Source organism: Mya arenaria, chromosome 10 (assembly GCF_026914265.1).
Source record: "Mya arenaria isolate MELC-2E11 chromosome 10, ASM2691426v1".
Classification (NCBI taxonomy): domain Eukaryota; kingdom Metazoa; phylum Mollusca; class Bivalvia; order Myida; family Myidae; genus Mya; species Mya arenaria.
Genome location: NC_069131.1, coordinates 50,052,006 through 50,189,792, shown reverse-complemented (window position 1 = coordinate 50,189,792; position 137,787 = coordinate 50,052,006). Strand labels below are relative to the sequence as shown.

The window sequence follows — 137,787 nt, the reverse complement described above, 5'->3', positions numbered from 1 at the left end:
AGCACACTGCCGTAGAAGAAAAACTGGCTTTTTAGAAGCTCTTTTGAGGGTTCTTCTGACTTCAAATTTGCAGCAAACTGGAACATCAACACTAACAACCAAAAGCACTCTATAAACTTTTTAAATCAGCTAAAAAATATTTTTTATTTCATTTTTTTTTTTTTTTTTTTTTTGGGGGGGGGGCCCTGGGGCCATTAGATCCATTAGTTACCCATTAGATTAAAAGGCAATTTCAAACTAGCTCCTCACAAAAGCTACCTATATACCAACTTTCATGACTATCCATCCATTCTTGCAAAAAATGGTGAAAATCATTTTTCTATTTTAAGAAACAGTGACCCTGACCTTGACCCCTTATCACCTTAAAAGCAAGCCCAAACTAGCTCTTTACACAAGCTACCAACACACCAACTTTCAACCAATTCTAACCTAAGTTAATGGGCAGAAACTGTTTTTCTAACTTGAGCAACAGTGACCTTGGCCATGCCACCCCTAAATGCAATCCCAAACTAGCTCTTAATATAAGATTCCTTCAGACCAACTTTCATCACAATTCATCAATTTTAACTAAAGTTAATGGGGGGTATTATTTTTTAATTTGTAGTAACAGTGACCTTGACCCAAACGCCCTCAAAAGCAATTCCTAAGCTAGCTCTGGACATAAGCTACCTACGCACCAAGTTATATAACTATCCATCAGCTCTTAACAATGTTGTTGGGTGGAAACCTTTCTTCTAGTTTTAGTAACAGTTACCTTGACCATGACCCCAACTCCTTCAAAAGCAATCGCAAGCTAGCTTTTCACATAAGCACCAAATTTCATTTCTATCCATCAAAGCTAGCTTAAGTTATTGGGCGGAAACCAATCTTTGATGGCTGCCCACCTTCCCACCAAACAACATCCCCATCGTAATAACCTGGTTTTCGTTGAAAATCAGGTAAAAAAAGCGTGTGATTTTGGTACAAAAAATTAAGCTATATTGGTTGTTATAAGTGCATTTTTGACTATGTTACTATTAAATAAAAAACATTTTTTTTTATAAAGGTTAATATTTTTTAAATCTGTACCTAAATCATATGCTAATTTTCTTTACCTGGTTTTAATCATTAAGCATTAAAATGCATAAAAGCTGCATTTTCACAGATTGATAGTTTTGACATTTAATAAAAAAAGTCTCAGAATCAGCTTATTTTGGCATCAATGTCTTCAATTCAGTCATATGAGATTAACTCAAAATAGAACAGATCTCAATTGTCATGAAAACTGCCTAAAAATTCATTTCTCTACAAGCGTTTAAGTAACGCTTTAAGCCATAAAACATCAATTTTTAAATTAATATTAAAGTCTGCAATCTGATCTTTTGTCAGCAGTCTTAAATCACAAGTTTCCAGACATTTACACAAAATCTGGCTCATTCTAAGATGAAAAAATAAAAAGTTATCAAACTAGACAATCTTGTGAGGGTCGCAGCTGCTTTAAAACAAACAAGAGCTGTCACAGAGACAGCGCGCTCGACTATTGCGCCCCTTTTCAGTATAAGGATTGAAAAGTTTTGGTGAAAAAAGGATCACTGTAAATTAAGATTAGATTTCAATGCAATACATAATGTTTTTGCTGAGATATAAACATGAATGCATTTACATGCAAAATTTTAACCAGAATTTCTAAGTCCAATAATATAGGACCATTATTTGCAAAATACAGTTAATTAACTTGGTTATTCAAGTAGGTTGGGTGGTTGAGTAACATTGTATAAAGTCTCAATGCAATACATGAAGTAGTTGCTGAGATATTAACCTATGTGTGCTTACATGCAAAGCCATAACCAGATTTTCTAAGTCGAATAATAAAGGGTCATTATTTGCATTAAATGCAAACAAGAGTTATCTTACTTGGTTAATTAGGAAGGTTGGATGGTTGAGTACCATTGTATAAAATCTTAATGCAATACATCAAGTAGTTGCTGAGATATTAACCTATGTGTGCTTACAGGCAAAGCCATAACCAGATTTTCTAAGTCGAATAATAAAGGGTCATTATTTGCATTAAATGCAAACAAGAGTTATCTAACTTGGTTAATTAGGAAGGTTGGATGGTTGAGTACCATTGTATAAAATCTTAGTGCAATACATCAAGTAGTTGCTGAGATATTAACCTATGTGTGCTAACATGCAAAACTTTAACCAGAATTTCTAAGTCAAATAATAAAGGCCCATTATTTGCATTAAATTCAAATAAGTGTTATCTAACTTCATTAATTTAGTAGGTTAGATAGTTGGGAATACATATCTTAAGTTTCAATGCAATACATGATGTATTTACTGAGATAATGACTTAAAGGTGCTTACATGCAAAACCTTAACCAAGGTGTGACACCGACGCTTGGGTGAGTAGTATAGCTCTCCTTATTCTTCAAATAGTCGTGGTAAAAAAATGCATCTACAGTAAAACTTTGGTCGTTCAAACAGACGGTCATTCAAGAACCGGAGGTCCTTCAACGTCAGAGCTTGGTTCCGAACATTTTTCCTTGTATTTTTATATAAAATATACTGATGCTGCATCGAAACCTAAATGAGTCGAGCACTATAGTCGGTTCCAAGTACACAAATCATAAACAAAACAATATGGCTCCCTCGAGGTCATAATTTCACATTTTATCCCTAACATGTGTTCAAAAATAAACAAACAATCGTTAGGGGTTTTTGCAAATTGTAAAAATTGCAATGACAGTTAAAAGAAATTTGAAAAGGCGTGAAAAACGTTAAACACTGTTAACGCATGACCGATGATAGTTGATAAAGGCATTTGAGAAGATAATTATGAGTTTGAACAGCTTCGCAAGACAGACAAGATGTGCCAATCATCAATCCTTGATTTTGCGAAAACTTAAATCTGACTAATGCCAAAATATGTACTGTCATATTTAAATGTTGCTTGTTTCGGAAATGTGCTTTTTGTAAAAATAAACATAACTGTTTATTCATTTATAATTGTATTTTCTTTTACATTTCAAATATGACAGCATATGAGCATATGAGTGATTTCCACAACGCAACACATAATAAACAGTCGGTTTGATATCTTCAAACATAAAATACACTGAAAGATATTTTATAACGGACTGGAAAATTGAAACTCTGGTGGTGCGAAACATTGGTTCCCTCAAGGTTTCAGCTTGGACTCGGCGTCTTCGAGCGATCGCAGTTTTACTGTACCAATATTGTGTAAATTCAACTTTAACTCTCACATAATACTCGGGTAGCTACCAGTTCAAGGTCATATACATGTACACATGTTTCGCAACCACTCCAATTTTGTAAAAAATATTTATTTTTAAAACAGTGCATACCGTGTCACACATATAATCAAGTTGATAAAATTTTAACACATTTGTTATACCAGTCAGAACTGAAAAAAATCAACTCGGTTATAAGCACCATCGATAATTCTTAAACCTCTGTCAACAGTGTTGTTTTGGGTTGTCAATATAAAGGGCTCAATATCATTGTACATGTTTTTCATACGTGAATTTACTAATATGCTTAAACTAAGGGCGGCAATATTTATATAAGTATATACAAAGCAATGTACAGAACTTACCTGCACTACATTCACTGTCATCCATGACCAGGTCTACATGCAACAAAACAAAGAGAAGAAGAAAAGAACCAAACAGCTCGGGTAAACTAGGAGCTGTACTGTGTCTCCGTGTTGATAGACCTACAAGGTAAAAAGTGTGTGTTGGTTGATATCAAAAATATAAGATGTCAGCTTTTGGTGATCATTTTCCTTGACTATTACACTGATTTGTAAATAATTTTGAATTTAAGTGAGCTTTGGACCAAATATATAAGTTTTCCCAAATTGCATCTGAAAACCCTAAGGCTTCTTTTATCCTTTTTTGTTGCTCTATGATAACACAAATACAGAAAATTATACAATTCAAGAATAAAGAAGTATTTTGGTGGGGGTGAGAACATATGTGAAAATAACGATTATTTCACTGCATACTAAGAAGTGAAAACATCAACTCTAAGAATTCCATCAAAAAAACGAGAGGTGTCATCCGACAGTGAGTTAACTATACACTTACGCCGCATTGTCTTAGAAATGAATGCATTTATGATAATATTATGTATCTGTCAAACACATTTATTGGTGTATTGGTGTCACAAATGAAAATGTTATTTTTCCCTAAAACTTTAACTGGACGCCGACATTGAAGCCAATATGTTAAAACAAAGAGCAATTTACAGAAAAGCCCTCCTTATTTTTCGAATAGGCAAGATAAATTGCAGTTACTTCCCTTTGATCAGAAATGTGAACCTCTTTTTTCATACAAAATCTTTAAAAATGAAAACAAATGCTTAAACATAAATGTGATAATATCATCTATCTTTTATCATTTTAAACTGTTTAAAGATAGATAAACTTAAATACACAAGGATAATTAGTCTGAAATATATAATCTGAAACATTTAAATGTCAAAAAAACTGAGAACGACCATGCCAACAAGCCAATCAGACTGATCTCTGACAGTAAGTCTGATTTTATACCATTAAACAAACACTTGGAAAAATGACAATCCAAATTTGTTTTGTTTACACATTAAACCTTTCCTAATATTTCAATCAGTAAATGGCAATTAGTTTAATTTGGACACAGTTATTATTGGTAATGTGCTGTTAAAATCTATTTATTTTGTACATCAACTTTTATTATTCAGGGCTTCCGTTAAAGGAAGTTTGGAAGTATATTACTTCCTAGAAATGGGTTAAAACTTCCAAAATTGATTGCTTAGAAGTACAAAAACTTCCATAATTTTGAGAAAAACTTCCAATTTAATGTAAGTTTGGAAGTTTTAAATATCAAGAAATGAATTATTATAATATAAGTAGCGAATTTGGTAAGTTTAATTTGCAAATAATTTGATTTTTAATACATACTAGTTGCAAAAAAGTGGAAAAATATATTTTGTTCGGGAGGCTTAAACTTCGACATTTCAGTGAAAAACTTCCAAATTTGATGGACAGGAAGTTTATACTTGCAGTTTCAAATTCTTAATGGAAGCCCTGATTATTTGGAACATACATTTGCATTTATCAATAAATTAATGCATGAATTGATAAATGTTTAAAAAAAGTTTAAAATGAAGCATGAGTAAATAACACACGCCATCGTTATTAAAATTGTGCATGAGGGGCATGTTCCAGGTACCCGTCAGGGCTCATCCTAGACATAAATTTTAGGGAGAAGTGAGAACGGGGGAGGGTGCGGGAGGGGGTTTCCTCCTCTTGCAGTTCGGAAAATTTTGAGATTTTAAATGTCAAATGGTGGGTTCTGGTGTGCCCTGGACAACTTTTCTATGCAATTAAATAGGTGTTTAAATTGTTTTAAAATAGTCATACTGGTTTTTAGTTGGAATTAATTTGTTGTATATATCTTTAAAAAAAAAAAGTCAAGTTTCAAACATTTTATTACATGCAAACCTATCATGCACACATAAATATATATCTGAATTTAAATACATGATAAATAAATAAAATAAGCTAATAAATACAAACAAAACTAGCTGAAATCAAACAACATGACAATTGTAAAAAACAAAAAAGTAGTCAATATATCATCACATCCTAGTTCTCAAAACAAGAAGCACTATACACTTGATCAGTCTACACAATGTAGGTCTCAAGGTCAGCCGAGATCAGCACAGGAGCTATGGCCCCGGCAAGCTGGAGATGGTACTGAAATTCCACCTTGGGGAGCTCCGGCTTGGCCAGGTGGTAGGCAGTCTTAAGGAGCTTGACCCCAAGCTTGTCATCCTTGGACAGTTTGGCCAGTACAATTTTCTTCATGGGTTCCTGGGAACTCAGAACTGTCTTTTCCAAGGCGGCCTTGTGCTGATTTGCTGAAAATACACAAAATATTTCACAGTATCTCATCATTTTCAGCTGTCATTTAAAATAATTTGGGCATATATTACAACATGTTTTAAAATATATTAAGCCAGACACCTTAAAATTAATACCACTTTGAATTGATTTATCTGCGGACTAAGCAATGCTTCTATTGTTTTAATAAATACTTACACAAGCCATGTCTCTGATGATTGGTTGTTTTTGCTGGTTGGTCATGTCCACGGGCGTAGGCGTTGTCCAACTTAGCACCTCTACAAACTTCGCAGTGCCAATTTTTATCTGCATCTTCGTTGTACCAACTGAAATTATTTTGATAATTTGACTTTTTGAATGATTTCTTATTTGAACTGTCGATCATGCCATCACTTTCAACACCGTCAGCTTTACGTTTCAGGCCTGGGGAATCCCGCAGAAGCCACGTAGAAAGCATGATTACTATTCAACAGAATCCAAAATATCTCGTATATAGAATATTGATGTGAACCGTTCGAAGAAAAAATAATAATGGAAGCATTTCTGAAATAAAAAAACCAACAAACCTGGAACTGTGATTCGCACTTGCCCTTCTCGCTAACTTCGCGATAATCACACCCAATTAAGTTCATTTGTCATCAGTGCACATCATTTAAACCGCTATTGTCATAAAGTATAAATCCTAATTGGCACAAATTGACATTTACAAACATCGGCAAGTGTAAATATTAATCCCTTACAATTTTATTACATCGATGACGTAGCACATGTACACAAAGTCAATGGTGCAAACACGTGCCTCGATTGAATAAAACAAGCGTTCTCATTGGCTGAAGTCAATGGAGCATATTTACTAGGTTTAACACGATTGGCTGTTTGTCAATCGAGCTGACAGGCGGGAGGCGGAGTCGCTCTGTTTTGACAAGCGTTAGTTCTTAGCGATATCGACTTTTTGATCTTTGAAAAAGTCGGCGAAGTTGACTTCGCTTTGATCTTAGAAAATAGCGAAGTTGCCGCGGGCAGGGCGACTTAATCGCCTATGTCGCCTGGTAGGATGAGCCCTGCCCGTTTAACATAGAGGATGCCCAAAAAGGGGAAATAAGAAAAATGAAATTATACCAATAAATCTCAAAAAGTAATCATAAAAGAAACAGAATATATGTTGCGTCACCACTGATGAAAAGATGTTTTCAGAAAATAAAATATCATCATTCACTGAAATCAACATTTATCCTATATATAACTAAGTTAATTTTTAAGGTGGCGTTTTTGAGAAAAAGACTAGAGTAACGCAAATGAAGATGAAACTCAGCAGAATTCATGATGTGTAATAAGGTTCTGCAGAAGCACCTATCACAGTTCATTTTATTGTTTTCATTGACTTCTGTTATTCAATTGGTCATACTTTTTTAAAACTATTTTGTTCAATGCTATAATAGTACTACTGGTTGATGGTACATTTCCAAACAGGGCACAAATCCCGAACACCAGCTAAAACACACGTTTGTTTACAGTGATCGATTATTCAATGATCTAGATCAATACAGAGGCTTGCCTTGGTCACACTTGCAAAGTTTTATCTTGTTTTGTTAAGTATTTTTCTAAAAAAATGCCATTCAATGTTTATACCTTAAAGATCAAAATGTAGCACATGGGGGAATGACGTCAGAGGGCGCACGCGCATCTTTAAGTTTTGCAGTGATGTTGACCTACAGTCAAGGTAATTTATAAATTTACAACTTATATAATATTATAAATTTACATTTGAATTGCATGTTTTGAAAAGCATTGGAAACAATAAATAACTTTGCAGCTAAGTGTTAATTTAAAATAGCATACTTATTAATTATAATTGTATGACCATGTATTTTCGCTTTGCAAGTGTTCGGTATTTGTGCCCTCAATTAGCTTGTACGAATTGACTAGCGTAAGCAATTGCTATTACTAGTATATAAATTACCTCGAAAATGTATGACAAATCGTATTAAAATAATAATAACAATAACATCAACATTTATCAGTTAGAGTGCCGAAGTTTTAAGGTAACAATCACAACAAATGTGATGATAGGAACATGTTTACCTATTGTTTTCCAATAGTTTGGGTGGAAATCAGCAAAAAGACAAAAGTAGCAGACAAAATAATGCTCTTTTCCCTCAGCGTAGCAGACAACAGTTGAAAAGAACACTTGCAGAAAATGATACGCAGTAACTTCCCCTGATAAGTTAGCAAACGATTTCGTCATTTTTTGCGTCTATGCTCTTTAGATCTGTGCTATAACTTATAACAATTAATATTAAAACATTGCGCATGTGAATGTAAAGTAACAATTCATTGGTTAATATTTCAACATACATGGGGCAGGTATCCATGTGTACGCTGTCCACTTCATTCGCCCACAATCGTCGTCCTCATAATTGACCTATATGAGAGCTGCTCTATGTTAAAGCGACCGAGGGCAGATGCATTAACTGGGGCTTACCGAGGCAGTGTCGGCAACCTTGGAGTAGGATTCAATTTGTTATTGGTCCCAGCGGCCCATACAGCGTGCGTGTCCGAGGGTACACTAATTATTTCGAGCTGGACCAAAAACACAAGTTTTTTTCTGTTTTCTTGCTGAGCTTAAAATCCAAACACTAAGTTTATATTCTATAATTAGAAAAAATAAGATAAAATTAAGTCTTAAATTAAATCTTGATCAATCTAAGCTGCCTATTGAATACAACACCAGTTGTGCAAAAACACCATCTCGACTATTTTCACACTCTGCCAAAAAGCCTGTGCGACGCTGTATATTGATGTTATGGCGCGCATCAATTTAATATTTCATATAGGAACTCTGAAACAACACTTTTTAAGATGATTAATTGCGTTTTGTCATTATAATTTTCGAAAAAAAATGTGTATTCAGATGCGCTCTATTCAAAACCGTCATTTAACATGTAAAGCAGTTGTGCGCGACTCTTTGAGCATTGGGTGTGCAACACAACAATTTTCAGCACGATCATATTTACAGAAAATGCCTATCCGGTGTGCAAAATAACATATTCTATGCTCACCAAAATAACAGAATATCGTAGTTTTATGTAAATTTAAAAACTGTCATTTTTATTCAATAGTCGCAAATGTTTTGTTGTGTTTTCTTTTTGCATTTACATAAACAAATGATTGACACATATTTGTTCAGTCCAAACAATTTTCGTTATCGGCCACCTTTTCCGTAAAATTGTACGCTTTACAAAATCGCTGACTGCGATTAAAGCGGAAACGGATCTGCAACTTATATGGAATAGACCCAACAATTATATGGTATTCAAATGCCGCCAGATTATTACCGATCATCCAAACAGTTTACGTTTCCTAATCAGTGCAGCGCAATTTAGGGTTAACACAACGGCTATCATTCACCGGATAGATACGATGCTTGTAGGCTGCATAAATTGATCTCTTATATTTGAACGGGTATGGTTGGGCGGAGTAATTCAAAATAGTAAAATCAGATATCTTTATAAGAGCCTTATCAATAGAATTGCATGGGTTTATCTCTTAAAAACGGGACATGGTGGAGCAAATTTATTCGCAAAAGCAAAGTAAGAGAGTTGATATCTGTTTAAAGTCATATCACTATTTTTGAATCATAAATTGTATGCATTTCATTGAAAGTAAACTACTCTTTGTAAGTCGTCGTTTTTATTTCACGCTCAAACTAGGCAAGATTCTTATATCAAGAAATCATATTCAAGGCACGACGGACAGCTCTCATTTTCAAAATAAAACGCTGCATCGATCAAATAAGCGATGGACATCGGAAATGTTCAGAACTTAGATGTACCCTCGAAATTTTGGAACATTTTTGTGATTAGCTTTTATGCCAACACTTAACGTTATGTGACGACTGATACTTGTTGAACGGACTCATAGTTTCCCCGAAAAGGGTTTCTGTATACAAATTTGATTTTGATAAAGCGATGTTATTACATGTTTCACAAATCCTTGTTTCAATAAAGGATTTTTGTCATCATTTTAAATCTGTAGAAAATTCGCAGATAACAATAAGTTAGTTAAATTATTTCATTCCCTCAACGATGGTTTAAACTTCAATACTAGCTAATGTTCAGTTTTTACAAATAAACATCGAAATGATGAATATATGACCAAAGATTATTTCATTCTGCGTTTTGGATCTTTATTGAATCAGTACCTTGATCTAAACCCAAAGTAAACGAAAACCTCAAAATATCCGATGTACAGATAAGCTAGTCATTTATTACAAGATACAAGTTTCAAGAATCTTTATTTAACGTCGGATATGTGTTAACAAGAAACATTAGGTCAATGAGCTATTTTCCGACATGAATAACAGACATACATAGCATATAAAAATAACAATGAGTTTGCGACCTGGAAATAAAAGCACATACGTTAAAATGAACACATATTGGAGCAAGTATTTGCAAAAGCCGTTCGTTATCATATTCATGCATACAAATACAAATAGTAGATTAGATTAGAGCATCAGTGTTAACATCAACAAATTTTCCCGGCTGTACGGCCAGTCCACACGCACACGGTTCCACTAGTTGATCTGCCACTGTAAAATGGTTAATTGTTTCAAAAGTATAATTTAAAGGGTAATCATATACATTGAAATAGCAGAATTAGCAAAATATACAAAGGGAATAACAACTTTGTACATCGATGTGTAATTCATAAAAAAACTTATAATTAATCTAGCTTGATACGAAAAATCTTTGAAAAGTATTGCTTAGAGGAGATGTGATATTTATCATGTAATTTTGATATAACACCTATCACTGAAAAAGAATGTTAATTGAAAAAGTAAAATCGTAACACCTAAACAAAATTTCCTTCCGAAAGAAAAACACAAGTAATTGTATGTGTTCGACAGATGTTGTATAAATTTGAAACAATCATAAATAGATATTAGCCCATGTTATTTAATTTAATAAGTTGTTATTCATTCAAAAAAGTCCGCTGAAATCTTTTCTGGTATTTGATTGCCATATCTTGTCCAATGAGTGTAAGCCATCCCACTGAAAACAAAACTCCTTTTCCGTTAAGATAAAGGATAAAAGATATTCAGTGAAACATCTTATAATTCTCAATTTATTTTATTTTTAAAATAATAAAGGTATTATTTGCACATTGAACATTTACAATAGGGACCTGTCCAGGTGCGGATCAGCCTTCTAAATTCCATGTAGTTTTGGGAGCACATAATTTCCTTTGGGTGGCTGTTCCATACCTGACTGGCCTCAAAACGGAAAGAGTTTTTCCCATATTTAGATGTTATAACTGATGGAACATCTACACAGTTTTTGTACCTCAGACTGAAATTACATGTCTTAAAAGTTACAAGGTACTGATGGAACATCTACACAGTTTTTGTACCTCAGACTTAAATTACATGTTTTAAAAGTTACAAGGTTTTGAACATATTCTTATTCATTTTTTGAGCCATTTGATATTTATGTTGATGTCTGATTAAACTTTAGTATCATAAAAAAATAAATACTGTTTACTAATAATTATGTGAATTAATTGATCAAACTAACTTAATTAATTAAGTTATTTCAGTTTGTATTTTCTTCCTTCATTTCAACTGAAATCGAACGTAGAATGAACTATTTTCCAATCTCTCAAGGTAAAAAAAAATCATGAATCATATGTCGATCCAGTCTTCCTTTGCAAATAAAATCCTATCAAATATTACCTTAAATAAATGGGGTCACCTGGCATCCAAACTTCATATAATTGTACAAAGGGTGCTTCGAAGCTATGTTTACGTTTTTCCTAAACCTTGATACACATGTTTTTCACTAAATTATACATAATTGCTCAGGGAGAGCTCAGAGAGAAAAAACATATATATTTTTTAAACGCCACTTGTTAAACAAAGACAAATGTTATCTCTTATCAATTGTTTCTGTAATTGTCTTTCATGACATTTACTCGACGGTAGTTGGTTCGGCAATTCGATATCCATATTGCCTCAATGTATTCAGGGGGCAGTGAGTGGGCGGTATAAACATAGTCATGTTTAATGCTACAAACGTGACGTACACGTCCGCTTACGTAAGAGTAGAATCCACGTGTTGGTATCGATTTATATCCCAGGGCATCCATACATAATCCGATAAAAACATCTTCTAGATGAAAGAATGGTATATTTGGAGATATTTCAAACAAGTGGCTGGCAACCTTTGAACTCATAATATACCCTGTACCGGAACAAAACCTGGGATATAGTTCGCCTGGGTATGCATTTTCTGATGCGTACCACTTTGATTGCTTGTCACGAATTGGACTAACGTTTACAAAACACGACCCAATGATGGAGTTGTTCTTTTTGAGATTATTGTTTTTTTTCAACATGCGCATAATAGCTGGTATATTCACATACACATCGTCGTCAGTTTTCATCACATATTGCACATTTGGACAATTGTGCGTCACCCATTTTAACCCCATTATTGTTTTCAAAGTTAGGTTTCTGTAACTGTCTGTAAAGTCTTCTTTTATTATGTCTCGATAAAGTTCATTTTCTTTTAAAACGGCATCTGCTAGATGTGTATCTGAAGTTAGTCCGAGTAAAAAAACGTATCTTACATTTGATGTGTTATCTTCTGAAAACGTTAGCCATGTTTTTCTGATCGCTTTCCTTTTAAAATAGTTTTCATGCTCTGTAAATATGAGAATAAGCATCTTCGGGATGTTTTTATTCACTTCCTGGCATATATCCGCATTATTTATTATATAATTGAAGTTATGTGGGAAACAGTTTTCACAAGAGCTTTTCCTTTTATTTCCGTGTGAATATTTTATATTTCCAAAGTCATCTGCATCCGCAAGTTTTGATAAAGCTTCAACTTGATATACAGTTTTGAAACCGTTTGTTAGGATTGAATTCACTTTAGTCTTACCAATAGCTTCTTGAAATATACTGTTTATATACTGAACTCGTGCATCAGGCGTGTACCAAGAAAGATTTACATACCCTGGTTTGTCTGTGGGATAACCAGCACGAGCGAGTACTTTGATTTTTGCTTGATTTAGAGTATTGTTATAGAACAGCGTTAAGGATAATCCACAAATACTTAGAACAACGATGGCTCGTCGAGCGAAGACGACGGTTGCGTTGGAGTGCATCTTTTTTAATCTGAAATGATGAAAAATATATTTTATGCTCAAATGTAAAATTACAGGACGTGGTGACCTGATTAAACGGTTTTCGATCATTTATTATAATAATGATTCAGTCCTCAAACTTTGCATACACACACGGCAATTCCCCTGCATATTTTTGGTCATTTAAGCAAAGGGCGTAGTCGTGGTGACCTTTAACAGATAAAGGGTCGCTTATCAAAAAGCATCTAACGACTTTATCAGTTGGTGTTTTGTAACTGTCTTTTAAGCCTGTTTTTATTACATCGTGTTATAGTTATTTTGTTTTAAAACGGCATCTGCTAGATAATTGTGTTTCTGAAGTTGGTCTGAGTACGCATCTTATAATTGAATTATTATCTTTACAGAACCTTAACCATGTTCTTTTTTTGCGTTTCATGAAATATAGTTTTCAATTTGTTTAAGGTAACAACGTGATCGATATCGTTGTTAGCTTTTAAAGTTGATCGTGAAATATTCGATGATATTCAAATAAAACAAGAAGAGCTTAAACAGTTGTCTCAAATCTCGTTATACATATTGCAGATTACAACGTATATACTTTCATAACAATAAAGAGTTGAACGTAAACAATAATGACGTTAAGAACGTTTTTCACTTTATCAAAACTTTATCTGAACAAGCGTTACTATGTATATTTCTCATGGTTGATGAATGCTGCATATTAATATTAGGGCGAGTAAGTCAAAGGTCAAGGTCGTTATAACATTTTCTAGAAGAACGTCATCCACTAAATATAGCTTATAACAATAGCATTCACAATAACAATTTTGCTTAATATATTCAAGACACTTGGTCCTACAGATTCCAAACTTAGTAGTACCTTTGTTCATGAATAGTTTTACAACAGGTCAGAAGGTGACAAGTCAAAGTAGAAGTAATCATGAATCAAATAAAACAATTTTCGCACAATCTAACAAGCACTCTTGGTCATTATACTCAGTAGGAGTATTTATTACAGTTAGTTGGTCAAAGGTAAATGTCCGTGTGACTTATTTTATAACAAATTGGTATTAATTAGAGTTGACTGTGATGGGTGCTACATATAGGTGACAAATACAATTCGCGTAATTCTTGTTTTAACTTTAATAGTCCAAACATACCAGGACACATTTAAAGAAGAAAACTCATTTTCAGTAATTTCCATTCCAAAAAAAACACGTTTGAATAACAATACCAGGTATCCATATTTCTCACGTTTGAGTCAAATTCATTAAATCCGCCTATCAATCTGTCTTGACTATAAGCACACTGTTTTAAACATTAAGGAAGTTTAGGTTTGAAGGACCAAAGCACGTATAATATCAAATATCAAGATTTCTTAAGTAAACATGCGACACGCATTTTTTCAAACCTTCAGTCAAATTCGTGCGAAGCAAATTTCACAAAGTTATTTATTACAATAATAAAGCGTTTGCCTTCAAAGGGATAGTGCTACAACAATAATAATTACTTGCAGGTGCCAAACTCATCACCGAAATGACAATGCAGAGTGGCTTTGTCGTGCTTGCATCTATTTAAAAAGATACTTTAATTTTGTTACCTGACAGTAAATTTCAGTCGCTGTTTTCTTTAACATTTTTAATGTCATCACGAAGAAGCCAAACAGTTTACTACTTTTGCAATTAAAACTATATGTGTACCATTTTGGAACAAACACATATTCAATTTCAACTATATTCCTCTCTAAATATATGCTAAAATTTAATACACATGAAACAAATGGTTTATTGTTCACCTTTGCAAAAGATGAAACCCCAAACATAAATGAAAATGCATTTTATTACTTCTAACATTAACCCGAATCCTGTGTTGGTTGATTTTGAGAGTCTGCGTACTGAGTAATTTTGAGCACGTCAATCCCGAAAACTCCATAGAAAGTTCAAGTAATCCAAAACGTTGATTACATATTCTTAACTGGTACAATACCAACCACGAGTTTTTTTTATTTTTCAAAACAAAACCGCGTTGCCACCGCAGGCGAAATTGCGTCATAGCGGGAAATCACGGCGATTTATTCCGCGGTAGCCAACGCGGTGGTGCGCGTTATCACCGCGTTCATCTGCTTAGTTTAAACATATTTATTTTACAACGATTGTGAAACAAGTTATTACAACATTATATTAATCACTCTCGTTGGCACGATTTTACGCGAGAGTGTGGTCTTGTGTTGTGGGGGAAACCGGAGAACCTGGAGAAAACCCACTTGTCCGGCTTGGTGACCACAAACCAAACTCACACTCGTTCATCTGCTGCTACTGCGAACGACTTCCGAAAACATACACGCGGCATATCGTCTCGGTGCGGCTTACCGCGATATGCAGCAATTTTAACAGGTTCTGTTGGTTGTACAGGTAAATTGAACCGTGCTCGCAGAATGGATTTCACTCAATTGTGAGGGTAAACATTCTCATCCCCCAAACTTGATATCATTGTCGTTGGAATATTGAGTGTATGTTCAAGTATTCTTTTAAAAGTTAATTGATACCGAAATATACCCGCGAAGGGCTTTCAAGCCCATAGGAAGAGTTTGTACCAGTAACTCCGTTGATTTTTCACGGGTCTTTGTTGGAAGAATAGAGATTATTGTACGTTTTTGTAAGAATCAAAATTACTAAAACAAAATTGAATTTATTTTTCATTGCGCAAAGTTATCATTGCGCAAAGTGTTTGTTTAATTGTAATTTGTTACTTGGTAAATAATTTTACTTCTTTACGAATACGATGTATTACATTTATGGTGAAGTGTCACATAAAGACAAACTAAACATAATTAGACTACGAAACGAAGGATTAAGTGCTTAGGTATTTTTCAAATAAAAGGGTCTTATGGTAAGTAGGCAGTTTGTCGAATACTACTGGAAACAGCATCTCACTGCTGTTTTGTATGAAGACCTGCAAGAGTGTAACTCAACGGGACACTGATATCGTGGCAAAGGCATGTATGGGTTTAATAAATTATATTTATTAGACGGGGCCAATGAAAAAGCCTTAAAAAATCGACATCTATATTAATTACCGTTAATTAACACTTCGTAACGCCGCGTATCGCGTTGACTCGACGCGGTGGAACACGGAGGAAGTATAGAAATGAACACAGTTGGTATTATGCTTATATTGCGCCGTAAAGGAAAAATTAGATTAAAAGATAACGTCTGCGGTAAGGAAAAATCGCAGTGATGTGCGGAAAATACAAAAAATGCATGGTTGGTCTAGACTATCTAGTATATGTCATAACTATTGTCAAACACAAAAACTTCCTGTAAGCATGTATTTCAAAGCCATTCAAATTTGATAAAGGCTACATTATTTCCTGTTAAAATGTTATCAGCCGGGTAAGTGTTTTATCTTTCTGCTTTCACCGCTAAAGAAATCTCTCTCTGTCAAGTGCATTCCGATGAGTTGATTGTTTGCTTATAATAAATGCAATTAAAGTTTAATGTCGGTATTATTAAACAAATGACCTAACTTGTAGTGATCTCATTGCAGTATTTAAACTTCAAAGTCTCCATATCTTCAACTTTGCACATGCGCAATACCAATTATATTTCTTTATCACCTTCAGTTTACTTGCACTGCAAAAATCACGCTATCGTTCATCAGAGTGATAATGCCATGCGTTAGATTTATCATTATCAAACCTCTGATGAATTCGAATGAAACATAAAGGCAGAGTGACATATTGATCATTGCCTCACAGACCAAATCATGTTGATATATCTAAACGGCATATAGATTTTACTATATACATATGATATAGTTATTTTAATACATTTAAACTGACTTAAAACATTACGTGATTTAAATAAGCGGAGAACTCACGTGGATCTCACATTTATAATTACTTACAATGTCACTGCTGTTCAGCTGGTAAACTACAATTCTTTAGAGTTAGCATTATTCCTATGCAAATCCAAAATGCGATTCCAATGAACTTTGTATAGTGTCCTCGTATTTTTGTTTGTTTGTTGATATTAAAGTAAGCGATGTAAACATAATGATGGTCAGTCAAAAACTATTTTAACTTATTTTTTTTCTAACAGTTTTATCACAGTTCTTGTCCTGCACTTTCTATTTTCAGTTATGTCTCTATTCTCTGTTATCTTTGTAAGGAAACCTAAATTTAATAATTACGTCAGTGCTTTAAACATGCACTCTTACTCCCAAAAAAGATTTACCAAATTTAATACAACTGTTTTAATATATCGAAAATGATGAATAAATATTCGAAAACAATGGTTCTTATGAAGGATAACGAGTTGAATTTGAAAGAAAGGTTAAAAAAGTATTTCTACCTTTTGAAACGATAGTAGATCACAGTAGATCTTTTAGCACTCACCAATCATTCAATATGTTTGCGCTTTCAGCTATTTGATACACGGTTACAATCTTGTTATCAGTAAATTATATTTTCCATAAAAGTATCATTAGTAAGAAGTTAAAGGTGTATCATTGAACATTTATGTTTGTTATGCATGTGTATGTATTGATATGGAATAAGAGTGTCATCTTTATCAAAATAACCTGAAAAAAATCTGTAGTCCTGTTAAGATCCTGTTCATTGAACTTTAAGTGAATTAAATTTGATATGTGCAAACATTGAAATTGTTTCCCCTTTGTAATAGTGAAATGCATAGAAAAAGATGTTATCGCATTTACGAAACTTTCAAGCTTAGATTTTATAGCTGCATGCATGTATTAGTTGCATATTTCCTTACATAAAAAGTATGGGCTCGTTTGATTTGCCAAAATTCTCAAGGTGAAGAGGTCGTATGTAATATTGCGTTTGATGAAAAATGGAAGTATAATTGAATAGCTTATCGAATGATCAAACACTTGTCATTTATCATCGGTTTCCTCTATAATTAAGTGTTTACCAATTGATCCGTCTACATGATAAATTATAACAAATATATATGTGGCGCCAAGAACAATGACTTTGGAGTATTTTTCTGCTAAAACGCCGAGCGTGATTACCTCACATTGGAATTATTTGCTTTCAAATTTGAATAGGTGAAACATGCCTGGCCTCGGACATAAATGACTGACATAACTACTCCTGTATGTGATGACAGTAAATAAAAACGCTTTCTTTTGAAGGTATTTCGTGAGTTACTTTCTGAGGAGTCTAGACAACAGATGTCTGAAATACAATAGAGCAAGCATTTTTTTTAAATCAAAACAAAACTAAGCAACCTAATAAATTCTTAAATGAAGATGATGTAACTGTCCCAAACAGCGATAAAGTATCGAAATGTTCAAAAGTTTATTCTAGTGTAAAAAGATTAAAACAAAACATGAAGACGTACATGTAAACAAAGCTCTGCTTTTTCAACTTTCATTACAAGATAATATGGCAAGATTTACTATCAGCTACATAAAAGCTACTAGAATTGACACAATTTCAGCAAAAAAACTATCTTGAAACTTAGTCAACCTGCTCTCTTTCAGCCGATCTCAAACTTCGCTAACCATTATACATCGACAAGTGCCTTTTCCGATAAATTGAAATGGCACAAACAACGCCCCTGTTAAAATTGAAAGATGCTTTAATTAAGTGAAATCATAGACCGGTCAGTAACATCCCGATGCCATCGAAAATGTAATCACTGAAAAACTACCACGCTATTTTGAGTTTCTTCGAAGCTTCATCGGCACCAAACAACGTTATCAAAACTTCAAGAGAACTAGAAACAGGCACTCGATAAAAATCATTTTGTTGCAGCTGTGCAGATGGTTTTGTCATTGAAATAGAAGATAAACCCCGATAATGGGCAAGCTGTTGCAGTAGTCAAAATGCCAAAACAGGTAACTATAAAAGTTCGAAACAACAATGGCACATATCATCAAAATATTTTATTTATACACTCATATACTGAACCTATTCAGACCTACAAATTCATTGTACTGTCTAAAGACGTTGTATTTTTGTTCTGAACACAGTGTAAAATCAGGGAATATTCTTAAGATGAGTATATATATATATATGCAGAACTCTTGATCCTGCAGTCCTAAAAATAGGTAAAAGTTTTCATCATCATTAACGTGAAATGACCGCCAATTGATTTCGCGGACATAAAGTCCAAAGTCAAGGTCGTCGCGACCCATTTACATTTGAATTGGCTTTTAAATTATGTTAGACGATGATGGGTGCTCCCGATAGGTGACAAATGCAATTCGCGGAGTTCAAGTTACAAATTTAAATAGCTAAAATAATAACCACATCATTTAAAACTGTTAATACAAGAAAAATGCCTACCTTCATGTATCTTATTTTCAGATAACATTATTTGCTGAAACATTATTATGCGTTTTTAAATCGAGCGTCCGACAGAACTGACGAGTTTTATCAGCAATGCGTGTTGAAGTCAATAAACAGTTTTCAAGCAACCCAACTATTTCATGACCAGGTAATCAATTCGAAGATACAATTTATTTCAGATCGTACCTTGAAATTTGTATGAGACAAAGGAAATAATTATCACTGTTTTTAACTAACTTAGAATGACAAGGATTTGAAAAACATGTAATATATAAATACCTTCATTAGGACTAACACCATTTGAAATGTTTGACATCCCTTTCATAAATTATAAAATGTGAGTACACACACACTCTTGAAGGGGGTTTAGGACGAATGCCTGTGCATTTGCCTTACTGACTGTATTGGTAGGAGATAACTATTCTTCAAAATGAGTTTGTATATATATTATAGTTTATAGATAAGAAAGAACCTGGGTCGCTATTTATATGGATCTGCCTATTATTAAAGATGCACTCTCACTCCAAAATAAGATTCATAAATCATTTAATAGTTTTGCGCTAAATTACACCGCCATGCACCAACAAATTATTTTTGCAAATTTTGTGTTTTGATGTTACACACTTTACTGTAAAATATTTTCTTGGCGCAAAGCGGGGAACAAGTTTAATGTTCATGAAAACCAATTCATACATTTATAAATAAGGGTGAAACAAATATTTATGTTTTTATTTTAAAATAATCCATTAGTTTAAAATTTAAGGTTTAAAATGAAGTGAATACTACTTATTTTATTGAGAATATGTAATTAAAGCTTTAAATAGTACACTATCGTTTGTTCACATTATTAGCAAGTTTATTACAGATAACGACAGAGGTATTTAAACGGGAGTAGTCCAAAAGATCGTTTTTTTTATTTTATGAACAAGATATAATCGACTTAAATTTCGCTTCCCTTCTCTTTGACGTTCTCTTTCATCTTAAAGCTATGACATTTTAAATTACCTTTATCGATTGGCCCCTGCATTACAGGGTTAAACAGGGTGGATGTTGTCATTTGAGTACATACTGTACATTAGTAAATTATGTATTCTGCATTGCATTTTGATAATTTCCTTTTAAAATTTTGGATGAGTTTATAAACGCACCAGATTTTCTTTTATCACGAATAATACGTCCAGTACATTTTAATGAAAGTAAATAATATTTATTGTTTTGAATATTTTAGCTTATAAATTAAGAAATATTACGCTTTGTGTATGAGTATTTTCCATTTGTAAGCAATAATAGAAATGTACGTCACACGTTCCTGTTGAAACGATTCCACATGGTGGAGAAAAAACGTCAACAAACCATATATTTCTCATTATGTTCAACCAAACTTCAATGAAAAGCAAAAGTATAACGAGCAACTCTATATTAACTGTATGCTCGCTAATGGTTCATTTCTTAATGAATATAGAGTTGTTCGTTGCGCTATTGCTTTTTATAGGATTATGTCGGGAAATAATGTTTAAAATGAACAATACCTGGTTTGTTGACGTTTTCCTAGTGCAAAGCGTTTCAGCAGGTGCGCGTGACGTATGTTCCTACAATTGATAAAGAGTATGCAACGTGTTTCATCATATTGATTGCATCTTATTTACTGTATGTATACATGCAATTAACGATAGTGGGAACACTGTTTACAATTATGTATGAGTCTGCCACCCACACGCATCCAACGATCGAGAGGCACAGGACAAGGTGGAGCCTACTTCAAGAGGTGTATTTAGTGACGGTGGGAGTTTCGATTGTGAATGTCCCTGTAATAGTCTTGGATGTGAGATTCTAGTCATTTTTTAATGCAATCAATATCTTAAACGTAAAAGGCGCAAACGAATTCTTAACTTGAACAATAGTCTAACCAAGTCATATGTACACTTTTTACGGATATACTTGAATGTTTTGGGGTCTTGAAATTTAGCAATGATTTTGTTTTTGCTTAAAACGCAGATATACCAGCATCCAAATGTTTTAGCAAAACCTTGGCTCGCGGTACATAGAAAATGTTTTCATAGTTTGGTAGCTAAGTAGCTCATAAAATTGAATTAGATCAATGGCCTCGCAGCACTTTTGGTGACATTTTTAATCAGATTTTCACAATGCGAAGCCTTGTTATTAGAATGACTGACGTTGCTGTTATAATGGGTGGGCTAGGTCAAAGTTAATTATGGTAATAACTATCTTTAATTAGGGTTGACATATTATGATCAAACGTCGTATGTAAGTAGGATTTATGGAGACCTGACATGTCTGTTGCGACAAGTACGGACACATATAACATGGAAACAGATTTTATACAATACACGATGAATGCAATAGATTTAGATATGCTTTTTTTGGTAGTAACGAAATATCCTAAAATTTATTATAAACATTTAATTTATTAAATACGGATTGTTTTGCAAATCTCGAAAACCATATTTGAAAAACGACTTATTCTTACGAGTAGCTGAAATTAAATCTTGAAGAGATGGCAACTGAATAAATGGAGCTCTATGTTTACATCCATTTTAAAGATTAAATAAAATTGAACCTTCGTTAGAGGATGCAATTTCTAGAAAGCAGGAATGTTTATAGGCAGATTTCGTTTGAAGCCAACAAATGTGCATAAAATATATCCATAGCGATGCAGTTCTTCTGAACATAAATGCAGAAAACGTTTTACCAAGAAATTAATATAATCTTCAAATGAAGTCACATACTTATAGGCCAAATATTTAAACGTTTTAACAGTATTTATATTTGTATTTAATTCTTAAGCAGAACTCTTTGAACAATTTTGAAACGTGTTTTGGCGTGACGGGGAGTTGAGCAACTAATCAACTACGGAGTACCAGTGTTCATGTTTTGTTCATTTCTTTCAAATTCTCCGGAGTCTCGATAATATGAAAATTGATCTATGACGTTCCCGACTATCAAATCTACAATATATTGTTGCTTGTTTATATTTATTTAGATAAGAAAAGAATGCATGATTTTTCAAATCAAATTGATTATTAAGTTGTCGCCCTTTCTTTGTAAACCATTGTTTTTCCCCCACTGATAAAACGTGAAATGGAATAAAAGGATTTAAATACTATTGTGAAGCTGAGTAAGTAAAATGAATTTTTTCGTCATGACTCTCTTAAGCAATATCTAGCAATTATACAGAAAAATGAGTTGTTACGCAAGATATATAATTACATAGTAAACATATAGTGTCATATATACAAGTGTTTATTGTCATGTCACAACATTTTGTGCGTGAACCCATTTCACTCTACCAAGAGAGGATAACCGCTGCCCAAGTTATCTAAGTATACTTCCCAAAGAATTCATCGACCTCAACATAAATTATTATGTGGTAAGGCCTAGCAAATAAGGGCAGGAATACTAACCAGTTAAATACAGCAACTCGTAATGAACAAAGAAAAATAGATCGCGATAAGTTAAGCGTTAGAGAGCATAAGTTGAATTTATGAAACTAGATCGAAACAAACCGAACAAATACACAAAATGAACCTAAAACAGTAAGACAAACAGGAACAATCATATATTTCTGATTAGAAAACCGCAAGAACAAACTGAACATAGAAATCCTTTTTAAACAATTATGAAACAATTTAAGGCAATGAACAAGAATTTATCGTACTAAAAATATAACAAATACATTCAGGATGCCGTTAAGAAAACTGTGCGAAAAGACTGTGGACGCTGAAAAGAACTCCAATAGACCAGAAAAATATTCCAGAAATTCTGGAAAAATTTATGAGAATAAATATAACGCTTAGAATATTAAGAAGAACACTTATTTAAAAAAAGCAGAAGAAAACGAGAAGCTAGAAAAAGAAATCAATGCCTTAACTAAAGAGGTAGAAAAATAGTAAACATGAATAACATAAACTATAAGTCCAACTATGACATATCAAATATAAGAAACGCCAAAATGATCTTAAGGAATGACAAGGCGACACTGCATCATATAAATTATAATAATTATGGTCTTCCGAATCATGATGAACGAACACAAAACGGAATCGAAGTCATTTTCTTGAAGATAATGCAGAACCTACCTGTTGATAATGAAAAAAACAGAAATATACACGGGGCCTCGCCTTGGTCGATTTCAAAAAACAAACTTAAAGCCTATGATTATTAATTTTCACGATTGACTTAGGATAGTGTAATGAAAAGCTAGAAATCACCTGACTTGGTCAACTGAAAGTCTTTGTTAACACATCTTAATCAGTATATTTTCACAGTGTTTAGACTGAAACGACAGATATGATCCAGTCTGGGCCAGAAATCGTACTATTTTTGACGCTGCGACGACAGTAGAGCTTACGCTGGCTTGAAGGACGAAAACCCATGCATCGAGCTACAAAGGCCTGAAAGATGAGACAGCGTCAGCAGCATACTACAAACTTGATGTATGACCTTTTTTTAAATGTTAAACGCGGAGGCACTTCCTCTTTGACAAGTAGTGTCTCAGTCACATTACGCAGCTTAAATTTTATACTGGTATAGTTGCATAAATTGTATTTACTGATTAACTTAACTTTAATTATTGTATACCATCTAAATATCAATTAATACTCAATGGAGGCCTAATGGATATACGTTTGGTATCAGTAAGATACAGAAAATTCCGGAAACGAATATAATTTGATGTTTTTTTATTGAAATACTACATTGTTGCTAACTTTCCGGAGTGTTTTTGAACTAATACTCGGCACCCACTATAAGGGAACATAAAAGATCAATTATAGGGAATATCTAACAAAACTCATTTTGCTAAAAACAAATTCACAAGCTTTTTGACAATTTTATAAGTAGTGTGCACTATCATGCAGAGTTATACACTACTGTTCGGTGTTAAATGCCATCTATATGTTGCAGCCTTACCTCCATAATGTTTAATGACCGTGGCTTAATTGTGCTCGAGTTTGTAAATGATTGTAGTAGCAAATGACTGTTGGTTCCAGTGTCCCTTCACTAGAGGTCAATCTACGTCACAAGGTCAGACATATCGGGACATGGATTTCATCATGTTTATAAACCCTAAGCTTCAGCATCATTTCTACAGTATGACATACGCTTAAAAGAAGAAACCATACAATATTATCAACACAACGGAACAAGCCTTTACTCGCAATATGACATATCTGGCTGACATAACCATGAATGCAAGAGTAGTCGCTTCATCAGCTTTTACTCGCAATATGACATATCTGGCTGACATAACCATGAATGGTAGAGTAGTCGCTTCATCAGCTTTTACTCGCAATATGACATATCTGGCTGACATTACCAGGATTGCAGGTAACAGCCTGTATTAGCTGATAATTGCACAAGGCGAAATACAATCTCCGTAAAAGTCATAGCATTCATCTTTTCAAAAATTAGCCGTATATGGCATACTTTTAGCTGCAGTTATAAATTTGGATAATAACGATTTTAAGAATTTGATTTCTTAAGTAGTTGCATTGGCTTTGTATTGTCTTACATTGAAATAAAAACACCATAAATATTCATATGATAAAGATGAAGAGTGATTTTAACACTATTTATGAACTATTGTACACTGTTAAAGAGAGAATACCTATGTATTTTACCTAAAACAAGACAAGTGTTTTGAGCTACTGGGAACACAGTTTTTAGTATAGTGCTCTGTCAGTAACACATAGAAAAAGCATAATACAGAATTGTTGCTCAACATTTAATGTCTGAGTTTCCAATGTTTGATATTCTCCTTGTGAATGCAGTAAAAACATGTTATCTTAAAGGCGAAATTACCCTACCACACTAGATTTGCACTGAATAAAAAAGTTAAAATGACATCTGCCTGTTCATTTCTTTTGATAAAGGCGGAAAAAGCAATACTTAAAACGCGATATATATGCTTATCGCTGAGATTGTTCCTGACCTAACCAAGTTGTTGAAGGGTGATCACTTACATATTGAACCAGCTTATCTAGAAACTGGTTTAACTCATATCTCATTTGCCGATCAACCAAAGTTTAAGTAGGACAGTTTTATCATTTTTGTGTGGATTGATGTTTTATGTTAGGTCATTTACCAATGCGTCATTTTAAAATTTACGTATAAATTCTTCACGTTAGTAGGTTAATCGCCCTGATATGTGTTTATCGTACATTCTTCTTTAGGTGAAAATGGTGACTGAACCAGTAGTTTGCTAAATGTACGAAAATGAACACAGATAATGATCATAACGATGCAGCGCTTAAGCATTTAGATGCAATAATTTTGACCAAGACGTTTTTATTATCATAATATAAATTTACTTTATATATACAATTTCTTAAAGAGCTAAATTGAAACATTGAAACAATTTTATTTTTTTTTAAATTTATTTTGAAGTCAACTTGATCAGAAAAAAACCTAAATCCTTTGCAAATTGCAAAATACTTTGGAGAAATGGGGAGTTACAATATACAAGTTATTTTCAGAAGAAATGTTAAAATTTCGTTTGTATCGTTTTGTGAATGTCTTTTGACAATAGTTAGCTATCTGTCGATATTCATCTTGATTCATCTCACCCGTCGATGTATAAAAAACAAATGTATTATGTTTGCTATAAATCAAACCTTAAAATGAACTAAAATGTGCGGTCTTGGTGATTCTTCTGTTTTGATCCTTAAGTTTTAAAACAATATCATGTTTTATGTGTTACCAAATTTGCCTCATGCCTTTCAGTCGTTAATTACATATCTTGCCACTTAACATCACATTTAGAACGTGCATTCTACAATAAAAGCGATCCATCCATGCACTACACGTATTTATAATAGATACTGTTTACACTTTGCAATACATTTAGCACTGTGAATTCCATATTTCCTCCATATTATATGGGGGTATACCATGTACAGTCACAACATCCATGTATTTATATTCACACAAATTAGACTTATATGCCATAAAGCCAGTCGTTGGAATAAGCCTATACCCAAGGGATTTCATACACAGTGCTATGTAGACATCTTCAAGGTGAAAGAATGGAATATTTGGCGATATTTTATACAAAGCCGTTGCAACGCTGGAGCTCATTAAATATCCTGTTCCTGAGCAAAAACCTGGATATAAACTCTCTGGATAAGAAAAAACGGAAGCATACCACTTTGAATGACTGTCTCGATTTGGTCCAGCAATTAATTGGCAGGCCCCAAAAATTGCATGCATTTGATTTAATATTTTGCTACTATTCAGCATCAGCATCAACGACTGTATATTCACAAATACATCATCGTCCGTTTTCATTACGAATTTCACACTTGCGCATTTTTCGGTTACCCACTTCAACCCCAATATTGTTTTATATGTTAAATTTCTATAGCTATCCTTAAAGTTTTCCTTGATGATGTCATGGTAGATTTCATTTTCCTTCAATACGGCATCCCGTAGATGTGTTTCTTCAGTTTCTCCAAGTAAAAATGCGTAACGAACTTCCGATGTATTATTATTCGACAATGACAACCATGTCTTTCTAATAGCATTTCTTTTATCAGTGTTTGAGTGCTCTGTAAATACAAATATAAATAGTTTTGCTGCCTCTTGTCCATTTCCATTGCATATGTTGGGATTATCAATTATATATTTGAAATCGTGAAGAAAACAATTATGGCAGTCCATTTTCCTTTTATTTTTACTTGAATATTTGATGTTCCCAAAATCATCTACTTCCGAACTTTCAGTTACTGTAACCAAATTCGCAAGTGTCATGTGTTCGGTACTTTGCCTTTGAAAGTCTGAATTGTTATGCAACAGTGTACGACTTTCAGTCAAGTATAAATCAATGTCGACGTCCTGATATACCATGTCCATAACATTTGTGCCATTCGCTAGGAATTTAGGATTTTTACTCAAATGGTCCAAAATTGAGTTGTTGCAAAAGGAAACAATTATAAAAACTCCAACAATTAAAATAACAACGATTAAACCTTTGTTGGTTTTTAGGTCTGTGTATCCAGGCATTGTCAAGCAATCTGAAACAATAAGGAAGACTTAAACAATATCGAGGTTATCAACCTAGCTATTTAGGAATATTTTAAGTAGAGCTTTCAGTAAAACATGATGTATTTCGCGAACCAAAACGATAAACACTTTGGACTCGTCGTCTTATCATGTGCACAAGGATACATTTACCACAATATATTTTGAAATTGCTGTATTTTGGCCATGTGATTTTAATTTATCATCATCATCATCATCATCATCATCATCATCATCATCATCACAAATTACAAATTATGAATTAGAGTTTTCTTACCTTTTATATCAGGTTAATGATCCAGTACATGCATTTGTTGTCAGGAGTCTCTTATCAAGCCTCCGACGCGCATAATTATCAACCTCATTTGAAGTTCTACTGATAGCAAACTGTATGACAACTTGCTATTAAGTATCTGTTATCAAAATCAAATACTGTGAAATCATTAATGTTCGTGGGGCATTAATGTTCGTGGTTTTCGTGGGTTGGGTGGTCCACGAATTCAAGATCCCACGAAATATAGTCCCTTTATTCACTTTTTCAATTGCCTTGTTATGTTCATACTCTAGTATATTCTTTACAAAGGTCGCAGTATACAGCGTTAATACGGAACTCACTGTATATCTTACTATTATTGTTTTGGTAATATATTATATCTGCCTTTTACAAATAATCATTTCATTGTTTTATATTTACCAAATGACGAACACATGCTGTAGCGTGTGCTGTTCATGAAAATCTCCAGGTTTACAAGATGTGCGTGTTGAGTGTCGGTACTCGAATTTATTTCTTTAATGGAATATTAATCGATTACATTGATTGTTTGTTTTCAAATAAACGCACCTTCTAGATTTTTCACAGTTTGTAACGTTCTTAATTGATATTCAATGGCTTCGCCTGCCTTTATATTTGATCAGCGTCCATCTCCTTTTATGACTGTAATTTCCAATTAAATCGATAATTGACATGGGTATATGCTCTAATTGACAAGTTGTAACACTAAAGCGAGTGTCATAAACCGTGTTACGTAGAAGACGGAAATTACGTGCCCAGCGCGTGGAGATTATGCAGACCATTTAGGACGATCGTTGTTTCGGATTTTTTTTTCAAAAATGAAAAACCACGAATTCAAGTACCCACGAAAAAGTAAATTTTCAGAAAACCACGAAATTTTATGCCAACGAATATAAATGATTTCACCCACTAGTTATGACCCACTTAGTTGCTAGATTGGGAAACAGAGCCTATAATAGTTTATCGTTCCAGATTTTATCTGGATGTGATATTGGCATGACCTACATTTAACAGTAAATGTACTTATATTACTAAGTTGAACATATGTTTTCCCAATTTGTCTGTCAATTATTTAACGCTTATAAATGGATAACTGATTTTCATTATTTACTAATTATTGTTAAAACATTTTTGAAGCTTTTATCTATATTAATGATATCGCGTTTATTAGGTTCAAAATAGTTAAATGCTTCTATGAGTCAACCTTATCAAAGTTGTAATTTAACGTAACTCGTATGTCTTGATATGATCAAAATATTGATATTGATATAATATCTGCTGATTGGTGCAATATTTCTGCTGGAATATTTCTTTGTAAAACTAATGACTCACTTTTATTCTAGGATATATCTGCCAACATTAATCTTAGTTGTGAGTCATATCAATGTAACGACTTATAATCTAATTGATATAATATTATGTGATAAGAGTGAACTTGAACGAATGTTTCTTTCTCTGATAGATGACAATAATTGCGTGTTTTCTTCCATATATACTTGGTATATGGATCTTCTATATGTTAAACTTATCATAATAATAGAAACTTATCATAACAATATTTTGATAAACATATCATCAAGTCAGATCATTTTATCGCTTAATACGTTCAGTTATTACCTAGAAACAAATATTTAATTATCCCAAACATCTTTACTATATTAGCGAGAGTTTCTACGTTTTCTTTCTTGACATAAGTTCTTCTTTAGGAGAGTAGACGGATAATGTAAACCGAAATGGCAATTTTACCCTCATTCGTACTGCGCTGTCACCTTGTTATAACCTAGATAGAAATAATGTTGAGAAAGGCACGTATCAAATAGTGAATGGTCGGTACGGTCATTACCCTACACGTAACGAGGGAACACTTCCACTAAGAAGTTGTAGGGACAAATTCTGTTGTTAAAAAGTAACCCCTTTAAGGAGGCACACGGTCGAAGACATTGTTTCCTCATTTCGTGTCAATTTGTTGGTTGTTGATAGTATAAGTCTTTTCAGGCGATATTCATGAGAACCCTGTTCTACCATCTTTCCTTCATTACACCCGTCTGCTCCTTTCCCATATCGCCTGATGTACAGGATGCTTACTTGAAAATCGCGGGAAAATACATTTTAAATGCACATCCTCATAAGTTAGATATTTGTTTCTTTTATCGAAACCTTGGTTATATACAATTGCGTACACAAGGACTTGATATTCTGCTCCGTCCATACGCCATATAGAAGAATACGCGTTACTGACCCGAATTGTGGCATTGTAGCGTAAGTGAAATTAGAAGTCTTTGATTCAAAATTCATGACCTCAAACTTATCGATACATTGTATATTATGGAACGAACTCCTGTTTAGAGGCAGATGTCTCTTGTTTGTTGTCTTGATAGTGTGGAGCATTTATTTTGAACACATGGAGCTATTAATATTTTCAAAATACTTTAAGGTTTATCTACATATGCGAGTTGAATTCATTTTTATAATAAATTCCTTCGTTTTTTTCATTATCTCGAAAACAAACACCTTTACATGTACGAAATGATACATCTAGGTACGCTTGCGAGCTATTGGATGCAAAAATTATCCAACGATCCCGATGAAGCCGTCCACTATTAGATCAAAATGTTGGTGTTAAAACCAATAGGGTTTGAATGACGAACAACACAATCCGTTAGGTTGTTTTATACAATAACTTTCTCACGTTTACACAAATAAACAAAATCAAAAAATAAAAGCTATACGTATAACATCGAAACAGATCGAATGCATTCATACGATAGATTCTTGTTCAGTGAAATACGGAAGTATCAATTTGACTTTGAGTGTACATGCATTGAATTCAATGAAATACGGAAGTATCATCTTGACTTTGAGTGTACATGCATTGGATTCAATGAAATACGGAAGTATCATCTTAACTTTGAGTGTATATGCATTGAATTCAATGAAATACGGAAGTATCATCTTTAATTTGAGTTTGCATTATGTTATCAGTTATATAAGGTTGTCGGGAGGAACGTTTAATAAATTGCTTGTGATATCCTTTCTATTCCCTTGTACATTCGGCGTCTGTTGCTATTTGTCACTCATTTTTTATCCCTTGTAACAATTCATAACACCCTTGGGTATTCATTAATAAGGATTCTGCATATTCAGTTTTCAAACGCGACAAGCATATTCTTTAGGCGTCAACGAATATGTTTGTTCCATGTCGTTGACCTACTCTTAAATGTAGCCCCGACCCTAGACTTACTTCGTTTGTAACAGATGTTTTTCATTCCTTTTCTGTGTTCTTTGTGTGATGTTTTGTTTAGTCAATTTCCCTTCAACTTGTTTTTAAGTTTACCCTGATTTTATTTAAATATCTTTTTTTAAATAAACATAACACTTCTTCAAGAAGTGATAGAAAGTGCACTCGTCGTATAAATGCACTCTATCAATTGTAAAGTTTAAAGCGCAAATACTAAACTCAAAATGGTTTCGTGTTATAGGAATAAACGTAATTTATACGGAAGAATATCTTTTCATTGACCAGTTTAAATTTGGTATTTTTCCGGAAAAGTATTTCGACATTATGGATATTTATGTTTGTGTCAACTTGTTCTAGACTATCCAACCAACAATGTATATTCTTGTTGATATTTATTCAGATATTCAATAAAATAGTTAAATATCAAATCAGAGGAATACGTGACTTAACTTCACTTCCTGGTAACAAAAATAAAAATTGAGACAATCGCAACAAAGCAATAAGATAGTGTTAGATCGATAATGTCAGACATTTTGGCATCTGAAACCAATCCTAATTTTGTAGGACTCTTAGGTAAAAATGCAAATGTTTTTAACCGAAATTTGTTAAACACGTTCTTTTCGTAAAATTTACTAACATTTTAAAACACTTGTGCGTAAAAGGACTCTTGCTTGCCTCTTTTGATTTTTTTGTATTTTGGGTCTTAAGAAACATATATTTTTTAATGAGTTCCCTTATTCATAACATTAGCCTAATGCCTTTCAAACTTCTGCACTTTTGCTAACATTTCAAGTTTATCTTATTCAATATTCTATGATTTGGACGTGCGTTTTTAAATTGATGAGGCATTCATAATTATCCAGATGAAGAAGGAGCACTGCGCAATAGAAGCGATCGATATGTGAACTACATGCGCGCCTTATTGCTACTTGCTTTATATATAAATACATATTTAGCTGTGTGAATTCCATATTTCTTCCATATTATATGGCGATATACCTTGAACAGTCACAACATCCATGTATTTATATGCACACAAATTAGCCTTATGATATGCCATAAGGCCATTTGTTGGAATAAGCCTATACCCGAGGAAATTCATACAAAGTGCTATGTATACATCTTAAAGGTGAAAGAATTTATACAACGCCGCTGCAACGTTAGAACTCATGACATATCCAGTGCCTGAACAATAACCTGGATATAAATTATCTGGATATGAATAAACAGATGCATACCATTTTGAATTACTATCACGAATTGGTTGAGCCATTAATTGGCATGCCCCAATTATTGCGTTATTTTGTCGTAATTCGTTGCTGCTATTCAGAAGCAACATCAAGGACCGTATATTCACAATCACATCATCGTCCGTTTTCATTACGAACTGCACCGTCGAACATTTTTCGGTCACCCACTTCAAACCAAATATTGTTCCTAACTTTTTCTTGATGATGTCATGGTAGATTTCATTTTCATTACGGCATCTCGTAGATGTTTGTCTTCAGTTTCTCCAAGTACAAATGCATAACGTACTTCCGATGTGTTATTTTTCGACACTGATAGCCATGTCCTTCTTACAGCAGTTCTTTTGTCAATATTTGAGTGCTCTGTAAAAACAAATATAAATAATTTTGCTGTGTGCCGTCCATTTCCATTGCAAAGGTTTGGATTATCAATTATATATTTAAACTCGTGGATAAAACAATCATAACAGCTGTCTTTCCTTTTGTTTTTACTGGAATATTTGATGTTCCCAAAATCATCTGCCTCTACCCCCGAACTGTCGGCTACGATTTCCCCAGATGTTTTGTATTCGATACTAAGCCTTTGAATTTCTGAATTGTTACAGAACGGTTTACGACATCCAATCATGTATAAATCAGCATCGCCTTCCCGAACAATTTTATCCACAAAATTTATGTTATTCACTATTAATTCTAGCTTCATACCCTTGTCCAAAATTGAGTTGCCAAACAAAATAATGAAGACTCCACAAATGGCAATGGCAATGATAGCAGCTCGGTTGTTTTTCAAGTGTGTGTATCCAGCCATTGTCAAGCAATCTTAAAGAAGCAGAAAAACTTTAACCTAATATCAAAACATAACAATCATACCAAGTTGATTCACGTTTACTTTGTTCTCCCTAGAAAAGAACTAAGAGCGGTTTGAAATGTTATGTTTGATAACAAATAGTCAGAAGCGTTTCCTTACCTGTTTACCTCAGGTAGAGTATCCCAAACATTCACTTAGCTGCTTTTCGCTAAGTACCGATTATTGAAAAACATAAAATATTTCCCAAATTGCAGAGCTAAACTGTTTTTATACGATATACACTCATGCGTATTTCCTGTGATCTTGCCAGGAGTTGCATTATATAAAAATATATTAAAAGTTTAAGCGAGTATTTCCAATGCAACTATTTGTATTATAATTTATGTACTATAACGATCGTTTCCAACTACGATATTTGATGATAATTGTTTTTTTTACAAAACACGACAGTTATGTTAAAATATGATACTATATAGCTATCAAATGCAGGGTTACAATCTTGTTATCAGTAATTTATATTTTCCATAAATTCATTATTTAGTAAGTAGTTAAAGGTTCATCATTTAAAAATTTATTACATATGAGTATACATTGATTTAAGATAAGATTGCCATTTTAAAAATAAGCCCTGCTTAGATGCACAGGCAAGAAATCGAAGTGACATTTTTCTCAATTCGAGTTTATATGTTTGCTGCCGGTGCTTATAGTTCTTTAAGGCAATATTCACGAGAACCCTGGTCCAGCATATTTCTCCTACCATCTGTCACCTCTTTCCGTAGCGGCTGGTGTCATCGGTTTTCACTTAAAAATCCTCTGGTACAATGTTCATAGCTTCTCGAGAAAAGCATACATTTTGCATGCAGATCGTTGATGTCCTTTCTTTTACTGAATGATGGGTCATACTCATTCTTGATAGCAAAATTCCAATCATTTTATACTCAATACATAAGAGACAGGCCTAATGACCGGCATCATAGTATACGTTAACTCAGACATGGATTTTCTTTACGTTTAGTCATGACTTCGATCTTTACGATATAGATTGATTTGGGCATATAATTTATTGTGTTCATCTGGATTTCAACCGCGCCATGAACAAATCTGAAATCTTTACCTCAACAGTTTAGTATGTCTCGCGTGATGAATGAGTTTACTCATTTCAACGAATCTTTGGAGTCATCCAACGATTCATCGATTCATATGTGACCCCCGATGTTGTCTAAGAAAGTTTTCCAACTAAACATATTGCATGTTTCTACCTTTAGACCTTGTCCTGTCACACTTCTCTCCTTTCGACTCTACCTTTATGCAACCAAGTTTTATTTCGTCCACTTACATCAAGTTATAGATATTAAGTTGATAATGCATTATTCCAGCAGTGTATTTTGCATTATATTGTTACTTAACACAAACAACAAAATATCAAAAGCAGCTTTAATGAATGACAAAAGCGAAACTTTACAAAATCTTAATGCTTTCTTTACAAATATGTTTGATATTCATATGAATGTATGTGCATTTTTTGTATGTTAAATTTGTTAAAAAAATATTAATTGCGTTTGCTTCCAAATGCATAATGTGTATACATCACACCATTTAACTTAACTTTGTCAATTTCAGTCTTTTTTGGGTACAATGGCGGTAATAGAGCTTAGTCAGCTAGTTTCCAGTTACACCATGCTGCAAAAGTAACAATGCAATAAACATTTTGGTGTTAAAACTACAAGCATTAATTGAAAAAAAAAATCAGTTAGTTTGATTTTAAGAACGCAGCTAAAAACATACTAGTAATCTCCCTTTTCAAACTCCCTAACATCGCTTCATATGGTGAGTTCGTCAACGCTCCTTTCAAATGGCGGCTTTTCACGCCACACTTCATGAGTATTTATGATCCAAGTTCAAATGTGTATGTTTGTATGTTGGGTATGTAGTTCCTTACGTAGTATTGATGTCGCTCGTGAAATATATCACGAAATATAACCAGAAAACTAGGTGGAGTCGGTGGAATACCGACAATAACATGCCCGTCCGTGGTCCGGAGTTATTTTACTTTTATGCGTGAATGTGATACAGTTTTGAGGAATTAAATATGATTTGAGTAGTTTTGCTTATGACCCATTGAAATTATTCTGACCTATGACCAACAGACATGAACGTGTATTGTTCGTAACACGCAGTTTTAGCATGGTGGACATTATTGGGATCGGCTTATATTTGACAAATACAATAACAGCACTTCAAACCATGGTTTGACTGACCACATGACATAACTATACCCCTTAACCCCAAAACACGAGTTTTGCGTGTGACTCACCTTCTCAGCTATGTACGGACGGACTCATTTGTGGGCCCAACAAAAGTTCATTCCACAAGCGATATCGAAATAAATGTAAAATGAAAAGATGATATGGTTATTGTGGTCCAATTCTGACCATAAATACTAAAGGGTAAGAATTAAATCTTTGCACCGAAGTGATTCGTCCAGTTGTCAAACCATGTTGATGTGTTGAAACAGTCCATCTGCTAATTAGCAGAACAAAAGCAATTGCTGACACCTCCCAACTAACTTATCAGAATGTCAAGAAAATGCCTATATGTATACTAATCGATTACTCCGCATTTCCCACATCGTTAATCACAGGTAATAAAGATGTAAACAAAACGTTTGTTGAAGTTTTATGTAGTTTTTATACTAAAAACGCTGGAATCCTAACCTATAGAAGAATGCGTTCTAAATGTATGACTAGTATAACAGAATGAAATATGTGCGGTGTGAACATGCCTTTTCGCAACATAATGGTAATCTTGGCACGATTTATATGCGTCACACATATAGTTTTTGGCGAACTCTATTATACGTGAATACATATATTAATATTTTAAATGTTTTTTTGCTAGACTTAAATAGATTATTGTTGATTTAGTACTGTGTTTTCAAGTTTTGCAGATTTTGAAACACATTTTTGAAATACGATTAATTCTTAACAAGTCACTGACGTAATTTTGAATAGATGGCGAATTAATTAATAAACTATGTTCATTTATGTGAATGCATCTGAAAATACCTAATTTATCATTATTTTACTCAATAATATCGTAATTACAGAATGAAATACAAATAAAGTTAAACAAAAAATTGGTTTTATAATGATGCGAACCTTCGCTGGTAAAATCAAGAAAAAAAAAAAAAACACAACTAAACGACTTGACCACAATAAATATATATCACTTATTGAGTTTAAGACATTTTATCAATACATTGATAAAATCGCCTGGCAATATAAATCAACCAATCATGTAACAACGAGTCGCTCAAAGCTGATATTAACGATATTAATAATATTGCAAGTTTATCATATTCACAACATACTGAAGAAGCTCCATGCGATAACTGAGAGATACCCAAAAGCTACATGCACATATAGGGGATACGCCCTTTATACACCTTTCAAAAATATTCAGCAATGTGAATTCCATATTCTTTCGATATGATATGGAGATTTACCATGTACAGTCACAACACTCATATGTTTATATTCGCACAAATTAGCCTTATGAGATGCCATAAATCCTTTTGTTGAAATAAGCCTAAACCCAAGATGCTTCATACACAGTGCTATGTATATATCTTCCAGGTAAAAGAATGGGACATTTGATGATATTTTATACAAAGCTTTTGCAACGTTTGAACTCATTACATATCCAGTGCCTGAACAATAACCTGGATATAAATTATCTGAAAAGGAATGAACAGACGCATACCATTTTGAGTGACTATCACGAATTGGTTCAGCTATTAACTTGCATGCCCCAATTATTGCGTTATTTTTTCCTAATTTGTTGCTACTATTGAGCATCAACATCAAGGACCGTACGTTCAGAAACACATCATCGTCCGTTTTCATTACGAATTGCACCGTCGAACATTTTCGGTTACCCACTTCAATCTCAATATTGTTTTGTATGTTAAATTTGATAAAGGAAGTTTTTCTATTGCATTCTTATCTTTAGCGCAAGTGAAAAAATGACATTTATAATCTTTCAGAAACATTCGGTTTAATATCCATTATACATAAGTCATCAGACATACAAAACTGGATTATAGATGGAATCCCTAAAATCGTTACTAAATCCTTCACTACGCGGGTATATCAAACAATAATGATTTTCTTGGCAAAACCAAGCTCGTCTGACTTAACAACATGATCAAAATATATGTGTTTATCCACGTTATTTTACTATAACGGTGCTAGGAACCAAATCATTAAGGCAATATTCAGCGTATGAATTGTAGCATTTGTTTTATTTTTGTTGCTAAAATTTAAGGGTGATCCAAAAATCCGTTGAAATTATTTCAATCGACAAGAGTGTCATAATATATAACGTCAATTTTACCTTATGATTCAGAAACGAATTTTAAACATTCCGACGTGTAAGTTCAAGGTGTTCTCTTTTTCTAACCCTTTCTCACTCATTCTCACTCATTCTCACTCTCACTATCGCTTTCACCCTCACCCCTCTCTTGACGAGTATGTACAGCAACGCACTTCAATATCAATATCAATATCAATATTAAGCTTCATCGTAGCCCAACTATTATTGACCAGTTAATCTAAAACACTTTTTATTTGACAGCTTTCTTTAAGACTTAAATATAAACATAATGCTAGCTTTTTGTGATTGTTGACATACAAAATACGTACGTAAATATTGAAATAAGAGTACATACACTTCCAGCAAGCGGTTGCCTAATGCGCGTGCCATAAGTGTTTGTTTTATATTTAAACTGTTTGAATATTATTTCCGTATCAACTATTCAAGAGCTAAATAAATGTACCTTTCAGATATAATTGTGATAGATATCAAACATTTTAAATTCGTAATCTTTTAAACAACTTTCTGCATATATGTTTCATATGAACCTGTTCAAAATAATTTTGAGGATTTTATTTCCCCGCATTGTGTATTTCCCTTTACTTATAGTCAAACGTAAGGGTGGTAAATTAATCTCAATGTAAAATTATCTATTTTTCATCTTCACATAGTGCATGTTTAGAGTTCTTGATGTTTCTGAACAAGGTTATGTTTAATTATCATCTAACTGTTTCCCATGGCATGATTCTTGAAAAAGACGGATTGAAATGAAACAACCTTATGATTTATTAAACCTTTCTTAGCCATACTAAATTTTATGAAATATACCACAATTCTGCATAAAATATAAACCGTCTGTCTTTAAATGGCATCAATACAACTCACTTGCCTAAAACTAACCATTCTACATGTATAAGAGTTGTATACAACTTATAACTCATGTATTGATTTTAATTGTTTTGATAAATTAAATCTGGTTTATCTGTTATGTAAATGACTAGAACAGTTCGTGACAATGGAAGGTTGTATGAGGTTATCCCATCACTTTCTATTAACTAAATATGTTCAAAAATGTTGTGATTTAATATAATAAATCTTTATGTAAAAGCCTTTCATGATGTACTTGTATGGAGAGACAGTGTTAATTCTAATAAACGCTATTTTATTTATTTAATGTACTGAAACGCATATTTAAGATTGGTTTGTTTAAATGTTTACTCTGTTTTTGAATCTTAAGTTTTAATTCATGTGAAGAGTACTTGGTCTATTCATCATATGTTATTGAAGCACATGATTGTTAAAAATCATTTGTCCATATTTATGATAGGCAATTTCAAGGTCGTGATCGATGTCCATAAGCATGGATAATGTGAACTACAATGGAAGCTGAAATAGGCTTCGTTTAATTTTTAATAAATCGTAATCCATCTTTTATCTTGAAGTACATGATTCTTTACCTTCAATGAATATGAACTGTCTCTTTTTCATAAGACGTGTTTCACCATATTTATTGCTTCCCAAATTAACTTTTTTAAGTCACTCTTAACATGTAGTGAGTACAACGTTAAAGTTTTTGTATAAGTCTGCAAGCCACTTATATGATCATTAGACGAGAGGCATAAGAAAAGACGGAGGAAAATAGGTTTATCAAGTGACAGAGTGGCATTTGATTGTGAGTATCCGTGACAAAAGCTTGGATGTGAGCGCTTATTCAAGTTTTAAATGCGATCACTTTCCAAATGTAAAAATATTATCTCCAAAACGCGTCAACTCAATAAATGCATTTTCAAAAATAGATAAATCGGAAAACTTTGAAGTTTAGGTTTGATGTGAGGTTATCTTTAAACCTGTTTAAATATGGACACTGCCTTGCGAAAAAAGAAAACACTCAAACACTTGTCTTAGCAAGTCATATTCACATCTGATGCGGTTCGGACGACTCCCATTCCTACCTGAGTTAAATTATCAATCATAAGGAGTAGGGACTTCTAGAGACTGTATTTTATATTCATTTCTGCAAGGGGAGCATAACATGAACAATTAAAGCATTTACACTATCTGATAAAAGCATATAACCATGACATACACAACAAGGATAACTCAACACTGTCTCCTGGATAACGCTTACATTGTGGTCTTTACTGTTGGTGGTAAGACCATGACAGCCAGGCTTGTATTTGGTATCAGAGTAAATAATTTAAGAGCACTGTACTTTTATCAAGCATATTACTTTCGAAGCAAGTCATAGAGTTAAAAATAAAAATATATTCTAAAATTCTGGTGGAAATCTTAAGAACAATTATAAATGCTATATTGAGTAATTTATTTAATAGTATTGATATTGTTTAAATAAAATTTCACATAATCACGCTATTTAGAAATTAACATTTTTCATATGACTAAATAATGAAGCATGTGACTCTTTGCAACCGTTACATTTAAACTAAATTAACTATTTGACTGATACTTACATGCATTTAGTTCAAAAGACTGCAACCTTATCAACAGAATTACTTAAGTCTAAAACAATTAACTTTGTGAGCAGTCCCTTTTTCTCTTAAGCATGTGCAAACAAATGATTTTTGTCCTGGGAAATGAAATAATTCAATTTGGAATTATTTCCAACCGAAAGTCAATGTTCATTTTAATATATGTACGAATACTGTACAATTGATCATTTTGGTGGACACTTTATTCACCATCATGAATATCTCGTTTCCATCAAAGGTAGTGCAAGGCCATCAATTTAACTGTTATAAATGATGGTCTATCCTTCCAACATATGAAAACATATATTCCATACACAACCGTACTTTATTCTCGACCCCCGATACCGGAATGATGATGTTGCAACATGGAATCTTACGTTTTTGAAGTAGTTTTAAGTAGAGTGAAGTTCCTGCTAATCGAGTTTATATATGTATTTTTTTTTAAATATCAAAACAATGTTTTGTATTTGGGTTCCACTTGCAATTGATCATATTCCAATAAAAGGAAACGTTTTAATCTGTTCGTTATTTACGTCCCATTTGGTATTCAGGCAATCATAGTCATAGGCCTGTTAAAAAAATGTCAATAGTGAAGCACCTATCTTAAGAATTACAAGCCGTGAGTAGCAAACTTTGCAACCAGAGTGTTATAGAAACAGACCATATACACTAAATGAAATACGGAAGTACGATCTTGAATTTGAATAAATAAACATCTTGAAAATTCCCCGGGGTTATCAGTAAGATTAGGTAGACTATCAGAATTATATTATAAATAGTTTGAGGTTATCGTTTGGTTAAGTTTACATTATAATTTCGCTATTATGTTTCCTCTGATTTGTCGATGATAAAAAAATATAACTCATTTTGAAGTAGTTTTTAATTTAGCTTTGCTTTCGCATCGAATTGCGTCCCGTTTCTGATTTCTTATTAATGCGTTTCTTAACAAGGCGTTATGGAATAATGTTAAAATGGGTACATATTACACATTTGACATACATTCGTATTCGACCTAATATCATTGTTAAGTTAATTAAGTAAGGTAATTGAAAATGTAATTCATAAGCATAAGTTCAACAGCCTCGTTGCCAACAATGGAATAACTTTCTTGCAATCTGGTTTTGTCCCTAACGATTCAACTGTAAATCAGCTTTCGTACATTATACATTCTATCAATGTATGGATGGAGGAAAAGAAATTCGAGCTGTGGTTTTTCGATATCTCAATTGCAGTGTATCAATCGTCAGTGTGCACACCATGATATGATCAAAGAAAATGCATGGATACGTGTTAGAGTACTTCGTTTATATTTTACTCTTGACAGACGTTCTCGTAATATTTTGTACACTGCGTTTATTTGCCCAATACGCGACTATTCTGATGTCGTTCGGGATAATCTTACATAGGCTGAAGAACACTATCTAGAACAGATCAAGCTTAAAGCTCTAGAAGCTATTCGTATTATCTTCGCCATTAAAAAGGACTGTTTTTTTCTGACAAAACTCTATGCTGAAACCGGCTTCCAGACGCTTAGTTCGAGAATATCAATGCATAGATTCATACTTTTCTACGAAATAAAAACAACCTAGAACCTGCATACATAATACCAGATGCACCGGCGGCAAGATATTGCTCTAAAAATCCGTTAGATGTTAGAGTTCCATGATGCCGTACACAGTTTTATTCAAACTCTATTCTTCCGTCAACTAATCAATCGTGGAACAACCTCCCACTAAAGATCCATAACCCAAAAAGTCTTCCAATATTTAAATAACAAATCAACAGCCATTTCGGAATAGCTTCGATTCTATCACAGTTTAACTATCAACGCTTCTAGAATATTCTGCATGCTAGACTCAGGACTCATTGTATTAATTTGAAAGAACAATCTTTATTTCAAAAACATTATGAAAGATCCATTTTGTACATGTGGTGAAGTTGAGACAGCCGCAAACTATCTTCTAGAATGCCTTCTATACGAAGAATTAAGATCAAAATTGATTGAAAAATACAAGCGTTTGTTCCTTGACAAGGACTCAACATTGTAAACTGAAAAGGAGATCATCGTTTCTTCAAAACATCTTATTGTTTCTGCTCGAATATTATCTAATTAGCATTGTGTTTGATTTCCGGAAAGGCTAATGCTGTCCATTGGGCAGATATTCCAAATTCCTTTGACTCAGAGCTCCCTATGAATCACAGCTCTTCCAAGAGTAATCATACTTCCTTTGCAGGATGTTGTGGTGTATTATTCAACTAAGCAACTTCACAGAGGGATATGTTTTCTGAGTGTTTAAATTTCATTTTGACATTCCAAAAAAGTTTCAAAATCATTAATGTATTTGTAGTTGTAGTTCCTCTAGGCTATCCATCAACATTTATAGGCCATATCGGATTAGAATGTATTCGTAACAAATCTAAAAACACCTTATTATCTTATACAACTTTAATGCATTTTGACACTTATGACGCATTCATTCAATCCGATAACAGCAATCAATTTGTAAAACAAACATACCCACATAAAGACAAGTGCCTTTTTTGTTTTGTTTTTTTGTTTCTATATAGAACTTTTTAGCAGTGTGAATTCCATATTTCTTCCATATGATATGAAGATATACCATGTACAGTCACAACATCCATGTGTTTATATTCACACAAATTAGCCTTATAATATGCTAAAAAGCCATTCGTTGGAGTAAGCTTATACCCAAGAAATTTCATACACAGTGCTATGTAAACATCTTCTAGGTGAAAAAATGGGACATTTGATGATATTTTATACAAAGCTTTTGCAACGTTTGAACTCATTACATATCCAGTGCCTGAACAATAACCTGGATATAAATTATCTGAAAAGGAATGAACAGACGCATACCATTTTGAGTGACTATCACGAATTGGTTCAGCTATTAACTTGCATGCCCCAATGATGGCGTCATTTTTTCTTAAATCGTTGCTACTATTCAGCAACAACATCAAAGACTTTATATTCACAAATACATCATCGTCCGTTTTCATTACGAATTGCACAGTTGGACATTTTTCGGTCACCCACTTCAAACCCAATATTGTTTTGTATGTTAAATTTCTATAGCTATCCTTAAAGTTTTCCTTGATGATGTCATGGTAAATTTCGTTTTCTTTTAAAATGACATCCCGAAGATGTGTATCTTCAGTTTCTCCAAGTACAAACGCATAACGTACTTCCGATGTGTTATTTTTCGACACTGATAGCCATGTCCTTCTTACAGCAGTTCTTTTGTCAATATTTGAGTGCTCTGTAAAAACAAATATAAATAATTTTGCTGTTTCCCGTCGAATGTTACTACATATACTTGGATTATCAATTATATATTCAAACTCGTGAAGAAAACAGTCATGACAGCACGCTTTCCTTTTATTTTTGCTGGAGTACTTGATGTTCCCAAAATCATCTGTTTCAGAACTTTCGGTTACGATTTCCTCAGATGTTTTGTTTCCAGTAGTTGACCTTTGATTGTCTGCTTTGTTATTCAAAGGCATACGACTTTCATTCATGTATAAATCAACGTTTACGTCCCGAACAACCATGTCCATAATACTAATGTTTTTAGCTATGAATTCAAAATTCCTATTTCTGTAAAAACTTGATTTGTCAAAGTAGACAATTATGAAAAATGCAACAATGACCATAGCAACGATAAAAGTTCGGTTTGTTGTCAGATGTTTGTGCCCAGGCATTGTCGCGCAATCTGAAACAAGAAATGGAGAGCATAAATAATCATACCATGTTCAAAAGTGTAGTATGTGTATATTTATTCACACAGGGGCTTTACCCTGCAAAAATAAGTTATAGCGAGTTTTCTTGTACACCATGGTACGAAATATTGCACTCAAACACTACTTTCCTGATTTCCTAAACACACGCTCTGAAGTCCTAGTGTATATTTTCTAGCTTGGCAAAAATAAGAACTTATACACAAATTTAAACCTAATGAAGTCAATGAGGCAAATGAATACATAATATATTAATTGAGAAACAATTTCTATTTTGATTTAAAATAAATTTCGCTAATTGAATGGATGGTAAACGTTACGAGTATATGAATCTCTCCGTCCACTTGTACCGTAAGCGCTATTTTGTTTCATCTGATTTTTTTTGGAATTAATCTGTGTTTGTCTCCCACTCATTCTTTAGATTTAGTTAACGATAAAAGGTCTCAGTGCTTAACACTAATGACTTTTCTACACTTTATACATCTATTCCACTATATTTAGTGTCAAACAAAGTGACTACTTTTATAAAAAAAAAATACTTCTATGGCGGTAAATACTAAAAAAAGCTATTTTTTCCAATGATCGCTCACATAAATGTATTTGTTTTCTCAAGTTATCGCATACTTTGATAAGATATACCTTTTTACGTTTTTTCTTTATTCAGGATTGTTGGGATAAAAGTGAGGACTGTGCATGTAAACTGGCTTAGCCCCCCCAGAACATTTACATTTTACAGACCTTTCCAATGCAGTACCTAACAATGCTTGACAGACATACCTAGACTGTTATATAGTATATATTAACAGTGTTGTTTGTGGAGATTTTGCACTGCTGTTCAGTGTTTCTTGTTTGTATTTTTTTAGTTCTATGTCTTTGGTGTTCACCGTTTGCCATTAATCGGGGTTATGTTTAAGCTTGTTTCTGTAGTTTTTCATATATATATTCAACTTCTCTTTCATAAAGCCTTTCCTCTTGATTTTGTATATTTCTTTATCACATTTTAACCTTGTTTCCGGTTAAATGTAACTATCACGTAGTTTCTTAAAATGCATATGTGTAATATTAGTGGGATATTACCTCACGGTTTAAAACCTAGTTTAGTTAATATACTTATGTTGATGTTGTGATTTTAAAAGGTTATCATCTTGTTATGGTATCTGATTATAAACGGAATGAAAACGATAGATTGAGAATATAAATAAGTGTGTCGCGCAGGACATTACATTTATTTGCGACACTCGGGCGATAAGCTCAGACGAACTAAGGAGGTAATTGCTGTTTGTCAGAAAAAAACGCAAATGTAAATAAATCTCGTTAACTTAAAGATAACTCGTTATGTCAGCATGTGTATAAAAAGATATTTAGATATTTAGAAAAAAGATCATGTTACAATATAAATTGATTATATAAAACACATATTCCTTTCAAGATAAAGTAATTATATACATTTTAAATCGACATGTTTCGTAATATGTGTTATATAAGCCTAAAAAGACATAAAGACTTGTAAATTTCTTTTACATCTATTTCAATCCTCTCCAAATATTGCTTCCATAATAGTATTAATATGCTGTTGATGATGATTATCATCTGAAACCTAACCACCACCACCACCACCGCCACCGACACAACCTGCACCAACGCCATCATTCATATCACCAAAACGACCACCGCAACGACCACCACCACCATCAAAAATGACAATACCAACACTAAAAGATGGTCAGCAAATTTAAGCGCTGATGTAATTCGTTAATGTATGCAAAACGTTTCCATCAATAATCGTATACGTGATATTATTTCATCGTTGATTTGCTATTTATTGTTACACAATCCTTGAACAAATTTGTAAGTATCATGTATGATTAGAAATTAAAAAAAAGAGTTTCCTTACCTTTAATTATATTTATCCTAAGCAATATGTTTTTGTTTTCAAGATTTTGTTACCATCCGTCACTTGCTGATATGCAGACACTAAATGCAGTTTTACTGATAACAATGAAATAGCTGCGCGTCGCTAAATATTAAATCGCTTAAAACATAAGATATTCCATTTTGTTGCAACCAATAAAAAGCGAACTTGCATTAATAAAATGTATGCTTATGTGTATTACCATTAATACATATCTCCATTGCATTTCTTTTTAACCATTTGATCTTGCTATGCGCATGAGAAGCATAATATAACCATGCTAGGGAATATTTTGAATGCAGTTTCTATTTAAATTAGTATATATTATAACGCTGAATGTAAACGATAATCACCAACTCGGATGTTAATAATTATATTTCTAAATATACACGATGGAAAACTTATCACGTTCTTTATTAAACATCTCATTTAAAAACAATGGCGGGTGGGGAAAGCGGTGACAGCAGAGAAGGATGTAAATCAGTGCTTCTTGTCAGAGCTGTGCCAAACCAGTTCATGGAACTGTCCGCATTGCTTTCGAATGCAATTGAATGTACATTGGCAGTGTAATCCAGAATGAATAAATTACAGGTGGGGTAAGCTGGGGAAACAGGTTAGGGTGCAAACCAGGGCTTCTTGTCAGTGTTGTGCGTAAACTGTTAGGGGATTGTCCGCCTGCACTGTTGGTGCATTGGCAGTGTAATCCGGAATACAAAAAATGGCGTATTGGAGAATTGTGAGCAGCAGGTTTATATGCAAATCAGTGCTCCTTGTCATTGTTGAGCGTAGATTGTTCAGGGGACTGTCCACATTGCTTAAGAATGCAACCGTGGATGAATTAACAGTGTAGTCCGAAACCATATTGCGGGTCGGGAAAGCATATATAGCAGTTAGGGTGCAAATCAGTGTTCCTTGTCCGTGCTGTGCGTAAACATTTTAACATTGCTTTAGAATGCATCTGTAGGTGGATTAGCAATGTACTCGGAAATATATTATATAGGCGGGTCAGGGAAGCGGAGGCAGCAGGATAGGGTAATGCTCCTTGTACTGTGCGTAAATTATTCGATGATTAACCGCATTGCTTTAGGATGCAGGTGTGGGTGAAATAGCAATATACTCGGGAAAATATATAGGCGGGTGGTGAAAGAGGGGGCAGCAGGTTAGGGTTGTAATCAATGCTCCTCGTCGGTGTTGAGTGTAAAATGTTCGGGGATTGTCTGCATTGCTTAAGGATGCAGCTGTGGGTGAAATAGCAATGTGATTAGAAATATATTAAATAGGAGTTGGGGGGGGGGAGCAGCATGTTAGGGTGCCAATCAATGCTACTTGTCAGTATTGTGTATAAATTGTTTGGGAATTGTCCGCATTGCTTAAAGATGCAGCTGTGGGTTAAATAGCATTGTAATCCAGAATACACAAACATGGCGGATGGGGGAAACGGGATGCAGCAGGAGCTGTGCGTAATATATTCAGGGGACTGTCCGCAATGCTTTAGAATGCAACTGTGGTCGCATAAGCAGTGTTTCCGGAATAGAAATGGCGGGTTTAAGAAGCAAGGGCAGCAGATTAGGATTAAAATCAGTGTTCCTTGTCGGTGCTATGCATAGATTGTTCAGGAGACAGTCTGCATGCATTTATAATTAAACTGTGGTGTATAAGCAGTGTAATCCAGAACAATTAAGTGACACTTTTCAGTGGTGTGCGTATTTTGTTTAGGGATGTCCGCATTGCTTTAGAATGCAACTGTGTGTGCATTTACAGTGTAATCCGGAATATAAAAATAACCTGTTCGGAGGAAGCAGGGGCAGAAGGTTACGGTCCAAATCAGTGTTTCTTGTCATTGCTGTGCGTAATGTGTTCAGGGGACTGCCTGCTTTGCTTTAGTATGTAAATGTTGGTGGATTAGCCGTGTACACCAGAACAAAAACAATCTGGTGAGGGAATCGGGAACAGCAGGTTTGGTTGTCAATCAGCGCTCAATATCAGTGATGTGAGAAAACTGTCCAGGGGACTATCCGCATTGTTGAAGAATGCAACTGTTGGTGCATTAACAGTGTAGTCCAGAATAAAAACTCGGGTCGGGGGAAGCGGGACCAGCAGGTTAGGGAGACAATGAGTGGCACTGTAATGTGCGTACTTTGTTCAGCGGACAGTCCGCATTTATTTAGAATGAAACTGTATATATTTAGAAGTGCAATTAGGGACAAATAACGGGGAGGGGGGGGGGTTGAAGCGGTGTCAGCAGTTTAGCGTTAAATCAGCGTTTCTTGTCAGTGACGTAGAGAACACTGTTCAGGGGACTGTCTGCATTGCTTTAGAATATAACTGTGGGTGCATTCATTAGCAGTGTTATCCAAACACAATGTCGGTTGGTGGAAGCCTCGGCAGCAGGTTAGAATGCAATAACCTATAAGTGTCGTACATGAATGGCAAAATTATTGTATTCATTGATAATCTTTCAGTCCAAAAACACAATGTAAATAACGTTTGTTTTAATATAAATAAGGCATAAAAACAATGTAATCACACATCGAAAACATGAGTATATGTGAACTTCCTACAATCGTTACTTAATCTATATATACGTGGGAATATCAAACGTAAACGGTTTTTCTTGTCAAAGCCAAGCTCATCTGCTTTAATTGTAAGGTCAGAATTCATAGTATGTTATCGGCTCTATTTTACTAAAACCTGGATAGGAACCAAATAAACTACGAGAGAACTCAGCGTATAAATTGAAACGTTTGTTTCAACCTTGTTGCTAAAATTTAAGCCTGGCCCAATGATCTGTTGAAATGATGTTCAAACGACAAGAGTGGCATGATAAATTGCGTTTTGTTTAGCTTATGGATCCAAACAATAAGTAAATGATACGTTAAGGCCTGCAGAATCAATGTACTTCCCCTTTCTCACCCTCTATCTGTCTCTCGCTCGCTCTCTATCTCTATTTCTCACGCATTCTCTCTTTACGAGTATTATCAGCAATGTACTTAATAACTAAGCTTTATTGTAATCCGATTCCGATGTGATTCGTAAAAGTATGTTGTGCATTTTCCCCCACATTGTGTATCCTCTACTAATAATTTAGCTAATAGTTCAGTTTAAGGGTGTTCGCTTTGTCCACTCTCTAACTCAAGCGTTTCTTACCTGACGTTTACCAAACTAGGTTACAGTGTTTATTGGCGTAATATCTTAACTACGTTTGATCAAGTTAGGTCAAAATTAACTTGGGTGTTGAAGCCCTTTATTTGTCAGCATTTTACAAATTTCACTTTGTCATCTCTTTTACTTGAGCAATTTTTATCCAATCTATGCGACAAAGGGTAACAGGTCTTATCAGCACATAGATTACACTGTGTACTCTAGATTAATCGCCCCTAAATTGTACAAAATTTGAACTGATATACCTGGACTCTCTCATTATATGTCAGCATGTCCTATCTAATCTTAAGCAGTTAAATAGTTATGATAAACTATTATTTAAAGTTATTAATTGAAGTACGCGATTAATCGAGAACCGATGATTGGTCGTGGCCGTAGCTAAGCCCGAATCGTATAACTTATCTTTTAAATTAAGCATACAGATGCTAACTCGAAACAAAAATAGGTCGATCCTTTAACCACCGTTGTTTCAAAAGCTTAAGATTAACTCAAGGTGATAAAATTGTGTATCTTCCCTCTACTTATAGTTCAGCTTAAGGCCGTTTAAATTATTTCAATGTAAGTTTATCTGTTTTTTCGGCTTCACATAGTGCATTTTTAGAGTTGTTGTCATTTCAGAATAGGGTAATGTTTTATTTATTGTCATCTCATTGTTTCACATTGCATGATTCTTAAAAAAGCTGGCCTGAAATAAAAAAGGCGTATGATTTATTAAAACTTTCCTAGCCATACTAAAGTTTATGTAATATACCCCAATTCTGCATAAAATGTAAACCGTCAGTCTTTAAATGGCATCAAGAGAACGAACTATCCTAAAACTAACCATTCTACATGCATATGAGTTGTATACAATGGAGCTTAAAAGTCATGTATTGATTTTAACTGTTTTGATAACTAAATTAATTTGGTTTATCTGTTATGCAAATGAAGAGAACTTTTCCTGATAATATAAGGATTTAAGACGTTTTCCGGCCAGTTTTCATTTACTAAATATTTTCATCAAAGTAATATGTTTTAATATAAAAAAATCATTACGTAAAAGCCTTTTTTGATACACTGATGTGTGTGTGTGGGGGGGGCAGTGTTAATTCTAATAAACGCTGATGTGCATTTTATGTAGTGAAACGCATATTTAAGATGGACTTGTTTAAGGTTTTGCATATGTTTTTGAATATTTAGTTTTATTTATGTGAAGAGTACTTGGTTAATTCATTCTATGTTATTGAAGCATATGATGGTGAAAAATCATTTGTCCAAATTTATGATAGGCAAATTCAAGGTCGTGATCGATGTTCTTCAACAAATATAATGTGAGCGATTATAGAAGGAGCGACAGTGGAAGCCGAAATAGGCTTCGTTTAATTTGTAATAAAATTGTCATACTTTCCATTTTTTTTATCTTAGTAAACAATATTATATATTTTGACTCTGTTTGTTTGAGGTCACAAAACTACTAGTTTCTTTACCTTCAATGAATATGAACTGCTCCATGTTCATAAGACCTGTTTTGCCACATTTACTTCTTACCGAATTTAGCTCATGAACTCACTTTACAGATAATGAGTACAACGTGTTTGTATAAATCTGCCACCCATTTACATAATCATTGGACAAAAGACATAAAAAGGCGGAGGAAAATATAAAGGGGTTTATCGAGTGACACTGTGGCATTCGATTGTCAGTATCCGCGATAAAAGATTGGATGTGAGTGTTTATTCAAGTTTTAAATGCGATCAGTTTCCTAAATGAAAAAAAAACAATCAATGATATTCAGCTAGTGGAGAATACAAACCCATAAAACAAAACACTTTCTCAATATTAAAATATTTACATTTAAAACTGCACAACGACTCTCCGAAACGCGTCGAACTCAATAAATGCATTCTCAAAAACAGATAAATCGGAAAATTTAAAGGTTTGGGTTTAGTTTTAGGTATCTTAAAACATGTGTATGTATGGACTCTGCATTGCGAAAAATAAAGAAAAAGCAAACACTCAAACACTTGTCTTAGCAACACTGCGGTTCGGACGACTTTTTTCAATCATCTGTGCATGCTATGAACAATCAAACATTATCTGTAAAATACATATATCCATGACAAAAAGTCACCTGGATAACTTTTATTTCCATTGTAGTCTTTACTGTTGGTGGTAAGACCAGGAGAGGCAGGCTTATATTTGGTATCAGAGTTAAGAATTTAAGAGCACTGTATTTTTATCCAATGTATTACTTCCTTTCGAAGCAAGTCATAGAGTTAAGAATAAAAATACATTTTAAAATTCTGGGGGAAATCTTACCAACAATTATTAGTGCTACATTGAGTTATTTATTTAATTGAATAATTTTATTGAAAATGTTAAAATAAAATTTCACATAAGCTCGATATTTAGAAATTACCAATATTTCATAGGACTAAATAATGAAGCATGTGACTCTGTACAAGCTAAATATATAATAAAGGAACTTTTGGGGTGATACTTGCAGGCATTAAGTTCAAAAGACTGCAACCTAATTAACTGAATTACTTAAGTCCAAAACATACATCTTTGAGACATCTTATTTGTCTTAGTCATGCACGAACAAATGGGAAATGAAATGTTAAATCTGTTATTAATTTCAACCAAATGGCAATGTTCAACTTCATATTTGTACGAATATTGTACATTTGAACATTCTATCGGACACTTTGGTCGCCCCCTTGAATATCTCGTTTCCATCAAAAATGGTGTGTGGCCATGGATCCAACTATTATTAATGACGGTATATCCTTCCAACATATTAGAACACATATTTTAAATACAATTGTGCAATATTCTCGACTTCCGCTACCGAAGTGAAATGATTGCAACATGGAATCTTACGTTTTTGAAGTAGTTTCAAGTGCATTGTAGTCCATGCAAATCGATTTTAATTATATTTAAAATATCAAAACAATGATTTATATTTGGGTTCCACTTGCAAATTCCTCTGGAATAGTGTCGTCCTCGACAAAACCATACATAACAGAACAATTCCAGAAATAAAGACAACTACTTAAACAATACCATACCTATGTACTGTGTTACCTAAATATATCATCTAGATTAATCAATAACTTAACTTTGACTCATTTGCAAGCTATCTCTCTAATTCTCAAATCAGTACATTCTAAACGTATCTATAAACTACCTCAACACAGCAATATGATTCTCCTGTATTTCTAACACAAATTCTTCAACTGCTGAGAAAAACAAAGCAATTAGTCAATGTGATACTGGAAAAGACATCAATTTCAAATTAACACTTAACATGCCTTTCAGTTCACAACGCAGAAACATCACTCTTTAATTTGTTACTTAAGTGATCATAAATTGTCCTGTCTGGTGCCATACTGTTGCTCGTCGAGTTCTTGTGGACCTCCGCGGGAGGACCCCTGGTTGACCTGCCTGTCGTCGATGTGGAGGACGATAGAACCCAACACTTATGTCACTATCATATTTGCTGGAGGGTATGACATCGTGACTACTGGTCTCAGTAGCTGGCGATGGTTTAGGTAATCCACCATCTGATTCCTCACTGCCTGATGTGCCAATTCGTAAATGTGGAACTGGGAGCAAAATATTCCTGTGAAGGGTTTTATTGCCACCCTTCTGATCTTCACGACACACACGAAATAAGGAACATTAACATCTGGCTGTTCTACAACCCTGTACACACTTTCGCTCCAAACATCTGCAAGTTTGTGCTTTCCCTGAAATCCTAGGTGTTTCACCAAAACACGGTCACCAGGACAAACCATATTCTCCCTGACTCTGCGGTCATTATAGTGCTTGGCTTTGTAAGCACTTTTAAGAGCAGAATCATTGGCAGCTTTATACGAAGTATTCAAATGTTTCTCCAAGTTTTGTATAAAATGTGATGGAGGGCTACCCGAAATATGTTGAGGTTTAAGCCCTAATACTGCATCTATGGCTAAGCGAGGTCGACGCCCGAACATGAGCTGAAATGGTGAACAACCGGTCGACTCGTACATGGTTGCATTAACTGCATGAACCAAAGACGGAATAGCGTCGGTCCATGCGCTTTTCTTGTTATTTGGTAGGGTACCGAGCATTTTCAATAGTGTCTGGTTAAAACGCTCGCACTGACCGTTGCCCTGTGTATGATAAGGAGTAGTTCGCGTCTGTCGAATCCCAGCTATGCTGCAAAGGCGCTTCATGACCCTGGAAAGGAAGTTCGTACCCCTGTTACTATGTAGCTTTTCTGGAAAGCCTTAATGCACAAAGAAATTGTCAAATAAGACTCCCGCAGTTGTCTTGGCGGTTTGATTACGCGTGCGAATCGCTTGTGCATAGCGCGTAAAATGATCATTAATTAAGAGTACGTTCTCGTAACCACCCTTTGAGACCTCAAGCGACAAACAATCAATGCAAACCAACTCCATAGGACTCGACGAATTGATGTTCACTAGATTTGTTGCTATCGGTTGAGCTGTCTTCCGGCGAACACATCGGTCACACTGTTCGACCCACTTCGTAATGTCGGCGTCCATGCCAGGCCAATAATACCGTTCTTTGTGAAGAGCGAGAGTTCTGTCACAGCCCTGATGGCCAAGGTTGTCATGTAATGCGTGAAAAATAACCTGACGAGCTGATTCAGGTAAAACAACTTGCTGTACTTTCTCATCCTTCTGAGTGGTGGTACGTACAAGAATATCATCCTGAAGTGCCAGACATTCAAAAACACGCAAGTATTTTAAGGCTCCAGGCGAAACATGTTTTCTGTCCACAACATAACCAAGTGCAACAAGATGGCGGACCTCGGAAAGGACCATATCTGCTTCTTGACCTTTTACCCAATCTTTAAACTGTAGAACTCGAGAATGTGCACGGTTGTCAAAGCTATTGTCGTTGATATCAGATGATGCCATGGAGGGCGATGTAACAACAGAATGCAACTCTGCAAAAGTTATGATGACATCTACATCAATAGTGTGTGCTGATATCTCTTCACTGTCATCACTAGAGGACGTTCGTTGCCTAGATAACGTGTCCGCATCAATGTTTATCTTGCCGGACCGGTAAAATATCTTGAAATCATAGACAGCAAGTGCAGCGATCCACCTTTGACCACAGGCATCAAGCTTCGCAGTAGTCTGAACATAGGTGAGTGGGTTGTTGTCCGTAAACACATCGAATGGAACACCATACAAGTAGTCGTGGAACGTATCATAGAGAGCCCATAATTCCAGCTTACTTGGATGATAATTCCGCTCAGGTGGTTTGATACTTCGGCTAGCAAAGGCCACAACCCGATCTACACCATCGAACTCCTTGTACAACACGGCCCCAAAACCACTAGAAGAGGCGTCAGTGTGGATCTTGAGTGGCTTGCTATAGCTTGCATAAGCTCAAACAAGCGCACTGGACAGCTTCTCGACAATATCATCGAATGCTTTCTGTTGATTGTCTCCCCAGCTGTCTAGAGGCCCTTGGGAGAAGACACTTTCCCATAACAAATCTTCAACATGTCCCCTCTTGTTTCCATCCAAATTACTCAAATCTACCTTAAGTTTGTCTAGGAATTCCTGTTTTCCTTTTGCAGGCGGATTGTCTTCGGAAGACTTCTTTGAAGGCTCGGGCGACCATGACCGCAACACTTTAGCTTCCTGGAGATCGCACAGAATAGAACTAGGTCACCTTTGCATGCATCTTGTAAACGCGAACAAGTACTCGACATGAAGTAGTTTCACCAAATCTCAACACTCTCGGACAAACACCAATCCTAGTTGATGCTGTAGGAGATTGTTCAGTTACTGCCGTAACACAATCAGAATTATTCCTGACAAAACCCGGAAGAGTAATTGTTTTAAAGGGTTGAACCTGTATAGGTCTACTATTCGTACTTCTCACGGTCCCAACCGGAATATGGGCAGAAATGGCCATATAAGCAGAGAGCCTTTCAATGGGAAGGGATTCACGTTCAACATTAGACAGTAGGCGTATAAAGTTGGTTCAAATAATTATAGGTACAGACAAGTTGTATTCCGTGTTGTTTACAACTAGACTGGGACAATACACGCTTCCTTGGCTATATGAGGAACTTCAATATCCGCTTCAAAATAACCCGAGTATGGTATCTTATTACCATCAGCCCCCGTCAGACGTAGCTTGTCTATAGATTGAAGTTGAAGCATTGGATCCATCTTTTAAAAGAAATCTTCACTGACTGTCGTAATCATTTACCCACTATCAATCAAACCATTAACCACATTACCATTCATGACTATGTCTGCTTCATTAGCATACCCAACTAATCTATCAAAAATATTTGGACAATTTTTAAGACTTTTAATCATGTTGTCACCATTTTGCCCCTCAATAGTGACACCTAAATGTTTTAAGCTTTCTCTATTGTCTCCTTCTTTATAGCACCTTCTATCTCGTCCTTTCTATCTGGTCCCCTCCAAAACCTATTCTTCAATTTGACCTTCTTCTCTCTCTCTCATCCATTGTTGATTTTCTGCACACTTGTAACAACATCTCCTCTAACCTCAAACCCAATTCAATGATCGTCTCATTCTGTCCCTGCTCAGCTGATAGAAATCGTGACAAGATACTATCCTCACTCGCTACATTCCCAAAATTTTCCTCCAACCCTTTCATAATATCAGACACACTGACTTCTTTTCCCAAATGTAATAAAGTTTTCCTGGCTTGATCTTTCAATGCTTTTCTGAGCCCCTGTTTTATTACTTCGTCAGAGTGAGTATATCTTACACTTTCAAATTCAAGTTTAAACTCTTCAAACGACGATTCATTATTTGGAACTGGTTCTCTTCCCGAGAATGGTGTCAAATTCAGTTTCACATTCAGATTGATATTATCTTTGACAATGGGCTTCATTGTTCTATTCTCACTATAAATAATCATCCGTGAATCTGGTTTCAGACATGCGTGGTGTATACTGATTTGCAAAACCTCTCCTCTCTATTTCTAGGTCAATCATTTTTCTATCTAGCTTTTCTCTCTCCATCTCTATGTGCATACGATCATCCTCAATCTGCCTCTGTTGTTTAATGAAATTATTCTCTCTCTCTCTCTCTCTCTCTCTCTCTCTCTCTCTCTCTCTCTCTCTCTCTCTAAAACGACATTCCATTTCATCAAATCTCTCAGACATTTTCTTCTGCATCTGTGTAAGTCTTCTTCATATTGCAGAATCTTCATATCTCGTTGCTTCAATTGGTCTGTTATCCCGTCAACCTTCTTTTCAAATTCAATTCGCCTCTCATCTAATGCCTTTTCTTTCAGTTTCAATCTCCATTTCTCCAACTTCTCCACCTTGTCGTTTAAACTGTTTCTGCCAGAATCCACATCAATGTCAATCCCTCTACTGGGTGAAGAAACATAAAGCTCTTTTCTAGACGTGTAATCTTGAAGATACACGTTCTCTTCTAATTTGTGGAAACTATCTTCAAGTTGTTTCATGCTTTTGGGTGTATGTTCAAACTGGGTAAACCTAAAGTCTGTATTAACTTCTAACTCTTGAAGCTGATCTTCCAACTTTCTAGTTTCAAGTGAAAAGTCAATATCCCTCTCTTGAGGTACAACCAGTTCGTCTATGGTCACAAATGACGTGTCTTTTCTATGCGCATGAGTGGATTGTAGTAGCTCCTCTGGAATGGTACGACTAGCAATTACTCATTGCCTTTGTTCGCATAAAAGCTCCAACTCTTCATTTCGCTTCCTTCTCTCTTGCAATTTAAGAAGTCTTCTTTGGACACGTTCCTCTTCTAGATGATCCCTTTCTCTCTTCACATCCATCGTTGTGTCCCTAAAACTGTACGGAAAACCACCTTCAGCCATATCATATCAATTTTACTAGCACTACTTCAATATCACACTTTCAACAACACTTTATAAACTTTCAATTTATAATGCCAATGATTAAATGCTTAGCACGTGTTTTATGTCCACTTCAATTTCACAAATCAATCAACAGTTGTTTTAGATCACAACTAATCACATTCACTTCCGTTAGCACATAACATTAACAATACACAATTCATATCAATCAACACAAAAGTGTATATGCAAAAGTAACACAACAACAATCACAAAGTCTTATCAAATGTGAAATATCAAAGTACAAAACATGCAAACACATGTGCATATATATAAATTGAACCAATATCTTTTGCATCCACCAAATCATAATTCACCTTTTCAATGTATTATCTCCCTTTCACATAACTACCTAAGGTCCTAGCTAAATATTACTTAAGTTTGAAGCTTCTGATTACTTCCCTTAATTATTGAACTACCTTTTATGAGCTTTAAAATGCAACCCGTATAACCAGTCTATACTCTATGGATGTCAGTTCTTAATTCCCTTATACATAATAACTCAACAAAGATTATCTCCGTTTTACCAAAATTTGCCATTTACAGCTGCACCACACACCTCATGAACTCTAATTCCAATCACAGAAATCTCAATTCTACATATATTCTAACTATTGCTAGGCAACTTAAATCAAGTATTAACTCATACAAACAACTTCCATTCACAAATAATCACAGAAAATAAGGCAATTATCCTTGAGAAATTTCCCGCTCCAGATGGGGATTCGAACCCGTTTCGCCAGAGTGTCAGTCGGACGCGCTAACGATTAAGCTAGGGGGCCAGTGTAGTATATGGTTATCGATTTCGTACAAAAAAACGACCGGCGAGTTTCGAGTTCGATTTTATTTTGGTACGTGATCACGGTTTCTACGGCGACGGTTAAAAAAATTTCAATGAAAAACAACTTTCTACGTCACTACTTTATAGCTCAAACATGCATCTTGAACTATTCGATTAATGTTAGTGTTTGGTTGTTTTGGGTTTCTTTATCCACACCTCACATGCAAATTAATAATTTGACTGCAGTGACGTACAAATAATATGTATATGGTCCAATTATGAAACACTCCCAATATTGATACAAAAATGATATTGTCAACAAATTCTATCATGATGTATGGCATAATTAAAATTAACATACTTCAATATTGAAAAATATACACTGGCCCAAAATAACGGTATTATGCCAAGACTATGATCTCTTGCCCACTTTAAACGGGACAGCAATTATCTAATCAAACTGGACAGTGTATATTCTTACAATATAACAAAATAATCACTCACCAATTATCCGTCGCTCCTTGTAGCGTTCAGTCGACGTCCTAGGGTCCGGAATATGGTTCACAGGCTAACCGGTAAAACGTAATCCCCGGGGTTGTATCCGATTGTAAAAAAAATAGTGCACTGTCACTGTTCGACAAGATATCAAACACTTGTATACGTCCATTCACCACTAAAATGGACTCCCCTTAAGCGTCCTCAGAATGCGCTTGTCTTCGACTGCACCCATTCCGTCAATCCCATATGTTGGGCGCCAATGTTACCGGAGGTCCAGCTCGGTTTCGTCTTTTTAACGATGGGTTGCATGGACAAGCGACTGCAATATATACATGTATAATATATATTTAAATACGATGCGTTATCGTCAAGTGTCAAGCATAGAATGGCCATATAATATAAAGAATAATGTTCTGTAGACGGCAAAATGCAGAAATACAAATGACATTACGGATTGATACAAATGACAAAACAATGGGAGTTGTAAACTGATAACGATAAACATACCTGCAATATATATGTATAATATATATTTGAATACGATGCGTTCTCGTCAAGTGTCAAGCATAGAATGGCACAGATCCACCCTATTCACGCTTGACCAACTGTAGTATTAGGGTGATAAGGTATAGGGTATGATACTGTTAATAACAATGGTAATTGCAGGTATAAAGTGACAAAGTATGTACTTTACTACCTTAAATGAAACTACACTGTATTACCGTAGCTTAACACCCTAGTGAACAAATGCTGTTCAAAACATTATAACGTATTATATGTTGAATATGAATGAGGGAAAAAATAACTCAAGAGACAATAACATAGTTGTTACTTTATTTCAACGGATACAAATGAGGGTAAAATGAATCTCAATAAACTCAAATAAAACACCCTGTGACACTTTTGACGATGACACGCTCGAATATTTTGTAAAACGTAGAAATAAGTGAAATCGGCATGTAACTACTAGGACTTGACCATGGCTTGCCATTTCCATTGTAAATAAGGATTAAGTCACTACGTTCCCATGACGCTATATACTCTTCGCAGCGTTCTATTTTATTAAACATAACCTAAAGGGCCATAATAAATCGTTGCCAATAGTATGAACGTGTTCTTTTAACACTGGGTCAGGACCGGGGGCATTTTTTCACGTTTAAATTCTTAAATCGCGACCCTAATTTCATGTTCTGAAATTTCTTTTAATGTAGTGTTATCTAAGATTCGCAATTCTTTTGATTAATTCTGTTTTTAACTTCACACTCAAACTCTGAAAGCGGCTCATTATAGCCAACATCAAATACGCGTAGGTAACAACTTGCAAAACAACACTTTAACATCACACCCTCGTACTGTACACCGTACACCTCGAGTTTTGAAACACTGCTAAGGTTTTTTTTTTTTTTTTAAATTTCCAAGAAGGCGCCAGAATAACTTGCCATCTGTTCCTGCCGCGTTATCGATTTTATTTTAAAAAACACTATGAACATGTTTTAGAGAGCCTCCGCTGTGTTGCTCTAAAATTGATTTGCTCGCTTAAATCTTTTAAATGAATCATCGCTTGGATTGTTAAATATAATTGTTTAATTTCATCATATCAGTAAGCTTTTGGTTTGTGTATCGGACTGTGTGTTGGTAGATATTTGTCACACGTTGATACTAGTACTGATACAATGGTCTCATTTAATGTATTTGAATTGACGTCAGGGAATAGTGGAAAGTGAACAGATGTTAGTATTTTACTTTCGTCAATGACTTCAAACGACGTGACATGTATATATAAATAGGAAGTTACCATCATATGATCTATCATTGTTCGGTTAGTTACGTAGCGATAGTCGTGTGAGATATAGGGACGAAGGTTCACAAGCATAAGGCAATAGCTTTTTGAAATACAAATGTGTTATACACAATATAAGATACAGGATATGACGTCACAGATTAATACCTAGGTTTATTAAAATGCATTATTTTTTATGTGATTTTTACAGGTTATCATCTACGTGTGAAAACTGATTATAAATGAAATTAAAACGATAGAATATAATTTTATGTTTTGTTTAGACGACCACAAGTGTCTTAATAATTAAATTAGTTTCGTTTCAGTCGAAGCAATCAGTCAACATTGACATTAACAGTGGATGGTAACTATCGTGTTGAATGCAAACCACTTTTAGGGTTTTGAACTGATGAAACGGCCGGCGTCAGAATTCACGCTTAAAGTGACATACTTCTAAAACTCCAAGGGATATCACACTGCTATGATTTAGGGGTTCCTTTGCGCATTTCGTCTGTTAAAGTGTGTGCTTAAACTTAAACTTGAACTGTTCGGCACTATTTATTAACATGCATTAAAACTTAATGTCACTCTGTATATTTAAAAATTGAACACGTAATAAGCGCTAATTTGTTTACACTCGTTGCAAGATGTGGTGGTTACAGTTGTCGAGAGCTTTTTATTTTTATTGTTTTGGCCTAAGTTTATCTCTGTTTTTTTTTTTACCTTTGCCTCACCTGTCATTGTGAGCGATTGTGAAGTTTGATTGCCGATTAAGCGAAATGTTTCATTTGTGGACAATTTGAACGAAATATTGACCTTACATAAATTATTGACCTTTGAACAGATATTGCTTACGCAAATACTTTGTGCTATACAATCTATTCGAATTTCATTAGCCGTCGTTACTGACAACTTTCATTTGTATTTCACATGCAATGATAACTTATTGCGCTTTTATTTTGTGTGCAATAGATATGTGCTGTCCATTACAAGCCCAATTGAAGTATCTCGTCTTGGGCACAACTATACATGTGTTTATTGTGTATTATTATTGTTAAAGTAAATAATAAATTATTAATGCTTGGCAAGAAATATAATGACATAGAAAACATAAGTTGTGTTATTTCATCGTTGATCAGATATTTATAGTAATACAATACTTGAACGAATTGTTAACTATAATGTATAATTACAATTTAACAGAAGAGATTCCTTACCTTTTACTTTACTCATCCTCACGTATTTCGTTTGTTGTCAAGACTCCGTTACCACCCGTCACTTGCTAAATGCAGTTTTACTGAAAACGATTTAATTGCTACGCAAGCCTAAAATTTAATTATCTAACATAAAATAGTTCCCATTTTGTTGTAACCAATGGAAGAGCAAAACTGCTTTATTGAAATGTACGCTCATGTGTATTCCAAAATTTTAAATACATTTTTTGATTGAGACACTTACAAATTATCCCCGCTGCATTATTTTATACCGATAAGAACTTGCTAAGAACATGATAAAACATAATATTAAACATGCTAGCGAATATATACAATGCAGACACTTCTTTTACAATAAATAAACATGATACCCCTATAAGTAAACGACCAATCCCAGGGCGGATATTTGAAAATAGTATATATTTTCCATTAAACACGATGATTACTTTATTAAATTATTCGTAAAGCATCTTATTTTAAACAATTGCGGGTTTAGGAAGCGGAGACAGCAGGTTCCTTGAAGGATGCTTTCAGATTTTATGGTAACAAATTAGTGATCATTGTCTGAGATGAAGATACACTATTCAATGTGAAATCTGCATTATTTTAGAATACAGCTGTTGGTGCATTAGCAGTGTAATCAGGAATAAAATCAATAGCGGGATGGTGAAGCGGGGGTAGCAATTTGAGTGCAGAACAGTGTTCCTTTTTAGTGTTCAGCGGGGGACTGTTCGCATTTCTTTCGTGTTGAATTAACAGTGTACTCCGGATTTAAAAATGGCGGGGGAGGAAGCGGCGGCAGTACGTTAAGGTGCGAATCACTGCTCCATGTCAGTGTGTTCATTCATTTTTCACGGGACTGTGCGTAATGCATTAGACTGCAACTGTGGGGGCCTAATTTTTTGTCAGCAATCTTATTTAACTGGTTTCCATGGATTTTCGCAAAAATTGGCTTGTTTCAAGACAAAAAGTGAAAAAGTTGTGAAAATGTTCAATCTGTGAGAGTGCAGCTTTAATGGGTTTTTTATAACAGAATTAAAAAAATATAATTCGGTTTAATCAAAACTTCTCTAGAATCAAAATGACTTTTTTAAATAGTGAAAAATATCGTGAATCAGTCGTGTGCTTTTCCTTTCCATTTAATTTGCAGTTTAGCATGTCTTTTTCTGAAAGACAGTTGAATAATTATCATTGCAAATTAAGTTTTGGCAAGTTGACGCTTGTCATTTTTATCACAGTGATGAAAACACTTGTCAAAATTTCGTATTACACTTTATGAACAATTATCACACTGAGTCACTGTTAACCACCCCATAGTTATATCTTGAACTAGAACAAGTACCTTTAGATTCGTTTAAGTAAATACACTGTGAACAATTTGCAAATAACCCACAATCTTTTTTATGACTTGTGATTACATGGTTGAATTAAACTATTCTTTTAGTACTTCATGGATCTACAACACAAATTAACATTTCAACACTCGTATGACACTGGTCTTGGCAATGTGATTCTTTTTTCCGTCGCCTGAAAATGCGAGTCGTAACGGTTTTACTACTGGCATCCTGTCAGCTGAACCTTGTGCAGAAAATTATTTTGATATTTATAAGCCAATCATGATAATACTTCGTCAAAGTGTTTGTAAGCAAAATGGTTTGGTCAAATTTGATCATTGGATAAATTTTCTACGTTATTCCAGAGTAACGCCTTTTTACCTTCAAAATAATGTATTAAATTCTTAAATTACTTTGCATGCTTACATAATTGTGAATTATTTGATAACATTGTTGAATATCAAAGTTTTCAGGTCAATTTAAACGCCCAAGAATACTTAAGAGTTAGAGGTCTCTTTTACATCAGAATAATTAGCAGCATCCGGTATAAGTTTGCAAATCCGGTTTACTTGCAAACTTAGTTTTTTTATTATCTTAGATATCAACTTTAAAAGCGACACATAGAAAGTTTGTCCATTAAATTAGAAATATTTTAAGTAAAATTAAAAAAAAAGTTTTAAGAAATATGAAAATTTTAATTCCAAAATTGATTTCTCCCGTTGGCCACCAATTGGATTTAAGGTCCCCCGCGGGGTTTTGGCAAACTCCAATTGGAGAATTTTCCATATGAGCCGAAACGGGGGAAAAAATCAGCAATTTGAAAAAAATCAAATATTACAATTTGGAACAGAAAATTACATTTCTATTTATGTTTTGAGTACTAGAGTTATTAACTTTATTAAAATCTAAAAAAAAATCAAAAATTATGATTTTGTAAAAACGGTTCTCCAATTGGAGAAATTTCCAATTGGAGAATTCCACAGTCAATTTCTATTGATAAAATTCACCAATTGGAGAATACAGAAGTTGGAGAACACAGAAGTTGGAGAAATCACCAGTTGGAGATTTCCACAGTATTACAGCTGCTGGGTTAAAAAAAAGTTGGGATATATACATGTCATCATATAATTGCTAATTAATTTAATATTGATAGAATATTCAAGAAAATAACAAATGCAAGATGTTAGTTGTTACCTGATTTCGCGTATACCATCGGCATTTTCAACTTGTGTGTAATCTAAAGCAGTTTTATTATATACAACTGCGTCAGATGTGTAGTTTTATTATTCCTTTTCAGAAAACTGTTTTATCAAAATGCATATTTCACTAATAAATCTAAAAAATCCAACTGTTTGCTTAATTTTGCATTTTCCAAAGATACTTCCTGGTGGTACTTGGTTATAATATTGAAATTTTAATCGACTTTAAGGTTAGAGAACACTGAATGTATTCCTTAAGACCACTCGGTCAAGGATTACCCGTGAAAGCGCAAGCACTTGCTTCAAACAGGGTCCTTTAATTATTTTTCAAAGCACCGATGAAGGGGTACAACTTTCATTGGTTAAATCTAACTAAAATAAACAAGCTCGATTTTGCTAAAGGTGATTAGCTGATAAAATCACTCTGTAGTCCGTTTCCTGGCTATAAACTGTTACTGTGTCATTTTTGAGAGGCCATCCATGAGATAGTAGCCCTGGTAGGGATCGAACCGACATAGTCATGGGTAAGAAGCAGAAACCTACACCACTAAACCACTTTCATCCTTAAAGTACCGAGAGGCAGGCATCACGCGGCAAAGGGATCGAGCTAAATGGACCATGGAATGAACCCACGACTACGACTTCAATAGGCTACGCCTTAACCAATAGGCTACGGAGACGGTATTAATGCATGTACTCAATTGCAGATTCAGTGGGGGGGGGGGGTCAGTCGTCCGTTTATACATTCTTAGTCAATATCGGAGAAAATACAATATTAAGATAAAAATGCCCTATTTCGGACTGTAAATTAGAGGAGTACACCTACCCCGGCCCAACATTTTAAGCCATTCAATTTCTGTTCTGAAGGAGGGGCGGATGTGGAAAGATTGAGCCAATGAGTTTCTGTAATCAGAATTGTTGTTTCATAATGTTATAGTTCCTTTAAACAGTTTAAACGTTTTAGGACATCGAAATAAACAGACGCATGTTCAGTTTAAACATACTCTGTATACAACGTTCTCGTACTCCAGTGCGATGATGCTATGCATTATATTTATCATCCGACCTCTGATGAACAGGAATGACGACGTTTAAAAGCTATTATTCATACAATTATGATCATCTGACTGACTATCTGCCAAAACTTTTCTGTTTAAAGAGACTCTCTCATGTTTTAACACCAGACATATTTTTTTCTCGTAATGCATCTGAACACTTATATTTATTTTACTCCTTGGTACTGAATTTGCAGAAATAATAGTAACCAGGTTGATTTTCTTTTATACTTCAATTGCATTTTTAAAAAAAGATGGGAGCAAGCCCATGCCGGTGCAGATAACACATACTCGAAGATTATGTCAATCAATTGATTGTGCAACAGCCTTTTGTTGAATCGTGTTTGTAACGCATTTCAAAATTTTGGACTTCAAAGACTATATATTTTAGCACATATCAACATTTAGGGTTCCAGCCATCAATAGCTTAGCTTTAACACTTAGTTTGATTCACAATACTTTATTTCGTAATAACAAGCTATAAAATCCAAGTAAAAGATGCATTTTCAAAACCCTGTACGCTTCACTTAAATTCACTCAAATACTCAAGTGAGAAAGATTTAAAAAAGTATGTCATAAACATATCCCTTTAGCGGCTGAGGAAGCCGGTCCAAACCATTCACATACTAAAAAACTGAGTTTCTTAATATATAAATCTCTAATAAATTTGCCAAATAAAATTCAATATGGGTGTACAATTATAAAAAACAACAACGTATTTTATGTATTGCAACATATTTATAAAAAGATAAAGTCAATTGAATCAAATGAATATTTTCAATGTACTTTCTTTCCCGCGGTAAGTGGACTTTTCATCTTACTCCAACAAGTGAGGAGTATGGTTGATTCTCTTCGTGACTGAAATCAACATTTTTAAACACTTGGTGTATTTCAAATCTAGTCCATATAAACATCCCCTTTAGATTCTTTGACGATTGCATTTTCCATGGGAGATCACTGCGTAGGATAATCATACAAGTGTTGATTAGCCACACTGTGGTTTCAATAATGTCAGGGGCGTAGCTACCCCTCTATTCATGTGGATTCATAAATGTGCTGGGGGGTTCGGGGGCATGCCCCCCTCAGAAAATTTTGAAAACCATGGTGCAATCTAGTGCATTCTGGAAAATAACCAGTTTTTGGATCATGTAGTCAAGTTCGCATACTGCTACTTCAGTGTTTTGTTTTTCAGAACCATGTTTTTTTCAGCCGCGTATTCACGTATAGGTGGCTACACGCCTGTATGTTGTGCATATGAATGTATAATTTGGTTTATATGATGCATCCTTAATGTAACACCTCCTTGCTGCTACACCAATAGAAACTTCATTGAATATTAGCAGTAAAAGAACTAGCACTGACGTTCCCAATTTTCGTCTGGGTCATTTAAATAATAGAAAACAAATTACAAGATAAACAAATTTGTTTTGACTTCTTTAATGAATTATATAAACACATTGTACAAACATATCATGACACTTTTAAACAAAAAGTATGGCTGTCAATTAAACAGTATGCTAGCTTTAAAGATTGAGGCAAACCATTGGAATTTTACAGCGGACTTAAAAAGGTGTATTTAAAGCTGCAATCTCACTAATTGATCGTTTTGACTACCGACACTCTTTTATTGTTGGTCTATAAATAGACCATTTTTTGCATAGACCCAATTTTGAGTGATATAAGACTTCTGAAATAAGATCAGATTGCATTTTGTCATATTTATGGCTAAAATGATGTTTTATGGGTATAGTAGCATTACGAACAATTTAATGTAAATGAACTTTTCGGCAGTCTTACCAAACATTTTTGATTGGTTCTATTGTGAATTATCTAATATGACTGAATTAAAGGAATGATAACCAAATCAGCTTTTGAGACAAAATTTTTAAAGTGTCTAAAATGACAATCTGTGAAAGTGCAGCTTTAAGTTTTGATCATTTACACATTGTTAAATTATAAATAACTGTTTAAAAGGTCTCATGTACAAAATAAGATAATAATTTTCATACAAATATCTAAAATTGATTAAAATAATAAAGTACCATTAACATATTTCTTAATAGTGCTGTTTCTCAACTGACAAAACCATTCAAAGCCATCATTTCAACTATGAAGTTATTTTTAACTTTCAACTTTTTTTATAGCATATATGCAACAAAATATACCTAAAAATACAAGCCATGAACAATATGATTGTTCAACTTGCATTGTCCTTGACCTTTTAAAATGACCATTTTCCTGTTCTGTCTATTTGTAAGTTGTGCCCTGGGGAATGAAGTATGACTGTATGAATCACAAAAAGCAATAAAAACACCTAAAAAAAATCCCCCATTACCCCTGTAATTTCTAATACAGCAGTAAAATCAAGCAATGTTCAAGATTGATTGTGCTGCCAAATCAAAAACATGTTTGCCAAAACATTTAGAGCTGCATTCTCACAGATATACCGTTTTAACAACTTTTGTTTTGTCTTGGAATGAGCAAATTTTTGCGTAAATATCAGCAAACCAATGGTAAAAGATTGCTGACAAAACATCAAATCCCAGATTTCATATTTCCTTCGAAGATTAATGTTACTAACGGTTTAAGAAAAGTGCATAAAACATCAATGTTTTAACTTAAATAAAAAAGTCTGCAATTGAATTTTTTGTCAGTAGTCTTATATTACTGGTTTCCATGCATTTTTCGCAAAGACTGGATGGTACCAATCCAAAACAAACAAGAGGCCCAAAAGGGCCTATGCTCTACTGGCTGGGTTTGTGTGGTCAACATCACTGTTTTCGAAAAGAACCAACCCCTTATGGGTATCTGAATACTCAAAACTGAAGACTGTATCATATTCGCAAGCATTTATTACAAAATAGCATTTTTTATACTATCAAGGCCCATCATCTAATAATTTCAAGGCCAATAATCCAGGAAACATGGGCAGATCAGGTTTTTGAAAGGAACTGAGCTCTAATGGATATACTGGACAAGTTTCATCAAGATACAATCAAAGCTGAAGACTGTATCGTGTTACCGAGCAATTGTTTACTGACACACTATTTTTTTTTATTATCAAGGCCCATAATCTTGGCATGCATGGGCGGATCTGGCTGGTTTTCGAAAGGAACCGAGCTCATATGGATATGTAGATACTGTACAAGTTTCATTGAGATACAATCAAAAAGGCTGTATCATGTTAACGAGCAATTGCCTACTGACACACTGATTTTTGTATACTATCAAGGCCCATAAACTAGGCATACATGGGCGGATCTGGCTGGTTTTCGAAAGGAACTGTAGGCTGTATCATGTAAACGAGGATTGTTTACAGACGCACATACTACGTACACATTACCATCGCATAAGCTCTTCTGGCCTTTGGCCAGTAGAGCTAAAAATGAAAACAGTTGTCAAAACATCCAAAGTGTGAGAGTGCATCTTTAACATTTGAAAGTAACTCTGTTTGCCTCATGCCCCTAAACAAGGTTTAATCATATTATATGAGCAGTGGGCTTGTCCCTGTATTTTTTATTGTATGATTGCAGTAATGGATACTGGTCTCATTACCTTCTGACAATTTTTCATCAATTTTAAGGAAACAGAAAACACATATTAAGCTCATATAACGCTGTACAAATTTAATCTATTTCATTACGTTGAGAAATAGTCCCTAAAAATATTAATTGTGGAAACATATCTTATCTAAATACATACAGGAAATGGTGACATCATTTACCAATTTAGTATGAAAAATGCAGTTTCCTGATATTTGAATAGTGGTTCTTTATTTAAGCTTCTCAATTCATTCAACATACACATAGTATGTATCAAGTTTCAAAGGAAACCAAATCATTGTAACAATTGTTTTCAAAGCAAATATTCACACTCTTGACAAACTTCTCTTCCTAGTTTCAACCTTGAGACTTTTTGATGAGTCTGCACCTTCCCTCCTCTCATACAGTGGCTTCAAGCAATAAAGCTAAAAGCTCAAGTTGAGCAGCTGGTGAACAAGACTGCTGTGTTGATAGTTAGTTGACAAACTGCACACTTGATGCCATAAATCATGTCCATCAACCTCTAGAATAAAGAAATGACGCAGCACAGAATTGATTTCAATTGGACCTCTCTGTACTTTCATCCCCTAAGACCTTGTTGTAGTCAAAGACTATGTCTTAGTGTGCAGTGCGTGATCTTGAGAAGCCTAAATCTGCTCGTCTGAGGAAGTAAGTCTGGCAGAGTGTGAAACTCCTGTCTACTCATATGCTATACGCCTGTGATCTATGTCTTCTTGTTTGTGCCCAACCATCACCTGAAGAGAATTTAGAGGAAGTTAGTGCTTGATTACAAGTTAATGTGACAAAACAAGGTCTTTTATTTATGCCACCAAGATCTAGTAATCCAAGTGTCATATCTTGTATGTTAACTCAAAGCAATTGAGCATAAACTGTTTGGTAATTTATTTTAAGTCACTGCTTCCACTTATACTATCAGTAATATTGAACATGAACCGACTGACCCAAATATTATTCTAAATATTTTTATGTGCAGAAACCATAATCCTATTAACCCAAAAGTAATCCAATTGTATGTCTTCACAAAACATTTTACAACAATATTTGTCAATTTAACTCAAATATTGATTATTGTTTTTTTGTCAGACAAACACAGAGATGGCCCTATATATATTGCTCACCTGATTTGAGAAAGGATTCTAAATTAGTTATTGTTTGAACACTTACTGGACACTTTCGGTCTGACTTTATAATGCAGCTGGTGAAAATATTAAATGTCCCTTTATAATGGGCTTACAAAAACATAAAAAAAATGTATTTGTTTAAAAATTACAAAGGGCCATAATTCTTACAAAATAAGTTTGTATTGAGCAGAATAAAAAGGCTTTGCCTAAAATACAACCTCAGAACTATATTTACAAGTAAAACAAAAAAAGCTACAACTTGAAATATGTTTGCTATATCTGGTTTTGAGAGAGAATGATCAGAAGAAAACATCACACATTCACAATCATATTAAAAAATAATTTAGTTTTTTTTTTTAATAAATTCTATTTCAAAAACACGGCAAATGACAAGACACTTACATTCAATTTCTTGATTTAATACATTGATGATTATCAATTCTCATGAAGCGAGATGGGTCTTACACTCTAACCAGTGCAACTTGCATGTTCTTAGTTGCTCAGTTATTACCTTTTTTAAATTTCTCCTCTTGATCTGAGCCACGCCAAAATGATGGGAGATGCTTTTGTTGTCTTTTCCATCAGAAAGTATAGCACCTCTGTGTTTCTGTTTATCTCCTGAAACAGTAATAGTTTATTAATAATAATAACAATAATAATAATTAGTGACTTTTATTGGAATTATTTTCACCGCTTGTGCCTTGCACATTGGGGAACAAAATTGACTCTCGGAAAAATACAAATTGGACAGGCCAACATCGATAATATATTGGTAAAATATACATATTTTATTTATAACAGTATGCAGTTGTTGTTTTTTCAAATCCTACATAATTATATTATCAATGATATTTCATAATACAATATAAGTTATATAAAAATTGAAATAACACGGCATAGTTGTTGACAGAACATGAACAAATAAATGTGTAAGACTACTACTTTATGGGGTGTAAATAACTCAGGGCTATATTTCACTTTAGGGACATTTGAACACTTTTGGTGAAGATCCACTACCACACCCACTAATCCTCCCCCTTCTGAAACCATATTTTTTATGGATCAACATACGGTAAAGGAATTTGACAGATGGTAACCTTAGGAACATTTCTGTGACATTATTTTGAAAACAGGCCAGCAGGATCTGAGGAGAAGATTTTTCCATTTAGACATATAGCGAAAAGTAGCTCCGCACCCTACAGCAAGTTTTTTTATGAATCAATATCCGGTGAAGAAAATTCATACAGGGTATTGAAACATTTTTTTTGCTTCATATGAAGATAACTTAACTAGCTCTTCATCATACTAAATAAAAATTAGCACAGTCTATGCCGCACACACAGAGCCCCGCATTTGATCTTTTACCAAAGTTTGATCGAGAGTTTAGTTTCTTGCCACACTATGACAAGTCTTTACAGGTATATTAAAGCTGCACTCTCACAGATTGATCGTTTTGAAAAAGTTTTTTTTTTATCTTGGAATGAGCCACTTTATGCGAAAATGAATGGAAACCAGTGATATAAGAGTGCTGACAAAAAATCAGATCACCGATTTTAATTTAAAAAATGGATACTTGTGCATTTTTCTTAAACTGTTAGTAATGCTTTATGCCATTAAAATTAGTTTAGTCAGATCTTATGTCAGCAGTCTTATATCACTTATAGCAGATATTTTGGCAAAAATTGGCTCATTCAAAGACAAAAAATAAAAGATTTGTCAAAATGGTAAATCCGTGAGAGTGCAGCTTTAAAGTGTTTGAGAAAAGTAATCATCTTATCAACACCGGTAAGAAAACAAATACAGGGCTCTTTGCAGCTGTATAGTCTGTCCTTTAGTTAATTCAAAATGGTGAAGAAAAATAAAAGTTGTCTTCTGTTTTAACTTTTAAGTCATTCAAAGGAATATTGCCTACTGTTGCAGCATTTGTGACTGCACATATCATGTGATATACACACACTGATATATAACAAAACCAAGTTCATTTGTCTCAGTATTTGCCAATTTTGGGCTTTCACTTCTTGAACATGTTTTGAGTTTTATTGATCTGAATAGGCTAATGTTTTTTTATGACAATGATGCAGGTGATCTAAAACATATTTTTTTCATCAAAAGATCTAGGAATGAACAAATTTTTTGTGTGTGAAAAACCAACAGTTCAATTCATTTTTTTATGTAATTTAGTTAAAAACAAAACTTATTTAAAGTAACTATATATATTCCAACAGCAAATTTTAATGATATGCTTTTTTCAACCATTCCAATTTATTTTGTCAATAAGATCATTTAAACTATTAGCAGGCAAATTGACTATATTTAATAAATATCAGTAGGAAAATGACCAACTAAGATCTTAATTATACACAGTAAAGACAGTTACCATGACAATAATTGGTGCTTTTAGATGAAGGCAAAGATAACAGTCAGAGAGTTGCTACTGAAAAATTTCTTATCAAAATTTGATCAGGGTCAGTAGCCTTCAATGATATATTGTCATGGACCTATAAACTATGGTTTATAGGTCTGTGATTTATGTATATTGACTTAAAAATAAATAAAAATGTACATTAATTTTACTATATTCTTCTTTATATCTTAAATTCTGAACAATACAATTTTATTGTTTTATATGTCACTGAATGCATGACTTGTGTTCTTTTTTAGTTGCTAAACTTTTAATACTAACATGCCACACATATATATTAATGTTTTATGCAGTTTTCTTAAATCGTTAGTAAGGCTTAAGCCATTAATTATTAATTTCTGACCGAAATATGCCAATCTTTGATGTTAGCTTTTGTCAGCAATCTTCAATCATTGATTTGCAGATCTATATTTACCAAAAATTTGCTTTTTCCAAGACAAAAGTAAAAAAAACAGTTGTAATATTGGTAAATCTGTGAGAGTGCAGCTTTAATTTATTATAATTTGGCGATTAATTCACGTTTACACATCATATATGTGTTTCAAGAAATGGAACTTAATTGGATATTTTAAATATCAAAATATATATTTGATAATCCTATTTGAGTGTCAACAATTATTAAAGTGTGTCAACGTTAATATACCATCCTCCACAGCTCCAACCCTGAAGAACACTCGCACAATATTGTCCCCCACCGCCACTAAGGAAAGTCCCAATAAAATTTAAAACATATTGACCTTAAAACTACTTGTGAATAATAATTTATAATTAATATACTGTCATTTAAACCTTAAAGTTGTTGAAATTATAATAGCTGCATTTTCCACATACTGATAAGTCATTTAAATAGCATAATTCTAGGCACCACCATACTTGTAAGTTTTCTTTTTCTAAGTCTAAATTTAAGTTACTATGAAATGGCCTTATTTATTGCTTTTCCTATGTATTGAATGACTTCGTTCTTTGAAAAAAGGCCTTTTCATTGTTTTTATGATCCTTGTGGGAAACAGTGACACCATTCTGTGTATATCATAAACTTGTCAGACACTTTTAAATGTCCCCACAGTAGGACTGCAGAAAAAACCTTGACACTACCTAGTACAGAAAAGATGCTACACTAAATATTAAAAGTTGTAAATTTCTGGTTCTCAAGCTCTTCAAATTTGTTTAAATTATTACATATAGCTCGATATTTTTAGAATCATTCAATTTTTAAATTATTATCAAAGTGAAGAGTTTGATAAAGATTTAATTTAATACTTTCAATCAATAGCCTTTTTGATACTATAAAATCTATTACTTTAATTATTTTTCGTCCAGAAACCATTCCCTTATATTATAAGAAATTGTTCAATGAGGGTATGTTTAGTAAAATCTCCTATTATAAAGAGTACCATATATATTCATAAAAGAAACACAACTTTCACTGCACTACAATTAAAAAGACAAAGCATTTGCAAAGCAAAGTAGAACATTAGGTCTCTGACTAACTGATAATTCACTTAATCATATGACTGAAAATTTTCTTTCTAAAATTTCTTTTTCTCAAGTTCTTCAACTTTCTTTAAAAATTCTAAAATGGAAAATATGACATATATATATCTGTACTTCAAGAATAAAAAAATAAATAAATAAAATCTTTTTCAAGTAAAGAGTATGATTTAGATTTGAATTTTAACAACTTTTTTATGTAAAATGTATTATTTTTCATTGCCTTCATTCTTAAAGCAATTAACCCCTTAAATTTCCATTTCCAAAATCTCCAATTATAAAGAATTCCATATTCATTACAGAAACACTGTCTGTTTCACTATTAACTAGTCTAATAAATAAGCAAAGCAATTATTTAAACATAAAATGATATGATGATGTAATAAGAAATGCTAACAGCAATACGGGATTTTATTTACATTTAGAAATGGGATCAAAGATGACACTTGACATTCTAAATGAACGAGAATGCTTAGAAAATATACAGAAATATGGAAGAGTTTTGTTTCTTAATGACACAAATTCAAAGTAATGTTCCTTTCTTGATTGGGTGGGACTAATTTAGCTCCGCCTAAAAATTGTTTTGTCATCAGATTAGGTATAACACACAATGTGATTGGATCAAAATCCTGATATATAATAAACTCTGAATGGAGGCATCCAATCAAAATCTAGTAATATTTCCATTTGTTTCCAATTGATTGCACCATCAGTGATTTACACAGTCAGTGATTTATGGCCTTTTAACTTGTAATGGTCAAGTGGCAAGTGCATATATGACTTATGTTAAATCATGTTTTAAGAGCTAATTAGAATTTTAAAGTCTAAGCTATGTGACAGAAAATTAATACCAAAATCTTTTTTTGAATTGTAGTAACTGATTCTTTTGCATTTGATGAGGTCAGACATTTTAAGATATATATAATATTCAGTGGATATGTGTTGATCAAGCATTTAATAACATGCCACAAAGCAGAATATTTATGAGGTCATTTTTTTTTTACTTCAGACCCTGGGGCAAGTTTGGAGAGTTGCACAGAATGCTTATAGAACTAAAGTGTTGGGAAGCAGTTCCTGTTTGCAGTGTGTGTAAACCACGTGATAAATTGCCTCATAAATGCTACGTCAGAAGGCAATATTTTGATTTAAAACAAGAGGGCCAAATGGCCCTGAATTGCTCACCTGTCATATATTGCACAGATTTTTTAAGTTTTCACTATAACACATATAGAGAAAACCCATCAGCCCCAGGGTGTGGCCAATTTTGACCCCAGGGCCATAATTTGAACAAACTTTGTAGAGGTCCACTAGACGATGAATCATGCCAAATATCTAAGCTCTAAGCCACGTAAGTTCAGAGGAGATGATTTTTGAAGTTTTCACTATAAACATATAGAGAAAACCCATGACCCCCCAGGGGCCGGGGCCAATTTTGATCTCAGGGCCATAATTTGAACAATCTTTGTAGAGGTCCACTAGACGATGAATCATTCCAAATATCTAAGCTCTAGTCCAAGTAAGTTCAGAGGAAAAGATTTTTGAAGTTTTAACTATAAACATATAGAGAATACCCTAACCCCCCGGGGCGGGGCCAATTTTGACCCCAAGGCCATAATTTGAACAATCTTTGTAGAGGTCCACTAGACGATGAATCATGCCAAATATCTAAGCTCTAAGCAACGTAAGTTCAGAGGAGATTTTTGATTTTTTTTACTATAACCATATAGAGAAAACCCATGACCCCCCAGGGGGCGGGGCCAATTTTGATCTCAGGGCCATAATTTGAACAATCTTTGTAGAGGTCCACTAGACGATGAATCATGCCAAATATCTAAGGTCTAGTCCAAGTAAGTTCAGAGGAGAAGATTTTTGAAGTTTTAACTATAAACATATAGAAAATACCCATGACCCCCCGGGGTGGGGCCAATTTTATCCCCAGGGCCATAATTTGAACAAACTTTGTAGAGGTCCACTAGACGATGAATCATGCCAAATATCTAATCTCTAGACCAAGTAAGTTCAGAGGAGAAGATTTCTTAAGTTTTCACTATATAAATATATAGAGAAAACCCATGACCCCCCGGGGCGTGGCCAATTTTGACCCAAGGGCCATAATTTGAACAATCTTGGTAGAGGACTATTTGGTGATCCTAACTACCAAATATCAACGGCCTAAGCTTTGTGGTTTGGGAGAAGAAGATTTTTAAAGTTTTTCCTTTTGGTTGCCATGGCAACCAGAGTTCTGCATGGAATTGAATTCTTTGAACAACTTTGATAGAAGACCACCCAAGGGACATCCCTATGAAGTTTTATTAATATTGGCCAAGCGGTTAAGGAGGAGATGTTTTTAAGTAAATTGTTGACGGACGACACACGATGCATGCCGGACAAAAGGCGATTACTAAAGCTCACCTTGTCACAAAGTGACAGGTGAGCTAAAAAGACTTTAAGCAAAGATAACTTTACTATTTCTTCACCATTTTAAATGAAACAAAGCGCAGTCTACGCCACCTACTGAGCCTTGCTTTCGGCCATTTACCAGAGTTTGATTGCGAGTTTAATTGCTTTAAACACTTCGACAAACCTTTTCACAATACGGCCGTCCGACGGAGCACTGTCAAAACATGATTTTGAAAACGGGCGAAGCGTTTGATGAAACTAATGACTTTATCAAATGTCGGTAATAAAACAAATGCGGGGCTCTTTAAGCGGCATAGACTGCCCTTTGTTTCATTTATAATGGTGGTGTAAAAGAAAAGGTATCTTTAATTTAAGTGTTCATTTTAAGCAAAATGTTGCCTTCCGACGTAGCATATATGACGTAATGTATCACGTGGTATACACACACTGGTTTGACTATTGGTAATCAGTTCCACTCACGTTGCTGTTTATTAATAAAAGAAATATTTTTTGACAATACCTGGTACCGTACTTGTAATTTTATTCTTGTACAAAAACTCATCATCCTTTACTCTACTTATGTTAGGTAAAGGATTGAAAATAAATATCTAGTTAGGGTATTTTATGGAATTATTTTTACCACCTGTACAATACAATTTGGGAAAAAAAGTTGACATTGGGAAAAATACAAAATCAGGCTTAAATATCTAATTTAGATTTTAATGGCAAAATATATCATCGAAATTGGAGTTCGGGATGAACAAGCCTGAATTATTACTCTATTGCTTGGCATATTTTTTTTTTTCAAGCCCTGCTATATTAAATTCAGAATTAGAACAAGCCCCGATGACATAATTTTCACCTGTGCATGATTGTGGGCTTGTGCTAAAATATTCTATATACTACATGTTTTAAAGATTTTTATGCATATATTATTTTGTTAATTTATAGTAAGTCTTTTCAAGATTTTTTATTCATTAATGTTATGAAATCTCCACTTATCAAATTTGGAAAACATAAAATATGGTGAAAAATGGACCAGTTTTCACTAGGGAAGAAGGCAGTAAGGCAGTAAATTTCACCCAAAAAAAAACACTATTAATGTTGTTGTTGCTTTAGCCATATTGTTAATGATTACAACTGAACAAAATTGACAAGATGAAAGAAGAAAAACTGATTTCAGGAACATACCAGTTATTTTTTCATTATAATTGATCATCAGAACATCACTAATTAGTATAGTCTATCTATATCATTATTAAAAAAAAAGAACATGGAATTATATTGATATAGTATATGAAAAATATTACTTGAAACTTAATGAAATCTCAAAACGCTGAAGTATAAGCAATAGTGTTGTGCCGAAGATCAGTTATAATCGACAATTGATCGGAAAGGCCTTCATCAGCGACAATCGATAGTGAAATTTGAACAATCGATTATAGAAACAAGAGATGTAACCACTACCGACTACCAGTTAAAAGATTGTCTTGAAAATATATTTTGTTTCTGGTCAATACATGTTAATGTTGAAATGTTCATGTGGTACTATGTTGTGTTATCTGGTCATATTATCATGTCAGTAGCTCACTACAGTACCTTATTACAAATTTTCTTTGTAATTTAACTGCAAAAGGATTGGTTCTCAACATCACACTTTTGTGGTTTTAAAATGTTACCGGTATTGTTTACTTCTTAAATCATGTAATAATTTAGTTTTCTCAGTTTTCTGAAAGAAAATGTTCTTGTAAAACACAGAATATTCAACTGTTTGTTTTACTTGTTACTGACTGATTATCAAAACGAAATTGATATTTTTGTTTGTGTTTACTTTACACATGTATTCAATACCGTACACAAAATTTAGAGCCTGCAGTCTCATGATCTGTAATAGTAACTTGTAAACACTAAAGTATAGTTGCGTTCTGAATAAATAATGTAATTTATACAAATAAATGTACAAATAATATTGTAAGGGAACATTTTTTCTTAAACTGGTTCATGTAGTTTATCTATATGCCTTATATATGATGACCTAAGATAGTTAAATAATGATTAAAACGATTAATAATCGATCATTGATTGTTTTCATAAACCGATTATCTATAGTAATATTTCAGTCCGATTCCCAACACTAATAAGCAATAAAAACAGTCAATTGTATATATATTTTATGCCGGTCGGGACGAGCTTAGTGCGGCTGTCGAGAGTATGTCAAATAGGAGGTCGCGGGAGTTGTCGATTCGTTGAGGAGATTGTTCCCGAAAATGGGAGCTTCACTGACTGAGCTGAATAATGAAGATGAAGTTTATTTGAAAATCAAGTCCTTTATTTTATTACGAAAGCAAACACACACATATATATATATATATCAATAAACACAAAGTACAAATAGATGTTACAAATACTTAAACTAATTTGGGGAAATTAGCATACAACTCGCTTTTAAAAATGCATGTGAAAGGTTAACTGGTTGACAACATTTCATATTACAATTAGTTTAATTTAATAATTGTTTGTTTAATAACTTTAATAAAATGAACTTTATAAATACTTGCAAACAGAAATAACATCTGTACATTTCTCAGTGAGTTCATATTTTAAGACAAATAATTGAATAACATAATTTCCACATAATTCAAACTTGTTATTATATGAATATAACTTCTAAATGTTTTAACAATAAATTCACAAAATATTAAAACTATTATATTTAAAAGTACTTTGATAAAATAAATTGAGTTAAACACAAAAAAGTAATATATAAAAATAATGACAACATACCTGAATAATGAAGATGAAGTTTATTTGAAAATCAAGTCCTTTATGATTTTCAGGACACATGCTTCATCTTAAATACTAAGTTTTTAACAATATGATACAGATCTCAGATTTGATAAGCATCATTAAATCATTAACTTGTCAGTACAAAAATTCTAAAATTGAAGCTGAGTATCCTGAGGGATTGTGCTACAGTTTGAAGAAAAATATATGATAGGTTGACATCAATTAAGGTAATTAAAGGAAACCACTTAGCCTAAGGTGGCCAAATTATTAAACTTAAAAACAAGTTAAGAATCTAAAAAGATGTTTATAAACTGCCAAAAATATTATACAGGCTGCAGGCATTAATATGTTTACATGATGTATAGACATGCAAAGTTCGAAAAGGAGTTTTAGTCATAATAGTTATTCTTAAACTATATCTAAATAAGTAATTCTGAGTTAAACAAAATACACATATTATCCAAATAAAAACAAATATTTGTAATTACAATTATCATTTTTACATAAATTTATATTTAATTTATGTAGCAAAAATGTGGGGCATAATATTCCCCCCTACTACGGAGACTTTGGTCCCCAAAGTTTGAAAAGGGTTGAATATTTAGGTTATAATATTAAACATAAACATAGTAAAGCAAACGCAAATCAAATTACCTTAAACAAGTATGCAGTGACATATATGTAGAGAAACAAAATAATACATAGTTATATATAAATCGATGAGTATGGCATGTCGTGTTGTTGGTATAGTATATCATGTCATGAAAATGTCCAACTTTCTTTTATTCAAATGTTATAGGCATAATAAAAGTTGAAGAAAACTAGGTATATTGTAGTGTGACCTCAACAATGAGGACATATTGACGTCTGCATGTGATTTCTAAACACAGTTTTGATATATGTCGGAATGTAAAATATCTATTAGTATATAATTACTGTAGTGAAGAAATAACAATAGCACAAGAAAAACAATAATGTCAACATGAGAACTGGTAAGATTCCTACAACACCTGGTATCCCTGAAAGTTAGAAAGGGTTTTAAAACACCAGCAACGATTCTGAGAAAGAAGAGAGAGAGCTAGAGCACTTATTTATTTCAACAAGCTTGTCAAAAGCACCTATATATAGCAATAGGTTTGTCAAATCAGAATCATTACTGAGTTAAGAAAGAAGAAGATAAGACAGAATAGCGCGCATAAAAAATAAAGGGGTACCTAGTCATTTGAAAACTTACAGAACATCACGGTATATTGAAATCTTAATGCAACATTGTTTTTCTTCTGAGCTTTCCATTCTTATGATACATTTGAAGAAATTTATGCTCGTACTTCATCTTCTCTTCAGCCCATTCAGTGCACCACACTTGCCAGTCTTCTGCCCTGTTCCTTGGGTTTCCAGAAAACTTTGGCAATGTGATTGCTCCCATTTCGGTTTCCTCTTCCCTAATAACCTCAAAGACAAGAGTCTCTTCGACGGCCGAGTCACTAATATCACTTAGGTTAAATGAATCCTCGTAGGCAGTTCCTGTCACAGCGTCTGGTGGCTGTTGCTCACTGACTGTACTGCGCAGGTAATACTGTCGATTTGCTGGCGTTGTCATTTATCGCCGGTTTCCCCACCAAATCTTTTATGCCGGTCGGGACGAGCTTAGTGCGGCTGTCGAGAGTATGTCAAATAGGAGGTCGCGGGAGTTGTCGATTCGTTGAGGAGATTGTTCCCGAAAATGGGAGCTTCACTGACTGAGCTGAATAATGAAGATGAAGTTTATTTGAAAATCAAGTCCTTTATTTTATTACGAAAGCAAACACACACATATATATATATATATCAATAAACACAAAGTACAAATAGATGTTACAAATACTTAAACTAATTTTGGGAAATTAGCATACAACTCGCTTTTAAAAATGCATGTGAAAGGTTAACTGGTTGACAACATTTCATATTACAATTAGTTTAATTTAATAATTGTTTGTTTAATAACTTTAATAAAATGAACTTTATAAATACTTGCAAACAGAAATAACATCTGTACATTTCTCAGTGAGTTCATATTTTAAGACAAATAATTGAATAACATAATTTCCACATAATTCAAACTTGTTATTATATGAATATAACTTCTAAATGTTTTAACAATAAATTCACAAAATATTAAAACTATTATATTTAAAAGTACTTTGATAAAATAAATTGAGTTAAACACAAAAAAGTAATATATAAAAATAATGACAACATACCTGAATAATGAAGATGAAGTTTATTTGAAAATCAAGTCCTTTATGATTTTCAGGACACATGCTTCATCTTAAATACTAAGTTTTTAACAATATGATACAGATCTCAGATTTGATAAGCATCATTAAATCATTAACTTGTCAGTACAAAAATTCTAAAATTGAAGCTGAGTATCCTGAGGGATTGTGCTACAGTTTTGAAGAAAAATATATGATAGGTTGACATCAATTAAGGTAATTAAAGGAAACCACTTAGCCTAAGGTGGCCAAATTATTAAACTTAAAAACAAGTTAAGAATCTAAAAAGATGTTTATAAACTGCCAAAAATATTATACAGGCTGCAGGCATTAATATGTTTACATGATGTATAGACATGCAAAGTTCGAAAAGGAGTTTTAGTCATAATAGTTATTCTTAAACTATATCTAAATAAGTAATTCTGAGTTAAACAAAATACACATATTATCCAAATAAAAACAAATATTTGTAATTACAATTATCATTTTTACATAAATTTATATTTAATTTATGTAGCAAAAATGTGGGGCATAATATATATAATATATATCAACATCTACAGATACTTAGCCATAAGTTTTCAATTTTGGATAAAATTAACAAAATTAGAAGTGCATACCTTCTTGTGTACATCTGTTTAATAAAATGAATAATTTTCCTTTATCATTAAGTAAAACAGTTTTTAAAATAACAATTGAAGGATTAAAATTTTGAGCTACTAATTGCATTACCATAGATCTACTCAAATTTTGACACTTTTTAAAGAATAACCAATAATAATTTCCAAATCTTCAAATGTAAAAGATCTACAGCATTCTTCCAAAATGGAAATATTTCATACTTGACTGAGTTCTTATTGAAAAATTGTCCTGAGGTAAAATGGTATTATTAAAACATGTGCTAACAATATTCCCAAATAATTTGGTACAGTATGACAAACAAATAAGCACATGATTGTGAAGAATCACTGTTTCTATGTACAATTGACTGGTGCAATAGTTAGCAATAGACTTGGCGTCAATTGAATTTAGTTTGAAGGATAAACAATAACACTTTTTTAACACTTTTTTACCTTTTTTTTTCAAAAAAATGATTGCAGTCAATTGTAACCATGAACTCCCCAGGTCCGGTGAATAGTGGGATTTTCGGTTCAGCCAACCCCGGCTTTATAAAGCTACAATAATTAGCAATCAGGGATACTTTTTTATTATTTTGACATTTGTTATTAAAGTTAACCTGGGAGGAAAAGTGCGCCCGGTGTGGGGCTCGAACCCACGACCGCCGGAACACTAGCATGGCGCTCTAACCAACTGGGCTACCCGGGTGGGCGGCTGGTTCTAACCGACACTAACTACATTATGTATCCCTGTCTCGAGTCTGCCATAGTCTAAAAATCTTCAAAAGACTGAAGGCCATTTAGTTGGACTAACCCCCGCTTAAATTCCTTCCCTGCAGGAATGAACTGATGGTAAAATGTCCTCGCACCAAAGGGAACCTAGGTTACGCCCATTCCTGAGGAAATTTCGCGGGGGAAAAGCAGACAAAGCTTTGCGGAGTAATGTCACTATGTGTGGGGGGGGCATACCTGTGCGTGATCAAAAATAACAAACAATTCTTATCATTTAAACCATCATGAAAACAAATGGCATTTAGACTTACCATACAGTTGTCTTCAATAAGTCCATAGCCCAAAATTTTATGATTGTCCATTTCAATCCATTTTTTACACGAATGTTCGTCTGAGGTCACCGGAGTAGGTCCTACTTGATTTGATGCTAAACCGGTTTAAGAAAATGTTCGTCTCCTACGCAGTAACCTCCCCTACTGTACAGTAGCAAATATAAAATCCATCACAAAATCTTCGCCTAACTCTCATAAATGTGATTTAAAAATATGTTAATATTTAATCAACGTGTTTAACGATATTCATCTTTGAAACATTATTACAGTATCTTTATCCTCCATTCACAAACACGTGGACATGATATTGATAAGCAAAGTACATGCGTATATTTGATAAACGAACAAAAACATGCAAACAGGTATCAGGATGAAACAATATGAATAATATCATTCCTAATGCTTAGAACGTATACTTGATCAAAGATAATGTCATTCAAGACATGAGTTTTTAAACTATCATGAATTGCGTGAAGGGCTATACACTTTTGCAAAAAAATACCCCTTGCAATAGTATTTGGATATATTTACTTCTTATTTATCAATGTAAAGCTATCATTCAGTTATGGCAGGTGTTCAATGTAACTGAGCACAATTTAAGAGTGTAAACGAATTTCGTCACTGCTTTTAGCTACAGCTCCTAAACCCTGACAATAAGTGAACCGAGATAATGGCTCCTTTTCAAAGAATCATTTGAAATGGATGAATTCTGAAACAAAGAATAATTGTTGAGCTTATTTTTTTACGAAGTATTAAGTCAATACACAATGTTATAGAACATTTATAAATAATATCACTGACTTATAAATAATTGTTTAACCTATACTGGTAATAGGTTCGTGATAGTGCTATCATACATATATGTACCCATTTCATATGACAAGAAAAATAACATACCGTGAGTGATGGAAACGAAATAATAAAAAGAAGCCACTTTTGCATAGGATAAAAGATACACATCGAAAGGTTTTTTTCTTTAAATTGGAGTGATCAAATTAAGTTTGTCACTAAGTCAACATAGTTTAATGTACCTACTGACAATATAAGATGGTGTTCTCTAACCTATTCGATTAACTGAAAGACACAAATTGAGCCCACCAGGAAATGAAAATTAGTAAGTTATTCTTTTTAAAAGTATTTAATATTTTCGAGCATCTAGGACCAGAAGGCTTCAGAAAAGGATAAATAATTCGCAAATCTAACGCAGTTGTATTTAAGATCACTGTTTTAGATTGCACACAACGTCACAAGTGAAAACACCGATGTAATACTCGAAATCAGGTAACATCTTGCAATGTTATTTTCTTGAATAATCTACAATATTAAATTAATGAGCAATAATATCATGACATGTATATATCACAACTTTATTTCTCCCCAGCAGATGTTATACGGTGAAAGTCTCCAACTGGTGATTCCTCCAACTTCTGTGATCACCAACTTCTGTGAACTCCAATTGGTGGCTTTTATCTATAGAAATTGACTGTGGAATTCTCCAATTGGAATTTTCCCCAATTGGAGAGCGGTTTTTACAAAATCATAATTTTTGATTATTTATTAGATTTTAATTATGTTTATGAATCTAGTACTACAGACATACATAGAAATGTAATTTTCTGTTCCAAATTGTAATATTTGATTTTTTTCAAATTGCTGATTTTTTCCCCCGTTTCGGCTCATATGGAAAATTCTCCAATTGGAGTTTGCCAAAACCCCGCGGGGGACCTAAAATCCAATTGGTGGCCAACGGGAGAAATCAATTTTGGAATTAAAATTTTCATATTTCTTAAAACTTTTTTTTTAATTTTGCTTAAAATATTTCTTATTTAATGGGCAAACTTTCTATGTGTCGCTTTTGAAGTTGATATCTAAGATAATAAAAAAACTAAGTTTGCAAGTAAACCGGATTATATCTGTTTTACATTGTATTGCAGACATTAACCTAACCGCCCATTATATGTCAAACAAAAATTAAATAACAATTTTAATGTAAAATAATAAAACCGGGTTATTAAGGGCTGTCTACCTTTAAAAACGTTTTAAAATTTACTTTGTTTAAAGCGATCTTGATGAGCCATTTGGGAAACGTAATATCAAATTTGTCATGGTGAAATAAAATAGTTTAACATGTTATAATTAAGATACTTTTGTGAAATTTAAGGCCTGGTTTCACTTGAGCATTTCAATTGATAATGAAAATAATATTTATTTTTTTCAGTTAATAATATATATAAATATTAAAACTGTTTTGTTGAAAAGCTTTTGGCATCAAAGTAGTTGTGCAACGTGAACATGGTATAAAGGCAACTTGCTTCCAACTATATAAAGAAAACATTTTTAGGCCTGGATGGTATATCTTTTTAAATATGAAAGACAAAATAGGAATCTTAATTTCATTCCATTTTACTTTAAAAAATTAGATAACATTTCTTGAAATTCAGTGTAAGATCGAAATTGAGTACATTTATTCACAGAGGGCAATTCTTACACAATTTGTTTAACAAAAATGTCCATTTTGGCGTTGATTTGAAAATCACATGAGAAACATAGCGTCAAGACGTTATTTTGTTCACAACCTTTTTACTCATTTCATCCGAGAGTGGAAGCTAAGTCGTTTTATTGAGCAATACGGAAACCAAAATCTATAAGAGCAATATCATATTTCACCGAAAATCATGAAAGGAGAACTTTGAAAAAAAAAAAGAAGCAAGCATCAATAGGCACAATGCATCTTTGAATGTAAAGAGTGGAGCATCAAATTATTAAACCTTAAACTTGCAATATTCTTGAACTACGTTTAGGTTTGTGTGCTATTTGGACTTCATTATATTACGTTATCCCGTCGTATGTTTTTTTAACTTTCAAACACACCAAAAATGTACGAATGGATACATCTTATATGTTTGCCAACGATAAAATGTAAACAAATATAACACTGTGTTTTAGCCTTTTTAACCAACACTCATGATGAAGCCATTCACCTAAAGGTCTACATGTTATTTTTTAAACCTACCAAGATTATTTGAATTTAATCCAGCATTATGGATAACCTTGATTAAATAAAAGCACCTAATCACATACTAGTAGTCTCCCTTTCATTATTCCCTAACTTCATAAAGAGTTTGTCAACGTTCACTAGTTTTCGCTCACGCTATACTTTATGCGTGTGTTTTTCTGAGTTTGAATGTAAAGTCTTTATATTAAATCAATGATCCCTGAAGTGTCCATCGTTGTTAAAATGCCACTCATAAACATAATCACAAGTTATTACTAGAAAACTAGGCTGTGTCGGTTACACTATTATAGTCTCAAGCGCATCGTTGGTCCACAGTTATATAATTTAAATGAAAGACACAGAATGCGAGAGTTAAATGTTATATATGCTATTACGACTATTGGCCACTTATTAAGGCTTTCATCTAGGACAAACATACATGTACGCGAATTGTTCAAGACACTTCGTTTCAACATCGTGAACATTCTTACGATTGGTTCAAGTTTTACCCAATTGACTTTTTTTAAATCATACCATTGCTTGAATCATGCCCCGTGATCTATACACATGAGGTTTAGGCGCACGCCATCACGGACGCATTTGTGAGCCCAATGAAATGCCATTGCACAGGCGGAACTAAAATGTTGAAGTGAAACGTATGGTTAATAAGGCTCAATTTTGACCATAAATATTAACTGGCAAATTTACGTAAAAGGAAAAATCGAAGTTATTTTTCTCGCTGCCAATACATGTGTTTGCTTTAATTGGTGAACAATGTCATAGTAAACACAGCGATCATCATTGTGAACGGCTTTTAACCATTTAATTGTATTTCAAAGTCCCGAATTTTACAAAGGCCCACATTAACAAAACAAAATTACATTTATATTATGTTTATTTGATAACTTATACAAACTTGAAACATCTGAACAAACGAATTATACACAACAAAGGTAATCATTCTTGCATTCATGGCAACAGAGCGATTGTCTCCATTGTAATCAACATATACACGACCTATCGTCTTTTTTACAAGCACATGCCTAAAAGCAAATATTGGAGCAACAACTCAAATGAAATAAAATTCGGAAATGTGATACACAATCATTAACTAAACGCTTACACAGAGCATCGGTTAGACACAATAAGTAAACAACAAAACAAATTCGACGCATTTTCATTTTCCCAATTTCAGTCGCAATAATCAGTTTCGTTTACGATGCGGGAATAACCGGTTGATTCACTTAAAGTTTTAAGTTCCACACTGATACTGCCCGCTTTATGAGCCTTCTTAAGGCAAATGAAGCAATACTGTTATCAACATGGACACTCCATTTGCTTACAAGCATCTTAATGCTTAATGAGTAGGCCACATGAAGGGCATGCTCGTACTGCTGGACAATTTAGTACTTTTTGGATCAATCCTTAAATACCCTTTCTCGAGGAGCTTCGCCAGTGCAACATGCGTTCCCACAATCTTTGTTTCTGCTTCCAACAGAGAACAAAGGCTTTAGACAATCCCGGCATTATTCTAACAACTTACTATCTCTATTCTATCTCCTTAGTGCAAATCGGACATAGTACTCTTTGGTCAGTCTTACGGGTTTTCTCAAATAGTTTTCGGCTACTTTCATCTCAAACTATTTTACCTTGGCTTTCATGAGAACGGCAAACCATTTAATGATGAAGAATTCCCACTTCCGCTCACACAATGAAATAGACGATGTTTCCTTTTAAGTACAGCGGTACTCACACCACCAAGGGGTCGATACACTTCTGCACCGTGCAGTCAACGACTATGGTCATTAAAGTTACAAGTTTAATATCCGTGCCATAATTGCTAGAAGTACAAAAAGCGAAACGGGTAGACAATTACACAATGTTTACCACAACCGAATAAAGATATATTTGATTGTTTCTGTGATATGGGACTTGAAACATTCAGGCCGGAGTGATGAACTGTTGCTGATCATACATAAAGCTCGTTCGATGACTGGCAACAAAATGCATTTCTTTATTATTTAAACTTTTAAACAAGTAGATTAATAACTCTAACTTAGCTCACTCATTGGAAAAACCGTTTCAAAATTAGCGTGAGTATCCGCGTTGGTGATATTGGTTAGGTGTTTTAGCGATGAAACAAGTCATCTCGTATACATTAAATGGCTTTCGATTTTTTAAATGTAATTACTTCCGTTCTCAATATTTCCATGAATATCATATTAAGACCTTTCGTTTTACATGTTTTAATGAATTCTATATTTTCTTCTTTCCATGAATTCTATTTTTAGTTGTTTGGTTTTACATGTTTCCAAAAATTCTATTTTTAGTTGTTTCGTTTTACATGTTTCCATAAATTCTATATTTAGGTCTTTCGTTTTACATTTTTCCATGAATGCTATATTATGTTCTTTTGTTTTACATAATTCCATGAATTCTGTATTTTGTTCTTCCGTTGTGCATGTATCCATAAATTATATATTTAGTCCTTTCGTTTTGCATGTTTGCTAGACTTATTGTTTGTTTTGGTTTTACATGTTTCGACGAGTCCCATTTTTTAGTAAACAGTCATATAATGTGAGTCTAATACCAAATAATCATTAGTCTGACTACATAAAATATTGCTTGTAATAAATGTTAAAGAAGTAAAGGGTGAATAGTGTATAGATGGGAAATATAATAAGTTCTCGATGAAAAAATAAAATAAAAGGCTGTATGTTCCACCTGACCAACCGTATTCGGTATTATCTTCTGTCTATAATAGTATCCTTATTTCAGTATTGATTGACGGCTAAGTAACAACATCACTCTATTTTTCTCCTTGATTTCATTTGTTAATTATTTGTTTTTAAATTGTAGCAATGAAAGTTATGTATTAGTTTACTACCTTGGCCTAGTGGTTAAGCGTCTGAGTAGGGAGCGGGAGGTCATGGGTTTGATACCTAGCCGCGTCATACCGAAAGACGTTAAAAGTTGGTACAAGTAGCTCCCTTTGTCTGGCAGGACAATAACAGCATCAAATACGTACTAATATGATTATAACAGTAAAACCATTGCTTACCAACAGAAAAATAAAAAAAAAACAAGAGCGCGGCGGAGCGACGCTATCGCTCGTCTCCTTCAAAGTCAATAAGGAGGCATAGGTCGACACATTTTTAATCAGAGTTATGGCCATATATGGTAACATGTGTTTATTGTATTTGTCAACATAAATTAGATTATAACATTATCAAAAATATCTTCAAACGTTATACTCACATGTTTAAAACGTTTCTTACTTACCATTAAGATTGTTTGTTTTAGTTTATGTTTCATCACAATTGTATCCAATATACTAAAATTAGAGAGATTATAACCGGTGTTGGTATGACCTTACTGAACTATTTAAGGTAATGAGTCACCTTGAATCGTTGACTGAGCCTCCAAATTGGAGGTGTCGTTGATATAGTCCTCAAATGGGAGGTGCTCTTGATTGAGTCCCCCAGTAGGAGGTGCTCCTGATTGACTCCCCAAACGATAATTGCCCATGGTTGAGTCCCCAAATGGGAAATGCTCCTGATTGAGTCACCCATTGGGAGATGCCCCTAATTGATCCCAAATGACAGGTGCTCCTGATTGAGTCGTCACATGGCAGGTACTCCTGATTGAGTCCCACAACGGCAGATGCTCCTGATTGAGTCGTCTAATGGGAGGTGCTTCTGATTGAGTCCCACAGTGGAAACTTCTCCTGATTGAGTCCTCCAATAGAAGGTGCTCCTGATTGATTCCCACAATGGCAGGTACCCCTGATTGAGTCCCACAATGACAGGTGCTCCTGATTGAGTCGTCTAATGGGAGGTGCTTCTGATTGAGTCCCCCAGTGGGGACTTCTCCTGATTGAGTCCTCCAATAGAAGGTGCTCCTGATTGATTCCCACAATGGCAGGTACTCCTGATTGAGTCCCACAATGACAGGTGCTCCTGATTGAGTCGTCGAATGGGAGGTGCTTCTGATTGAGTCCCCCAGTGGGGACTTCTCCTGATTGAGTCCTCCAATAGAAGGTGCTTCTGATTTATTCCCACAATGGCAGGTACTCCTGATTGATTCCCACAATGACAGGTGCTCCTGATTGAGTCGTGTAATGGGAGGTGCTTCTGATTGAGTCCCCCAGTGGGGACTTCTCCTGATTGAGTCTTCCAATAGAAGGTGCTCCTGATTGAGTCCTACAATGGCAGGTGCTCCTGATTGAGTCCCACAATGGAAGGTGCTTCTGACTGACTCCGACAATGGGAGGTGCCCCTGATTGAGTCGTGTAATGGGAGGTGCTTCTGATTGAGTCCCCCAGTGGGGACTTCTCCTGATTGAGTCTTCCAATAGAAGATGCTCCTGATTGAGTCCTACAATGGCAGGTGCTCCTGATTGAGTCCCACAATGGAAGGTGCTTCTGATTGACTCCGACAATGACAGGTGCTCCTGATTGAGTCGTGTAATGGGAGGTGCTTCTGATTGAGTCCCCCAGTGGGGACTTCTCCTGATTGAGTCTTCCAATAGAAGATGCTCCTGATTGAGTCCTACAATGGCAGGTGCTCCTGATTGAGTCTCACAATGGAAGGTGCTTCTGATTGACTCCGACAATGGAAGGTGCTCCTGATTGACTCCGACAATGGGAGGTGCTTCTGATTGACTCCGACAATGGGAGGTGCCCCTGATTGAGTCCCCCAATGGGAGGTGCCGCTGATTGAGTCCCCAAATGGGAGATGCCCCTGATTGAGCCCTCAAATGGAATTTGCTTCTGATAAAGTCCCCCAATATGAGATGATCCTGATTGAGTCCCCAAATGGAAGGTGCCGCTAATTAAGGTTGGGGGCGCTGAATGAGTCCCACAATGAGAGATGCTCCTGATTGAATCCCCCAATTGGAGGTGCCCCTGATTGAGTACCTAAATGGACGGTGCCGCTGATTGAGTCCCTCAATGGGGGCTGGGGGAGGGGGCGCTGATTGAGTGATTTCCCCGATTCGAGGGTCACCCCAAGGGAGTAGCTCTTGATTGAGTCCCCCTATTGGAGGTGCCCCTGATTGAGTCATCTAATGGAAAATGCTCCTGATTGAGTACCCCAATGGGAGGTGCTTCAGACTGAGTCCCCAAATGGGAGATGTCCTGATTCAGTCACCCAATGGGACGCCACCTTGATTGAGTCCTCCAATGAAAGATGCTCATGATTGAGTCCACAAACGGCAGGTGTCCCTGATTGAGTCCTGCAAAAGGAGGTACGTCTAATTGAGTCCCCTTATTGATGGTTATTTATGGGAAATGCTCCTGATTCAGTCCATTATTGGAAGGTGATCCTGATTAATTCCTCCAATGAGATGTGCTCCTGATTGAGTTTCCCAATCAGGGGTGCTTCTGAAAGAATCCCCGAATGAAAGTTGCTCCTGATAAAGTCCTCAAATGGAAGGTGCTAATGATTTAGCCTTCCAATAGGTTTTTCCCCTGATTGAGTCTTCCAATGGGAAGTGCTCTTGATTGATTGAGTCCCCTAATGGGAGGCGCTCCTGATTAAGTATCCCAACTGAACTTGCTCCTGATGAGTAACCCAATTGGAGGTTCCCCTGATTAATCCCCCAATGGGAGGTGCCCATGACGGGGTCGTCCAATGGGAGGTGCTCCTGATTAAGTCCCCCAATGAAGGGACGCCTGATTTATCCCCAAATGGGATGTGTTCCAGATTAAGTCCCAAAATTTAAGGTTCTCCTAAATGACTCTCCCAATGGGACGTGCCCGTTATTGAGTCCCCAAATGAGAGGTGCTCTTGATTAAGTCCCCCAATGGAAGGTGCTCCTGATTTATCCTCATATTGGTTGTGTCACTAACTGAATTCCCCTATGGAACTTGCCTCTGATTGATTCCCAAATGTGAGGTGCTCCTGCGTGAGGACCCCAATTGGAGGGTCAACTGATCGACGTCCCCAATGAAGGTGCTCCTGACTGAGTCCCCAAATGGGAGGTGTCGCTGATTTATCCTCAAATGGGTTGTGCCACTAAATGTGTCCCCCTATTGAACTAACTTGCCCCTGATTGATCCCCAAATGTGAGGTGCTCCTGAGTGTGGACCTCAGTTGCAGGGTCCACTGATCAACGTCCCCAATGAAGGTGCCCCTGACTGAGTCCCTCAATGGGAGGTGCCACTGATTGATCCCCAAAATTGGAGGTGCCCCTGATTCAGTCCCCCAACGGGAGGTGCCACTGATTGATTCTCTAATTGGAGGTGCCACTGATTGACCCTCGATGGGAGGTGCCACTGATTGACCCTCGATGGGACGGTGCCCCTGATTGATCCTCCAATGGGAGGTGCCACTGATTGAGTCCCCCAATGTGAGGTGCCACTAATTGAGTCCCTCAATGGGAGGTGCCCCTGATTGATCCTCTAATGGGTGGTGCTCCTGAATTAGTCCCCTAATGGGAGGTGCCACAAATTGAGTCCCCCAATGTGAGGTGCCCCTGATTGAGTCTCCCCATGGGAGGTGCTCCTGACTTAGTCCCCCAATGGGAGGTGCCACTGATTGATCCCCAAATTGGAGGTGCCCCTGATTAAGTCCCCCAATGGGAGTTGCCACTAATTGAGTCCCCCAATGGGAGGTGTCACTTATTGATCCTCCATTTCGAGGTGCCCCTAATTAAGTCGTCTTATAGAAGGTACTCTTGATTCAGTCCTCCAATGGGAGGTTTTCCTGATTGAGTCCCAATTTTAAGGTGCCCCTGATTGAGTCCCCAAATGGGAGGTGTTCTTGATTAATTTCACCCAATGAAGGTGCTCCGGAATAAATCCTCAAATGTAACTTGTCCCTGAATCATCCACAATTTGGAATTGTGACTGATTAATTCCACCCATGTAATTTGCCCCTGATTGATCCCCCAATGAGAGATGATCCTAATAAAGGACCCCAGTTGGAGGTGCCCATGATCGAGGTCCCCCATGGTAGGTGCTTCTGATTGAATCCCCTAAGGAAAGGTGCTTCTGATTGAGCCCCCAATGGAAGGTGCTTCTGGATGAGTCTCACAATAAGAGGTGCCCCTGATTGTGTCCCCTAATGGAAGCTCCTGATTGACTGCGCAAAAGGCAAGTGTCCCTGATTGAGTCCTGATAGGAGGTGCCCCTGATCGAGTCCCCATATGGGAGACACTCCTTATTGAATCTCATATCGGTAGATGTCCCTGATTTAGTCCCAAAATCGGAGTCGCCTATAATTGAGTCTCAAATGTAATGTGCTCCTGACTGAGTCCCTAATGTTACAATGAGCCAAACAAAATTTCATTTTATCAGCGGACTCGCAGTAGTGTTAAATTTGAAAAGAATTTAAAGTCAATGTGGTATGACCATCAAAATTGAATGACGATAAATTAAGTATATGGGCCGAAGCGGTTCGTCCTGTCAAAATATGTACAATGATAGTTATGCTTGTTTCGTAGTCGGAGGTTTCATTTGTGTGTTATATTTTAAAAATGCATATCTTAGCATATCCTCTGGCTCATTCGATCCACCAAGGAGCCGCAGTACAAGCGTCCGGTTGCCTTCGTCATGATCTTGAAGTTTAAGTTGCCATGCTCATCTCCAAATCGCAGCTCATTGCCTAATTAATTTGAACACAATGCATAACTAATTGTTCCAGTGTATACTTAGCAAACCAGGTTAGAAAAATATGAAAGGGAACAAATGGCGACCTTGTTTGTGGTTAAACTACACTGTTGTTTTTGTAATCCAAAACTGGGCTTCAAGAGATATGTAGCGGACACGAATTGTAGTCATATCACTATTTTAAATGAAACAAAGGGCAGTCTATGCCGTTTAAAGAGCCCCGCCTTTGTTTTATTACCGGAGTTTGATAAGGTGATTAGTTTCATAAAAGACCTCTATCCGAAATAATGTTTTCATAGTGCTCCGTCATACGACCGTATTATGAAAAGGTTTGTCGAAGTATTTGAAGGAACTCAACTCTTAATGAAACTCTGGTAATGACCGAAGGCGGGGCTGCGTTATGTTTCAATTAAAATGGTGAAGAAATAGCGAGGTTATCTTTGCTTAAAATCTTCGTTCAGAGCAAAATGTTGCCTTCCGATATAACATTTATGACGCAATAGATCACGTGGTTTACACACGCTGTAAGTGGTTATTTTAAAATATTTCAAGCGGTTCAATAGACATTGAGCGGGCACGAATAAAAGTCATATTAACCACCAAAAACATTGACTACTAAGTCTGACCTTTACCTGAAATCGAGCTGTCAAAACAAGTGCTCTGCACATCTCCGCAATATTGTGCAAATTTGTGGCGAGTTATATGACTATTGACCTTAAAGTGTGACTTGACTTGAACCGATCTGATTGTAGCATGCACACTTCACATCGTCTGAATTAAGTGAACATTTGTAGTTAGTTATTTGGTTGTTTCAAAATCATTGAAAGAGTTCAAGAGATATTGAGTGAACATGAATTGAAGTCATATGACTTTTGACCTTTTTGTGTTAGCTTGACCTTGAACCGAGCTGGCTCTATCATGCGCCGTGCACATCGACATAATATGTTGATCATTCGTGGCGAATAATTTTAATATTTCAGGGTTTTACGAGATATGGAGCGGACACAAATAGTAGTCATATTAAATTAATATGAACTTTGATTTCTATGTGTGAACTTCAGCTTGAACTCGTTTGAAACATGAACTCTGACCTTAGTATGGTGAACAGTTGTGGTACATTGTTTAAAAACCCATCAATGCATATGAAGCGGACTCGATAAATAGTCATATTAAAATTCTAATGACCTTTGAGCTCAAAATGTGACATTGAACTTGAATCGAGCTGGCTGTTACATGCGCTCTGGCTCTGCATATTGACTCAATATGGTGAACATTTGTGGCGAATTATTTTAAAATTCTTTGAGGGTATTCAAGAGATATGGAGTTGACACAAATTGTAGTCATATGCTATTTGACCTCCAAGTTTGACATTGACCTTGAACCGAGTTTGCTGTAACATGCATCATTCACATCGTATCAATATGTTGAACTTTTGTGGCGTGTAATTTTAAAATTCCTTATAGCGGTTCTAGAATTATAGAGCGGACACAATATGTGACAGACAGACACAAACAACAATTTGAGAAAAATCAATATCTTTCCCCAAAGAGGGAAACAAAATTAAGGGTAATACATGAAGGTTATTTTATCATTTTCGGAGTAAACACCGTTACGGTGAATTACAATCGAATCTATTTGGAAAGAACAAAGGTTCTTTTTGCAGTAGAGGACACGTATTTTATCATCAACTACCCCAGATATGTCTTAACATTTCTTTCGCAAGGAAGTAATGGAGGCGTCCTGTTTTAGACAAAATTAAATACAACCTTCAATTACAGCGAATGCAATTGTTGATAGGCATTCGTTAAGAACTAGGCTTAACCATTACTAAACTTTCACGAGTGATTTAAGGTCCGCACACTGCCACTCATCCGATACACAATCCCTGCATCAGATTATGCGTTCACAATGTGCCAGCCAATCATGTTGTACTCTAAGTTAGTTAGATGACCGGAATTAAAATCATAATGATTAAAACGGGTTCGTTCGCTTCGCTCCCTGTGCCCTTTCGTAATCATATAGACTTTAATACATGTCATGTAACTATAACATGTTTACTCATGTGGGGCTTGGACTTAGTTCAGTTTATGGACGTCTAAGTGAGATTATCACATAACAGTGGGTCGCAAACAATCATTTACCTTTAGATAGCGCAATTGTGTTTTAAAATAATTACATATCCTTTGCTCATTTTCACCACCAACATGTTATGGAGAAGGTGTATGCGATTATATTTGAGATACAAATTTTACGTACAAAACCAGAATAGACAGTATACGGTGAATTTGAGCTGATTATCGTTGTCAACATAAGATATACGATATAGGTTAAGCAGTGTAAAAAAATCAACAAGATTATGCTTAAAATGATACATATATGTTAAACGTTCACAACTGAGTGTAGTAGCCCAGGTTGCGGTTTATTAAGCGCTCATTTCTTTTCAGAACATGTTCCATTCCCAACGGTTTATATTTTTCTCTGTTTAGTCGTTTCGAGTGATTAATGGACATTGAATAAAAAGTGTTAGATCAATAGTTTTGTTTCGATTTGATAAATATTGATGGTACTTGTGTGGTTTGGTAAGGAATGTCCAATCTCCTTACCAATTAATCTTATCAGAATTTCGTAAGCCCTTACGTAAACACAACAGAGTTGCATGTATTGTATGTTTATTTAAAATTATACACACAGTTGAAACATTTCAGTACGAAACAAACATAATCATTATGGTACATGTAACAACAATAGGATACTTAAATTAAAAAATTGGGGTAACTTATGAAATGACATTCAATTTTTAATAAAACAATCCAGATACATATAAAGCATTAACTGTACCTCGATACAGTACATTGGATTATGGGTTACATAGTCATTATACAATAAACAAACAAAAAAACAAGTGAACCATAAGTCTGACGTTATTTTCAATTTTAAGTCGTAGTTACATACTTTATAACCAGTTTAGTTTACGATCCGGGAATAACCGTTTGGATCGGGGCAATCGCACACTTAAAGTTCCAAGTTCCACACTGATACTGCCCTCTTGCATTAGCCTTCTGTAGGCAAATGAAGCAAAACTTTTGTCCGCATGGACATTCCATTTGCTTACAAGCATCTTTATGCTCAATGAGTAAGCCACACGATGGGCATGCTCGTACTGCTGGACAATTTGGAACTCCAATGACAGTCTTCTTAGGACAATCCTTAATTATCTTTTTTCGAGGATCTTCGCCAGTGCAACATGCGTTTCCACAATCTTTGGTTCCGTTTCCAGCAGTAAGCCAAGGCTTCAAGCAAAACCAGCAGAATTCGTACAATTTGCCCTTCTCCTTTGTGCAAATCGGGCAGATGACCCTTTGGTCAGTTTTACGCTTTCTTTCACAATACGACTTGCAACTCGGGCAATCTTGAATCCCTACTGCTTTTCGCAAATAGTTTTCGGTTGTTTTTGTCTCAAACTCCTTTATTTCGGCCTTCGTAAGCACGGCTAATCTCTTTATAGTAAAGAATTCCCACAGTCGGTCACAAAATGGGGAGGACGGTGTTTCCTTGTAAGGACAACGGAATTCGAATTTTCCGGCACTTAACAGACTTCTGCACCATGCAGTCAACGACTCTGGTCCTAAAATTCAAAAATTATATCTCTGTGCCCAAATTTCTCGACAAAATGTTTAATCTCTAAATTTCCAGAAATTGTTTTAGAGCAACAGTTGTTTTTAATAGTTGTACCTAACAAATTGCATTTCAAAACAAAGAATAGAGATTTTATCTTGAATCTGTGAAAATAGACGAAGGGCTGTCGTGTTATAAATAAAATAGCGATTTAGGGAATCCGTCAATTTTTTCCTACAAAATGTATTAAAATTGAATCAACTTTAAACAATTCAATTGATCAATTCAACTTATATCCTGCAGTACAGTGTTGATTATTGCTTTCTGAAGCTTTTACTACTGCTATCGATTTGCAATAACAGAATAACAATTTTACAAAACGTTGTTGTTTGTCCATCTTTAAGAGAGTATATACAACCACTGAAAAATACATTTTAGTCATTTCGTTTTACAAATACTATAATGAACACTTATCTCTAATGGTAATTATACAGACAACGATCTGATGCTGTGCAATATCACACTGTATTTAGAATACTAACCCACTACATGACCACATGGCATCTCAGCACGCTGGCCTCCTTTTTCGTCATCTAGGGTAAACATATCGGGCTTGTCGGTCAATGTAACTTCCCCCTCATACAATTTTGGCGGTGGACTCAAATCCTCTGGCTCATTCGATCCACCAAGGAGCCGCAGCACAAGAGTCAAGTTGCCTTCGTCTTTAATGTCATAATCTTCAAGGTAGTTTGCGTCGCCATGCTCATCCTCAGATCGCAGCTCTTTGCCTAATAAATTTGAACACAATACAATGCAACCCGTGATATGACAAATGGCTGATCTTCTGAATAAAGTTAATCCTACATAAAAGGAGATGAATAGCGAACTGGTTGGCAGGTGAGGGTTAGATCTAGGCGTATTTGGCTTAGTCAAATTTAAATCTACCAGAAGGTTCATCAAAACAGTAAGACGGCAATTATACGTAATCATTTTCAAGGCAAAAGAAGATTCAAAGTGTTATCACAGAACAGCATAGAATATGGTTCTTACTGCAGTACAGGACACGCATTTCATCATCAGGGACTCCAGATATGTCTGAGCATTTCTTACGCAGGGAAGCGATGGAAGCATCCTGTTGAAATGAGCATCATAAATATGTTTCATTTGGTCATACGAGTGAGTAACATTCAGTTGTTAAAAGAATCAAAATTACACTAGTTTTGTTCAATTGTCATATATTAGTCTATGTGCCGTAAAAACATTCACAACCTCTAGATTACTCGTCCACAATATGTACTTTGCTCGTAAACGTAAAGTAGACAAGAAATAGCATGCAAGGATTAACCGTGCTAAAATATATAATAACGTTTAATATTTTGCCGTAGTTTAAATCAATAAAGTTTAACGCGATCACTAAATACAGAACACCAACCAAAGCATCAAATGGAATTTGGTGGTAAATGTTTTAACCACTTTAAAGCCATGCAGAATTGGATTTCAGGAGGAGCACGCAGTACTAATAACTATCTTATAATAAACATTACTGGTTTAAATCAATTAAAAGATACATAATAAAATTTCAAACAAATTTGCAATTGTTTCCATTCTTGTTATGAAATGACAAACCACACTTAGGGAATATAGCTAGCCTAGTAAGAAACAGTGGTATCTTTTCGGGAAACGTACTTTGAAACAATTTGTCCCGCATTCATTTTTAAGGTTGGTTTGTAAGGTTGTTAAATATCAATTCAATTATAACATAACGTTGTTACCTCATCAATTGCAATTCTAGTCGTTGTCCCTTTGAGACCTCTGAGAAATAACTGGTATTCTTTCCCGGGCATCGTGTAAAACGGTATCTACTAATGTTGTATTGTGAACCGATCCGCTGAAAAATTACTAATAAATTAAACCAACAGTATGATAACATAAGCATAATTTTGCCTACAAAATGATTTGATGATATTCAAGATCTAATACAATGTTTTAAAATTAAAACAAGTAAACAAAAAAATGTGCACACATATGAAATAATAAATGGCATGACTAAATAATGGTTATGTAAAAAGTAAAACAAATGCATCAAACAGGAAGTATATTTAATACCACTGTTACAATTTATTATCTTTTTCACTGAACTCTCAATTATAAATTATAGCAAATTCGCATTTTAGACAATAGTCTAATTAGTAAGCTTCAAATTATAAGACAAATGATTTTAACAATATTTTAAAAATGTATGATCTCAAGCTTAAATACCTAGATCAAACCTCGATCACTTATTTCAACAAATTAATCAAATATATTAAAATGTTATCATATAGAACACGTTATCAACGGCGAATATTTCGTACGATTAAAGTCCTTCACTTTTCATTCTCATTAAGAATATGTAAACACTATCTAATGTTATATGCTCCAAACCTTTCAAAACCAAATTGTGTATCTTTAAATTGTAGGTACTCAGCTGCTTTATATACTACGCTCGAGAGATAATTACGCAATATGGGACTTTTATGATTATTTTGTTTGAAACAATGGATTCCTACTTATTGACTACACCAAACTGATGCATTAGTCATGAGATGTTCTCCACCGACGAATTCCGATTTCAACATAATTGTTTTTCTTTCAAATTCCTCGCCGCACGCACAAATAAACGTTGATTCGAAATACATAATCTTCATAAACATGTGATCTAAATTGTTTAAACACAAGCATTTAGTAATTCTCATCGTTAAATGCTTAATTAAAACCCTTAAATATAGACAAATATTATGAAATCCGTCAAATGAAAATAACTAAGGCATATCCCTTGAGTTTTTATCGATTATTAAGTTTCCCAATATCCAATGGCCAACATTTGCCATTAAATAAGATTTTAAAAATGGGCTTTAAACTAAGTTTGAGATGGAAATCTGAATAAATCCTAAGCTCCTTGTAGCAGAAATGTTAAACAGATTATCGGATTCTGCAATCAATAGTTATCGTGCAAAATAAGTATTGCCCTTCAATTGTATAGTTTCTTTTTGTCAAGTAAAGTTTTCAACATATTGATACGTAAAAGGTGAGACATTCCAGTAGGCCAGTGCGCGTCTAAATCATTGAGATATTCTTACAAAAATATGTAATCACAATACACGCATAAAATCCCTCAAACAAACTATGTATTAAATAAATGTGCCCTGGAACACTAATATTACCATTTTTATGAACTGTAGCAGTTAAACTACAAACCGAAACTAGAGTTTGGCTTTAAAGTACATTAAATATGTAAAAATGTATAAGATACTATCTGATGTTGAATTTGGGTATGAAATCATGTAAATTCAATGATAAAAATACGCAATTATTTGTTCACACTACCACAATCGCTTTAAAAAATTTAAACATGATGCGTTCGTTCGCTCGCTGACCATGACATCAATTTGGTGTGGACTAACTTTTAAACAATCGTTAGTTAAGATAGTTCAGATATTGTGCAATATTCATCGAATGTTTTTACATTGTTATCTTGAACTATAATAAGCGTGCTATATGTACATGTTTAATTGACGGGAAACGAACAAGTCATAAAGTGGAATGCAGATAAAATATCTGTAAATTATCTAGGGAAATACAATCAACCAAATCAGATAAAATATCATGCAAGGACTAAATGGTAAGGCGTACTCATGACCAACATAATAAGTTGGGAAACTGAAAGGCGTAGCAGGCGTTCCTACCTGCTATTTTATCATTTTATTTCTAAGAAGGTTGTTAATCGAAATCATTGCCGCCTGGTAAATTGAGTTAATTAGATCTGATTGCAGAGTTCTTTTATGACATGCTATTCAGAAGTTCATTGGAAATAAATGATTAACTCACCGTTTGAGAAGTGAATTAATCGTAACATGAGTTCACTGTTTTACTTTATTAAAAAAACACGAATGTTATCGCACATAGTGCTGGGAAGGAAAATGAATCACGTCGTTTGTAGTATAACGTCATTTCGCTCAATTTTGACCGACTTTACAATCAAATACCAATTTATTTTGTTTTTAATGAGTCATAAGCTTAAAATGAAAAGAAAACAATGTTTATTTTCATGGAAAAATGCATAAATTTTACCCCTGAAAATATAACTTTTGGTGCTACGAGCCTCGTAGACATATATACAAATATGAAAACAGTTATGGCGGCGACAAAAACTATTACTTTGAACGCAAAATTGTGCAACTATATAAAATGAGAGCACAAATCTAATGCGAAATACACCCTACACTGTTGCTTTACATTCACTTCAAGTTTGATTAAATTGCCATGAAAATCGAAAAGGTTATGACTGACCCTAAGAGATTGTCTTGCTAATCTAAAATTTCATAATGATACAACCCGTTACATAAGTGTAGTATCTTTATACGAATTTGACCATGTCGTAAACATTTGCATAAATTGTCTCCTTTTAATTCGTCATGTTTTTTTAAATTCAGTCTTCCGCATTTTATCTGCCCGTCTCCGAACACGGGCGAACATGAATCAAATTACCAAGTCGAAGCTTGTTCGGTAACCAATTACAATCATTGTCATATGAACTGCAACTGATAACAGGACCATATAAACAAGATAACAACATAGTTCACTTCACTAAAATATCATCCATGGTTTTCCACATGCGTATTTACATTAAGTACATTAAAACTCATGCTTATCACAAGTTATTTTTAAACGACCTTTAATATTATTGAAAACATAGGCAAATATTCGGCCGCTTCGTAATTAAAGGGAACATGAGCCTGCGAAACACAAGGTGGGGGTCGTTTAAAATTAATTGATTAGCAGGAGTTATAATGTACTAAATGTATATATACAAACTTATCTATAGCAAAATACATCAGATGTACTTGAAGGAATCGAGTTCATTGCATGTTACAACTTTATATTGCATGCCATGTAATGATTTATGTTTTCGATAGAAAGCTTCATTGAGACAAGATTGGTGAATTTTGTTTGCAAAATGTGTTACAAAGTAGGTCATATCGACCCGAGAACATCCGTCCCCAGCAGACTGTTTTGCAAAAAAAGGGTATTTTTCCTTTCCCGCTTTACTTTTAAAAAGCTTGGGGTGTGGGGGCGGTTGGAATCTTGCTGGGTTTTAAAAAATCAAGATACATGTTAAAGTGGCAAAACACTAGTGGCACACATTTATATCAAGAAGAGCACATCAGCTGCTTCGACGCCGAAAGTGAAATAACACAAAACAAAAAACGCATTTGGGTATAACTAAAATAGGAAAATTATTAGCTTATTTTTGCTAAAATATTATAGATGATATATACACATAAGATGAATCACACCTTCCACTTTTGTTTTAAACTAACATCAAGTTTTAAGTGATTGAATTCACATGCGTTTAAGTTATAGGGAGTGAACATCAACGCTTGTCCTTCATTTAGGATACAAGGGGCATAACTTGACAAATTTAAATATCAGAGTTACTGGCCTTCATATGTATGTGCGTATAGTCTATCAACATGTAAACTAAGTTTTATTTAAATATCCTAAACCGTTTTAAGCTATAGCCAAGCTTTAAGGGTTTTTTCACACCGCTTACGCCGACACTGAAACCACTGCTGTAACAATTTCCTTTTTTTATTTTCTTCAAAATAAGACAAGCTGAAAATGACGGTTTTGATAATATATGATGTTTAAATACTTTTGACAAAGATGTTAAACTATATTGAAACATAACATGAATAAACTGCTCAAATTATTTAAGACAGTATTGTTATATAATACAGTTATTGTCACTTTTAAGATTGAAAAAAACAAAAACAATTTTGTTGTAGAATATAGAAATTTAAATACAAAAATTACAACATGTAACAAAAATGAGGATATAAAAATAAATAGTACGTTTTTGAAGAATTCCTCTCTTGACGCTTTGTTATACTAAAACACTAAAATCACTATCTTAGTAAATATTTTCCCTACACAAAAGTCCTTGTCACACGATACTTGCCTTTCTTAACCAGATGGCATACCTATGATTTTTTTTATATTGCGATGCTGCATTTATAGTATATACGAGAGAGGTTTATACGCAGTACATGAGTTTTATGAATTTTGGAAAACAAGTAATAGTGGATTCCCAACTTATCTATATTTAGAATGAACTTGTACTTGTATCGAGTTTCAAATCTTTCTGAATTTGCAGGGAATCTCCCGGATTTTTCTTAAAGGCATACTGAGATAATCTTTATCGACAATTAACAGTGTGTGTATACCACGTGATAAATTGCGTCATAAATGCTACGTCGGAAGGCAATATTTTGCTTCGATTGAAGACTTAAAACAATGATAACTTTTCTTTACCATTTTAAATGAAACATAGCGCAGTCTATGCCGCTTACGGAGCCCCGCATTCGGTCTTTTACCAAACTTTGTTTGAGAGTTAAGTTTCTTATAACACTTCGACAAACCTCTTCACAATTCGGCCGTCTGACGGAGCACTGTCAAAACATTGTTTTGGAAACAGGTTTGTCGAAGTGTTTGATGAAACTAATTACCTTATCAAACTCCTGTTATTAAACAACGGTGGGGCTCTTTAAGTGGCATAGACTGGTCTTTGTTTCATTTATAATGGTGTAGTGAGCGAAAAGTTATCATTAATTTAAGTCTTTATTTTAAGCAAAATATTGCCTTCCGACGTAGCATATATGACGTAATTTATCACGTGGTATACACACATTGATTAACGAGGGATAACACATAGACGCCTTTAAAAGGAAAACTAGAACATATGCCGATTCATTTAATTAACAGAGTATTTAAAGTATGAAGCCAACACAACACTATATTATTTATAGTTTATATCATAAATTTATAAATATTTCGCCTTTGCAATATCTATAAGCATTAAATTGACCCAGTAACATAATTATCGTGATATTTATAAATGTAAACGTTATCTACTTATTCATAAAGTGGAATCCCAAAGTACGCAATGATTTCAGAAAATGCAAATGACGTGTGTTATGAAACAGACCAAAACAAATACAATATTGCGCAAGAATGTGTTCATGATCTGAATGAAGTCGCTTGAATGGCGTAGTGGGCGTTTCCACCAGGTATTTTTTTCATTTCATCTCCAAGAAAGTTAAAGTTAATCAAAGCACTGCGGCCAGTTTAATAAAGTATTCAAGGAATATGTGCAATGTTATCAAGATAAATAGATGAAATACTGACACTGTCAAATACTCTTTGGTTAAACGAACATCATAGCCTGAACAAAATGACCCCACCCCCTTCAAATATTTTCATATTGCTTACTACTTTTAGATATAGTTGTCTCCGGATATCATTTTTGCATTGAAATAGGCGCCTTTTCGTCTGGATAAGAAGTCGAGTTTGTAAGGTGTTGGTTTAATAAGGATTTGAGTTTGCTATATGTTTTAGTTTAACATGGTTTAAGTTGCTACGCGTTAAGGTGTAATAAGGTGTTGAGATTGCTGAATGTTTTGGTTTAATATGGTTTGAGTTGCTACACGTTAAGGTGTAATAAGGTGTTGAGATTGCTGAATGTTTTGGTTCAATATGGTTTAAGTTGCTACGCGTTAAGGTGTAATAAGGTGTTGAGATTGCTGAATGTTTTGGTTTAATATGGTTTTAGTTGCTACACGTTAAGGTGTAATAAGGTGTTGAGATTGCTGAATGTTTTGGTTTAATACGGTTTAAGTTGCTACACGTTAAGGTGTAATAAGGTGTTGAGATTGCTGAATGTTTTGGTTTAATATGGTTTTAGTTGCTACACGTTAAGGTGTTATAATGTGTTGAGATTGCTGAATGTTTTGGTTTAATATGGTTTTAGTTGCTACGCGTTAAGGTGTAATAAGGTGTTGAGATTGCTGAATGTTTTGGTTTAATATGGTTTTAGTTGCTACACGTTAAGGTGTAATAAGGTGTTGAGATTGCTTAATGTTTTGGTTTAATATGGTTTTAGTTGCTACACGTTAAGGTGTAATAAGGTGTTGAGATTGCTTAATGTTTTGGTTCAATATGGTTTTAGTTGCTACGCGTTAAGGTGTAATAAGGTGTTGAGATTGCTGAATGTTTTGGTTCAATATGGTTTTAGTTGCTACACGTTAAGGTGTTATAAGGTGTTGAGATTGCTTAATGTTTTGGTTTAATATGGTTTTAGTTGCTACACGTTAAGGTGTAATAAGGTGTTGAGATTGCTTAATGTTTTGGTTCAATATGGTTTTAGTTGCTACACGTTAAGGTGTAATAAGGTGTTGAGATTGCTGAATGTTTTGGTTTAATATGGTTTAAGTTGCTACCTGTTAAGGTGTAATAAGGTGTTGAGATTGCTGAATGTTTTGGTTCAATATGGTTTTAGTTGCTACACGTTAAGGTGTAATAAGGTGTTGAGATTGCTTAATATTTTGGTTTAATATGGTTTTAGTTGCTACGCGTTAAGGTGTAATAAGGTGTTGAGATTGCTGAATGTTTTGGTTCAATATGGTTTTAGTTGCTACGCGTTAAGGTGTAATAAGGTGTTGAGATTGCTTAATGTTTTGGTTTAATATGGTTTTAGTTGCTACGCGTTAAGGTGTAATAAGGTGTTGAAATTGCTGAATGTTTTGATTCAATATGGTTTTAGTTGCTACACGTTAAGGTGTAATAAGGTGTTGAGATTGCTTAATGTTTTGGTTTAATATGGTTTTAGTTGCTACACGTTAAGGTGTATTAAGGTGTTGAGATTGCTGAATCGTTTGGTTTAATATGGTTTTAGTTGCTACGCGTTAAGGTGTAATAAGGTGTTGAGATTGCTGAATGTTTTGGTTCAATATGGTTTTAGTTGCTACACGTTAAGGTGTAATAAGGTGTTGAGATTGCTGAATGTTTTTGTTTAATATGGTTTTAGTTGCTACGCGTTAAGGTGTAATAAGGTGTTGAGATTGCTGAATGTTTTGGTTCAATATGGTTTTAGTTGCTACGCGTTAAGGTGTAATAAGGTGTTGAGATTGCTGAATGTTTTGGTTCAATATGGTTTTAGTTGCTACGCGTTAAGATGTAATAAGGTGTTGAGATTGCTTAATGTTTTGGTTTAATATGGTTTTAGTTGCTACGCGTTAAGGTGTAATAAGGTGTTGAGATTGCTGAATGTTTTGGTTTAATATGGTTTTAGTTGCTACGCGTTAAGGTGTAATAAGGTGTTGAGATTGCTGAATATTTTGGTTCAATATGGTTTTAATTGCTACGCGTTAATGTGTAATAAGGTGTTGAGATTGCTGAATGTTTTGGTTCAATATGGTTTTAGTTGCTACGCGTTAAGGTGTAATAAGGTGTTGAGATTACTGAATGTTTTGGTTTAATATGGTTTTAGTTGCTACGCGTTAAGGTTTAATAAGGTGTTGAGATTGCTGAATGTTTTGGTTTAATATGGTTTTAGTTGCTACGCGTTAAGGTGTAATAAGGTGTTGAGATTGCTGAATGTTTTGGTTCAATATGGTTTTAGTTGCTACATGTTAAGGTGTAATAAGGTGTTGAGATTGATGAATGTTTTGGTTTAATATGGTTTTAGTTGCTACGCGTTAAGGTGTAATAAGGTGTTGAGATTGCTTAATGTTTTGGTTTAATATGGTTTTAGTTGCTACGCGTTAAGGTGTAATAAGGTGTTGAAATTGCTGAATGTTTTGATTCAATATGGTTTTAGTTGCTACACGTTAAGGTGTAATAAGGTGTTGAGATTGCTTAATGTTTTGGTTTAATATGGTTTTAGTTGCTACACGTTAAGGTGTATTAAGGTGTTGAGATTGCTGAATCGTTTGGTTTAATATGGTTTTAGTTGCTACGCGTTAAGGTGTAATAAGGTGTTGAGATTGCTGAATGTTTTGGTTCAATATGGTTTTAGTTGCTACACGTTAAGGTGTAATAAGGTGTTGAGATTGCTGAATGTTTTTGTTTAATATGGTTTTAGTTGCTACGCGTTAAGGTGTAATAAGGTGTTGAGATTGCTGAATGTTTTGGTTCAATATGGTTTTAGTTGCTACGCGTTAAGGTGTAATAAGGTGTTGAGATTGCTGAATGTTTTGGTTCAATATGGTTTTAGTTGCTACGCGTTAAGATGTAATAAGGTGTTGAGATTGCTTAATGTTTTGGTTTAATATGGTTTTAGTTGCTACGCGTTAAGGTGTAATAAGGTGTTGAGATTGCTGAATGTTTTGGTTTAATATGGTTTTAGTTGCTACGCGTTAAGGTGTAATAAGGTGTTGAGATTGCTGAATATTTTGGTTCAATATGGTTTTAATTGCTACGCGTTAATGTGTAATAAGGTGTTGAGATTGCTGAATGTTTTGGTTCAATATGGTTTTAGTTGCTACGCGTTAAGGTGTAATAAGGTGTTGAGATTACTGAATGTTTTGGTTTAATATGGTTTTAGTTGCTACGCGTTAAGGTTTAATAAGGTGTTGAGATTGCTGAATGTTTTGGTTTAATATGGTTTTAGTTGCTACGCGTTAAGGTGTAATAAGGTGTTGAGATTGCTGAATGTTTTGGTTCAATATGGTTTTAGTTGCTACATGTTAAGGTGTAATAAGGTGTTGAGATTGATGAATGTTTTGGTTTAATATGGATTTAGTTGCTACGCGTTAAGGTGTAATAAGGTGTTGAGATTGCTGAATGTTTTGGTTTAATATGGTTTAAGTTGTTACCTGTTAAGGTGTAATAAGGTGTTGAGATTGCTGAATGTTTTGGTTTAATATGGTTTTAGTTGCTACGCGTTAAGGTGTAATAAGGTGTTGAGATTGCTGAATGTTTTGGTTTAACATGGTTTTAGTTGCTACGCGTTCAGGTGTAATAAGGTGTTGAGATTACTGAATGTCTTGGTTCAATATGGTTTAAGTTGCTATACGTTAAGGTGTAATAAGGTGTTGAGATTGCTGAATGTTTTGGTTTAATATGGTTTTAGTTGCTATACGTTAAGGTGTAATAAGGTGTTGAGATTGCTGAATGTTTTGATTCAATATGGTTTTAGTTGCTACGCGTTAAGGTGTAATAAGGTGTTGAGATTGCTTAATGTTTTGGTTTAATATGGTTTAAGTTGCTACGCGTTAAGGTGTAATACGGTGTTGAGATTGCTGAATGTTTTGGTTCAATATGGTTTAAGTTGCTACGCGTTAAGGTGTAATAAGGTGTTGAGATTGCTTAATGTTTTGGTTTAATATGGTTTAAGTTGCTACGCGTTAAGGTTTAATACGGTGTTGAGATTGCTGAATGTTTTGGTTCAATATGGTTTAAGTTGCTACGCGTTAAGGTGTAATACGGTGTTGAGATTGCTTAATGTTTTGGTTCAATATGGTTTAAGTTGCTACGCGTTAAGGTGTAATACGGTGTTGAGATTGCTTAATGTTTTGGTTCAATATGGTTTTAGTTGCTACGCGTTAAGGTGTAATAAGGTGTTGAGATTGCTTAATGTTTTGGTTCAATATGGTTTAAGTTGCTACGCGTTAAGGTGTAATAAGGTGTTGAGATTGCTGAATGTTTTGGTTCAATATGGTTTAAGTTGCTACGCGTTAAGGTGTAATACGGTGTTGAGATTGCTTAATGTTTTGGTTCAATATGGTTTAAGTTGCTACACGTTAAGGTGTAATAAGGTGTTGAGATTGCTGAATGTTTTGGTTCAATATGGTTTAAGTTGCTACACGTTAAGGTGTAATAAGGTGTTGAGATTGCTGAATGTTTTGGTTCAATATGGTTTTAGTTGCTATACGTTAAGGTGTAATACGGTGTTGAGATTGCTGAATGTTTTGGTTTAATATGGTTTAAGTTGTTACACGTTTAGGTGTAATAAGGTGTTGAGATTGCTTAATGTTATGGTTTAATATGGTTTAAGTTGCTACGCGTTAAGGTGTAATACGGTGTTGAAATTGCTGAATGTTTTGGTTCAATATGGTTTTAGTTGCTACGCGTTAAGGTGTAATAAGGTGTTGAGATTGCTGAATGTTTTGGTTCAATATGGTTTAAGTTGCTACGCGTTAAGGTGTAATAAGGTGTTGAGATTGCTTAATGTTTTGGTTCAATATGGTTTTAGTTGCTACGCGTTAAGGTGTAATAAGGTGTTGAGATTACTGAATGTTTTGGTTCAATATGGTTTAAGTTGCTACGCGTTAAGGTGTAATAAGGTGTTGAGATTACTGAATGTTTTGGTTTAATATGGTTTAAGTTGCTACGCGTTTAGGTGTAATAAGGTGTTGAGATTGCTGAATGTTTTGGTTTAATATGGTTTTAGTTGCTACGCGTTAAGGTGTAATACGGTGTTGAGATTGCTTAATGTTTTGGTTTAATATGGTTTAAGTTGTTACCTGTTAAGGTGTAATAAGGTGTTGAGATTGCTGAATGTTTTGGTTTAATATGGTTTAAGTTGCTACGCGTTAAGGTGTAATAAGGTGTTGAGATTGCTTAATGTTTTGGTTTAATATGGTTTAAGTTGTTACCTGTTAAGGTGTAATAAGGTGTTGAGATTGCTGAATGTTTTGGTTCAATATGGTTTAAGTTGCTACGCGTTAAGGTGTAATAAGGTGTTGAAATTGCTGAATGTTTTGGTTCAATATGGTTTTAGTTGCTACGCGTTTAGGTGTAATAAGGTGTTGAGATTGCTGAATGTTTTGGTTCAATATGGTTTAAGTTGCTACGCGTTAAGGTGTAATAAGGTGTTGAGATTGCTGAATGTTTTGGTTCAAAATGGTTTAAGTTGCTACGCGTTAAGGTGTAATAAGGTGTTGAGATTGCTGAATGTTTTGGTTCAATATGGTTTAAGTTGCTACACGTTTAGGTGTAATAAGGTGTTGAGATTGCTGAATGTTTTGGTTCAATATGGTTTAAGTTGCTACGCGTTAAGGTGTAATAAGGTGTTGAGATTGCTGAATGTTTTGGTTCAATATGGTTTAAGTTGCTACACGTTAAGGTGTAATACGGTGTTGAGATTGCTTAATGTTTTGGTTCAATATGGTTTAAGTTGCTACGCGTTAAGGTGTAATAAGGTGTTGAGATTGCTGAATGTTTTGGTTCAATATGGTTTAAGTTGCTACGCGTTAAGGTGTAATAAGGTGTTGAGATTGCTGAATGTTTTGGTTCAATATGGTTTAAGTTGCTACGCGTTAAGGTGTAATAAGGTGTTGAGATTGCTGAATGTTTTGGTTCAATATGGTTTAAGTTGCTACGCGTTAAGGTGTAATAAGGTGTTGAGATTGCTGAATGTTTTGGTTCAATATGGTTTAAGTTGCTACGCGTTAAGGTGTAATAAGGTGTTGAGATTGCTGAATGTTTTGGTTCAATATGGTTTAAGTTGCTACGCGTTAAGGTGTAATAAGGTGTTGAGATTGCTTAATGTTTTGGTTTAATATGGTTTAAGTTGCTACACGTTAAGGTGTAATACGGTGTTGAAATTGCTGAATGTTTTGGTTCAATATGGTTTAAGTTGCTACACGTTAAGGTGTAATAAGGTGTTGAGATTACTGAATGTTTTGGTTTAATATGGTTTAAGTTGCTACGCGTTAAGGTGTAATAAGGTGTTGAGATTACTGAATGTTTTGGTTCAATATGGTTTAAGTTGCTACACGTTAAGGTGTAATAAGGTGTTGAGATTGCTGAATGTTTTGGTTCAATATGGTTTAAGTTGCTACGCGTTAAGGTGTAATACGGTGTTGAGATTGCTGAATGTTTTGGTTCAATATGGTTTAAGTTGCTACGCGTTAAGGTGTAATAAGGTGTTGAGATTGCTGAATGTTTTGGTTTAATATGGTTTAAGTTGCTACGCGTTAAGGTGTAATACGGTGTTGAAATTGCTGAATGTTTTGGTTCAATATGGTTTAAGTTGCTACACGTTAAGGTGTAATAAGGTGTTGAGATTACTGAATGTTTTGGTTTAATATGGTTTAAGTTGCTACACGTTAAGGTGTAATAAGGTGTTGAGATTGCTTAATGTTTTGGTTCAATATGGTTTAAGTTGCTACGCGTTAAGGTGTAATAAGGTGTTGAGATTGCTGAATGTTTTGGTTCAATATGGTTTTAGTTGCTACACGTTAAGGTGTAATAAGGTGTTGAGATTGCTGAATGTTTTGGTTCAATATGGTTTTAGTTGCTACGCGTTAAGGTGTAATAAGGTGTTGAGATTGCTGAATGTTTTGGTTCAATATGGTTTTAGTTGCTACACGTTAAGGTGTAATACGGTGTTGAGATTGCTGAATGTTTTGGTTCAATATGGTTTAAGTTGCTACGCGTTAAGGTGTAATAAGGTGTTGAGATTGCTTAATGTTTTGGTTCAATATGGTTTAAGTTGCTACACGTTAAGGTGTAATACGGTGTTGAGATTGCTGAATGTTTTGGTTCAATATGGTTTAAGTTGCTACGCGTTAAGGTGTAATAAGGTGTTGAGATTGCTTAATGTTTTGGTTCAATATGGTTTAAGTTGCTACGCGTTAAGGTGTAATAAGGTGTTGAGATTGCTGAATGTTTTGGTTCAATATGGTTTAAGTTGCTACGCGTTAAGGTGTAATAAGGTGTTGAGATTGCTGAATGTTTTGGTTCAATATGGTTTAAGTTGCTACACGTTAAGGTGTAATAAGGTGTTGAGATTGCTGAATGTTTTGGTTCAATATGGTTTAAGTTGCTACGCGTTAAGGTGTAATAAGGTGTTGAGATTGCTGAATGTTTTGGTTCAATATGGTTTAAGTTGCTACGCGTTAAGGTGTAATAAGGTGTTGAGATTGCTGAATGTTTTGGTTCAATATGGTTTAAGTTGCTACGCGTTAAGGTGTAATAAGGTGTTGAGATTGCTGAATGTTTTGGTTCAATATGGTTTAAGTTGCTACACGTTAAGGTGTAATACGGTGTTGAGATTGCTGAATGTTTTGGTTCAATATGGTTTAAGTTGCTACACGTTAAGGTGTAATAAGGTGTTGAGATTGCTGAATGTTTTGGTTCAATATGGTTTAAGTTGCTACACGTTAAGGTGTAATACGGTGTTGAGATTGCTTAATGTTTTGGTTCAATATGGTTTTAGTTGCTATGCGTTAAGGTGTAATAAGGTGTTGAGATTGCTGAATGTTTTGGTTCAATATGGTTTTAGTTGCTACGCGTTTAGGTGTAATAAGGTGTTGAGATTTCTGAATGTTTTGGTTTAATATGGTTTAAGTTGCTACGCGTTAAGGTGTAATACGGTGTTGAGATTGCTGAATGTTTTGGTTCAATATGGTTTAAGTTGCTACGCGTTAAGGTGTAATAAGGTGTTGAGATTGCTTAATGTTTTGGTTCAATATGGTTTAAGTTGCTACGCGTTAAGGTGTAATAAGGTGTTGAGATTGCTTAATGTTTTGGTTCAATATGGTTTAAGTTGCTACGCGTTAAGGTGTAATAAGGTGTTGAGATTGCTTAATGTTTTGGTTCAATATGGTTTAAGTTGCTACACGTTAAGGTGTAATACGGTGTTGAGATTGCTTAATGTTTTGGTTCAATATGGTTTAAGTTGCTACACGTTAAGGTGTAATAAGGTGTTGAGATTGCTGAATGTTTTGGTTTAATATGGTTTAAGTTGCTACGCGTTAAGGTGTAATACGGTGTTGAGATTGCTTAATGTTTTGGTTCAATATGGTTTAAGTTGCTACGCGTTAAGGTGTAATACGGTGTTGAGATTGCTTAATGTTTTGGTTTAATATGGTTTAAGTTGCTACGCGTTAAGGTGTAATACGGTGTTGAGATTGCTCAATGTTTTGGTTCAATATGGTTTAAGTTGCTACGCGTTAAGGTGTAATACGGTGTTGAGATTGCTCAATGTTTTGGTTTAATATGGTTTAAGTTGCTACGCGTTAAGGTGTAATAAGGTGTTGAGATTGCTGAATGTTTTGGTTCAATATGGTTTAAGTTGCTACGCGTTAAGGTGTAATACGGTGTTGAGATTGCTTAATGTTTTGGTTTAATATGGTTTAAGTTGCTACGCGTTAAGGTGTAATAAGGTGTTGAGATTGCTGAATGTTTTGGTTCAATATGGTTTAAGTTGCTACGCGTTAAGGTGTAATACGGTGTTGAGATTGCTGAATGTTTTGGTTCAATATGGTTTAAGTTGCTACGCGTTAAGGTGTTATAAGGTGTTGAGATTGCTGAATGTTTTGGTTTAATATGGTTTTAGTTGCTACGCGTTAAGGTGTAATAAGGTGTTGAGATTGCTGAATGTTTTGGTTCAATATGGTTTAAGTTGCTACGCGTTAAGGTGTAATACGGTGTTGAGATTGCTGAATGTTTTGGTTCAATATGGTTTAAGTTGCTACGCGTTAAGGTGTAATAAGGTGTTGAGATTGCTGAATGTTTTGGTTCAATATGGTTTAAGTTGCTACGCGTTAAGGTGTAATAAGGTGTTGAGATTGCTGAATGTTTTGGTTCAATATGGTTTAAGTTGCTATACGTTAAGGTGTAATAAGGTGTTGAGATTACTGAATGTTTTGGTTCAATATGGTTTAAGTTGCTACACGTTAAGGTGTAATACGGTGTTGAGATTGCTGAATGTTTTGGTTCAATATGGTTTAAGTTGCTACGCGTTAAGGTGTAATAAGGTGTTGAGATTGCTGAATGTTTTGGTTCAATATGGTTTAAGTTGCTACGCGTTAAAGTGTAATACGGTGTTGAGATTGCTGAATGTTTTGGTTCAATATGGTTTAAGTTGCTACACGTTAAGGTGTAATAAGGTGTTGAGATTGCTGAATGTTTTGGTTCAATATGGTTTTAGTTGCTACGCGTTTAGGTGTAATAAGGTGTTGAGATTGCTGAATGTTTTGGTTTAATATGGTTTAAGTTGCTACGCGTTAGGGTGTAATACGGTGTTGAGATTGCTGAATGTTTTGGTTCAATATGGTTTAAGTTGCTACGCGTTAAGGTGTAATAAGGTGTTGAGATTGCTGAATGTTTTGGTTCAATATGGTTTAAGTTGCTATACGTTAAGGTGTAATACGGTGTTGAGATTGCTGAATGTTTTGGTTCAATATGGTTTAAGTTGCTACGCGTTAAGGTGTAATAAGGTGTTGAGATTGCTTAATGTTTTGGTTCAATATGGTTTAAGTTGCTACGCGTTAAGGTGTAATAAGGTGTTGAGATTGCTGAATGTTTTGGTTCAATATGGTTTAAGTTGCTACGCGTTAAGGTGTAAAAAGGTGTTGAGATTGCTTAATGTTTTGGTTCAATATGGTTTAAGTTGCTACGCGTTAAGGTGTAATAAGGTGTTGAGATTGCTTAATGTTTTGGTTCAATATGGTTTAAGTTGCTACGCGTTAAGGTGTAATAAGGTGTTGAGATTGCTTAATGTTTTGGTTCAATATGGTTTAAGTTGCTACGCGTTAAGGTGTAAAAAGGTGTTGAGATTGCTGAATGTTTTGGTTCAATATGGTTTAAGTTGCTACGCGTTTAGGTGTAATAAGGTGTTGAGATTACTGAATGTTTTGGTTTAATATGGTTTAAGTTGCTACACGTTAAGGTGTAATAAGGTGTTGAGATTACTGAATGTTTTGGTTCAATATGGTTTAAGTTGCTACGCGTTAAGGTGTAATAAGGTGTTGAGATTACTGAATGTTTTGGTTTAATATGGTTTAAGTTGCTACACGTTAAGGTGTAATACGGTGTTGAGATTGCTCAATGTTTTGGTTCAATATGGTTTAAGTTGCTACGCGTTAAGGTGTAATAAGGTGTTGAGATTGCTGAATGTTTTGGTTCAATATGGTTTAAGTTGCTACACGTTAAGGTGTAATAAGGTGTTGAGATTGCTGAATGTTTTGGTTCAATATGGTTTAAGTTGCTACACGTTAAGGTGTAATAAGGTGTTGAGATTGCTGAATGTTTTGGTTCAATATGGTTTAAGTTGCTATACGTTAAGGTGTAATAAGGTGTTGAGATTACTGAATGTTTTGGTTTAATATGGTTTAAGTTGCTACGCGTTAAGGTGTAGTAAGGTGTTGAGATTGCTGAATGTTTTGGTTCAATATGGTTAAAGTTGCTACACGTTAAGGTGTAATAAGGTGTTGAGATTGCTTAATGTTTTGGTTCAATATGGTTTAAGTTGCTACGCGTTAAGGTGTAATAAGGTGTTGAGATTGCTGAATGTTTTGGTTTAATATGGTTTAAGTTGCTACACGTTAAGGTGTAATACGGTGTTGAGATTGCTGAATGTTTTGGTTCAATATGGTTTAAGTTGCTACGCGTTAAGGTGTAATAAGGTGTTGAGATTGCTTAATGTTTTGGTTCAATATGGTTTAAGTTGCTACGCGTTAAGGTGTAATAAGGTGTTGAGATTGCTGAATGTTTTGGTTCAATATGGTTTAAGTTGCTACGCGTTAAGGTGTAATACGGTGTTGAGATTGCTGAATGTTTTGGTTCAATATGGTTTTAGTTGCTACGCGTGAAGGTGTAATAAGGTGTTGAGATTGCTTAATGTTTTGGTTTAATATGGTTTAAGTTGCTACGCGTTAAGGTGTAATACGGTGTTGAGATTGCTTAATGTTTTGGTTCAATATGGTTTTAGTTGCTACGCGTTAAGGTGTAATAAGGTGTTGAGATTGCTTAATGTTTTGGTTCAATATGGTTTAAGTTGCTACACGTTAAGGTGTAATAAGGTGTTGAGATTGCTGAATGTTTTGGTTCAATATGGTTTAAGTTGCTACGCGTTAAGGTGTAAAACGGTGTTGAGATTGCTGAATGTTTTGGTTCAATATGGTTTAAGTTGCTACGCGTTAAGGTGTAATAAGGTGTTGAGATTACTGAATGTTTTGGTTCAATATGGTTTAAGTTGCTACGCGTTAAGGTGTAATAAGGTGTTGAGATTGCTGAATGTTTTGGTTTAATATGGTTTAAGTTGCTACGCGTTAAGGTGTAATACGGTGTTGAGATTGCTGAATGTTTTGGTTCAATATGGTTTAAGTTGCTACGCGTTAAGGTGTAATAAGGTGTTGAGATTACTGAATGTTTTGGTTCAATATGGTTTAAGTTGCTACGCGTTAAGGTGTAATAAGGTGTTGAGATTGCTGAATGTTTTGGTTTAATATGGTTTTAGTTGCTATACGTTAAGGTGTAATACGGTGTTGAGATTGCTGAATGTTTTGGTTCAATATGGTTTAAGTTGCTACGCGTTAAGGTGTAATAAGGTGTTGAGATTGCTGAATGTTTTGGTTTAATATGGTTTTAGTTGCTATACGTTAAGGTGTAATAAGGTGTTGAGATTGCTGAATGTTTTGGTTCAATATGGTTTAAGTTGCTACGCGTTAAGGTGTAATAAGGTGTTGAGATTGCTGAATGTTTTGGTTTAATATGGTTTAAGTTGCTACGCGTTAAGGTGTAATAAGGTGTTGAGATTGCTGAATGTTTTGGTTCAATATGGTTTTAGTTGCTACGCGTTAAGGTGTAATACGGTGTTGAGATTGCTGAATGTTTTGGTTCAATATGGTTTAAGTTGCTACACGTTAAGGTGTAATAAGGTGTTGAGATTGCTGAATGTTTTGGTTCAATATGGTTTTAGTTGCTACGCGTTAAGGTGTAATACGGTGTTGAGATTGCTGAATGTTTTGGTTCAATATGGTTTAAGTTGCTATACGTTTAGGTGTAATAAGGTGTTGAGATTGCTGAATGTTTTGGTTCAATATGGTTTTAGTTGCTACGCGTTAAGGTGTAATACGGTGTTGAGATTACTGAATGTTTTGGTTCAATATGGTTTAAGTTGCTACACGTTAAGGTGTAATAAGGTGTTGAGATTACTGAATGTTTTGGTTCAATATGGTTTTAGTTGCTACGCGTTAAGGTGTAATACGGTGTTGAGATTACTGAATGTTTTGGTTTAATATGGTTTAAGTTGCTACGCGTTAAGGTGTAATACGGTGTTGAGATTACTGAATGTTTTGGTTTAATATGGTTTAAGTTGCTACACGTTAAGGTGTAATAAGGTGTTGAGATTGCTGAATGTTTTGGTTTAATATGGTTTAAGTTGCTACACGTTAAGGTGTAATACGGTGTTGAGATTGCTGAATGTTTTGGTTTAATATGGTTTTAGTTGCTACGCGTTAAGGTGTAATAAGGTGTTGAGATTGCTGAATGTTTTGGTTCAATATGGTTTAAGTTGCTACGCGTTAAGGTGTAATAAGGTGTTGAGATTGCTGAATGTTTTGGTTTAATATGGTTTTAGTTGCTATACGTTAAGGTGTAATACGGTGTTGAGATTGCTGAATGTTTTGGTTCAATATGGTTTAAGTTGCTACGCGTTAAGGTGTAATAAGGTGTTGAGATTGCTGAATGTTTTGGTTTAATATGGTTTTAGTTGCTATACGTTAAGGTGTAATAAGGTGTTGAGATTGCTGAATGTTTTGGTTCAATATGGTTTAAGTTGCTACGCGTTAAGGTGTAATAAGGTGTTGAGATTGCTGAATGTTTTGGTTTAATATGGTTTAAGTTGCTACGCGTTAAGGTGTAATAAGGTGTTGAGATTGCTGAATGTTTTGGTTCAATATGGTTTTAGTTGCTACGCGTTAAGGTGTAATACGGTGTTGAGATTGCTGAATGTTTTGGTTCAATATGGTTTAAGTTGCTACACGTTAAGGTGTAATAAGGTGTTGAGATTGCTGAATGTTTTGGTTCAATATGGTTTTAGTTGCTACGCGTTAAGGTGTAATACGGTGTTGAGATTGCTGAATGTTTTGGTTCAATATGGTTTAAGTTGCTATACGTTTAGGTGTAATAAGGTGTTGAGATTGCTGAATGTTTTGGTTCAATATGGTTTTAGTTGCTACGCGTTAAGGTGTAATACGGTGTTGAGATTACTGAATGTTTTGGTTCAATATGGTTTAAGTTGCTACACGTTAAGGTGTAATAAGGTGTTGAGATTACTGAATGTTTTGGTTCAATATGGTTTTAGTTGCTACGCGTTAAGGTGTAATACGGTGTTGAGATTACTGAATGTTTTGGTTTAATATGGTTTAAGTTGCTACGCGTTAAGGTGTAATACGGTGTTGAGATTGCTGAATGTTTTGGTTCAATATGGTTTAAGTTGCTATACGTTAAGGTGTAATAAGGTGTTGAGATTGCTGAATGTTTTGGTTCAATATGGTTTAAGTTGCTACGCGTTAAGGTGTAATAAGGTGTTGAGATTGCTGAATGTTTTGGTTCAATATGGTTTAAGTTGCTACGCGTTAAGGTGTAATACGGTGTTGAGATTACTGAATGTTTTGGTTTAATATGGTTTAAGTTGCTACACGTTAAGGTGTAATAAGGTGTTGAGATTGCTGAATGTTTTGGTTTAATATGGTTTAAGTTGCTACACGTTAAGGTGTAATACGGTGTTGAGATTGCTGAATGTTTTGGTTTAATATGGTTTTAGTTGCTACGCGTTAAGGTGTAATAAGGTGTTGAGATTGCTTAATGTTTTGGTTCAATATGGTTTAAGTTGCTACACGTTAAGGTGTAATACGGTGTTGAGATTGCTGAATGTTTTGGTTTAATATGGTTTAAGTTGCTACACGTTAAGGTGTAATAAGGTGTTGAGATTGCTTAATGTTTTGGTTTAATATGGTTTAAGTTGCTAAACGTTAAGGTGTAATACGGTGTTGAGATTACTGAATGTTTTGGTTCAATATGGTTTAAGTTGCTACACGTTAAGGTGTAATAAGGTGTTGAGATTGCTGAATGTTTTGGTTCAATATGGTTTAAGTTGCTACGCGTTAAGGTGTAATAAGGTGTTGAGATTGCTTAATGTTTTGGTTCAATATGGTTTAAGTTGCTACGCGTTAAGGTGTAATAAGGTGTTGAGATTGCTGAATGTTTTGGTTCAATATGGTTTAAGTTGCTACACGTTAAGGTGTAATACGGTGTTGAGATTGCTGAATGTTTTGGTTCAATATGGTTTAAGTTGCTACGCGTTAAGGTGTAATAAGGTGTTGAGATTGCTGAATGTTTTGGTTCAATATGGTTTAAGTTGCTACACGTTAAGGTGTAATAAGGTGTTGAGATTGCTGAATGTTTTGGTTCAATATGGTTTAAGTTGCTACACGTTAAGGTGTAATAAGGTGTTGAGATTGCTGAATGTTTTGGTTCAATATGGTTTAAGTTGCTATACGTTAAGGTGTAATAAGGTGTTGAGATTACTGAATGTTTTGGTTCAATATGGTTTAAGTTGCTACGCGTTAAGGTGTAATAAGGTGTTGAGATTGCTGAATGTTTTGGTTCAATATGGTTTAAGTTGCTACACGTTTAGGTGTAATAAGGTGTTGAGATTGCTGAATGTTTTGGTTCAATATGGTTTAAGTTGCTACACGTTAAGGTGTAATAATGTGTTGAGATTGCTGAATGTTTTGGTTTAATATGGTTTAAGTTGCTACACGTTAAGGTGTAATAAGGTGTTGAGATTACTGAATGTTTTGGTTCAATATGGTTTAAGTTGCTACGCGTTAAGGTGTAATAAGGTGTTGAGATTACTGAATGTTTTGGTTCAATATGGTTTAAGTTGCTACGCGTTAAGGTGTAATAAGGTGTTGAGATTGCTGAATGTTTTGGTTCAATATGGTTTAAGTTGCTATACGTTAAGGTGTAATAAGGTGTTGAGATTGCTGAATGTTTTGGTTCAATATGGTTTAAGTTGCTACGCGTTAAGGTGTAATAAGGTGTTGAGATTGCTGAATGTTTTGGTTTAATATGGTTTTAGTTGCTACGCGTTAAGGTGTAATAAGGTGTTGAGATTGCTGAATGTTTTGGTTTAATATGGTTTAAGTTGCTACGCGTTAAGGTGTAAAAAGGTGTTGAGATTGCTGAATGTTTTGGTTTAATATGGTTTAAGTTGCTACGCGTTTAGGTGTAATACGGTGTTGAGATTGCTGAATGTTTTGGTTTAATATGGTTTTAGTTGCTACACGTTAAGGTGTAATACGGTGTTGAGATTGCTTAATGTTTTGGTTCAATATGGTTTAAGTTGCTACGCGTTAAGGTGTAATACGGTGTTGAGATTGCTTAATGTTTTGGTTCAATATGGTTTAAGTTGCTACGCGTTAAGGTGTAATAAGGTGTTGAGATTGCTTAATGTTTTGGTTCAATATGGTTTAAGTTGCTACACGTTAAGGTGTAATACGGTGTTGAGATTGCTTAATGTTTTGGTTTAATATGGTTTAAGTTGCTACGCGTTAAGGTGTAATACGGTGTTGAGATTGCTTAATGTTTTGGTTCAATATGGTTTAAGTTGCTACGCGTTAAGGTGTAATACGGTGTTGAGATTACTGAATGTTTTGGTTCAATATGGTTTTAGTTGCTATACATTAAGGTGTAATACGGTGTTGAGATTGCTTAATGTTTTGGTTTAATATGGTTTAAGTTGCTACGCGTTAAGGTGTAATAAGGTGTTGAGATTGCTGAATGTTTTGGTTTAATATGGTTTAAGTTGCTACGCGTTAAGGTGTAATACGGTGTTGAGATTGCTGAATGTTTTGGTTTAATATGGTTTAAGTTGCTACACGTTAAGGTGTAATACGGTGTTGAGATTGCTTAATGTTTTGGTTTAATATGGTTTTAGTTGCTACACGTTAAGGTGTAATACGGTGTTGAGATTACTGAATGTTTTGGTTCAATATGGTTTAAGTTGCTATACGTTAAGGTGTAATAAGGTGTTGAGATTGCTGAATGTTTTGGTTTAATATGGTTTTAGTTGCTACGCGTTAAGGTGTAATACGGTGTTGAGATTACTGAATGTTTTGGTTCAATATGGTTTTAGTTGCTACACGTTAAGGTGTAATAAGGTGTTGAGATTGCTGAATGTTTTGGTTCAATATGGTTTAAGTTGCTACACGTTAAGGTGTAATAAGGTGTTGAGATTGCTGAATGTTTTGGTTCAATATGGTTTTAGTTGCTACACGTTAAGGTGTAATAAGGTGTTGAGATTGCTGAATGTTTTGGTTCAATATGGTTTAAGTTGCTACACGTTAAGGTGTAATAAGGTGTTGAGATTGCTTAATGTTTTGGTTTAATATGGTTTTAGTTGCTACACGTTAAGGTGTAATACGGTGTTGAGATTGCTGAATGTTTTGGTTCAATATGGTTTAAGTTGCTACACGTTAAGGTGTAATAAGGTGTTGAGATTGCTGAATGTTTTGGTTCAATATGGTTTTAGTTGCTACACGTTAAGGTGTAATACGGTGTTGAGATTACTGAATGTTTTGGTTCAATATGGTTTTAGTTGCTACACGTTAAGGTGTAATAAGGTGTTGAGATTGCTGAATGTTTTGGTTTAATATGGTTTTAGTTGCTACACGTTAAGGTGTAATACGGTGTTGAGATTGCTGAATGTTTTGGTTTAATATGGTTTAAGTTGCTACACGTTAAGGTGTAATAAGGTGTTGAGATTGCTTAATGTTTTGGTTCAATATGGTTTAAGTTGCTACACGTTAAGGTGTAATAAGGTGTTGAGATTGCTTAATGTTTTGGTTTAATATGGTTTAAGTTGCTACACGTTAAGGTGTAATACGGTGTTGAGATTACTGAATGTTTTGGTTCAATATGGTTTTAGTTGCTACACGTTTAGGTGTAATAAGGTGTTGAGATTGCTTAATGTTTTGGTTCAATATGGTTTAAGTTGCTACACGTTAAGGTGTAATAAGGTGTTGAGATTACTGAATGTTTTGGTTCAATATGGTTTAAGTTGCTACACGTTAAGGTGTAATAAGGTGTTGAGATTGCTTAATGTTTTGGTTCAATATGGTTTAAGTTGCTACACGTTAAGGTGTAATACGGTGTTGAGATTGCTTAATGTTTTGGTTTAATATGGTTTAAGTTGCTACACGTTAAGGTGTAATAAGGTGTTGAGATTGCTTAATGTTTTGGTTCAATATGGTTTAAGTTGCTACGCGTTAAGGTGTAATACGGTGTTGAGATTGCTTAATGTTTTGGTTCAATATGGTTTAAGTTGCTACGCGTTAAGGTGTAATACGGTGTTGAGATTGCTGAATGTTTTGGTTCAATATGGTTTAAGTTGCTACACGTTAAGGTGTAATAAGGTGTTGAGATTGCTTAATGTTTTGGTTTAATATGGTTTAAGTTGCTACGCGTTAAGGTGTAATAAGGTGTTGAGATTGCTGAATGTTTTGGTTCAATATGGTTTAAGTTGCTACACGTTAAGGTGTAATACGGTGTTGAGATTGCTTAATGTTTTGGTTCAATATGGTTTAAGTTGCTACGCGTTAAGGTGTAATACGGTGTTGAGATTACTGAATGTTTTGGTTCAATATGGTTTAAGTTGCTACGCGTTAAGGTGTAATAAGGTGTTGAGATTGCTGAATGTTTTGGTTCAATATGGTTTAAGTTGCTACGCGTTAAGGTGTAATACGGTGTTGAGATTGCTGAATGTTTTGGTTCAATATGGTTTTAGTTGCTACGCGTTAAGGTGTAATACGGTGTTGAGATTACTGAATGTTTTGGTTCAATATGGTTTTAGTTGCTACGCGTTAAGGTGTAATAAGGTGTTGAGATTGCTTAATGTTTTGGTTCAATATGGTTTAAGTTGCTACACGTTAAGGTGTAATACGGTGTTGAGATTACTGAATGTTTTGGTTCAATATGGTTTTAGTTGCTACGCGTTAAGGTGTAATAAGGTGTTGAGATTGCTGAATGTTTTGGTTCAATATGGTTTAAGTTGCTACACGTTAAGGTGTAATACGGTGTTGAGATTGCTTAATGTTTTGGTTTAATATGGTTTAAGTTGCTACACGTTAAGGTGTAATAAGGTGTTGAGATTGCTGAATGTTTTGGTTCAATATGGTTTAAGTTGCTACGCGTTAAGGTGTAATAAGGTGTTGAGATTGCTGAATGTTTTGGTTCAATATGGTTTTAGTTGCTACGCGTTAAGGTGTAATACGGTGTTGAGATTGCTTAATGTTTTGGATCAATATGGTTTAAGTTGCTACACGTTAAGGTGTAATAAGGTGTTGAGATTACTGAATGTTTTGGTTCAATATGGTTTAAGTTGCTACGCGTTAAGGTGTAATAAGGTGTTGAGATTGCTGAATGTTTTGGTTCAATATGGTTTAAGTTGCTACGCGTTAAGGTGTAATAAGGTGTTGAGATTGCTGAATGTTTTGGTTCAATATGGTTTAAGTTGCTACGCGTTAAGGTGTAATACGGTGTTGAGATTGCTGAATGTTTTGGTTTAATATGGTTTTAGTTGCTACGCGTTAAGGTGTAATAAGGTGTTGAGATTGCTTAATGTTTTGGTTCAATATGGTTTAAGTTGCTACACGTTAAGGTGTAATACGGTGTTGAGATTGCTGAATGTTTTGGTTTAATATGGTTTAAGTTGCTACACGTTAAGGTGTAATAAGGTGTTGAGATTGCTTAATGTTTTGGTTTAATATGGTTTAAGTTGCTATACGTTAAGGTGTAATACGGTGTTGAGATTACTGAATGTTTTGGTTCAATATGGTTTAAGTTGCTACACGTTAAGGTGTAATAAGGTGTTGAGATTGCTGAATGTTTTGGTTCAATATGGTTTAAGTTGCTACGCGTTAAGGTGTAATAAGGTGTTGAGATTGCTTAATGTTTTGGTTCAATATGGTTTAAGTTGCTACGCGTTAAGGTGTAAAAAGGTGTTGAGATTGCTGAATGTTTTGGTTCAATATGGTTTAAGTTGCTACACGTTAAGGTGTAATACGGTGTTGAGATTGCTCAATGTTTTGGTTCAATATGGTTTAAGTTGCTACGCGTTAAGGTGTAATAAGGTGTTGAGATTGCTGAATGTTTTGGTTCAATATGGTTTAAGTTGCTACACGTTAAGGTGTAATAAGGTGTTGAGATTGCTGAATGTTTTGGTTCAATATGGTTTAAGTTGCTACACGTTAAGGTGTAATAAGGTGTTGAGATTGCTGAATGTTTTGGTTCAATATGGTTTAAGTTGCTATACGTTAAGGTGTAATAAGGTGTTGAGATTACTGAATGTTTTGGTTTAATATGGTTTAAGTTGCTACGCGTTAAGGTGTAATAAGGTGTTGAGATTGCTGAATGTTTTGGTTCAATATGGTTTAAGTTGCTACACGTTTAGGTGTAATAAGGTGTTGAGATTGCTGAATGTTTTGGTTCAATATGGTTTAAGTTGCTACACGTTAAGGTGTAATAATGTGTTGAGATTGCTGAATGTTTTGGTTTAATATGGTTTAAGTTGCTACACGTTAAGGTGTAATAAGGTGTTGAGATTACTGAATGTTTTGGTTCAATATGGTTTAAGTTGCTACACGTTAAGGTGTAATAAGGTGTTGAGATTGCTGAATGTTTTGGTTCAATATGGTTTAAGTTGCTACGCGTTAAGGTGTAATAAGGTGTTGAGATTGCTGAATGTTTTGGTTCAATATGGTTTAAGTTGCTATACGTTAAGGTGTAATAAGGTGTTGAGATTGCTGAATGTTTTGGTTCAATATGGTTTAAGTTGCTACGCGTTAAGGTGTAATAAGGTGTTGAGATTGCTGAATGTTTTGGTTTAATATGGTTTTAGTTGCTACGCGTTAAGGTGTAATAAGGTGTTGAGATTGCTGAATGTTTTGGTTTAATATGGTTTAAGTTGCTACGCGTTAAGGTGTAATAAGGTGTTGAGATTGCTGAATGTTTTGGTTTAATATGGTTTAAGTTGCTACGCGTTTAGGTGTAATACGGTGTTGAGATTGCTGAATGTTTTGGTTTAATATGGTTTTAGTTGCTACACGTTAAGGTGTAATACGGTGTTGAGATTGCTTAATGTTTTGGTTCAATATGGTTTAAGTTGCTACGCGTTAAGGTGTAATACGGTGTTGAGATTGCTTAATGTTTTGGTTCAATATGGTTTAAGTTGCTACGCGTTAAGGTGTAATAAGGTGTTGAGATTGCTTAATGTTTTGGTTCAATATGGTTTAAGTTGCTACACGTTAAGGTGTAATACGGTGTTGAGATTGCTTAATGTTTTGGTTTAATATGGTTTAAGTTGCTACGCGTTAAGGTGTAATACGGTGTTGAGATTGCTTAATGTTTTGGTTCAATATGGTTTAAGTTGCTACGCGTTAAGGTGTAATACGGTGTTGAGATTGCTGAATGTTTTGGTTCAATATGGTTTTAGTTGCTACACGTTAAGGTGTAATACGGTGTTGAGATTGCTTAATGTTTTGGTTTAATATGGTTTAAGTTGCTACGCGTTAAGGTGTAATAAGGTGTTGAGATTGCTGAATGTTTTGGTTTAATATGGTTTAAGTTGCTACACGTTAAGGTGTAATACGGTGTTGAGATTGCTTAATGTTTTGGTTTAATATGGTTTAAGTTGCTACACGTTAAGGTGTAATACGGTGTTGAGATTGCTTAATGTTTTGGTTTAATATGGTTTAAGTTGCTACACGTTAAGGTGTAATACGGTGTTGAGATTACTGAATGTTTTGGTTCAATATGGTTTAAGTTGCTACACGTTAAGGTGTAATAAGGTGTTGAGATTGCTGAATGTTTTGGTTTAATATGGTTTTAGTTGCTACGCGTTAAGGTGTAATACGGTGTTGAGATTACTGAATGTTTTGGTTCAATATGGTTTTAGTTGCTACACGTTAAGGTGTAATAAGGTGTTGAGATTGCTGAATGTTTTGGTTCAATATGGTTTAAGTTGCTACACGTTAAGGTGTAATAAGGTGTTGAGATTGCTGAATGTTTTGGTTCAATATGGTTTTAGTTGCTACACGTTAAGGTGTAATAAGGTGTTGAGATTGCTGAATGTTTTGGTTCAATATGGTTTAAGTTGCTACACGTTAAGGTGTAATAAGGTGTTGAGATTGCTGAATGTTTTGGTTTAATATGGTTTTAGTTGCTACACGTTAAGGTGTAATACGGTGTTGAGATTGCTGAATGTTTTGGTTCAATATGGTTTAAGTTGCTACACGTTAAGGTGTAATAAGGTGTTGAGATTGCTGAATGTTTTGGTTCAATATGGTTTTAGTTGCTACACGTTAAGGTGTAATACGGTGTTGAGATTACTGAATGTTTTGGTTCAATATGGTTTTAGTTGCTACACGTTAAGGTGTAATAAGGTGTTGAGATTGCTGAATGTTTTGGTTTAATATGGTTTTAGTTGCTACACGTTAAGGTGTAATACGGTGTTGAGATTGCTGAATGTTTTGGTTTAATATGGTTTAAGTTGCTACACGTTAAGGTGTAATAAGGTGTTGAGATTGCTTAATGTTTTGGTTCAATATGGTTTAAGTTGCTACACGTTAAGGTGTAATAAGGTGTTGAGATTGCTGAATGTTTTGGTTTAATATGGTTTAAGTTGCTACACGTTAAGGTGTAATACGGTGTTGAGATTGCTGAATGTTTTGGTTCAATATGGTTTTAGTTGCTACACGTTTAGGTGTAATAAGGTGTTGAGATTGCTTAATGTTTTGGTTCAATATGGTTTAAGTTGCTACACGTTAAGGTGTAATAAGGTGTTGAGATTGCTGAATGTTTTGGTTCAATATGGTTTAAGTTGCTACACGTTAAGGTGTAATAAGGTGTTGAGATTGCTTAATGTTTTGGTTCAATATGGTTTAAGTTGCTACACGTTAAGGTGTAATACGGTGTTGAGATTGCTGAATGTTTTGGTTCAATATGGTTTAAGTTGCTACACGTTAAGGTGTAATAAGGTGTTGAGATTGCTTAATGTTTTGGTTCAATATGGTTTAAGTTGCTACGCGTTAAGGTGTAATACGGTGTTGAGATTGCTTAATGTTTTGGTTCAATATGGTTTAAGTTGCTACGCGTTAAGGTGTAATACGGTGTTGAGATTGCTGAATGTTTTGGTTCAATATGGTTTAAGTTGCTACACGTTAAGGTGTAATAAGGTGTTGAGATTGCTTAATGTTTTGGTTTAATATGGTTTAAGTTGCTACGCGTTAAGGTGTAATAAGGTGTTGAGATTGCTGAATGTTTTGGTTCAATATGGTTTAAGTTGCTACACGTTAAGGTGTAATACGGTGTTGAGATTGCTGAATGTTTTGGTTCAATATGGTTTAAGTTGCTACGCGTTAAGGTGTAATACGGTGTTGAGATTACTGAATGTTTTGGTTCAATATGGTTTAAGTTGCTACGCGTTAAGGTGTAATAAGGTGTTGAGATTGCTGAATGTTTTGGTTCAATATGGTTTAAGTTGCTACGCGTTAAGGTGTAATACGGTGTTGAGATTGCTGAATGTTTTGGTTCAATATGGTTTTAGTTGCTACGCGTTAAGGTGTAATACGGTGTTGAGATTACTGAATGTTTTGGTTCAATATGGTTTTAGTTGCTACGCGTTAAGGTGTAATAAGGTGTTGAGATTGCTTAATGTTTTGGTTCAATATGGTTTAAGTTGCTACACGTTAAGGTGTAATACGGTGTTGAGATTACTGAATGTTTTGGTTCAATATGGTTTTAGTTGCTACGCGTTAAGGTGTAATAAGGTGTTGAGATTGCTGAATGTTTTGGTTCAATATGGTTTAAGTTGCTACACGTTAAGGTGTAATACGGTGTTGAGATTGCTTAATGTTTTGGTTTAATATGGTTTAAGTTGCTACACGTTAAGGTGTAATAAGGTGTTGAGATTGCTGAATGTTTTGGTTCAATATGGTTTAAGTTGCTACGCGTTAAGGTGTAATAAGGTGTTGAGATTGCTGAATGTTTTGGTTCGATATGGTTTTAGTTGCTACACGTTAAGGTGTAATAAGGTGTTGAGATTGCTGAATGTTTTGGTTCAATATGGTTTTAGTTGCTACGCGTTAAGGTGTAATAAGGTGTTGAGATTACTGAAAGTTTTGGTTCAATATGGTTTTAGTTGCTACACGTTAAGGTGTAATAAGGTGTTGAGATTACTGAATGTTTTGGTTCAATATGGTTTAAGTTGCTACGCGTTTAGGTGTAATAAGGTGTTGAGATTGCTGAATGTTTTGGTTTAATATGGTTTTAGTTGCTACGCGTTTAGGTGTAATAAGGTGTTGAGATTACTGAATGTTTTGGTTCAATATGGTTTAAGTTGCTACGCGTTAAGGTGTAATAAGGTGTTGAGATTACTGAATGTTTTGGTTCAATATGGTTTAAGTTGCTACGCGTTAAGGTGTAATACGGTGTTGAGATTGCTTAATGTTTTGGTTCAATATGGTTTAAGTTGCTACGCGTTTAGGTGTAATAAGGTGTTGAGATTGCTGAATGTTTTGGTTTAATATGGTTTTAGTTGCTACGCGTTTAGGTGTAATAAGGTGTTGAGATTACTGAATGTTTTGGTTCAATATGGTTTAAGTTGCTACGCGTTAAGGTGTAATACGGTGTTGAGATTGCTTAATGTTTTGGTTCAATATGGTTTAAGTTGCTACGCGTTTAGGTGTAATAAGGTGTTGAGATTGCTGAATGTTTTGGTTCAATATGGTTTAAGTTGCTACGCGTTTAGCTGTAATAAGGTGTTGAGATTACTGAATGTTTTGGTTCAATATGGTTTAAGTTGCTACGCGTTTAGGTGTAATAAGGTGTTGAGATTGCTGAATGTTTTGGTTCAATATGGTTTTAGTTGCTACGCGTTAAGGTGTAAAAAGGTGTTGAGATTGCTTAATGTTTTGGTTCAATATGGTTTAAGTTGCTACGCGTTAAGGTGTAATAAGGTGTTGAGATTGCTTAATGTTTTGGTTTAATATGGTTTAAGTTGCTACACGTTAAGGTGTAATACGGTGTTGAGATTGCTTAATGTTTTGGTTCAATATGGTTTAAGTTGCTACGCGTTAAGGTGTAATAAGGTGTTGAGATTGCTGAATGTTTTGGTTCAATATGGTTTAAGTTGCTACGCGTTAAGGTGTAATAAGGTGTTGAGATTACTGAATGTTTTGGTTCAATATGGTTTTAGTTGCTACGCGTTAAGGTGTAATAAGGTGTTGAGATTACTGAATGTTTTGGTTCAATATGGTTTAAGTTGCTACGCGTTAAGGTGTAATAAGGTGTTGAGATTGCTGAATGTTTTGGTTCAATATGGTTTTAGTTGCTACGCGTTAAGGTGTAATAAGGTGTTGAGATTGCTGAATGTTTTGGTTCAATATGGTTTAAGTTGCTACGCGTTAAGGTGTAATAAGGTGTTGAGATTGCTTAATGTTTTGGTTTAATATGGTTTAAGTTGCTACGCGTTAAGGTGTAATACGGTGTTGAGATTGCTTAATGTTTTGGTTTAATATGGTTTAAGTTGCTACGCGTTAAGGTGTAATAAGGTGTTGAGATTGCTTAATGTTTTGGTTTAATATGGTTTAAGTTGCTACGCGTTAAGGTGTAATACGGTGTTGAGATTGCTGAATGTTTTGGTTCAATATGGTTTAAGTTGCTACGCGTTAAGGTGTAATACGGTGTTGAGATTGCTTAATGTTTTGGTTTAATATGGTTTTAGTTGCTACACGTTAAGGTGTAATACGGTGTTGAGATTGCTGAATGTTTTGGTTTAATATGGTTTAAGTTGCTACGCGTTAAGGTGTAATACGGTGTTGAGATTGCTTAATGTTTTGGTTTAATATGGTTTAAGTTGCTACGCGTTAAGGTGTAATACGGTGTTGAGATTGCTTAATGTTTTGGTTTAATATGGTTTAAGTTGCTACGCGTTAAGGTGTAATAAGGTGTTGAGATTGCTGAATGTTTTGGTTCAATATGGTTTAAGTTGCTACGCGTTAAGGTGTAATAAGGTGTTGAGATTGCTGAATGTTTTGGTTCAATATGGTTTAAGTTGCTACGCGTTAAGGTGTAATACGGTGTTGAGATTGCTGAATGTTTTGGTTCAATATGGTTTAAGTTGCTACACGTTAAGGTGTAATAAGGTGTTGAGATTGCTGAATGTTTTGGTTCAATATGGTTTTAGTTGCTACGCGTTAAGGTGTAATACGGTGTTGAGATTGCTTAATGTTTTGGTTTAATATGGTTTAAGTTGCTACGCGTTAAGGTGTAATACGGTGTTGAGATTGCTTAATGTTTTGGTTTAATATGGTTTAAGTTGCTACGCGTTAAGGTGTAATAAGGTGTTGAGATTGCTGAATGTTTTGGTTCAATATGGTTTAAGTTGCTACGCGTTAAGGTGTAATAAGGTGTTGAGATTGCTTAATGTTTTGGTTCAATATGGTTTAAGTTGCTATACGTTAAGGTGTAATAAGGTGTTGAGATTGCTGAATGTTTTGGTTCAATATGGTTTTAGTTGCTACGCGTTAAGGTGTAATACGGTGTTGAGATTGCTTAATGTTTTGGTTTAATATGGTTTAAGTTGCTATAAGTTAAGGTGTAATACGGTGTTGAGATTGCTTAATGTTTTGGTTCAATATGGTTTAAGTTGCTACACGTTAAGGTGTAATACGGTGTTGAGATTGCTTAATGTTTTGGTTCAATATGGTTTAAGTTGCTACGCGTTAAGGTGTAATACGGTGTTGAGATTGCTTAATGTTTTGGTTCAATATGGTTTAAGTTGCTACGCGTTAAGGTGTAATACGGTGTTGAGATTGCTGAATGTTTTGGTTTAATATGGTTTAGGTTGCTACGCGTTAAGGTGTAATACGGTGTTGAGATTACTGAATGTTTTGGTTCAATATGGTTTAAGTTGCTACGCGTTAAGGTGTAATACGGTGTTGAGATTGCTGAATGTTTTGGTTCAATATGGTTTAAGTTGCTACGCGTTAAGGTGTAATAAGGTGTTGAGATTGCTGAATGTTTTGGTTCAATATGGTTTTAGTTGCTACGCGTTAAGGTGTAATACGGTGTTGAGATTGCTGAATGTTTTGGTTCAATATGGTTTAAGTTGCTACGCGTTAAGGTGTAATACGGTGTTGAGATTGCTTAATGTTTTGGTTCAATATGGTTTAAGTTGCTACACGTTAAGGTGTAATACGGTGTTGAGATTGCTTAATGTTTTGGTTTAATATGGTTTAAGTTGCTATAAGTTAAGGTTTAATATGGTGTTGAGATTGCTGAATGTTTTGGTTCAATATGGTTTAAGTTGCTACACGTTAAGGTGTAATACGGTGTTGAGATTGCTTAATGTTTTGGTTCAATATGGTTTAAGTTGCTACGCGTTAAGGTGTAATAAGGTGTTGAGATTTCTGAATGTTTTGGTTTAATATGGTTTAAGTTGCTACGCGTTAAGGTGTAATACGGTGTTGAGATTTCTGAATGTTTTGGTTTAATATGGTTTAAGTTGCTACACGTTAAGGTGTAATACGGTGTTGAGATTGCTGAATGTTTTGGTTCAATATGGTTTAAGTTGCTACGCGTTAAGGTGTAATACGGTGTTGAGATTGCTTAATGTTTTGGTTCAATATGGTTTAAGTTGCTACGCGTTAAGGTGTAATAAGGTGTTGAGATTGCTGAATGTTTTGGTTCAATATGGTTTAAGTTGCTACGCGTTAAGGTGTAATAAGGTGTTGAGATTTCTGAATGTTTTGGTTCAATATGGTTTAAGTTGCTACGCGTTAAGGTGTAATACGGTGTTGAGATTTCTGAATGTTTTGGTTTAATATGGTTTAAGTTGCTACGCGTTAAGGTGTAATACGGTGTTGAGATTGCTCAATGTTTTGGTTCAATATGGTTTAAGTTGCTATACGTTAAGGTGTAATACGGTGTTGAGATTGCTGAATGTTTTGGTTCAATATGGTTTAAGTTGCTATACGTTAAGGTGTAATAAGGTGTTGAGATTGCTGAATGTTTTGGTTCAATATGGTTTAAGTTGCTACGCGTTAAGGTGTAATACGGTGTTGAGATTGCTGAATGTTTTGGTTCAATATGGTTTAAGTTGCTACGCGTTAAGGTGTAATACGGTGTTGAGATTGCTGAATGTTTTGGTTCAATATGGTTTAAGTTGCTACGCGTTAAGGTGTAATACGGTGTTGAGATTGCTTAATGTTTTGGTTCAATATGGTTTAAGTTGCTACGCGTTAAGGTGTAATACGGTGTTGAGATTGCTGAATGTTTTGGTTTAATATGGTTTAAGTTGCTACGCGTTAAGGTGTAATACGGTGTTGAGATTGCTGAATGTTTTGGTTTAATATGGTTTAAGTTGCTACGCGTTAAGGTGTAATACGGTGTTGAGATTGCTGAATGTTTTGGTTTAATATGGTTTAAGTTGCTACGCGTTAAGGTGTAATACGGTGTTGAGATTGCTGAATGTTTTGGTTTAATATGGTTTAAGTTGCTACGCGTTAAGGTGTAATACGGTGTTGAGATTGCTTAATGTTTTGGTTTAATATGGTTTTAGTTGCTACACGTTAAGGTGTAATAAGGTGTTGAGATTGCTGAATGTTTTGGTTTAATATGGTTTAAGTTGCTACGCGTTAAGGTGTAATACGGTGTTGAGATTGCTGAATGTTTTGGTTCAATATGGTTTAAGTTGCTACGCGTTAAGGTGTAATAAGGTGTTGAGATTGCTTAATGTTTTGGTTCAATATGGTTTAAGTTGCTACACGTTAAGGTGTAATACGGTGTTGAGATTGCTGAATGTTTTGGTTTAATATGGTTTTAGTTGCTACGCGTTAAGGTGTAATAAGGTGTTGAGATTGCTGAATGTTTTGGTTCAATATGGTTTAAGTTGCTACACGTTAAGGTGTAATACGGTGTTGAGATTGCTGAATGTTTTGGTTCAATATGGTTTAAGTTGCTACGCGTTAAGGTGTAATAAGGTGTTGAGATTGCTGAATGTTTTGGTTCAATATGGTTTAAGTTGCTATACGTTAAGGTGTAATACGGTGTTGAGATTGCTGAATGTTTTGGTTTAATATGGTTTTAGTTGCTACGCGTTAAGGTGTAATAAGGTGTTGAGATTGCTGAATGTTTTGGTTCAATATGGTTTAAGTTGCTACGCGTTTAGGTGTAATAAGGTGTTGAGATTGCTGAATGTTTTGGTTCAATATGGTTTAAGTTGCTACGCGTTAAGGTGTAATAAGGTGTTGAGATTGCTGAATGTTTTGGTTTAACATGGTTTTAGTTGCTACACGTTTAGGTGTAATAAGGTGTTGAGATTGCTGAATGTTTTGGTTTAATATGGTTTAGTTGCTACGCGTTTAGGTGTAATAAGGTGTTGAGATTGCTGAATGTTTTGGTTTAATATGGTTTAAGTTGCTACGCGTTAAGGTGTAATAAGGTGTTGAGATTGCTTAATGTTTTGGTTTAATATGGTTTAAGTTGCTACGCGTTAAGGTGTAATAAGGTGTTGAGATTGCTGAATGTTTTGGTTTAATATGGTTTTAGTTGCTACGCGTTAAGGTGTAATAAGGTGTTGAGATTGCTGAATGTTTTGGTTCAATATGGTTTTAGTTGCTACACGTTAAGGTGTAATAAGGTGTTGAGATTGCTGAATGTTTTGGTTTAATATGGTTTTAGTTGCTACGCGTTAAGGTGTAATAAGGTGTTGAGATTGCTGAATGTTTTGGTTTAATATGGTTTTAGTTGCTACACGTTAAGGTGTAATAAGGTGTTGAGATTGCTGAATGTTTTGGTTTAATATGGTTTTAGTTGCTACACGTTAAGGTGTAATAAGGTGTTGAGATTGCTGAATGTTTTGGTTCAATATGGTTTAAGTTGCTACACGTTTAGGTGTAATAAGGTGTTGAGATTGCTGAATGTTTTGGTTCAATATGGTTTTAGTTGCTACACGTTAAGGTGTAATAAGGTGTTGAGATTGCTGAATGTTTTGGTTTAATATGGTTTTAGTTGCTACACGTTAAGGTGTAATAAGGTGTTGAGATTGCTGAATGTTTTGGTTTAATATGGTTTTAGTTGCTACACGTTAAGGTGTAATACGGTGTTGAGATTGCTGAATGTTTTGGTTAATATGGTTTTAGTTGCTACACGTTAAGGTGTAATAAGGTGTTGAGATTGCTGAATGTTTTGGTTCAATATGGTTTTAGTTGCTACGCGTTAAGGTGTAATAAGGTGTTGAGATTGCTGAATGTTTTGGTTTAATATGGTTTTAGTTGCTACACGTTAAGGTGTAATAAGGTGTTGAGATTGCTTAATGTTTTGGTTCAATATGGTTTTAGTTGCTACGCGTTAAGGTGTAATAAGGTGTTGAGATTGCTGAATGTTTTGGTTCAATATGGTTTTAGTTGCTACGCGTTAAGGTGTAATAAGGTGTTGAGATTGCTGAATGTTTTGGTTCAATATGGTTTAAGTTGCTACGCGTTTAGGTGTAATAAGGTGTTGAGATTGCTGAATGTTTTGGTTCAATATGGTTTAAGTTGCTACGCGTTAAGGTGTAATAAGGTGTTGAGATTGCTGAATGTTTTGGTTTAATATGGTTTTAGTTGCTACACGTTTAGGTGTAATAAGGTGTTGAGATTGCTGAATGTTTTGGTTTAATATGGTTTTAGTTGCTACGCGTTTAGGTGTAATAAGGTGTTGAGATTGCGGAATGTTTTGGTTTAATATGGTTTTAGTTGCTACGCGTTAAGGTGTAATAAGGTGTTGAGATTGCTGAATGTTTTGGTTTAATATGGTTTTAGTTGCTACACGTTAAGGTGTAATAAGGTGTTGAGATTGCTGAATGTTTTGGTTCAATATGGTTTAAGTTGCTACGCGTTAAGGTGTAATAAGGTGTTGAGATTGCTGAATGTTTTGGTTCAATATGGTTTAAGTTGCTACACGTTAAGGTGTAATAAGGTGTTGAGATTGCTGAATGTTTTGGTTCAATATGGTTTAAGTTGCTACACGTTAAGGTGTAATAAGGTGTTGAGATTGCTGAATGTTTTGGTTTAATATGGTTTAAGTTGCTACACGTTAAGGTGTAATAAGGTGTTGAGATTGCTGAATGTTTTGGTTCAATATGGTTTAAGTTGCTACAGCGTTAAGGTGTAATAAGGTGTTGAGATTGCTGAATGTTTTGGTTCAATATGGTTTAAGTTGCTACGCGTTAAGGTGTAATAAGGTGTTGAGATTGCTGAATGTTTTGGTTTAATATGGTTTAAGTTGCTACACGTTAAGGTGTAATAAGGTGTTGAGATTGCTTAATGTTTTGGTTCAATATGGTTTTAGTTGCTACGCGTTTAGGTGTAATAAGGTGTTGAGATTGCTGAATGTTTTGGTTCAATATGGTTTAAGTTGCTACACGTTAAGGTGTAATAAGGTGTTGAGATTGCTGAATGTTTTGGTTTAATATGGTTTAAGTTGCTACACGTTTAGGTGTAATAAGTAGATGAGTTTCCTACATGTTTTTGTTTAACATGGTTTTAGTTATGTGAAGTGAATAAAATGCTTATATCATGATTACATTAATTTATATCCAAATTGGTAGGAGAGAAAATTGGACTGTTAAGCCAAACATTTGTATGATAAAGTGAGCACTTAAATACATATCAAAATTTAATATAATATTGAGGCATTGAAGACATTGTGTTGCATAGAAAACAAAACATACTTAAGCATTTATTCATTTTAAGTGTCTGTTTTCATATGTGTCTATGAACATGTCTTTTCTGTTTGTTGATATTTTGGGTTTTTGGTTTCGCCCCAATCACTATGAAAAATACATGTGTTGTAAAAAATGAATTAATTGTCTGGATTCGGGTTTTTTTCCCAACACCCGTCCGACTTTTTTTCAGAAAAGAATCCGTTAACCAATTAATAAAAAAATGGCTTTGCAGGTATTTTATGATTTTTCGAAAATGAGAAATAGTGGATTCCAAACTTAACTATATTAAAATGAACATGTACTTTCATTGCGGAACGAATCATTCGGAAATTGCATAGAATTGCCATGAGTTTGTTTTAATGGCATACTGAAGTTATCTTTATCAACAATTAACGAGGGATAAGACATCGCCGCCTTAAATAGGAACTCTAGAATTCAATGTGGGTTGATGTAGTTTGAATTCCTACACGATTTATGTAATAAGGAGTTGAGTTTGCTGAATATTTTGGTGTAATAAGGAGTCTAGTTTGTAACGTGTTTTGGTAAAATAAGGAGTTGAGTCCTTTAAAATTATATAAATGATTCTTACACAAAAACAGTATAGCATATGATATATTGTATGGTGAAGTGCTACATTATACACATACAGTAAACACATTTAATACGTGCATAATGGTTTGGGCAATTACATAGCCCATAGTTAATATAAAATAACCAGTAATAAACAGATTGCAAAAGTTAGTTTTTCAGAATAGTATATATAACTTCTTAAATATATTAATGGCTATTAAATATCAGTTTTCATTACGATAAATAATTTATGTTCGTTGACGCAAATTCTTTACTTAGGCGCATATTGGTGTCATTTGTAAACAATGATTCTCTGAAGTAATTTAACAAATAGCTTTTAGACCAATTTAATTTTATTCATTTAGAATATTACCGGATTATAGTACCATGTGTAAAGAAGAACGTTGAGGTTTATATTAATTGAGTCGATGTCATTGTAAATGAATATTGGAACACATTTTCAATGAATGTATTGATATACCCAAACTTAAATTGCCTTATTCATTAAATTTAATATTTAAAGAACTTGGTTTGTCGCACTGCGGCGTTTTTAAAACTTAGAAAATTATAAAACCATAGTACGGCTATAAAAATCCTTTAATAGCGTTCATTTAAAATACATGACAAATTTACACGGTTCACGTCCCTTATGTACGTGCTTTGTATGCGTAAGGGCGTATAATATTGTCACATCCAAAATACATTATTTACAACCGGGACTGAACACTTGTTATCACAGTGAATAGAAAACATTAAACGTAAATATATTAACCAAATAACTTTCGATTTGTTGAAACTAATTACTTTCGTTTTAAATGTTTGCTTTAATTCTATATTTAGTCCGTTTATTTTTAATTATTGCATGAATCTATATTTAGTGCTTTCGATTTAAATGTTTTCACGATTCCCATATTTAATCAATAGCAATTTACGCGTTAAAATACTGCATTGTTACTAGCCTTTCCATTGATATCATCGTTTGTATCAAAATTTCAAGATAAGTATATTTCAACCATTTTGTTCTGAAGGAATAATTTAATATGTTCACGATGAAAAGAAATTAGCCACTTAATATGAAAGGTTGTTTGTTGCCATATGCCCGACCCACATACAATAAATACCCTTATTACAGCCTTTTAGGGCTATATTATTGAGTGCTAAGTCGCAACTTCAAACGATACAGAATAGAAAAATTCGAACGTTCTGCTCTTTTAAACTTTGATTTCATTTCAAATAATCTGTATTTAATTGAAATAAATGCATGTAAGATATTAGTTTAATACGTCAGCGATTTCAATTAAAGACATTATCCCTTTAGGACCTCTGAAAACTCAATGATACGTCTCCGGAATGTTTCAAAATGAGCTTCGCCTACCCCTGTCATTGCAACGAAACAGCCTTAACCCAATAAAATAATAACAATACAATAAAAGCCAATCGAATACTAACAATTAATATACTGCCTAATCGTATAATATCATTAAACAAGAGCGCTGCATAGCGAACGACATAGCTCGTCTGTTTATTTAATGATAAATGGGGCATAACTAGACATATTTTAAAATCAGAGATACGGGATATGTTTGTGCGTATTGTCTCTGCCTACATGTTTACCAAGTTTTTTTAAAAATCTTGAACCGTTTTTAATCTATAACCAATGTCATAATTTTACGCCTACGCATTCAACGCAACCCAGGGTGTGACAATACCTAGACCTAGACCTTTGTTTCGACGATCAGACGAGCTGAAAGATGATGCATGATTTTATGATGTTCAAACACTTTTGAAAAAGTTTTTCAGTTAATATTAGCAAACAGAAATGTATTCACATATATGAGAACAAAACACGAATAAACTACTCAAATGATTGATGAAATTGTTTTGAAAAAAAAGCACAAGGAAGTAAAGTAAACGCCATATCTAACTTTATATAAATCTGTAATATTTTTGTTTTATATAAATGCTAAAAACGGTATATACATAAAACAAAAACGTAAATATGAACAAAATGGAACACTTATGACAGCTATTTAAGTGATAAAAACATCCTAATAAATAGTTATAATTATATTAACAATAGTTCATGTTACACGTTACTTACCTTCGGTAACCAGATGGCGTACCTATCAAGTTTGTTATATTGTAATGTTGCTTTAATATTCTGTAGGAGAGAGTTAAATGCGCAATACTGGAAATTTATGATTTTTCGAAAATCAGAAACAGTGGATTCCCAATATATCTACCATTAGTCTAGACCACATGTATCAATGTGTATGCCTTCAAACATTTTCTTTAAAATAGAAATCCCTGTTCTTTCTAGAATATTTGTTTATATTAACGAATCAAGAAATACACAGCAGGTTTAATTAGTCAATTACCTGATAGAAAAAGCTATCGAAAAAAATGATAGAAATCTTCTAAAGTATATTCTTTTAACCTAAACAATTACAATGAACATTCAAATG

The 137,787-nt window shown here is 34.4% G+C and overlaps 5 protein-coding genes, 1 long non-coding RNA gene and 1 pseudogene across 14 annotated transcripts; all 7 read right to left on the bottom strand.

The window, feature by feature from the left end:
* Positions 1-5,460: 5,460 nt before the first annotated feature.
* LOC128206689 (uncharacterized) lies at positions 5,461-6,897 on the bottom strand. Of its 2 annotated transcripts, XR_008256539.1 has the most exons (3): positions 6,460-6,897; positions 6,092-6,219; positions 5,461-5,910 (listed from the first exon to the last, which is right to left on the bottom strand). XR_008256539.1 is itself a non-coding variant. In XM_052909302.1 (2 exons), exons 1-2 carry the CDS (start codon positions 6,348-6,350, stop codon positions 5,675-5,677), a joined length of 495 nt encoding a protein of 164 aa, XP_052765262.1. In that variant the 5' UTR covers positions 6,351-6,440; the 3' UTR covers positions 5,461-5,674. The 2 variants fall into 2 exon arrangements, 1 of the variants encoding a protein (XP_052765262.1); XM_052909302.1 differs by lacking the exon at positions 6,460-6,897 and having other exon boundaries at positions 6,092-6,440.
* A 3,439-nt stretch (positions 6,898-10,336) lies between these two features.
* On the bottom strand, positions 10,337-19,735 carry LOC128206491 (beta-1,3-galactosyltransferase 1-like). Of its 4 annotated transcripts, XM_052909000.1 has the most exons (3): positions 16,949-17,084; positions 11,990-13,073; positions 10,337-10,484 (listed from the first exon to the last, which is right to left on the bottom strand). In XM_052909000.1, exons 2-3 carry the CDS (start codon positions 13,061-13,063, stop codon positions 10,470-10,472), a joined length of 1,089 nt encoding a protein of 362 aa, XP_052764960.1. In that variant the 5' UTR covers positions 13,064-13,073; positions 16,949-17,084; the 3' UTR covers positions 10,337-10,469. The 4 variants fall into 4 exon arrangements, with proteins under 4 accessions (XP_052764960.1, XP_052764956.1, XP_052764957.1 ...); XM_052908996.1 differs by lacking the exons at positions 10,337-10,484; positions 16,949-17,084 and adding an exon at positions 19,641-19,735 and having other exon boundaries at positions 10,800-13,073; XM_052908997.1 differs by lacking the exon at positions 10,337-10,484 and having other exon boundaries at positions 10,800-13,073.
* Positions 19,736-25,770: 6,035 nt separating this feature from the next.
* LOC128206537 (beta-1,3-galactosyltransferase 1-like) lies at positions 25,771-27,808 on the bottom strand. Its single transcript, XM_052909084.1, has 2 exons — positions 27,676-27,808; positions 25,771-27,391 (listed from the first exon to the last, which is right to left on the bottom strand). Exon 2 carries the CDS (start codon positions 27,378-27,380, stop codon positions 26,223-26,225), a length of 1,158 nt encoding a protein of 385 aa, XP_052765044.1. The 5' UTR covers positions 27,381-27,391; positions 27,676-27,808; the 3' UTR covers positions 25,771-26,222.
* A 4,243-nt stretch (positions 27,809-32,051) lies between these two features.
* Positions 32,052-32,983, bottom strand: LOC128204779 (beta-1,3-galactosyltransferase 1-like; annotated as a pseudogene).
* Positions 32,984-42,277: 9,294 nt separating this feature from the next.
* On the bottom strand, positions 42,278-43,568 carry LOC128206946 (beta-1,3-galactosyltransferase 1-like). The gene has a single exon (XM_052909690.1). The coding sequence runs from the start codon at positions 43,519-43,521 to the stop codon at positions 42,421-42,423; it is 1,101 nt and encodes a 366-aa protein (XP_052765650.1). The 5' UTR covers positions 43,522-43,568; the 3' UTR covers positions 42,278-42,420.
* Positions 43,569-68,380: 24,812 nt separating this feature from the next.
* LOC128204170 (uncharacterized) lies at positions 68,381-82,281 on the bottom strand. 2 transcript variants are annotated; one of them, XR_008256113.1, is made up of 3 exons: positions 82,124-82,281; positions 69,620-69,726; positions 68,381-68,721 (listed from the first exon to the last, which is right to left on the bottom strand). It is a non-coding gene; the product is annotated as an uncharacterized LOC128204170 (long non-coding RNA). The 2 variants fall into 2 exon arrangements; XR_008256114.1 differs by lacking the exon at positions 82,124-82,281 and adding an exon at positions 81,701-81,860.
* Positions 82,282-95,407: 13,126 nt separating this feature from the next.
* On the bottom strand, positions 95,408-137,469 carry LOC128204124 (uncharacterized). Of its 4 annotated transcripts, none has more exons than XM_052905482.1 (5): positions 137,424-137,469; positions 98,139-98,254; positions 97,417-97,498; positions 96,909-97,154; positions 95,408-96,376 (listed from the first exon to the last, which is right to left on the bottom strand). In XM_052905482.1, exons 2-5 carry the CDS (start codon positions 98,208-98,210, stop codon positions 95,721-95,723), a joined length of 1,056 nt encoding a protein of 351 aa, XP_052761442.1. In that variant the 5' UTR covers positions 98,211-98,254; positions 137,424-137,469; the 3' UTR covers positions 95,408-95,720. The 4 variants fall into 4 exon arrangements, with proteins under 4 accessions (XP_052761442.1, XP_052761445.1, XP_052761443.1 ...); XM_052905485.1 differs by lacking the exon at positions 137,424-137,469 and adding an exon at positions 102,368-102,418; XM_052905483.1 differs by lacking the exon at positions 137,424-137,469 and adding an exon at positions 102,262-102,393.
* Positions 137,470-137,787: the final 318 nt, after the last annotated feature.

Coding starts and splice junctions, on each gene's coding strand:
- LOC128206946 (XM_052909690.1), bottom strand. CDS start 43,521: ATGGTCATTGTTGCATTTTTCATAATTGTCTACTTTGACAAATCAAGT.
- LOC128206689 (XM_052909302.1), bottom strand. CDS start 6,350: ATGCTTTCTACGTGGCTTCTGCGGGATTCCCCAGGCCTGAAACGTAAA. Junction 5,911..6,091: donor TCATCAGAGACATGGCTTGT/GTAAGTATTTAT, acceptor GTGTATTTTCAG/CAAATCAGCACAAGGCCGCC.
- LOC128206491 (XM_052908996.1), bottom strand. CDS start 13,063: ATGCACTCCAACGCAACCGTCGTCTTCGCTCGACGAGCCATCGTTGTT.
- LOC128206537 (XM_052909084.1), bottom strand. CDS start 27,380: ATGCCTGGATACACAGACCTAAAAACCAACAAAGGTTTAATCGTTGTT.
- LOC128204124 (XM_052905482.1), bottom strand. CDS start 98,210: ATGCCCGGGAAAGAATACCAGTTATTTCTCAGAGGTCTCAAAGGGACA. Junction 97,155..97,416: donor AATGCGTGTCCTGTACTGCA/GTAAGAACCATA, acceptor CAAATTTATTAG/GCAAAGAGCTGCGATCTGAG. Junction 96,377..96,908: donor GCCATGTGGTCATGTAGTGG/GTTAGTATTCTA, acceptor TTTGAATTTTAG/GACCAGAGTCGTTGACTGCA.